Source organism: Argopecten irradians, chromosome 6, assembly GCF_041381155.1.
Source record: "Argopecten irradians isolate NY chromosome 6, Ai_NY, whole genome shotgun sequence".
NCBI classification, from domain to species: Eukaryota; Metazoa; Mollusca; class Bivalvia; order Pectinida; family Pectinidae; genus Argopecten; species Argopecten irradians.
In genome coordinates, this window is record NC_091139.1 from 41,622,958 (window position 1) to 41,744,611 (window position 121,654).

The 121,654-nt window shown below is 35.2% G+C and overlaps 2 protein-coding genes across 16 annotated transcripts; one reads left to right on the forward strand and one right to left on the reverse strand.

The window, feature by feature from the left end:
• Positions 1-2,030: 2,030 nt before the first annotated feature.
• On the reverse strand, positions 2,031-113,439 carry LOC138325922 (polypyrimidine tract-binding protein 3-like). Of its 15 annotated transcripts, none has more exons than XM_069271948.1 (21): positions 113,351-113,405; positions 104,451-104,576; positions 94,035-94,062; positions 32,869-32,967; positions 19,913-20,056; positions 19,198-19,347; positions 18,754-18,891; positions 18,159-18,210; positions 17,695-17,753; positions 17,264-17,477; positions 16,533-16,580; positions 15,219-15,326; positions 13,398-13,424; positions 11,196-11,311; positions 9,090-9,123; positions 8,561-8,653; positions 7,553-7,650; positions 6,060-6,178; positions 5,690-5,764; positions 5,329-5,392; positions 2,031-4,962 (listed from the first exon to the last, which is right to left on the reverse strand). In XM_069271948.1, the coding sequence occupies exons 2-21, from the start codon at positions 104,537-104,539 to the stop codon at positions 4,894-4,896; spliced, it is 1,824 nt and encodes a 607-aa protein (XP_069128049.1). In that variant the 5' UTR covers positions 104,540-104,576; positions 113,351-113,405; the 3' UTR covers positions 2,031-4,893. The 15 variants fall into 15 exon arrangements, with proteins under 15 accessions (XP_069128049.1, XP_069128037.1, XP_069128043.1 ...); XM_069271936.1 differs by lacking the exon at positions 113,351-113,405 and adding an exon at positions 113,325-113,347; XM_069271942.1 differs by lacking the exon at positions 104,451-104,576 and having other exon boundaries at positions 113,325-113,439.
• A 2,286-nt stretch (positions 113,440-115,725) lies between these two features.
• On the forward strand, positions 115,726-119,879 carry LOC138325925 (uncharacterized). Its single transcript, XM_069271949.1, has 3 exons — positions 115,726-116,085; positions 116,475-116,700; positions 118,109-119,879. The coding sequence occupies exons 1-3, from the start codon at positions 115,741-115,743 to the stop codon at positions 118,603-118,605; spliced, it is 1,068 nt and encodes a 355-aa protein (XP_069128050.1). The 5' UTR covers positions 115,726-115,740; the 3' UTR covers positions 118,606-119,879.
• Positions 119,880-121,654: the final 1,775 nt, after the last annotated feature.

Here is a 121,654-nt window from a genome sequence, read left to right on the forward strand (position 1 = left end):
GTTATCTGCAGGTAGGTAATGATTGTGACATATGTGTTTGCGAGTATAGTCAAACTTTTTAGAGATATTGATATGAATTTTGCTCACAAAATAAAAATGTTACACCATACCTAACCCCAAGGGAGGTAACTCGGTGATATAGAGAAGTGTTATTACTTTAATAATCTTGCATGATTTTTCTCAATAAAAGTGCTTAAAGATGATCCACCGCTGACAAATGGTATTTTTTCACTATCAAAAACAGAAGTAGACGATTTGGTATTTTTCTTCAGTTACAAAAGTTACTTTCTTTACACCATTTCCACCATTGAAAAGTTTGGGCTTCTAATTTTACTTAAAGTTTAAAATATAAAAAATAATTAATTGCATCCCGAAAAAAATCCCTGACACAATATCCTATATGGAATAAAGTACTAATTGCGCATGCACCAAAATCAAAACAAATTATTTTATATATTTTTTGTGTTAATTAGACATACATATACACGATTAAACCCCAATTATTGTTCAAATGATGAGTATCATTTATGCTCTGTCGGCGGTGGAGCATCTTTAAATAAGATGAACACTAACACATTCTCAGTATTGATATTCAATTTTTTTGGTATTTGAGGTAGGAAAGGAACATTATATTATTTTGGTTGACAGATTGTATGTATAGTCTGTCCAGAATCACAGCTGCCATTTTCTGTTACCAAGGAAGATGAATAGAGAAAAAGCACCATTATTAGATGAAAATTTGGGCTTAAAAGTTTGATTATAGAGCAGCTTAAAAGTTTGGTTTGATTTAATCATGAATGTTGTAAAATTGAAACCTCTCTAAAATAGACAATGGTTACAATTTTTGTTATCTGATGTTTCGTTGGTTTTCTTCACCAGGGCAAAATGTCGAGGAGGTTCAGTGTACAACATTACATGATGAAATCACAACCTTTCTCTCACAAAATTTGATCATTTACCACCAAAGCGTATTGCATGCTGTCCATGTTCCGTAGTTCGTTGCATGTATACAGGTTTGAGAATGTTACTACAGGGCGAGTAAATACAAGCTATGATGAGTTAGGTATAGAGAAGAGAGAAGACAAAAGAGTCCCACATCTAGAAATTTAATGCACAAAGAGAATATGTACAAACGTTACACAACAGATACAGGTATAGAGGATACTTATACTTATCAGGGCGCCCATATATCTTACATCTCCCGACGTAGAGTTAGGCAGAAACAGATCCTATAGTTATAAATATCTCGTCAATTTTTGAAGAAATCAGATAAAAAGATTTAGGAATAACAAAAGTATTTACAAATCCAATTTGAAATCTTAACAAATGGTGAAGGTTTATGAACCCCTATTCACTTCATAAAACGTCAATAACCACTTAACATAGGACAGTAATGAAGGGAATAGGAGAAAAAAACCGAGATAAATTAACCAATGACTATCTACAGCAGATATATGAACGCCCAGTTCTTAAGAAGAAAAACTGAAATTAATGAAAACAGCTACAATACAGTCCAGTTACATAGTGAAGTACAGTATATTGTAAGTAAATATCATAGTATGAGGCGGTGTCCGAAAGATGTGTGGTTGTCGAGCAGGTGGTACTCTCTCTCACTCGCTCCACCAAATACAGGTTTAGTACCGAGTCAAACATACAAGGATGACCGTAGGACACGCTAGTAAAGAATGAAACAGTGATATAGAAAAGAAAATTATATCAGTTGATTTTAGCACAGGTATTTGTATAGATGATGAATGGGGGTAGGTTCAGCAGTAGAAATAGTGGAGAGATAAGCAGGTGGTCTGGACAAATATTCTACCAGGGCAACCATCACTAGCAGGCTGTAAGGCCACAGTATACAATGATAAAGTCTTATCTTACAATGGTATTAAAATAAAATCCAAAAGGCATATACTACCTTGAGGAATGTCAGCTTGTCTAAATATTTCAATCAAACATTGATGAGAATCTATTTTATAGTGAAAGGCATTGGCCAGACAGTGTACTAAAGGAAATACTCTCCAACCAGGTCAGGATTCACCTTTTATTACAAAAAATTAATAGTAATATCTCAACATTCGCACAATACAAGATCTTTTTATATAAACCTTTCTTATAGTTTAATAATAAATCTTCCGTGAAAAACATTCTGTAGACATCATAATCTTTTCTCTTTCCAAATCATAACTATCTTCTATAAATAACACTGATGAACCCCTTAAAATTGCAGAGGTTTGCAGTAAAAAATTAATAAATAAAACATCAACATGTTTTGTGGCTAAAAACGCTACAAAATGTGGATTTATATGTAACATAATTCAATGTTGTTCCCTTGTATAATATAGGCACATTATAACTGCAGTACGAACACTTGGACGCAGGATTACGAGATCAAACCGTGGGGAGGTCAAATCTCCTACAGATCTGTTAGTGGGCTGGTTGGTGACAAGTTTTACCCTCAACTATTTACTTATTTTTCTTCTAGTTACTAAATTACAGTAATGTGACTATGATTAACTATTGAAAAGTTTTCCACATAATATCACATGATTTTCACTTTGGAAATTTTTCTAGAAAGCCTATGCAAAATTACTACGCTACTTTCACTTTAGGTATACTATGTATTATTTTCAATGAAGAAGAAAAGTACGGGACATATAGGATTGAGAAGGGTAAAACCTGTCACGTGTTGCAGCTATTGCCTTTACAATATACTCCATACTAGGAACACATAACAATAGCGACATAAAACAAATGTTATTGCTCCAATACATCAAGGGACTCCAATATGTGTGGACTACGGCACGAGTAGGAGCTCTCCCACCAATGCTGATGTCATGCTTATGGCTTTAATATCTAACAGCTACAGTATCACACGTAGCAAGGCCAACACAAGGCAAATCTTGTATTGTTCAAAATACTTGCATCTTTATTTTTTATTTGATCGCAATTTAATCTCACTTTTTTTCTCCAAATGATAGAGATTTTGTACAGTTTTTTTGGGGAGGTTTTTTAAAACTATTACTTAATTTGTGTCAAGTTTTTATTTTTGCCATTTTTCTGATATTCCTGTAAGCAATTGGGTTGTGATTTTTGTGTAATCACTTTTATGAATCTTTGGAACAGCAGTTCATATTAAAGCTTAACACACAAAACAATAAGACGGATTATGATTTGTGGAAAAAAAACTATCTGCATAGCCATGACAAACAGCTGGGACGAAAAGAAAAAAAAAAACATCTACAAATGTCAAATTATAACACATAGTAGTTCTCACACTGGAATGGTACTTGTATTGACTGATTATTAACAGTGCCAAGGAAACTCTTAACACAGCGATACGATGAGTGAAACCAAGTTTTATAATAATAATGAAAATAATCACTGATTGAGAAAAAAAACCCACCAACACCTACACCATTTGATGTTGGTACTCTATACACGGTTCCCTGTAAAATCATGTGAAATGAAGATCCCCAGACTGTAAGACAACTCTCAAAAATGCAAAAATATATATTCAAACCTTTGAATGTATTTATTATTATTATGATACCCAATGCAAAAATAGGGTTACAATGTCTCAGAAATCATCTTCTCTATCAAATCTACCAGCTACATCATCTAATTTGGAATCCAGAACCAAGCAATGTAAAAGCTAGCAAAATAATTGAATTTTCAGAGTTTTCTTTTGTAAAGCATTGGGAAGAGATTTTGCACTAGTCAAAACATGAGAAAATACTAATAATATGATTAAAACCTCTAGTTTCTGGGCCAAGGAGCATAAACACAAGGGAACCACACACTTATAAATTGTATCCATGTATATATGTGTGGTTCAGGTTTATAAATGGATTTCTTGGGAGTATATCTATATATAAACGTCTGGGACACATGATTTCCAACAATAATTAGAAAACACAAAAGGCTATCATCCTTGAACAAACATACAAAACGTAACTCCTTGGCCAAGAGTCCAGTGGTCATCAACAAATCGGGCAATGAATATAAGTGCAAAAAAATAACCTCAAACTGCTCACGTGGAACTCAAGTTTAGACTTCAACTTTAAGATGTCTCCGTCTCAACTCAGCAACACATAACAAATGAAACATTGAAACATTTATCTTGATAAAAATATTCTAAAATAAAAAATAAACCAATTTATTTGATTATCAAAGACATTAACAATTAACAACATTCTATCCTAAATATTGAATCCCCCCTCGTGCCCCTCAACAGCAGTTTCCATAGTAACTCGACCTCTGCATCTGTCATTTGTTAACAATGTCGGTCACACCATCCTTATGCTGCCATCTAGTGTCACGAATGTGACAAGGCAGCGAAAAGAACGATTAGTAGGAATTCTTGAAATAAATGGGGAAAAGTTTTGCTCATTTGACTAAAATGGCAGATCCAAAATATACAAATCAAATTCTGAGGGACCGATATCATGTGTAAAGTGGGAAAGTTAAATATAACAAAAAAGACCTTGCACATGATATGTTGCTCTCAGCATGTATATCTAATATGTGATCCCACCGACCAACGTAAAAAGTTTGCCATTTCCCAGAGCTAACTAACTAATTAAGGACAAACATTACTGCCGTTTGCCTCTAGTAAACCATCCTTATTTCTACGTAAAAAAATAAGTTCCTAAACATAAAATAAGTCCAAATAATTGCACATACAGAATGTTGGCCCTGAACACGCTGTGTAAAATAACCAGGATACGACAACTCTGTAAATATACACAAAAAGGCACTTTTTACCGATACAATTTCAATGGGAGATAACTCTAACCAGGGACAGCTTGACATAAATAGTATTTCTTATAATGTCATGTATAAATCAGAAAAAAATGTATTTTAACGCATGGTTCACAAGCTCTTGGCGTTTTAGATTGTAGACTTGGAGAAGGACACTCGAAGATGGTTGTTTTCACTTAACTGGACATTGTGCAGATTCTGGAAAAAAATATATCATATTTTGAATCAAATTATTATCATATTATGATTATTTTTTATAATCTTACTTGATCTAGAATAGAACAACTTGATAAAGAACATTTGATCAAATTTACATGAACTATAACAGATTTATGATATATTATTGTTTGCAAGCGTAACATCATACTTTTCATAAAGAAAGATGTGAATTTCGCTCATAAAATAATGACATTAAAATAGATACCTAACTGCAAGGAAGGTAATATCTAAAGATGGAATTTGTTAAAACCAAAATTACTGAGACCAGCAAAACCGTCAACATTTGAAAAGACGTCATTTGATTACTAAAATTGAGAAGAATCTACTCTCGTGAAGACCACTTACAATAAGTGCCTCAACAGCTTCCTCTACTGAACTCATCTGAATAAGAGCCATTTTCCTGTCTTTTCTGTAACAGCAGTAAATATACACATTTCAATCTCAAAAAACATTAAATCAAATAATTTTTCTACTTCTTTCTACATTTATATATTTTTTCCGAATACTTTTTAAAATTAATATCCATAGTAAAAAAATGATGAATTCTTCATACCATTTCTTCAAAATTAATCTTTTTTAGCCTTCAACATAATGTATATTGTGCCACAAATTTGATATCTAAAGTCTTTTCTATGTAGGCATTTATCTTTAAATAACCAGTCTTATATGTAGCCATTTATCTTTAAATAACCAGTCTTATACGTACGGGAAAAATTTGAATGCTGCTACTGAACCCTGCTCCTTGAACCTGTCTGTAATCTCTTCCTCAGTAACATTAGGCCTAGAAAATTACGAATGGAAACATGTCATGATTTATTGTATAGTACATATATATAAACTATGGGCTGTTGTATCTAAGATACTAAAGTTGGACTGAATCCCAAACAGAATATTTACAAAAATTTGTATAGAACCGATTTAACATATTTCTGTAACAAAAACAGCCTGAATTATAATACATACAAAATGTTCACAAAATGAAATTTTGTATAGTTTTAAAGGAGTCTACAATCTTGAAAGAGGCAGCATATGTATAATACATTGCTGTAATACACATCCTGCATTATCATACATACGGAATGTTAGAGAGATGGAGCACAGCCGAAGGTGGAAAGATATTCAGGCAGTTTTTGGATCCAGGTCGTTTGAATCTGTGCAGCGGAGAGTTGGTGAAATCTTTTGTCAAGCCAGCGTCCTAAAAATAACATAATATTGTTTATACAGTAACGTACATCTCTGCAATCTAAACATTTTATTACCTATTTGAATGCATTTAAAGATACAATCACAGAGAACCAGAAAGTAGGGAGAGGGCTTATTACTGTACATAGACATGGTTACAAATGGCTTACCGGTAATTAAAGGGGGAAGCACTTTAATACCTAATTACCAAAAGACATAGTCATTCAGATCCCCCGCCAATGGAGATATCAAAGCTGAAGTAAGTTTGATTGTAGAGACTTATGTGTATGAAAAAAAACAGGAAAAAGGAAGTTGAGCTAAAGAAAGATGGAGTATAATTCAAGTAGAGTGGGGCTGCAATTGTTGAATCAGGTATACAGCCTTGACATTAATTTATATTAGACTATATACACAAAGATGGGTGGAGTTTTGCAAAGTAACATTTACCATTTACCATGATATTTTCAGCAATGTTTCCATGGTAACGGAAAAAGTGCAAAAAATGAAAATAGCAAAAGGTACTACTAGACCATAAAAAGAAAGTGTCTATGAAGTTTCGTGGAAATATCTCTGCTGGTTTTAGAGTTATGCTCCGGAAATGAACCTACTACAAAAATATGATATTTTCAGCAATGTTTCTATGGTTACAGAAAAAAGCACAAAAAGTGAAAACCTAAAAATAGCAAAAGGCACTACTAGACCATAAGAACAATGTGTCTATGAAGTTTCATGGAAATATCTCTGCTGGTTTTAGAGTTGTGCTCCGGAAACGATTCTTACACAAAAATCTGCCATTTTCAGCAATGTTTCCATGGTTACAGAAAAAAGTACAAAAAGTGAAAACTTTAAAATAGCAAAAGACACAACTAGACCATAAGACAAATGTGTCTATGAAGTTTCGTGGAAATATCTCTTCTGGTTTTAGAGTTATGCTCCGGAAACGAACCTGGTACAAAAATCTGCTATTTTCAGCAATGTTTCTATGGTTACAGAAAAAAGTACAAAACGTGAAAACCTTAAAATAGCAAAAGGCACTACTTGACCATAAGACCAATGTGTGTATGAAGTTTCGTGGAAATATCTCTACTGGTTTTAGAGTTATGCTCCGGAAACCATTCGTACGGACGGACGGACGGAACCCATTTGTATATCCCCCGCCAACTTCGTTGGGCGGGGGATAATTACCAAAAGATTTTAGCCTTTCATGTAATGTCCGTAACTTATGTTCTAATTTGCCGATATATTCCACTGAAAGTCTTATAGTTATTTTCTTGTTTCAGAAGAAGATAATAAACTTCTAAAGAACATTTTTCGAGAAGGAGAATTCACTTCTGGAGAAGTAACTACCTTTCACTGATAAAAAGTCAGAGATAGAATGGATACTTACAGGCTGTCCCTCCCTCGGCATCTGTACCACACTGTGTTTGGACGCAGCCACTCGGATCTGTTTACCCCATACTTTGAATTTGTCTAGATATTGTAGTGCTAGCAAAGAAGAACAATCAACAGGTATTGAGGGCACCAAATCAATCGGCTTTAACAAAATCATCACAGGGTATTTAAGGCACAGAAAACACAATCATCAACTGATTTATACATGGCAATGTGATATGGTTAATATTCAATGATGTTTTTAACATTCTATAGAACCATGTAAATATTGTTAACATTCTATAGAACCATGTAAATATTGTTGACATTCTATAGAACCATGTAAATATTGTTGACATTCTATAGAACCATGTAAATATTGTTGACATTCTATAGAACCATGTAAATATTGTTGACATTCTATAGAACCATGTAAATATTGTTGACATTCTATAGAACCATGTAAATATTGTTGACATTCTATAGAACCATGTAAATATTGTTGACATTCTATAGAACCATGTAAATATTGTTGACATTCTATAGAACCATGTAAATATTGTTGACATTCTATAGAACCATGTAAATATTGTTGACATTCTATAGAACCATGTAAATATTGTTGACATTCTATAGAACCATGTAAATATTGTTGACATTCTATAGAACCATGTAAATATTGTTGACATTCTATAGAACCATGTAAATATTGTTGACATTCTATAGAACCATGTAAATATTGTTGACATTCTATAGAACCATGTAAATATTGTTGACATTCTATAGAACCATGTAAATATTGTTGACATTCTATAGAACCATGTAAATATTGTTGACATTCTATAGAACCATGTAAATATTGTTGACATTCTATAGAACCATGTAAATATTGTTGACATTCTATAGAACCATGTTAATATTGTTTACAGATTTGACAGCATGTGGGTGAAGACACCATGAAAAGTGCCTCACCACTCGGTTGGACAAGGTTAGATATTATAGAGTGATGATGAAGTGTACATACCTTGTTGAGCTTGGAACGGTTCTGCCATTTGAATGAGAGCATTATCCTTCTTATTATACAATATCTTCACCCTATGTACGTCCCCATACACGCCTGGAATGGCCAGCATAGTCCATCTTAGTTATGTATTTTATAATGCCTATATTCATTTTTTTTACTTTGGGATTAAATTATATAGTTAGAGGTCAAATCCAATTTCTTATTCTCTCTTTTTGTTTTTGTTTTTGGCTTTGCCGAAAGTTTCCACTTTTACACATCTATATATTATCTGAACCTATAAAATATTTTTTCACACAATCACAATATTGTTATTTTAAAATCATGGTCTGAATAAGAATCAGTGAAATACCTACATAATAAATTATTGACAAAGACGGAAATAATTGTGACATTGGTTTTGTTTAGAAATGTGCAACGGAAACTTGTCTTGACCAAAAAAAAATACCTAGTATTTTGACTAGATAGTTTCTATTATAAATTACTACCGGAAATAAATGAAATAATATAAAGAGTGCTTTTTCAAACATACCAAAAAGGGTAAAGAGAGCATCTGGCGTGGCCATCTAGAGTTTGTCAGAGCAACAGGAAATAGCAGACAAAGGCGGAAAAAGGATGGATGGATGAGATCAGTGTCCGAACGAGCGAAGAAAATAGTCCACATGGAGGATGAACATCAGCGTAAGTGGGAACGAACGGGAAAAGAAAAAACAAGGGAAAACAATCAGTTGTATTGTTGTCAGTCAGTGTTAACATCCACTGAAGCGCACAGGTTTGGCATCCACCGACACGAGAAAATCAGTACCCTCTTACGCTTGAATAAATATTATATTATATAAGCAACAGTGATTAATAAATATTGATGAAAATTCTAAAACAAGAACAGCACCAGTATAATCTACAGACAGCAATGATCAGTGCTAAGTAGTATATACATTAAGTCTGCCCATTAGTCTCTATAATCATATAACATGTGTATATATATAATACGGAGTTGTCTCCCCTCACATGCGAAAATACGAGTCATGCACTTTATATCACCTTACAACCATACAGAAAGTCCCACCAACATGTTACCAGTTTGAAGGTGCAGCCAGTCTTACTGTTTCCATTTATGAATAAAATTGTTTTTTTTCTTCAAAATGATGGAGAAAATCCGCTAGTTTCGTTTATATCAGTCTTGGTTATTTCATGTTTTTGCCCCTCCCCCTTGTACAAGATTTTTTACCCCACATAATAATTCAACTGTCTGAACCTTCCAACTGGGGCTGATAATAGTTATTGTGACTGGTAAAGCAAACTGCAGCTCTATCAAGTTGCAGCAAAAAAAAGCATATAAAATCATACACATAAACATGCCATCAATGTTCATGTGGCCACATGACCTAATATTTAGGTTTCGTCTCATTTTTACATCCAATTTTGTCTGAGAAAATTGTTCCTTTTGATCACACTTGGCAACACAAGTTTTGTGTGTAATTAGCTGGTAAGGGAAATCCTCAGAATATATTGTTTTCTGGTGAAGTCGATCTTCAGAATCTTTTGTTCCTTTTGCTGTATTATGTCCACATATGGAAATGCTTCCATGTGTAATCTTTACTGGATGGTGAAACATTGATAGCATGTACAAGTGATCATTATCAATAAACAGTGACTGTGCCTTCATGTGGTCATTTTCTTACTTTTGTTTTGTGATTAAGAACACTAAACAGAAATTCAGTGACAAAAGTGTTAATCATTTTAAACGGAAATCTGGTATAAGATAGAAAATAAAATCAGACATTGATGCCTTTTAAAACAAGAAGGAGAAGATACTCCATGATTTACATTGTACGTGAAAAGAACAATTTGCTATCTAAATTTAAAAGCTTCATAAGAACTCCATGAATCTAGCTTTAAGTCCTTCAATTTTTTTTAATTTATTTTTTATAAGTAGTCTCTTTGCAAACACTTTAATGTTAAAGCCCTCCCTCTGGAGGGTGAATATTTTGAATATGATTTATAAAAGCCGAAATGTTAAGATATAAAATTTGCTTTATGAATTTCTAAAGTCTCTGTAAAAATTTCTGGCACATCTGAAAGGAGGCCGACGAGTGACGGAGATATAACAAAAGAGCAGTAGACTTGTTGAGGACAGAAATCAAAGTTTAACTGCAGATTGATAGCGCAGAAACAGTCTATCGAAATATTTAGCTAAACAAATAATGTTTGATATATTAAAGTGTTGATATCCCTGATAACAGTCGGAATAGATATTTGATGTCTTCAGTATAGCTTAATAGACCTCCCCTCCTCAGTTCAGGGCCAACAACAAAGTCTGTCAAAATATGTTCAATCATTCCCAGATTTGTTAAATTTAAAATTACGGACATATATTACATCAGAGGTGCTCCAGTTGATGAAATCAATCTCCATGTTTGATCATGCACTTCCAATATATATATATATATATCTTTTTTTAACTGGTCAAGTCCTCAGTTATAGAAATTTTAAATAAGTTTTAAATCAATCTGCATTTGTTCAGACTACTTTGGTGACAGACTTGTTTATGACCTGCAGAGTCCCTGGAGATGAGGAGGGGTTACCTATCTGTTAGACGGCTATAACATGCTACCCCAACCGTGGAGTAATGACCTACCTGTTCGTTTAGGTTAGACACCAACAGGACACTGTTCCCACACTGAAGACCGCCCATCGCCATCCCCGTCAGGGCCGGGTTCGCAAAACTGTAATTACCAAGCTGGGGCATTTGAGCTGAAATTAAAAACAATTGTCATGCAGAAAATTGTCTTTCTTGAAAAACAGATTATAGCAAAAGTACAAAGTATGGTTAAATGGTATATATAACACAATAAAAAAATTCCAAAACATTAACTGATTGCGATGAGTTATATTTTATATAAAAAAAAGAAGAAAGAAATACAAATGTACTAAAAATACTAAAAACAATATCATTGTTAATGGACTTTGCTAGTCCTTAAAGATGAATTGAGATAAAAGGAAATTGTTGAACTTTACAAATCTTTGACAATTTACATTCTGTTTTAAATCATCTATTTTATTTTCTCCCATACCTATGACACACTAAAGCTCAATTCACTATCAGTAAATCTCATCAGTTTTGCATGTGATAATAATCAATTTTCTCTTTGTTACTGGCTTTCTGATTGGTCTATTCATTTTTTTTCATTCCACGATGAAAAAATCAATCCGAGAATGGCGCGGAATTCCTGACGTTATTATGACGTCACAATAGAAACATTGACGTTGCGTATTGATTTGGAAAAAATAATCCCTTGGAAAAAATCGATGGAATCGTACGTGTAAATGCATTTCATTTTATAAAGTAGCCTGGGAAATTAATTATAAGTATTGAAGTCACTATTTTTTAATTTCATCGGGGTATGAAATAAATTTTGTTTGCAAACTTTTGTGAGAATCCGCTACGCGGATTCACACAGTTTGCAAACAAAATTTCTTTCTTACCCCGATGAAATTAAAAAATAGTGACTTCCATGCTTAAATAAATATGGTGAATCTAAAAGTTCTAGCCACACAAGATATTTTTTGTTAAGACTAAAGAAAATATAAAACTACAAAGTACTGTTCTATAGAAATTCTAAAAGGGTGAAAAGTAGTCACAGAGGCTGCAAATAGGTAGGCATATATTGTTTGGGGGCTTAAAACAGATAAGTATATTGTCTGGAGGTTAAAAGTATACCCTCAATTATAATGTTGGGTTTAAAACAGGAAAACATCATTTCAATGGCAGATAAATAATAGAATGACATTTTGAAAGCTCTAGAAATTTTGACGACAAAATACAAATTTCTGATTTCTGTAATGTCTGAACATGATTTCTTAAATTTTTTTTATTTAATGAAGATTTTTTATCAAAAATTGTAAAAACCGAAAGACTTACTTAATAAACTACAATAGTTTTCTCAATAGCATAAGGAGAAATGAATCTCTTCCATGAAACTTGGTTCACAGAGTTTAAATGGCCTCAGGGGAATTGAATCTCTTCAATCTCTTCAATGTAACTCGGTTTACAGAAATTGAAATGAAACAATCTAATTGTTTGTTAACTTGTTCTAAACTGAGACAATAACCATGAAAGATCAGATCCGTAGTCACCATTGACAACATACTGCACCTTAACTTGTGCTTAACGTTTTGGAAGTCAATTTAAATCTATAGCACATTTAACTGTTGTGTGTAACGGGCCCCGAGTGACAGGGTAGGTGGAAATCTGGCTCCGCATGCCAATCAATACAAGTACTAGTTTTGGTTTACAAATCTCCCTTTTGGTCGCTTCTGGAAAAGGATTAAATATCATCCCTGCTGAAAAAGTGTAATTAAAATGAAGCTTTTCCTATCAATTCAGCCTTTATTAATCTTATATTTTCATGGATAGCGTTAATATCTATTTCTCATTCTTAATTCCTACAATTTCTCATGTCCGGGCAGGTCACACTGAAATTAATACTATTGGTATGAGGTTTAATCTTAGTGGCTTCATAAGAAAAAAAATCAAAACATAATTGAAACGGAAGCAAAGAGAGGTGGGTGACTGGTAATAGATAGGTCAGGTAGATTTAAGACAATACGTAGCATGCTTCAACCAGTGACACCTGTTTCCATAGCAACACATAAATATAATGTTGTAAAATAGGCCATTCCATACCTACAGCAATCTCTCTTCATGTTGGAACCAAATATTAACAGGATAAAATTCATTCATTAGATTTGAATTGTTTTCTGCTTAGAAAATGGCCATTTTACAGAAATGAAGTAAAAAGAGGAGAGGAGATTGTTCAGAAGAGAATAGGAAACTTACCTTGTACACCTGGGCCAAAGTTTGAAGCTAAAACAAGACAGAGAAAACACAAATGAGAGAAACTGAAAAAAGACAGATGCAGTTACACAAACACAAGCTATAGATACAACTATTGATGAGAGAAGATCTGCTCCAGTAGTTTACCTGTATCCGCACAAGATGTCCGTTTTTTGTGTTAATGCGAGCCAATGGTAAGCATGCAGCTATAAGTCAGTCAAAGAATGTCTACATGTACACAAAATTATAAATTGTCTTATAATCTGTAGTTCTCTTGTTTCTTTACTATATATTTTATATTCATTGATCAAGTTTCAGTTTGTTGATTATCATCATTCAATTGTTTTTTATTACACATATTTTTTAAATATTTTATTTCATATTTGCCTGAATTTCATGGTTTGATATTTGAATGACATTTTCAGTGCATAAAGATACAGAGTTGAGTATCACCAATTACATGAAATAAATTGTGTATTTGACCAACATTCTTGTCTAAGCTTGTCTACTATACACACACAAAGTAAGGCTAGTGACTTGATGGCTTTTACTGCTGTCAAAGCGACATGTTGGATACTCCCAGCACCACTGGGGAACAACACAAGCATGCAGGTTTGTCTGCCGCTCAGACCTGGTCTGTCATTACTTTACAGTAACCAAATCTTATCAATAATTCATCTCGCCATACACACATAATGCTGTCCTTTCTAAACTCCCATTATTACATTTTGCATGGTTTTTAAGAGTACATTTTGAAAATGTCGTTTCTTTCTTTTACATGCATTATTATTATTTTTCTTCTGACTGTTTTCTTCAGTTTTTCTTCAGTTTTTCTTTAAAATGACAATAGAAATTATCTTTGTGTGGGATAGGAAATTGAAAAGTGAATGTTAGTTAGAATTCTTTTATTCTTCAACATTAGACATAAAATGTGTCTTTTCTTTCATCTTCATCTGTACAGTTCATGCCATGCAATTAGTTGATTTTCTGATTAAAGATTGAGAACCAGCCGAAGGACGGATGTCTTGAAGTCTGAGAGACAGTGTATAAACCATTGAAGCAGGAGCTGAGAGCATGCCAGAAATCTATATCCCTAGCTGATCACCCCAAGGACGACACTGTTCATCATTATATCCATGTCAATTCTCCTGGTCATTTTCGACAAAACACATCTGACAACGTTTCTGTCACAAAGACTTTATTTCCTTGGAGCTTGTGAACAGTGTCATCTAGGTAGCGGTGAGGAGTTAGGATTTCTCTCATACCTATGAGTGTGGTAATCTTAGGAAATATACTGATGCTGTCCGTAGTTGTGTTACATTCCATACAACACAGTCAAATGATGTGATAAATGTAAAGAATGCAAATAGTGTGATTCATTTTGAAATTTAACAGCCTGTGACTTATTTTTTTCAGGTAAAAGAACTAATTCCAAGTTCAGAATTTCTTAAACAAGAATTTAACATCATAAAATTTTCAAAATAGGGAAGCGTCTGCAAACAGAACAGAAAAACCTGAAAACCATTCATGTATGAGAGAAAAATATTCCTTCATATGTTACTATGAAGAATAGGGACATTCTACCACTAGTATCACAAAATGGAGTGAAACCTTCAGCAAAGCCTCAGATTTTACAACACTTTGTGAACCCTAAGTAAGAATATCTGTATCATCCACACTTACATATGAAAGAGTCTTATTAGAGTTAGACTGAGTAGTTAGGTAAGACTACGGTGAAGGACAGATTACGCTGAGGAGGAGTACAGAGACGACTACTACGAGGGTTACAGGTGACAGAGATAGCAGTGTGTGAGGATTCTGTACCATAGACAGGCGTGCCTCCCATAGCGGCCGCGGCCCCGGCCCCGTAGGCGGTTAGTGGCGTGGTTCCCATCCCTGGCATCAACGCCTGCGTCATAAGATCCTGGGCACCTTCATGTGACATCACATTGGTAAATAAGGTTCATGCGATTAATATCCAGCTAATATATAGGTACGTACACCGGTTCAATGTGATAAGGTGCTGGTGATGATGCTACACGGATCTTACTGAGAACTACACATAAATCACATTCAGATCAATGTTTTATTACTATTTCTTTGTTAGGTTAGGAAACGAAATCACTCCCTACCCACTCCATGTCTTTATCTTATATTTTATTCAGCATTTATTATATTCCTTTCATTGACCAACACTTCAGATACAATTGTTCCGTGTAGCATCTCAATATTATTGCATATCTCTATATAAAATAGCTATGTAAATTAGGACAAAATTTAATAGGCAATTAAAGAAACAAAACTCCAAAATGATTACATGTATATATGTAAAACCCGACTGCAGGTTATACTGGGTGTGGGTTACGGTATAAATAGCATGGTAATGATAATACAAAGTAAGCATGGTAAGTAGCCAAAACAACCACAAGTAATAGCACACACTCAATCTCTCCGCTCTAAACCTTTCACTAAATGCCTTGTTGGTTAAGAAAGCAAATCTTCAAATTGAATTAAGCACAAGAAAATTCAAAAGTCAAATACAAAAACTTCAACATGAACATTTTTTTTTAAACCTTCCTCCTCCCCTTTCCCATGCTGAATAACTAAGTGAACGACACTATTTACCGATGATCTATATTTATACACAAATGTAAACGCACAAATGACATCAATACCACATTTGGGCCAGAGTTAATCGTTCATATTCACTATAAAATTAGTTAATTGTTTCGACAGCTTCTATATATTTCTACTTAAGAGTGATAGGCTTATCGAAACATGTGCTTTAAACATTGCAACACAAAAGACATATGTTAAAAATTGTATTGTAAAACATACATAAAGAAAGATTTTAATAAAAAGATCAAAACAAAATAAAGAATAGAACACATTTCTACATAATCTGAAAAAATTAGAAATAGAAAAAAGTGATAAAATTTCACAATTGAAATTAATCAAATAGATTTTTTTTTTTTTTTACTAAAATAGAGATGTGTTTAGAAATCTAAAGACAGAAAAAAGTGATGAAATTTAATTAAAAGGAAAAATTAAATGTCTGAAAACAATACTAAAACACAGAAATGTGTTTAGTGTTGAGGTTTTCATGCACCAGAAGAGTAGATTTTTGTTGATATTTACCTCCCATCCCTCCTATTCCGCCTAAACCCCCTACCATTCGTAGGGACTCTAAAATACAAACAGTACATGGGTCAGTACATACGTAGGGGAGGAGAGAGGAGTGACAGAACACACACATAGCTGTACAGTCTTAAATACAGTTCACATAGCTAGCTTATATCCACAACATTTTCCCTAAAATGCTATTTTCTGTACAATACTGGTTAATTTATTTTTATATTTGCTTTCTTTAAAGAATGAATTAACAAAGTTTTAAAATTGATTAATTGATATCTATAATTGTTTTCATTGAATTTGCTTATAATATTATGTGTATAATCAGCTGTTTAATCTCAAAGTAGAATTTAGGTGTTTGTGAAAATAAAGATATGAAAGAAAGCTTTGAACAAAGACAGTATGCAAATAAGAAATAACAATGCATTAATATAAAAGGCACCTGAGTTTGTATATAGCCATTACAGTTCAATGTTTTAATATGCCAATCAGGTTGATCTCTAGATCAGTAAAAAATATTACTTTATCATAAATAAATCTTGAATAATTTTATTTTTGGTTTCCATAAAGAAACATATAATGTCCAAATGTTATTTCCCTTTGAAAACTATAATATATTTCTGAACAACTAACATAGAAAAAGCTCCACAGAACTCAGGTGACTTTAAAATACTTGAAAAAACGATATGGAGTAGTTGGAGTCTCCATCTGTTTGACATGACACTATTTTAGCTTACCTTGCATTCCTCCGACGCCGCCAACACCTCCGACTCCTCCTAGCATGCCCCCCGGGGCATGACGCTGGACGGATGCGTCGCCAGCACACAGCTGATTTACTTTAGTGTAGTCGTAGGACTTGTCATTGTTGTATTTCACATTTAGGTTAGAGAGGTTAGAGAAGTCAATCTTCAGTGTACAGCACCCATTGTAAATGTTCTGGCCATCTAGTGACTGCAATAAATTTTTTTAGTTTTGTCTCCAATTAGAAATTTTCATAATAATATTGAGTTGATTTATCAAAATATTGCCTCTGTTCATGAATCTTCAGAATTTCAAGAATAAAGTTTAACTGAATAATAGATTTTACTCAAAAAACATTTTATAATATCTGTCAACACCAAGAGGCTTATTATCAAATCGCATGTATGGACACTTTTTTCAGACTTACATATTTTGCAGTTTTAGCAGAAATTGAATCTTGAAACTGAATTAAGGCCTGGAATGTATCTGAAAAAGCAGAAAGTAGGGGTTTATTTTTCATTTCATACAAAACAACAGACTTAATTCAAATTTATTTATGATCTTCTTAAAAACTAACTTTATTTATGATCTTCTTAAAAACTAAATTTAACATCCAATTTAAGACAGCTTTTCTCAAAAAATATATCTTAATTATCTCCCCTTGCCCATACTCTTGTACACTTATCCTTTGATTTACCTTCCCTTGTCCTACCCCCATGTACAAATGTACTTTGAATTACCACCCCTTGTACCCCTGTCGCGCGGTAGAATGGTGCCCTGGTCAGCTGGTATGATCAGATTACTACTACCATACACACACAACAGATTATCCCCTCTAAACCCATTGGTATTAAATAAAGCTAAAACCCAAGCTCATCAGATTCTACATACTGTTCTTTGTGAAGGTGATGATCTTCGTCACAAATCCGAATCTGCTGAATATCTGAAATCACAATATCATAAGAAGTTTTAAGAACTTATCAAGTGCCAATGGTTCTGAATACATATATACATATATATATATCCTGAGTGCTGCCCGAAGTCATCAAATGGGCGGGGTTATTGTAGGCACCGTAACCAAGGCAACACTAGTGGTATTCTTAGTCATTAATGGTGTTTTATGTCTATAATAAATATCTCCTATACAAGTAAACTACAAATCTTGTGGCATCATATGTGAAATCAATACACCCTTAATTAATATTGGATACCACGAGATGCAACATGATAAGCCGGCATTAATCGCAACATAGTGTGATCATGTATTGGATCTTCTAGCTAATTTTATGACACGATTCAATGACACACCTGGTAATGAGGACAATAGTAGGATCATAGATTGGATCTTTGTAAACACTATATAACAAGACCTAGCAACAATTAATCTTGTCTACTAAGCTTCCACTTAGAATACAATATTTTTATCAAAAACCAAAATGATGTAATATCCTTATATGATATTGTAACATCCCTGTACTAGGTATACCTGATGTAATGTTGTGACATCTACTGGATACAACAGTTTTTCTACAATCACCCGAAGGATGGATCGTGTGTTGTCGGACTGTGGGATATCATTGGACATTTCACTTGCTGCCAAAATCGCTGCTTTAGCACTTGCATTCTGAGAACAATAAAGACCAATATATAATATATATTGCTTTAAATTTCTTTTGTCATTAAATACAGAATGCATTGACAGGCAATAGAACAATCATCAGGACCTTTTGTCCTTGGGATATCATATTGGTTATAGAAACTTTCTCATTATCAGAGCAAGAGGAAAATATTTGAGCTGAACCCTTGTCATATTATATTATCTTTGAAAGAATTCAATTCTCTCCCTTTGGTGTGATATTTATGGTAATCTTATGAACAGGTATGAAGATACATGGGCCATCTGATAGGTATAAACGTTTGGATGATTTACCTGTGGAGAGTTGATCTGGTCCACGACCAACTGTTTGTGTTTTGAGAATTGTATAAAGACATGTTTGCCCCGGATTAATGCCGTGTTTGAGGTGGAGTGATACTTTATCATTCCACAAGCACTATCTTCTGTCTCCATCTCTAGGAAAGCCTGCCAGTAAAACACCAAATACAAGTAGATTTCTAGTACAAACCAGCAATTTATTGCGTTTAATAGAGCAATAGATGAGACGGTATCTTTATAAATACTAATCATAGTGGTTTATCGCAGGTTTGTGCAGGAATAAAATAGTACTGCTCTGCTGGGTTTGTACATCAGTGGAGTTACAGCAGTAAAACCACATTATAAACGCAGCCAACAGTCTCACACAACTCTCAGGGTATGGGTCGTGCAACATTAGCTGTAAATATGCCAATAAATAAAATGATATAAAATGTATTTATGCCACTTTGATAGCAATTAAACTGTTATCAATAACGGTAGTCTGTTTATCTTGAACAATTTCCATTTTATAACCTCGTCAGGGTCCAGATGGTAATCTGAGAAAATCACTTGATGACAGCTATCGATTTCCCCACCCACTCTGAATGCAGACAAAAAGTAACAAAGACCTAATCTAGACCAGTAATTGACAATTTTTCACTGAAATGTGCAGGCCGCAACCCCAATATCGGCAAGGATCTGACAGAATTATAGGACATTGAGATAATCCTACCTGACTCTTTTTGACTCGGAGCACATTTGTAACTTTGCCGAAGGGAATACCGAGCTGGACGATTTCAGCCTCTGTTGCATTTTCTGGAATGCCTCGGACATGAATCACTCGAGAGATCTCCTGTGAGGGTTGCTCCAGTTTGACCTGTAATTATAGAAATTTTACAAAATACAGAACAATTGATCAAATATGTTAACCACCAGATTAAAGCAATACTAGATAGTAATTTAGAATTACCATGGACATGATTATAATACAGATTTATTAATTCTAAATCCATGCAGTTATAATAAATTTATTCATTCTCATTAAAGTATTATTTTCAATATAATTTTATTTTTCCCTTAGAACCCAGGGAATGTGAGCTTTTAACTTGTTTCTATAAATAATGTTATTATGCAGACAATTGTGGGTCCAGTAAGGTAGCTAGTAAGAAGGATGCAGACAGGACTTTAAATCTTGTAGCTCTCCCCGATCTGTAGACAATCTAGATAAACATGCTGTGGAAAAAGGACAACTTAAGACCTGCTGATACAACATCCAATTTGACCTCTGGACCAAAATGTCCAAGTAATCGAAATGACAATGATATCCCTTAGGCTAATAAATTGGAATGTATTTGAGGCAATCAGGTAAGCGTAAAGCCATGAGATTCCCCAGACACACACCTCAGACAAGGTCATCGTTGACTGTACGACACAGAGAAGCTGTGCGGGGACAGGCTAGTCCTATCTCTAGTTAGCCACTTCAGCCGGGCCAGTGCCAATCAACCTTACATTATCAAATTGAATTTCCATGTCTCTTTCCATCTCTACTAAAGTGTATTTAGTGTTCAGAACATCACTTTCAACTCAAACTTTTATCATTTTAAGGTTTTTCTACACTGACTCTGTAATTAAGTCAGTCACTGACCGATATTTAAGATCATTCATAGTGAGCTCAAGTTTTTTACAGAAATATCATCACTAGCGAGCTTTATTCAGAAATGTCACTATCAGTGAAAATTTCGTGGAAAAATATGACCTATTATAAGTGTTATTTTATTATCATTACTAATTTGGATAATTGGCCCGATGAAACATGTGCTTTAGTCTCCCTATCCAGTTTTTTTGTTTTGTTTGGTATGCAATTAACTGGAGACAGGTTTGAAAGAACACACACTAGGATGGCTGTCTCTTCCCAGAAAACATCTTCAAAAACAATTGAGTGCAATAGAAGCCAGATCCTGTCAATCTAATAAAGCCATTTTTAAAATTCAATTAAACCCAATCTAATGCCTTCATCCTTCAGTGTCCGCTCGAGTTCAGCCCCTGCTGCCAAGCCCAGCAAACAAGTGCCTCACTAGTCGAGAAATGCTTTATCAGATTTTCTTTTACCAAAGAGCTGCTTATTTTGCGGGTGAAATTTTGTGATATTCACTTTAAACGATTTTAATGAATTTAAATTTCAGTACATGGATATAAGAGTATGTATGATTTATCTGTTATGGATGAAATTTCCGTGACTATGTGCACAATAAAGTCAAGCAAAATTGTGTTTTTGACTGGAGGTGATACTCTATTAACCAAAAATGACAGACAAGATGTGACACATTGGCAACATTTTGTAATAAAAGACAATATTTCTAGAAACAGCCGAGGGAGGACCCTAGATACAAATCATTTGTTACCAATCTGTTACATACATTTCTATGGAGCATACAAGTCAGGACTGATAATCCATCAGTATCTCTTACGATTGTTTCTGTTCTATTGACTTCTAGGTACAAACATGACTAAGTCATCTAATCCGTACAAGTTGTTACCATCGTATTTTACAGGACAACATGTTGCAGCAGTTAATTGTGCTTTGGGCTGTTGTCATGCATGTGATTGTGAGAATTTCTATAGGGAGACATATGTTGGCATGTCCGTCTCTATGGATGTGAGAATTTCTATAGGGAGACATATGTTGGCATGTCCGTCTCTATGGATGATAGTCCGGTCTTACATACACGACAAGGGATTTATACACCTCACACATCATCATACATACTCAATATTTTCATTTTAAATGCGTAGTGGCTTTTTTTTTTTTTTTTTAAATTTAAATCCTGTGCTTTGAGGCATAGCAATTCACCCTTAGTCAATTAATAGGCAAAAGACTTCAGATATGAATAGAAGAAAATTAACATATCCAGCATTCAGCAATCTAGCTAACATTAACATAAAGATTGCTTTAACATTTTGCTTAGATTTGATGAAATTACTCACAAAAACCTCCTTCTACGTGAGTTAATGTGAATTGCCTGCCAACTCTTGTCCACAGAGTTAGATTTGAGAAACAAATCATGCAAAACAAATCTGCAGCTATAGCTTACAAACACGAGACTAAGCCAGAAATTACATCTAATCACAGAGTCTATGATATTCACCATTTTTTTTATAAATAGTTATTTTGGAGTATAATTAACTGTTACCGCATGTCTGACATTAATTATCTTGTGCCATGACTGTTATATGTTGAATGGTCAGCCTTGTATATCTGTTGGTACTAGTGTCTTAGTTGAGGGACGGACCACGTCACACGAACCAAGTCACGGACAAAGTGTGGACGAATGTGCTACTGGGACTCGTCCGATCAATAAACATCAGATCACTGTGGTTATACAAAGTGTGTATACATATCCCAGTCTCCCGACCGTCATCATTCATACAAAGTGATCCCCAAAGATCTCCTCCGTCTGGGATCTCTAATTCAGTCAGGGATTCCTACACCAGGTGTATCCTGGGAACAGTGCCATATAACTGGACGATGGTCAGCTACTGGACCATGGTCACTTACTCGGAGGAAAGGTCTCCAGATTCAATTACATGGTAACATGTCCACTACAGTAGCAGACCTGTAGAGTATGTGACGTTTCTCTCCAGAAATTCTTTTAGATCTTGTCTAGTTAGTGGCCAGTTACGGGGAGACCAAAGGTCCAGAATTAATTATGTGGTAAAATGACCAACCTAGTATCAAACCTAATGTCACATTTCTAGTCCAGGACCAGAAATTCTTCTGGGCGATGGCCAGATAGTGATAGGACAAATCTCAAGAATTATATAATTACACAGTAACATGTCCAACATAGTTATATTTTCCTAGATCTACCGAAGTCTGGAAGGCAGTCAGGTCCTGGGAGGAAAAGTCTCTAGAATTAATTACATAGTAACCATATAGTGCTAGATCTATACAGAATATGACATTTCTCTCCAAAAATTCTCCTACATCTAATGGGCCATGTTTTTCCGTCACCTCCCTTAAGGATTACCCTCGGTTTCTGGGAAAGTGTATTGCTATCTTAAAGCACGTCATAAGTGAAATTCTTGTAAAAAGACAGAGTAAAAATGAGACAAGTCTATTGCTATTCTTCTAATAGCTTAAAAGGACCATCAGCTTCTGCTCACTGATTCAACTCCACACACAAATTACCCTCTCCCATAGGCATCTTTTCCATTATCTTAGAAAAAACAGGCCAATGATTCTATTGAATTGAACTGCCAATATTTAGTAGGATATCTGTGTACACGTTAAGTGATCAATCCATGAAAATCTTTATCCAGCTTTAGGCTAGCGTCGAAACTAATCTGATATTACGTCTCTAAAAATAACAATTTAAAGTTGTCTAATCACAACACACAATCAGCACTATTACACCATAAAACATATAGGTGCATGGAAATATGCAGAGAGTAAAAATTTCAATTTACATTGGCCAAAGGGTAGGCAGTATAATCAACTAATTTAGCTGATTAATCATTTAAAATAGAAGTTTTATGTTAGTTTGAAATCCTGTTCCTTCATGCGACTTGTTGTTTCTGTTACCTTACCGAGGGATTGAAAGATTAACACATCCGATTGGATTTCATTCATAACAGTAAAGCTATAATCCCAGCAGATTTGGATGAATGTAAGTTCTCCCACAGTGATTTAAACCTGGAGACTTCTAACTAACCTAAGGGGCTCCTCCACAAACAACACTATTGTCAATATCATTTATTTGTTGGGACAGCACTTTTTATCAATCTTGTTTTCAAAAGGAAAGGGACAAATTTACATAATACCTCGTTCTAGATGCTATCTTGAGAACTGTCTTAGTAACAAATAGATCGTGTACCACCCAACTGAATATTAGAGACAACTCCTGCTTCTAAATTACCACTACACATATCAATGTGTAACCAGGTGTAAATCACCTGCGGATCTTTGAAATATGTCTGCACTATTTCAAGAATGATATCATAAGGAGCAGGACAAGTTCACTACATGATAAAACATGACTTGTTGTACCAGAAGTAATATACACTTTTAACTCATTAAAGTAATTAAAATTATCTTGATGTGGCTCCAGACACCTTCATTTAGCCACAATTATTTCTGATTTCAAGAAATATCTCTCACATCTCTAACTTTCAATATAAATTCCCAATAATCTTATAGGCCTATTGTTCAGACACTCAACCTAATGGACATGTGATATCCTTATGCACCTCAAAAATGACAAGTTCAATTGGTTTGCTATCATTTTTCTCACATTTTTCAAAGAAAGAGTAGTTTAATTCATCCAAGGTTTGTTAAAATTTTTGAAACCACAAATTCTACATCAAAAATGTGTAAAAAAAATCTTCGCCGAATCTTAGTTAATGGTGCTTAAGGATGGTTTGATTGGTCGCTTTTATCCAACACAGAAACAGAGCCTGGATCGAGTTACTTCTACATGGATATTGGTTGATAAATATTAATGACAGACCATGAAATCTCCTCACTCAGAACTAAGTTTATTAGCGTTTCACTCCAATTTATGTCTGATCTGAAGATGTTACCATCCGATGATGACTCAATCTGCACACCAAGGTAGCCAATGGACAAAACGAGGAGACTCCAATGTGTTCACTATCACTTTAATGCTTTTATCAGAAATATCAAACCCCTGAGATCCTGACATCAAGAATCAGAGATATAGATATGGAAACAAGACGTGAGATTACTCACCAGGTAACTGACATTCATACTAAATATGGAGATTCCTCACAGTCTACTGTCATTTATAAACTGTCAAATAAGTCACTTTTATCAAATCTTAATTTCCTATGGATTAAGGACAATTTTCATTTGTCAAATTGCAAGGCAGCTAAATCAATACATTATATAAAGTGCATCCAGAATTTATTCGTGTTTCCATTTTCTAGTGATATTGTTTCATCCGTCTGTTACCATGACAACAAAGGACAACTGTGTTTCCATTTGTTTGCCTAATATTCTAAAATTAAACCTTAAAGCAATGGGCAACCATTTTTTAATACAAAGCTGTAACAATTCTGTCTGGTATTTGACGGGTACAATAAAAATACAATCAGAACAGAAAAGCCCAGAGGAGAGATTGAGAAGATTTGATATTTCATTTCCCATTTTCCTTTTAGAAATATTTGCGGATCAGTTCTGGCGTGTCTTGACAAATTGTATACATACAACAAAATCTTGGATTTTTTTTCTCTATCATGCACATGTTCAATATAGCAAACTTGCCACATTTGCTAGACCTTGTGCTTTCATGTGAAATTATGCATTCTCAGTTGTTTCGTACTGTAGCTGAAATGTTTCTAGTTTACATCATTCCCCTTATCACAAAATTATGTGCAATGCAGGCCGACTAAGATGTCCACTAAAACCAATAGCAATCGTGACCAAATTTTTGATAAAGTGTATCGCCAGTGTTGCCATGACAACATATCCCCAGCCGTCCAATGAGATTAAGGTATAGAAGAGCGGTAGACTGACCTATTGGTGTTATTGTGATAAATTACGACTACTCCCCAGGGACATCTAGATCCAGGCCCGATACTCGGCCATATCAGGCTCGTTATGGATGCAAATTAAGATGCAGACAGAGCCCACGCCAGGTAACACAGGGGACAGCCTGCGGCAGTTGTACATGTCAACTTGGTCCTTAAAATCAATAATTGCTATCATATGAAAATAATGGTCCAATCAGTTTGAAATATGGCAGAGCCCACAATTTTTTGTTTAAGGTTGGATGAACACAGCGTGTGATCTTGCACGCTGTGATCTCAACCATATGTACCTATCTATCGCTTCAATCTCCGTACCCACCATCATTACTCATATAGGGAAAAAAATCAATCAAATTTAATAGTCACGCTTCAATCAATTCAACATTATAAAACATGTTTAAACCAAAAGTCACGGTCAGTAAAGGGTCATGGAGATCAGCGTTCATTTCCTTAACCTGGTTACCTTCAATTAATTTATTATACCTGTTTTGGAAAATTATTACCAATACCTGCACGTAATAAAACTAAAACCCGTATTCCTTAATTCCCAAGATCATTGGCTATAATTCATATTGTGAACCTTTACAGAACCAGCAAGTTCCAATGTTACCGTTCCACAAATGCAAAGCCTTATTTGCCTAAGTGACTCACCAAGATTTTACGAAAAAGATATTTTTTTTAAAGCAATGCACACACATGAATACTGGAAAATGCAGTAAAGTTTGGACATGTTTCCCTTATTCTACAGCTGGCTACTCGGGAGTTATATTACGTCAAGTCGGGAGTTATAATATGTCAAACCTAATGATGTTCGTGCGGTTGGATTAATCAATTACGGAATAAGATACCGGTGGTATTGTTTTATTGATCAATTCAAATATAAGTATTTTCATTAAGTATTTCTTTTATCTTTGAAATGTCATAAAGGATCAATGCAATAAAAATACTTGTACTTTAATGTTCTCTGCATAAAAATTTCTATTTTGTCTTACATAGAAAACATCTATAATTCAGGAGAGGCTTTTAAACTTCCCGTGCTGTTATTCTATTGTAGCCCTTCTGTATATATCCTATGTAGACCTATAGGTAATCTGATTCCCTTCATCAGAAAAACCATTTATTGTCAACAGGCGGGCGATAAATAAGTATAGTTTGTGGGTGATGAGTAAGCAGGTTGTGATAATTATTGATGGTATTGTGTACATGTTACCAGTGATGTGACGAGACACACGTCGTTGTTCCCAGCTCTGCCAATCACGTGTGTCGTTCCCAGCTCTGCCAATCACAACTACAAAGCCAGCAATTCAAACCAGAGGACCATTACCCTATATATATATATATATGGCACCAGTAACGACAAACACTTCTAACGTTCTAAATCTATATGGGAATGGGGTAGCAAAGATTCCAAAAGTTACATGGCCAAACCAGTATATTTCACTGAAAAGTATCGCTTGATTAAGGTCATCTTGTTTAGCTCACAAGACTGAATATCCTAGGAACATATTCAAAATACATTAGACTCTAGTGGTTGTGAAATATCAGATAAAATACCAGTAATTTATAACAAATCACTTCTATATATAGACACTACGACATGTATTACATCATAACACTGAGAGTGTTCATCCATCCATATCTGTCTCTCCCACACAATATAACATAAACCAACACCTTCAACTGCTATAGGTCAATATACCTTACAACACGATTTACCTTACAGAACTTGATCTAAATAGAACATGATCTCACTTACAGAAATTGCGTCGGATAAAACAAATAAATTACTTCTGATATATAAGATGATCATTGCACAAACGAATAACCTGAGGTTTTTTCCGAGTAGAAATCAAACTGGGTGCTGGTGAAGTCGGTACGTTTCTCTCCAAACTTTGTAGATGTAATTGTTGGCAGCATGGTACAAGTACAACGGTATAACTTAGACAGCAGTATGCCACAACAAACACTTGGCATCGCAGTTCTGACTGGAGCAGCAGTTACAGAATATTATATAGTATGTTAGGCTGTAGGAAAATCAAAAGAATTTCCTCCAGGTCTCGTCCAAAACACTTTATAACTGATGAGTATGCACCGAAAAAATACAGGCCATTACCCCCTCTATCAATCATGACTCTCCTATTGGAATTTTCTTTAGTGTGACAAATTCAACAGTATGGTGAAATATACTTAATCCATTACCTTTATTTATCATGACTCCTCAAATTTTTAAGAAATTAGTTTAATTTGTATCACAAAATTAACAATGTAAAGAAATAGATAAATTTCATTTAGCATATAGAGTACCCAAAGTCCTAATCATCATGATGATGCCTCGCTTAATTTTGAAGATTTTTTTCTTTAAATTAGTATTCCAAGTTAAGAGCAGGGTGAAGTATTTCTAATTTCGTGGAATTTTACTCTGTATGGAATAGCACAGTTTCATGCATGTGGTGTGGACAAACATCCAGTAGCTCAAGCTTATCATGTTATTATTATTAACACTTCCTGTCCGGAGAAACTATCTCCATACCTTGTGAAGCTAAATGAGATCAAGGTGTGGGTCAGATATATAGCTAGCCCTGAAGTAGCAGAGAAATAAACAAATTAGTTCCCACCTGTACCATATAGATATGCTCACCGAGGGTCAGATCCTGTAACCCACCGAGGGTAAAAATCCACATCCCATCAGGTTTGGTATCTGTGTCAACACCTAGCTGGCCACTACTGAGTACCCCAAAAAATTCTTAAGACCACAGAGATAATTCCAATTTCAAAGAAAATATTCCGTGTAATTTATAGCTATATATATAATTTATATATGTAATTTATTTGGAACATAAATATTAGTGTAAAAGCTTATGGCATGCTATCTTATCGGCTTATCCTTGTAGTTGCCAGCCCATCATACCGTAATGGCTATCGTAAAACTGTTAACACACCAACTCCTCAATTGCCCTGATTACTACAGGCCTTTATGGTTATAAATGCCCCAAGCTTTGATCACAGGATATTTGAGTTGGCAGAGGAACTCGGAAAATAACTTCCACATGCACACATACATGGATCCTACTGCATTAATCACATATAAAACAATAACAGATAACATCACAGGGACTGGCATATGTGACACAGCTATTTACACAATAACGTGTGAGAATTTTCACAATAAATAAATGGAAATAAAATTCAATTCAATATATTATCGCTGACACCTTATAAATATATTTTTCATTCTCTCCTGCTTCGATAATGAAAACTGATTACTGACATTCCCAGCCAACTATTTTTTCCTAATAAAGTTTGCTTTTGAACTTATTTGTAAATGTTCAAGTTTTCTTTTAAATAAATTTTTGCGGAATTCTCAAAAGAAATTGTTCTTTACTCGTGCACAAGAGAAGATAGCGATCTATAAAATCACATGATGGCTTACAAAGATGGAGGCTGTTTTTCTCCTCTGGTAATGTTTATACAAGCTGGGCAGGCCAAAACTCCAACAACCAAATCTTGATTTCTGAAGCTAAATATCTACGCTAGCCTACTTAAAACGATGTATTTAATTGTAACAGGTGCCCTGGGTCTACTCCCTGTAGAGTTCAGGAAATGCTTTAATAAATGATTCTTTTAAGGAAAGATTATTCTATCAAGTTCTTTTCATATCAAACACATTCTGTTTAGTTACTTTGGACAAAAAGTTTTTTTTTTCTTTTCAGGTTTTCTTGTTTGGTTTTCTGAAAAACATCTTTAACATGAATATAATAAAACTTCATACAAATCTCGGATATATTCAGTAATGTACAGCCGTTTGTATGTGTCTTTTGATTAGAGAGTTATGGATATAGAACGATATGAATCAGAATGTTTGTACAATACAGGGCAATATTCAAGTGCAAACATGAACTGCCGTCTGATATTGTGAAATAAGCTTCAGATTTTGATGGATTTTCCTGCTGTTTTTTTTTTAATATGCACAGTGTTACAGAGAGATTTTAGTACAACCACGGCATAAGGTCACAAAATGTCAGAACATTTTAAGATGTTTGAGGCATGCTGATAACTTTATCGGGCTGCCACTAAAAATGACCAACATCACAGATGAGCTATGTAGCTTTGTTCATGTAATGTTCATTTTCTGACATTGATTTCTTTTAAACTGGTCATGACAACTGCTTTAGATTAACGGAATTTCAATAACGCAACCTGATAGGAGATTTACTGCGATATCAACACTATTGTATTTGTGATAACACCAGCAACCCAAAGAACACATCTGTCGAGACATTCTTTTTCATCTTTAAGTTTGTATTTAATGTGATTTAAAAACTAAATGGACTTAAAAATGAAGCATTTATTATCTTAATAGATATGCATGGTATTTCTGTTCTTCCAATAAAGAAGAAAATACCATGTGAATATCTAAAACATTTAAACTTAATAAAATAATTTAACGGATATATGACTTTATGTCTGGCCGTCAGAAGCAGTGTGTGTGACATTAACAAACTGCCCAGACTATCTCAGCATTATGAATGAAAGCCATATAGTCCTACATATGGAGTCCATTATTTATCACGCTCTTGACCTCACAAGGTCACGCTCTCAGCACCTTTTATCTCCTTCACCATGTCTACACAGAAACCACATTTAAGCCTGGTCTTGCCTCTAGAGGTGACAGTTGAAAAAGTTTTACAGTGTTGAAATTAAACCAAATGAAATATGTGTCCCCCCTCCCCCTTACACCCTAAAACACATAATCTTTACATATAAATACTTATAATCATGATTACCTCTGTTAAAAAAAGCTATGAAGTATTGAGGTCTTCAAAATCTGTAATTCAATCAGAATTATCACAAATTATTTCCTTGTAGCCAAAGGATGATGAAGTATGTCCCTTTTTATTACTTGAGCTGGTATCACGAGCCAGTGTTTGTTGATGTCTACCAAAACTATGTATTGGAATATCCGGGTTGAGCCGACGTTGCGTTAATGAGGTTTGACTATCTAAAATTGGTCTCATCATTGGGGGAGGAAAGATAATCTTTTAAATTAAAAAAGAAAAAAAAGAAAAAAAAACAACTTTGTCTGCCTATAAACCGTAGATTCCAAATTCTTTCCTTACACTTATAGTTAACGCTAACAATGCTTGCCTGTCCTGGTGAAGACTGGCACGATTCATTAGGAACGTACAGGTCAATCCAATACAGTTAGCTCTGAACAAGGGCTTCACCCTCCTCTCTCATCATCTACAGGCCGCTGATTAAAGTCATGCTTTTATTAAGATTTTATTCCTAGTATTGAGAAGGAAGGAACATAACTTTAACTGGTTTCGGCTGCTAAAGATGTTGGCAGCCCATCAAGGCCCGGTCTAGGAGTACTAGTCTGACCCGGTAAATAGTACATCTCCTATACAAGTGTACACATACAGATGCATGTGCATGTATGTATGCACACTTTGTATAAACAGATACTACACTTTTAGACACCTCTATTGACAGTTGTAACACATATGGTTCTGACAGACAGCTGTTGAGAAGACATATTACCATGGAGATTCTGGATCCCTGTCATTCAATAATTAATTTAATATATATTTTTAAATTTGAGGACTTGAAACAATGAACAGTTTTTTTAAAAATATTTTTTAATACTTTTACCACATATGACTTACTAGATTAACGAAAAAAGATCTATAACAATTTTTTAGCAAATCAGCTGAAGGGATCTACTAAATAAATCAAATACCAGAATAGAGCTGCATTTCTGTTAGCAGAGGCTCTTTATGCTATCAACAAATAAAGAAACTGAGACTCATGTTCATTAGCAAATTGAGACCACAATATTCGGTTACTAGGTTTACCACAATATTCGGTTACTAGGTTTACCATAATATTCGGTTACTAGGTTTACCACAATATTCGGTTACTAGGTTTACCATAATATTCGGTTACTAGGTTTACCATAATATTCGGTTACTAGGTTTACCATAATATTCGGTTACAAGGTTTACCATAATATTCGGTTACTTGGTTTACCATCATATTCTGTTACTTGGTTTATTCGGTTACTAGGTTTACCATAATATTCGGTTACTTGGTTTACCATAATATTCGGTTACTTGGTTTACCATCATATTCTGTTACTTGGTTTATTCGGTTACTAGGTTTACCATACTATGTTTACCATCAGATTCGCCAATGTTCATTAACATCAATAACAAACAGAAGACCATCAGCTATTACCAGTGGTTAGAGATAGGGACATATACCTTCATTTCTCTATAACCTTGGAAAATAGTCAGTTTATCTATTCTATCTACTTGATCAATATGTATACAGTTCTATACCCCATAGTCAAAAATGACCACAGAAATGTACACAGGTCACTACACTCACATAGGGGTCACCTTGTCCAGTAGAACTGACCAGTCCAGTATACTGCCCATGAACTAGATACCGATCTCCCCCTTCACATAAACATGTCTACATTAACCAAGAAAATCCCTCAGGCAAATAACTAGATTTCTAATCAATAACAAAAACAGGCAAAAAACACAAGGACCTAATATACAATGTGGTGCTTATCTGTGGCGAGCAGTCTCTATCAGTCACTCTACAAATACATGTACTTCCCACTCTCCTCATTTGTGCACAAGCAACTGTTTATTTCTTAAAAACTGTCTCAGTCAGACTCGTAGGCATTATTTGCTGGAACTTTTAGGATAAGGCAACTGATTGAGATTCATAGAAAGTAAAGTACTGTATAAAAAAGCATTCCTGTGTGGTATCACCGACCGAAGATTGTTATCAACACAGACCCCTCCTAGATTTGTCATAGACTAGGATTTTTTATAAGATTGTCTCCCTTGAAATTTTGCAACTGGTTGTATCCTGAATAATCAAGTCATCTTTTTTCTCTTGCTTTTTATCTTCCACAGAAAGGCTACTGATCACCTAGATACGCTACCATACAGCCTCTGATAGAATATTAAAATTGTCCCAAAATTTTGGCTGAAGTTTTTGGCACCATGACATGTGATTCTAGGGGGAGATAACCTATAGTAATATAATTCAGGTTAAGAAATTCTTCTCAGCTACTTTGGCTGGCCAGTCTGACCACTTTGAACTGTATAAATAAAGGCCTACCTTTTTTGCGTCATTGTCTGTGGTTGGGACCTGCTGTGGACTCAGACCAGTCCCATTGGTAATCATGGGCGAACTGGACATCAGGTCTTCGGAGGGTCTCTGTAACGACAAATCAATAAATCAATAATTTGTACAATAACAAAAACACATCTTAAAAAAGCAACAATTTGTAAGAATATAATATTTTATGTTTTGCATTAACAAATTGGTTTTACTGTAGATAAGTTACAGAATTTGTTTCTTTAGCATTTTTCATACTGTACTAACTAGAATATCATGTAATAAAAACTCTAATAAAGATCATGTTTCAGTGTGAAGTGGGGAAAAAACTTGACTTGATTACATTATACCATCTAAAATTGTTTATCTTTCCGCAGAGATGAACTTCTAATAAATCACCAGTCGTTTAAGTTTCCAGGAATAAACATCAATGCATTGTGAACTATTTGATGAGGCACACCTAACAAGGTAACGTGTGTGAACGCTGTGCCAATGATCATGAAGCGTGGTGCGGTGGGCAAACTTAATGTCGTTGTCTGGTGTTTTTATGTGAGGTACTGATGTATACATTAACACATACACGGTGTACCTTTATTGGACATGACCAGACAAGACCGTTCATTATTACACCTTCCCTGATTCGCCAATCAGTCGATACACTAATGGCAATTCCTGCTTTATAGCATGGTAATAAGTAACTGATGCCAATTCAAATGAGGATCAGAGGAAATACAAACTATGGAATGCAAATGTAGGTTTTTATTTCTCACCCTAGCTGTGCCGACTGACAAGTCAGGCTTTATGATGTTTGCATGTTGGGAAATAATTCATTCAGTTTCATCGCAATCAATACAGAACAAAATGTTTATGGTAGTGAGGAAATGCAGAAAACCGACCAAACAAGAGAAAGCACGAGGAATTGTGTAACCCAGCAGAGGCCGGGACACAGCAAATCTTTGTAGAAACCGATTAGATAGAAATTTATCCAATTCAGTCTTCATCACTTTGGCTGCTTAGGAACCAGCCGATGACCTTGTAGTATTGGGAGATGTGTATACCACACCTGTCCTCCCTCAGATTCTGTGTAATAACTTACAGATTTATACCAACAACTGGCCTACAGCTTCAGACACACTTCTTTATTTTTTCTGTTTCTGCCCAATCATATATCCACCAGAAACCTCACATATTCACATTTAAAAAAAAAAAAAAAAAAAGAAAGAAAAAATACTAATTGAACTTGCACTAAAATGACATCAGTATGATAGTTGGTCACAGTTCATGATTTGATGACAGAAACGCTCAGTTTATTTCGTTTTAAACCTTTCATGCTTATCCAGCTGTGCAAATTTTCGGTAATTTCTAGTTCAATCCACAACATTCATTGAGCTCATATAGTTGACTCATAACAACTTACACCAGTTTGGATCAAACACGTATCAAAACTGAAAACCTCATAATGCTCGACAAATTTATACTAGATGTAGTCAATTTTGAAGAGAATTTCACCATGATCGTAAATGCTACAAATGTTCCCCTGTCTACAATACTGTTTGGCTGACTATATTATAGATATTTTCGTGCTCTGGAATAGCTTGGTTTACTGCTGTGAGTTCTTAGTTTGACATAAACAACCAGACAGAGACATATCCATTTACAAAGAATCCCATCACCATTTGTCAAAATGTATTAAATATCATTTATAACTCTAGCTATATCAAATATAATTCTAGATGTTTTCGTGGATCAAAGACTAGTATATTAACAATTTCTTATGTTTCAAGGGTCAGGGACAACAAAATATGGGGTTCCTGATGTTTCAAGGGTCAAAGACTTTGCAAATTCTTTGCCACTGGAAAATAGGGAAAAAATTCCAAGGACTGTTCATGTATGCATTAGATAGACTGTAAGCAATGTTTGCCCCCCCCCCCTCCCTAAACTGATGAGGTAGTTAATGTATTATCAAGATTCCACACCAGAATATAATATCTGACCAATGGTGTCCTGGACTGTGTTATAGAGATTTGCCACTGTTGCTAACCTTATCAGAGCACATCTCTCAGTGCTCCAAGACTTTTGAATCTGTAGCTGGTTTATCATCACTTCTTCACTACACTTAAGAGCTGTACATCTGTTCATGTGATTTCCACAAACTCTGTACATCAAGTCAAGTCAACCAAAAGTTTCCTCCCAAAATTTCCCCTGTTAAATGTTATGACTGGTAAATCATTTTACAAGAAATGAGCAACAACTTCTGAAGGAGAATTACACATGGGTGCATTTATTCCTGGGTATAATTAGAACTGCAAGTCACTGTAAGCCTGGTTTTAAGCAGAACCAGAGGTAGTTGTTCAATCTAGGGCCAGGCAAACCAGTGGCCAATCATACCTCAGAGATTTGACCAACAGCAGTGACTGGAAATAACTTAATATTAGAACTGATGGTCAGGCAGTTTACCATAATTACACTTGATAGATCGAGTGCTGCAGGTCAGGCGCCCATTGTTACACGACAACGTGCTTGTTCTTGGTACAATTAAGCTTTTAAAGCAAGACAGAAAATGGTTACCACAGGCTAGCTGCTACCATTAGTTGTTGAACCAAACAGTCAAGGTAATTGTTTGTTTCCCTGTAACGAGACAGTGATACCTTCCACACCCATATGTACACTGACCTTCTACACCTTGAGTTTTTTTTTTCTTTTTCATTTTTTTTTTAATCTGTTGACAACATTATGCTCTGTGAATTCTGCTTACATGTGTCAGTACCACTACTGATTTACATACTGGCTAGACCAATCTACATAACTACCAAAAAATTCCTACAGAACAAGACACTATCTGAATATTGCCAAAAACAGTCTTACAGACCCAAGACAATCTCTGAATATTGATAAAAAAGTATGGGCTTGACACTGCAGGATGAAACACAAACCAAGCAGAATGATTGGATCAAATGTGTACTCTTAAAGTCTATACAACGTAGTTTATTCAATTAAATATACACTGCTAAGTAGAGCCATATATTTAATTACAAAGTAGGGATTTTCACTTGTGCAGTGGATTGATACGCTATAAAGGGCTGGCAACTGTTACCGGTGCATGTACCACAAAACTTAATGGCTTTTTAAACAAATTAATGGTGCTTGATCTATTTTAAAACTGTTAGCCGTGTCCCTGGAGTAAATATACTATACAGACTTGTCTTCACATACCCACAAGGAGGGATCCCCCCCCCCCCCCCACTCCCTAGGATAACTGGATTAATGGTGAAGCTGTGCGACTGATACAGCAGCCCTGGACCAGGACAGATGATGTTGACAGTGGCCGAGGGCTGCATTATATATGAATAATTGACTATTTCCATCAGTTTTGCCAAGCTCCTATTTAGATGTACTGATGTCACCACTCTACAGTTAAAACATTATCTATCGACTGTTTGATAGCAGCATGGCAATCATGAAAAGGATACATTTAAAAATTCATAAATGACTGCAATATAGAAATGAGAAAATATATGCATATTGATGGGATGGTTTAGACCAGTAACAGGAATAAACATATAAAATTCATGGAACGCAGGGAAAACGTACCGCTATAGAAATTAGCAAAATATGAGAAGATCAATTTCATCCTCTAGCTACCATAACAACAGCAATGGCACAAATGTGTAAATAAAAAAAACATATGGCAGGCCAATGTGCTGCCTTATTTGCATGTAGTTGCAGTGTGCACTGTGCACAAATAAGTGCATTTCTCCCGCTTCCTCTTGTATAAATGGTTGTCTTATTTCTGAATGTCTTATTGATGGCAAACCTGAACAGGCATTTGGATGTCAAGTAAGCCATGCACTGTGTAGTCAAGTACAGGCGAACTGAAAACAGCACACTGATCTTTCATTACTATCACTTAATGGCAATCATGGGTATCATGAATTGTCAGAATTTATAAATAGCACTTATGTGTCAGATTTTTTTAAAATGTATCCCTGTTTGAAAACGGGCATGGTTTTCTTTCACATAAATTTCATTACCAGTTCAAGTCTTCAAAAGAAACTTTCATTTTTCACAGTAGATATACATTTGTATATACATAATATCAAATGAATACCACAAACATGACCTTTGAACTTCAAATCGATAGCCTCTGGTCTGGGATAGATTTTGAAATGCTCTGATGATTGATGGATATCAATTTGTGTTGTGCATTGTCTAGACAATTTATATACAAAACTTGTCATAGATTGAATAGACCACATAACATTACCGTTCTACAGAGTAATTGTACAGATAAATCTCGGTGCTCCGAAGAAAGTACAGGAAACACTAGAGCAGACAATAATCTAATGTTAATGGAACCCTAGTTCTTTTATAAATAAATGATTTAATCCTGTGTGTATTTATCTTGGGAGCTTTCATTTAGCATTATTCTAGCTGTTATATTTCTCACGTAGTTCATATTTCCACAGAAAAAGAATTCAACAGAATTGGATTTGAAAGATTTTACAAGATGAACCATCTAAGAGCTTATTGGATTTGATGTGCTCGATTACACGTTTTAATTAGGTCATGCCATAAGGATCATGCTTCAGTTGTTCACTCATTAATGCATATTGAACATCAAAAACAGTTCAAAAGCTACAATGGAGTCGGGAGATGGCTTTCTCTGTATAGAATAGACGAGCAGAAGCTCGGTAATTCTGGTACATTACAGCATTCAAACACACAATTATGCACCCGGCCCTAGGGTGGTAGTATTTAAACATTGAACATATCAACCTAAACCATTTACTGCCTGGCATCAAACAATAATTACAGCTACAACACATAAACAGGTCTTCAATTGGGACAATCAAGTAATATCCACTACTGGTAATTTACATAATTATTCCCGTCCAAAATGCCTAAAATGATGGCCATACTTCGGTGGCTACAGGATATTGGGAGTGACATTTAAATCACAGCCTATAACATTGGATTCTAGCCCAAGCTTGTATATCCCTATTATAGCTAATTCTCTTGTCAGATATTCTTAAGCTGTGCTATCTCCTCTAAAAAATTTTTATGAAATTAAAAAACATGACAAACATCTACTTAGTATAATTAACATTTAATTTAAATTTCCTCATATCCTGCTTGTGTCATGGAATATATTTAAACATGGATGACGGCTCTGAACCGGCTAAATACTACCCTTTAAATAGGGTATTTTATTGAATTTTTTTTTGTTTAACAGTCTGGTAACGATTGTAGAGAAGAAGCATCTTATCCAATCACTATCTTTCTGATACCTTTACATGTCAAATAATTTTTTTTTCCTTTTCATTCACAACCTCTGAAGCCTTACACATTAAGCTGTTTAGAAGTATAAATTCCAACAAGTGGCTGTCACTAAGCTGACAGGCTCCCTCTTATAACTGTTCTAATCCAAAAGCAGTTTATTCACACCAATTGTTGCTTTGTTTTACAGAATAACAGTAAACATGTTGTTGAAGGAAGAAGAAGATTGAGGTGGTTGTTGGTTTGTAATAATATCATACAAATACCAGCATTGCTGATCGACACTACCCAACTCTGATTACCAGAATTAAACAAGCATTATTCAAATATAATTCTAGACTGTTTTAAAAACTTAAGTCAAACAAAAATGTAAGGTGGGGTAGTAGAGAGTTATTTGTTCAATAGAAATAAAATATAAGATTTTAATCCCTTAATCACAAGCTTTATTAGAAAGCATTTTATCTTAATTCCCAATTCTCCGGCCACATATTACTAAGTCAAAAGATAATCAAATAGAACCAGTTACTGTTAGGGTACATATTTTAGCTAATATCTCATGTTAATGCTTTTTGCACCATGACTTTAAGATATGATTCTGCTAATAGCATTTTATAAACGTTAAATTTTTGAAAATTTTGCCCCAAAAATAAGGAAATTTACTGTATACATCCCAGAATATCCATTATGCATCAGTTCTACCTGAATATTTAACCACTATAATGACTAGTCTACACACAAACTTACACCTAATGGTTATGGGTTAATACACTCTGGCGGTGCTAAAGAGACGTGGAAGTTTTTAGTCATTTTCCTCACATTTATCACAGAATATTTGTTGTTATACAGGAATATAAAGAATGCTAGTCTTGTTGGCAGAGTAAAAAGAATTTGACGACCTAATTAATGGTCTTGGTATTTTAGCTGACTGCCTTACGATGTATTTGCTAGCTGTCATAAAGACCTGACCTAGACATCTATCAAGTAGCTTGTACATCTTTGTACAATTTTGTGTATTTCTGCTATCGGTATGTATACCAACAAAGATTGCGGATTTGGCGGTGTATTACACCGAATCTCACTTCATTCTCAACATGTGATGAAATATTGGGATGTGCACATATAAAACCTATTTACTCGGGAGAATACAGGTTTACTCTCACGACAAGATACTACGATATGCATATCACATACATTAGATGTGTCAGAAACGCACACAAGCATATATAAAGTATGGGCTGTTTTTGTTGATAGTCCACTTATTACGAATATCAGTGAGTCAACACGTTGAAATGCTACACCAAGTTAATATTGCTACACTTCACTGAGCTAACTGTAATATACTGAAAACCTCCACAGATACTGCCATTAACTTCGCTAGGGATCATGTAATACCCCAATATCCTCAAATGTTAAAGAATACACTAAAATATTATAGCTTGTGTGTTCTTAGGCACTTTCTGTAAAACTTCCTCTGATAATTCCATCCAATCAAAATTGCATTAAATGATTTTGTGACCAAAGCCCTCTAAGTCCTTGATAAAACATAATGTATAAAAGATTTTTTTTTCAATTAAGGTGTTAAGATAAATATATCTACAGCAATTGAAAATTATTTCACACTTGTTGAGATGATAATTATAAAATTTGAGGCGATAATTGCAGTAAAATCAAAGTGAGATTGCGAAATAACAGAACCCATGACAGTATAGTTGACCTATAAGGCATTGCTATGCTGCATGCAATGACTGACTCGTATTCCTGCTGATAATTGTCATTGATCTTACCATACAAATATCCCAAAACACTTCATACCCTGCAAGGATGAGTGATGGCAGATTCCAATCAACTCCACACAGATTCTAAAATGTTCCTTGGAAATACTTCTACAACTGCGACATACCAGTCCTGCACTTACAGTTGCAGCTATTTCATAACAAAATTCTCTCCTAGCGGCATAGGATTGATGACTAAATCAGGAAAGATTTATTGAAATCAATCACACAGAAAATTGCCTAAACCATAAAATCTCATTGAAGCAGGCTAGCAGCTCTCAGAATGTTCTATTGAACAGCCGAGATTTCTCCGGAATTCCAGAGGATCTGGCCGGGATGTGGGGATCACCAAGGACACCAGTTAGCATGTGTGACAGTTTGCCTCTAACATAGTTTTAATTTACCCAATAAAGCAGACATCCTTACCCTAACACAACATCTGAAAGCTTTTAATACCAATACATATTTCTTCTCTCGAGAATTTAGGTTACAAGTAATGTGTGACTATATCCCATCTATTAATACCGAGCTTCAGTGATAACAGTAAGTTACAACCATAGAGATAAGACATTCAAACCGAAAATAAAAATGCATTCTCTTTCTACTGTCAGGACAAACTCCCAAGCTTGTAGTACAGAAATGTTCTCAAAGAAACCAGTCGGTGCTAATTAAAAAGCTAGGAAATGAAAATACTCACATTTTCCATATGAAGATGGAGCGGAAAGTAAGAGAAGGTGATGAGGTGACCGGTGGTTCACAGAGAGCTAGCTAAGGGGGAGAGAACAAGACAGTACAGCAGCCCACATTAGCAGTGGCACATCAGCGGCTTGATTGGGTATCCAAACAGAGAGAGAGTACACACACGACTGCACTGTAACAGAGTGCTGTAGGGAGTGACTTCTTCACTGGCCAGTCAGTCAGCAGCAGCAGCAGCAGTAGTACGGACAGCAGTAGTCTCCCAATTGTCTCGGGCCAAACACCAAACTACTGCAGATTACTTTCTTCCAGATGACCGCCACGAAACTACTGCACTTAACAGAGATATACACTGGAAAACTGAGTCCAAGAAATAAAGTGTTAGTAGCAGTAGAGTGTCAAGCAAAGGAAAGAGAGAGTCCGGACTAGGGAGAGACTGTCCTGTAGCTGTTGTCACCCAGTCACTGTGTATAAACAACTATGGCTACGAAAGCTTATTTCCTCGGGGTATTAAGCAGCTATTTATACACGCCAGACATTCTCTCTCAATGTGCACTCTTCTTTACATATATATAGTGGCATGTGTGAAATGTAATGTATGGAGTAAAGTAAAATTGTATTCACTTCATATCTGTATTCAGTGAGAAAGCTCTATACAACCCTTTCTAATCAGTCAACCAGAAACGAGTCGAGAAGCCCATGGATAGCTTTGTCAATTGAGTCCGGGAGTTTTTTTCCCTTATTGAATCTTGATTATGCGTGGTGACAACTAAATCAGTAACCAATGACACTGCGACATGTGTATATAAAACCAGTAAATGGTCCACCCCCTCTGCAATCCGGGAAAGTTTGGGGACAAAGAGGACAGAAATGATAACTTTTTATTTCACAATTTCATATCAAGTATGACTAGCCCAGCAGGTAGCTAATGACTACTTAACGGTCAGGCTAGGACATTTTAGTCTTAGCAGCAGAGAGTTTGACCCTTCCATTCCTACTGACCACAATCAGATGACCCAGTCTATTATTAGTCGAGTCTAAAGTGACTGCTGGAGGTGTGATGGGCTTTAATTGCTCCGATCAGGACCGAACTTGTTTAGGTTTGATTCTTATTGATCTTTTCACCTGAGAGCTTAACTGAAGCAGTACACATACTTTTAATTATAAAATATCATTTATCCATTTAGACAACCTACTGAGTGAAAATTGGCTGCCCCAGGTAGGCTAGGTGTATAAGTAATTATAGGTTTATCACAGGTAAAACACGGCCTACTTCACAGACATGTTCAGGCGCTAAAGGGAAAAAAACCAACATAATTGCTTTTGCCTAATTCATCATAATATCTAAATCTTATAGCTGGAAACCCAACCTTATGGTATGCTTTACATATCAGGACATTTTATATGCAAACTAAACAAGGCAAAATATGAATGTTAAGAAACGTTTTGTCATGATAAAGATTTGATGACATTCTATGAAATTTAAAGATTTGTGAGATGAAATATGAAATAAAAATGTGAAATAAATTTTAGAAAAACTTTCAGTTGACAAATTGTTGATTACATCCAAAATACAACTAAGCAAAATACAACTAAGCCTATGTGTATATAAAGATAGTCTATTAAAATAAATTTTCGATTGTTGTGAGTATTCAATAAATTTTCCATTGTTGTAGGTTTTCAATAGAGATTGTACCTCAGGTGTCAACTGTTCAAAAGGGTTTTTCATGTTTTTAAATGCAGAAAGTTTGAATGCAATTATTGTCATGTGAAAGAAAGCTCCAAAATTACTACCACTTCAGTTTGGTACAATAATCATGTTTTAAGTTGGAAATAAAAGCATAGCACTTGAGGTTTTCCTTACGAGAATGACTATGTTTATAACTTTAACATCCAGGACAACGTTAAATCTACATCTACTGGATGTCTACAGGCCCCATCTGGTGAACAAATACTGGAATGTCAGGGACATAGCCCCAATCATTATAGAAACATGCACAGGCATTAGACAACTATTCCTCCCTTCTCTCCTACACACTTAGATAGCAGACTGACCCTTAAAGCCACAGATTTACATATTGATCAGGGTCTGATTTGGTTGGCGGGCTAGTAGCTGTGTATGTGTGGAACACTTATATAAACAATATTCCCCACCAAAATCCTCTTTACCAAACACCATGACCATACACTTTCTACTTTGAATAAACAAACCTTAATAAAAATCATAGATGGGGAAGCTGTTCTCTGGCAGTACTGGTACTGATCATTCATATCTCACCATCAATGCAAAAGACTAGCATGAAATATGATTCAGAGCCAGCACCCCTGGGACCGATAGCTATCAGAACCAAGTTGACAAGCTCTGGATGCATGTGAAAAACACACAAGAATCCTGAGCAATCTGTGAATAAAACGGTCTCCGCACAGGACCAAGCAGCGATGCACCTATCACATGATCATCAGCAGATAACAACATAAAAACATCATTTTTATATCATCATCATCTTTTTCAAGGTCAAATTATATTTATCTTTTATCATCTGTTTTGCAAATCTTAAAAATTTAATCTTGACTCCAACTCTTAGAGAATATGTGTATAACTAGCCTGATATTGGCAAGTGTACTTGGCTGAGTAGTAGACATTATGATTTTATAACGTTTGTATGAGCCAGACAGGACTATTATAGCCCAATCACTCCACAGTTACTTGTATCCACAAGTAATATCTACAGCTATATAACTATTCCCTTAGATCACATTACAACATTTTTCATTTCCCTCCAAAACAATATGAATAGATTTAATTCTAAATCCTGTTTTAAATCATTACCAGGCAACAGATTTGATTCACAGACATTTCTATTGTTATTTCAGGTTTCCTGCAGAAATACGATAAAAAGGAAATAATCTGGTTGGGTTGGCAACTCATTCTGAAGACTGTCGGAGTTATCCCCCTTAAATCAAATTTGTTGATATTGTACAAACCTCATGTAAATAGCAAACATTCATGTAAAAAAATTACTAGGCACCCAATAAATACTGCAACATTGCTCAATCTAATTCCCTTTGTTGGTGACTTTTTGTAGTTCTTCCTTTTCTTCTTCTTTTTTTGTTGTTGCAGTTTTTAAACGATCAAATTTTAAATGAACATTCCCCCTCGTCAAGCAGAACGATTTTAATCCAAAAATCAAAACAAAGCAACATATTACAATTCGCAAGAACTTTATATTTTAGAAAATTAAATTTTACTTATATTTGATGTTTGGTAATGATTGTGTATTTATGTGTTATCATTGCTTTGGTGTATGAATATAAATTATTGTGGTTATTTGTATCTATATTGTCCGTGGATATATCTCTGCAATCATTTTAATATAAATTTATTCCAATTTTGTATAAAAACAACAGAGAACTCAATGCCGATAAAGCAGGATGAGCCAACAGCTGGGTAAAGGTGTAGTCTTGTCGTGAAACTGAATACCTGTTTACAGTGAAACCGATATTCTACCTGTTCTTATTATCTTGAGTTTATTAGCATCGTATTGATAACATGCTTTATTGATTTTTGTCGCGTTTTAGCTCTATGACAAGCCGATGTAGTATGCCAGTAACCGGTGTAAGGGCTTATCTTGTATGTTATCTTGTTGGATCAGTTGTAAAACACTGCCAGATGGTACTTTCACTTTACTAGTTGTTTGTATCAGTAAATGAAAATATTGGAAAAAACAATCTTTAAGCAAACAAAAAGAGAGTACTTTCACTTTACTAGTAGTTTGTATTAGTAAGTGAAAATTTTGGAAAAACTTCAAGTAATTTGTGAAAAAAATCTCTTCCTCCTCAAGCTACCATGTCAAGATCAATGTATCAATTATCATCGAGCTCGTAAAACTGCATGGAGTCACACCTACATCTCTCTCAATAGCCCGCAGTAGGTGAAGGCGGTGTAACGGTTCCAATGAAATATTGATGCCTGTATTTAAGGGGATTACCATATATACACTAGGGTGCCAAATCCAATCTCAATTCAATATCTAACAAATCATAGGGGTGCTTATAACATTAAGTCTCGATTGATTTTTGTGAGAGGAGAGTGAGTAAGACAAATTTAACAATAGCACCAGCAATTGCAGCTTACTGCGAAATTTTGTAATTCCACAATCAAACTAACCACCAAATAGATATAATGCACAGCAGACCTCCAAGGCACAAAGCAATTTTTGGGAATCGCCATTATATATACTTGATGATATTAATTTTGCTGGCTGTATTTAAATTTGACCAGTAGGCCTGAGGCTGATTAGATTAGGATATGAGACAAAGGCAGGGTAATTAAATTGTATCTAAACAGCTGCTTTTGGTCCTTCCCCTAATGTCTCCTACGTCAGCTGAGTATAAGGTCAAATTAGAGGGAGTCTTAAGTACCATATATCATAATAACTTGGATTCTACCTGAAAATTTAACAGGTGCTTTTAAGGTACATTATTTTTTCAGAACTCTGCTGAAGCAAATTTTTTTGTTTATAGATAAAACTTCTTTGTCAATTATTGTCTTCTTTCTTGTTTGTTTAGGAGCAATATTCAGTGTAAATTTCAATAGAAAATATTATACATGTATTACTTAATATAGTTAATCATGGAATATATGATAATACTGAGGCCACAGAGAAATAATGTGCTTTGTTGATTATGGCCGGCTGTAACTTTGGTGATGAAAACGATAAAATCTTCGATATGTTACAGCCGACACCAGACTGATTATCACAGAACACATCCCACAGGACAACATATAAATCCTCTGGACCAGCTTACACACCTGGCTATATAGCCTGGCTATCTAGTCAATCAGTCATCAGGCAGGTCTTCAAACATATAGATATATCTATTAATTTCTGGAACTTGAACATATTACGATGTGTCATGATGGTGTCTGCATCAAACCTTTATTGGAAGGCCAATTCTGTGGGTATGATTGGAAATGATAAATTAGTTTTCAATTACAATGATGACGTGTACAAGTAAAATCAGAGTAATAAAGATGGCTTTTATATAACTGGTGACTGTTTTCTCTTGCCTAAGGATGCCCAAGACGCCGAAATTTGTAAAATAGGAGACATTTGTATTGTTTCAATTGTACATTTTCTCTGTCCAGAGGACAATTGTTTGAAAATAAATTGGTAGTCTATTGCAATGGCAACATGTGCACGACACAATAAAATGAGTAGGCGTTATTATCAAAATGTACCCTGAATTTCAGTCTGGTTGTTGACACAACTATGGAATCACCTATACCTAGTGTCTTGTCTGAACCCAATTATCGATGAGCGCTGATGTAAAGCAGTGAACTGATTTGCATATGAACATTTGTTTGGTCGCGAAAGACTACCTGACAGTTTGAATTGAAACGCTAGCTTAACCCTGATCACGACAAAAAATCTATAAAAGGCTTCCATAGCAACAGCTAATGTTTAGTAGAATGTTTGATGTCACCAGTTTGATTTTGCCGAATTGACTGGCCACGTTAGTGTGGGTTTGTTTTCTACTAAATCAATATTTGGGAGTGTGTGTTGGGCACTTTATGATGGCCTATATACCTGTCCGATCACTGAACATGTCATATCCTGATGAATGGACGACAATTTTAGATACGCAAACATTGGAACGTTTTCATTTGAAAGCCGATGGGTTTTACTCTCTTGCTAAAACTTGATTTGAATAGTTTACACAGCTCACTATTCTACAGAAAAGTATAAACACTTGTTTGACTAAGTAATGAAATGTGGGACGCTCAATAAATCATTTCTCCAGTTTTAGGTTACAAGGTTTTAAATGAGACCTTAAGGGATAGTCCTATACCTGATCTAGTGAATAGGAACATGTCCATGTGTCATCTATACCCCTCCTTGTCTGTTCTGAAGACATCAGCGACTCGCATTGTACCAGAGGAGCACAGGTAGAACTACTAAGTCACATAACCTCACCGACACTCAATCTGTGGTGAAATACTCAAGGCGATCATGATAGTTGATATATCTATACATCATTTTGTCTGAATAAAGATTTCAATTTTACCTTAACTGCTGCCTAAGAGACATGTTCTTAGAAACTAAGACAACAAACTTGTAGATTTACAGTTATGATGTTGATAGAGAACCTAATGAATGGATAAAAATAAAGTTTAATCTGCCATTGTAATTATGAGGAAATTAAAATAGGACATATAGCAGCCCGCATAAAAATCTGGTAACTGTAAAGGTATTCCACAAATATCTAACAACCAGTAGAAATACTTTAGAGAAACAATTGACTTGAAATGTATGATGAGTCTGACTAGGTTTGATTAGTACCAGAATAATAAAATGTATTTAACCACCATCATTATCTTATAATTGTATCTAGTTCAAGGCTTTATTACTTTAAGCCTAAAGGCTCATATACACAGATATATCATTTAAAGAAATAAACTTTTAATTTGAGATTATTACCAAACATGTTACTGAAAGTTTCATAAATCAGAATGGTCCTTTGGATGGAAACCGGAGTACTTAGGGGGAAAACCCATTTCGCCTAGTAGATAACCTCATATAGTAGTGTCTAAATGGGGATCAAACCATGGCCAGCTTGGTGAAAGGCTGTTAGGCAAGAAGGTTATTCTTTATCAACAAACAAAGCTTTGGCAAAATCAATGGGACCTAGATGCTGAAGTTTTGTTCCATACCCCTGTTGACTGGGGACAGTTTCATCTCTGACCATGTTGACTTAATTTGTACAAGCAACAAAGATGAAATAATGCAAATTCAGTCAACACTAAAATTAAAATATTAGTAAAATAACTAACATATTATGTGCTTTAGTAGAAGCAGTTAGACAGGTGTTAATAAAGAATATTCAACATTTGTTATCAGTACCCAGATAAATCCCTACAAGATCAGAGAACCTCATCATTTTCCAGAGATTTGAAATAGTGTTTAATCCTGTAGACAAATAATTTTAGGGAAAAAAAATCTTCCGGTATAGGACATGAGGGAACTTGTCAATTGGCAACTCTTCAATTTTTCATGCATTGTTTTTGACATTTCTATCTTGACAATATATTGATCTGATTCTCTGCTTTACTGTCTCCCCTACAAGCCCAACTAAGATTAACAGATTACGATAAGTATTTTTACTTTCAGGAACCAGGATATTGGAAAGCTGACTGAATTTTTGAAGACCTGACAACTAACAGAAGTCATTGTCTGACTAGAATATAGCAGAGGTTCACTAACATATTTATACCAGCTGATTTATCATTTAGTTGTTGGATGGTTTTCTCTCCCCCACATCAATCTACTATCATCATTTTGTAGATAATAAATGATCCATAAGGTATGTAGAAGAGTCAGCTGTGTAGTAGGAGGGGGGACCATGGCGACTCCCTGCCATCAGGTTCTCTCACACCTGCCACAGGTACGATCAATACCTGTAATTGTGTATGCTTTTTTTTTTTTCTAATTGCCCATGGTCTATTTACACAGTTATACCTTATACTAATCAATATGGAGAATAATGGACTCGGCAACATGTTTAAGTTTTTAATCCTGGTAAAACAGTCTGTACAATGCAGAGATAATACTTCATGTTTGGTTGTATCATATTTCATTCCTTTCTCATTTGACTGATTCAATAAAATTCAGTCGACTGGACATCAAAAGATGTATAATGAGAAATCCTCACAGTCACTCTACATATGGCAGCTGCTACACTATTTAGGGTACGACTGTTCTTGTATTCAAAATTCAATAATCAATGAACTGTGTAGCATGCTGAATTAATTACAATTGAAATTCATTATTTCAAAACATTAGTTATTGAACAGTCTTATGACATCTTGGGTTCAATGTTTATGAAAAACATGAAATATCTGCCTGCATTACATTTATGTACTGTATTAGAGAGGTTACATCATCAGGTCATTCGAAACTGCCAAGTATTGGATTTGTAACAGGAAACTATTAGATATTACTGGACACCCATTGATTCAGCTTTCATTAACGGCTATCACCTTTAATCAGCAGTATTTATGGCCTACAGGACATAATTGGTCTGGGCCATTATCGTTGGAACATGTCCAGTGTCCAATGACCACAGATGTTTGTTTGTGATCAGATAAATGTCCAGTACAGCTCTGGCCAATATAGTGGACTGGACTGACCACCAGTCTGACAACTGGACTGGATGGTATGAAATATTGATGTGTTCAGCTTACAGGCAAACACAGCAATGATTACAAATGTAAATTTTTAAAACACGTTTTTAATCCCCAAATTATGTTTCCTCCATGAAGCTGTTTAGACTTTTAAAATGAAACTTTTATGTAAAAAGAACAAAAGAAAAAAATTGTAATCATGTTTCATTCCATAAGTTATCTTGACTTTAAAAGACGTGATGACTGGACATTCATGAAAATTCACTACGACCAAAACAGACAACATCTAAAACTGTTCAAGTGTATTTCTTTAGGAATCACAAAGTTTTGTCATGCAAAATTTTTGTGTATTATCAATATTGATAGAGAAACTTTAACAAAATATCAAAATACCTGAAAGAAAAGAGGGAAAAAATGCCTTTGAATATACACATATTTGGTAAATAAATACAGACATTTAAGTACAAAATAGATAAGAAATTCAAAAGCCAACAGTAAAATTTAAAAGAGGATATTTGAGGTGTTTTAAAACTACAAGCAGGTAGGCAGCATGCTTGTTAGAAATAAGGATGCATATAAAATGACAGCCTTCCACTAGACACGAGAACAACAGATAAGACAGCCACTGACTAGATATGTGCACAAAGTCATTATTAAGACAGCCTCTCATTAGACAGTCACTAAGACATATGAGCAAAGTCATAACACATTCTCCTACTAGACATGTTAACAAAGTCATAAGAGAGCCTCTCAGTAGACATGTGAACAATGTTATAACAGCCTTCACTAGACACATGAACAATGTCAAGAAAACGTCTTACTAGACATGTCAAGTCTATTGTTAGACTTGTAAATGAAGGACGGCATGAATCAGGTAGGTACATGCAGGTCTAATACCCGTGACAGGAAGTACATCTTATGGAATCTCCCAGATAGCTATATAAAATATCAATATATATGGCTAAGATGAAGAAACATCCAAGTAGCTGGAGGATCTATAATAATCTATCAAGTACTAAGACACCTGGGTAACTGGTAAGGTCAACCATAACCACAACCTATTACAACGACAGATGGGCAACTACAAATCTCCAATAACCCATTACCACAAAAGATTGGTTACCACAAATCTCCAATAACCCATTACCACAAAAGATTGGTTACCACAAATCTATAATAACCCATGATTGAAACAGAAGACAGATAGGTAGCTTGCTAATCTCCAATAACCCACTATTACCAGATTGGTAACTTGCTAATCATGGGTAACTTGCTAATCTCCAATAACCCACTATTACCACAGATTGGTAACTTGCTAATCATGGGTAACTTGCTAATCTACAATAACCCACTACTACTACAAATAGGTAACTTGTTAATCTCCAATAACCCACTACTGCTACAAATAGGTAACTTGCTAATCTCCAATAACCCATTAAAACCACTGATCTACAAGTATAACAATCTTATGATCATAATTATACTATATTACAGATATATATCTACCAAATTTTATAAGATTTTAATAAACAATTCTCACAGCTGAGGAGAGCCAGACCACAACATAAATTCAAGGTTACATGTACAGGCTATATCCTGTTTAGGTCTCAACATGAAATGTATATAAGAATAAGAACTAACTTTTGCATATTACGAAATACGCGGATCCTAAAATCCATACATTGTATAGTTCACAAGCGTTGTTTACTATTGTCAAAACCGGTATAGGGAGTTACTTCTATTTTTATGTTAGGATCATGTATCACACATTATAGTAAGAATTAAGGGTATCTTGTGCCATCAGAGTAGCTTTTATCTCATGTGAATACTTGTGACATGAGATGAGGAAAAGTTGGTATCAAGATTCAGGTAAATAATCCCATATTTCATTTCCCTGTTTCTCATCTGAGTTTTTAAAATTTTGCCTCTTTAAGCATCCTTGACAAAACCTGGAAGGACTATCTATATATAGAAGGCAGGTGCTTGTTCTTTTCTATATTGCTTTGTCACCTTGAATGCTATCCTAATCATATTTTTTTTTTCAAATTTCACAAGCTAACTGATAATCTGTGAAAGTTAATTTTGTAGTTTTAGCCTGATTTCCTTCCAGTAGCCCTCATTTATTAGTCTTGAATGCTTTCCTAAAATATCAAGTTCACTAACTTATAGCAGTATAAATGTTAATCTGACCGCCCTCCTTTTTGACACTAAAGAGTATCAATAAGTTACACTACTGTAGTTATGCCTGCTATGCGTAATTATCCCATGATGACCTTTCTATCTACGTTCTGTCACTATCAACTCTTCACATTTCCTCTCCGTTTAACAGTTTTGATCAGCTATCCTACATCAGTTAAGTATCAGTATGCGTCTGTATATATTTATTGACCCTCTAACCAAACAATATATATTCCCAGGAAAAACTCTCCCTTAGAAGGACTGTACAAGGCATATCTATGCCCTGTGTGTCCGGCCATGGATGGGTATGATAATAATGCTATGACACATTTCCTGAATTTATCAGTCCTCAACACTTGCTGCGATTTCCTTCCTCTCCCCGTTATTCCTAACACACGACAACAAGCAGATTATATACACACATACAAACCACTTCAAATCACAACTTTTATTTACCCAGAGTTGAATTTGTTTGTTACTGATAGCATCTATTATTCCTTCTTATAATCTTCCCAAAGACTATAATATTGAACAAACTAACGAAATAGTGAACAGAAATGTTTACAGATTTTCTCAGAACTTAGAATGAGAACTCTTTTTAATGTTTTTCCTGTGATCACACTAAACTCTGAAATAGCTTATCTCTTATTTTTCCACAATTCACTCCTCAAGGAGTTCATTACTTTAGCTGTGATAACTCGTTCCTCACCCTTCCCTAAAAACTCCCTCCCAGTAAATCGATGAAGACCTTTTACCTTCATGTTGAAATCATCAATTCTAATATGTTGGATACGACTGGAGACGGGCCTTGCTGGTGTCTTGTCTACCTGTATTTTGAAGTTTAGGAGAATCAATATTTCTGTGGGATTTAGACCCTTATCAGTATTGATTGTATGGGGACTCTCTCCTACTCAATGTGGGTATGTCACTGGCTATAACAGATCAGGTTATTGCTTCGCACCCCGTACCCGTCTATCCTTACCCGGAGATAGACAATGGCCCTTGATCCCTCCGCCTGACACGCCATATATCAGTTCTAAATCTTTCTTTGAACGTGCGATAAACTCTGATATAAAAATCTATGGCAAAAAATCAATCTCCAATTTAAGTCAATTTTGTTTTGCAACTTTACAATGGACATTCATGTATGAACAGCAGTGTAAGGGTGTTAAATACTTGTGAGATTTGTACGTTTGAAGGTGCCTAACTGCCTGGGTATCACTTTCCATGGGAAGGTAGAAATATACTCGTAAATTAAGATCAACTCAGTCAACTGAACAGTCATTGTAAAGCCAACCAACACCAAAAGTACAAATCTCTTGTTCAATAAAACAAGTGAAATATTATGTAACAAGGACAATAAAAATACCAGATAAGATATAAACAATTACTTAGAGACGGGTCATTCTGAGGACTATCTTAGGATATCAATAGTTACATGTCCCCCCTCCCCCCTTCCCATTTTACAGAAAGTAATCATAATGTACATGACATATTGTTTTTTGGCTATACACTGCTCTAATCCTATATAAGTATAATCTAACCCAGATTTAGATTTACTCTCGCTCTCCATCAATGTTTATGAGGTATGCTCATCATTTTGTTGTTTTAACCATGAAGATTGTTAAAGTTTATGTTACGTTATAAGTTCTCAGTTGAATAAGAATTATCAATCAATAGTCAAATTCCCTCAACAGCAATTGGCCAGAATTTTCAATCAAATGCAAATTTTTACTGATTTGCTGATGACAATGAAGGTTATATCGGACCATACATGTTCCACCTGTATGCTTAGAAAATCACACGTGTCTTGGATACAATCAATATGAGATATTTTTGTTATCCACAAATGTAAAATTTCAAATCATTTTCAGCCACTAAATTGTATGCTACTTAATTCAGAACGCACAATTTTTTTTTTTGCCTGCCAGAGAAGAAGAAACAATTGGATTTATGCTATAAAATATGAAACTGAATACACACATGGGACCATTTGCACCATGTTCTTAATGGACTGTAGTAGCTGCATTAGAGTCTGGGGAGAAGGCTTTAAACCAATATCAAAACTCATCTTCTCTTACTAGGCTTTATATGGGGAATAAGTTATATCGCTCATTTTGTAAATCTATGAAACGTCTAAGTAGAGTTTGTGGTTGCCAGAATGTGTGTTACCTAATCATCACAGTGATTAGTGGTAGTAGTCTAATCAAAGCTTCGATTCATCAGTATCACAACGGCTGTCTCTGATTGGCTCACTTCTACAAGGTACCAAATCGTCCTGTCGAGTTGTGTTGTGATAATTACGAAATCACTTTCAAGCCATGAAGGTCAATCAGTGAGATCAATTTCCGTGATAGATCCGGGCTTTTTATGACCAAAATGACATCTCAACACTAACAATCCAAATTCTGACTAGACGCTAGTTCAATTACACTGACAAAAGCACTGGCACTTTTAACTACCATCAAACGAGATATGATCGCTGTTCATCTGACCGTAAACAGAAAGGCTCATGAATTTCTTACAATGATATAAATACCATAATAACGCCACATGTGTAGCACGAACGAGAACCAACTGCCATTCAAACCATAACCAATTACATACTATTTAACACAGTATCAAGTGAGATAAATGTTCTAATTGATGTGTCGTTACAAGATTAAGAATATCTATAAAGTTCAACCAACAAGTGTGGATATAGCTGTACCCACAAGATTAAACCTGTTGAATAAGCTGTATAAGACTGAGAGTTTGGACAAATGAGTAGATTCAAATAAACTCTGACACCACAATGATATAGGGAAAAGTCATAGGGACAACATTACACAAAAGTGTCGGTCAACATTAGCCAGACTAAAGCTCGCAAATCATACCCAACAGCCCACAAAAGTAAATATTTCCTGTTCGACTTTGTACTTACAAAGGAGATCAGGAATTGGTAACCATGACAATAAAATGGAAGAATACATATAGCAGTCCTATAACAATGAATCGGTCCAATGTTTACCTAGCCGAGTGCTTTCAAAGTCTACACACTTATAGAAATGGGTTTTAATTACACTTCCACTAATGGCAATTCTTAACAGGCTAACAAAGGCCTGAGTTAATGCCTTAGGTCATCACTATGTATTGTCCGTTTTTCACCTTTCACTAGTCTTCAATGTCCACTATTGTTCTCCTATAGCCTTTATCATAACAAACTTGAGGTGAGACATCGGCCTGTAGGTATATTGTTCCATCCGTTAGCCAACAAAACATATCCTTATCAGATTCTATAGAACTGTAACAAGTATAGCAAGTTTATAGATACAAATACATGTTCATCAAACAAAGTTTTGCATTAAAAAGTTTTTTCAGAATAAATTGCCGAATGTCTATAATTGGTCCGTACTGGTTCTGGTCTTTACAATACTGTTTCCTTTAAAACTCTAATTACGAAACAGGTCTACCTAACCACACCAATTAGGAATCCTGATTAGTTATTCATGTGGACACACGAATACCTCAGTAATTATAAAATACTTCAAGGCAACAGAAATAGATCACCTGCCGAATTTTAACGTAACATGAACCAGATCAATGTCAGAAACTCAAGTCCACCATAATTATATATTTCAACAGAAACTATCAAAAGGTAAATGTACAAGATAAGAAGCCTTTAAAAATAAGTTTGAATTCATGAATACCGTAAGAAAAAGAAAAGGAAACCACGGTCATATTACTGAAACCTTGACAATTTCCCTGTCTGCATACTGAACACTGAGGATATAGTCGTACAGGACGATAGAGGGCCAAGGTCAAACCCCCACAACACTCACTTGTAATGAATTACCATGCCAATTGTCGTATTATTTAGTGTTGAAGCAGGCAAATCGTCAATAGCCTATTTGATATTATCTCTCCCATTCCAAGCCACAAGAGAGCTCCAAATTCAATATAGAATTCATCATGTCGGGACACCCCTTCAATCTGTCCATGTTTACTATATAAAAAGGTAGAACGGCTGAATAATATTTAACAGAATAGGGAAAAAAGAAACCGCACAACCATGAAACAGATAGAAAACTCTACTTACCAGCTGTTTAGAAAGGATGAATAAATAAACGAGACAGGTTTTTAAATGTACCCCAAGCATTAAAATATTAACCTAACAGGATGTTTAACAGTTAAGATCATCGAGCATTAAAAGTTATAATGAAATCATATAATAGAACCTTCTGACAGACAAATCGGATCCATTAAAGTTTTACACCCATAAAATACATTAAAACATGCTTCAGAACAACATATAAATCAATTTCCTACAATTCAAACAAAACGGTGTGTTGTTGGTACATTAAGTAAAAGGATGGGGAGCCTGGCCGATTGTCCCGCATTATACAAAACTTATATCTGTAGAGTGTAGCATAATCACTACAGTAAACCAGTATGTGTACTTCATAAAATAAATATTCAAACAAACCAGTAGGACTGAAAAATAAATTTATACGATCTACCAGCATATGTCGGTCCTATATAAAACAGTGTATCCAACTTATACACAGATATCCATTAAAAGTATATACAATTCCGCCATAACTTCGCACACAAAAACAATACTATATCATGGTTGTGTAAATATCATGGCTGGTTGAACACACCATGTAAAGCACATGTTGCACACGACGAGTCAGCCACCGTATCCATTAGCTTACCTTTCTGGAGATAGTGATAGGAATGTGTTGCGGAGCGACTGGGGCGGCAGGGCCAGGTGCTTGTAAGAGAAGTTGCTCGCTGATAGGAATCTGGACGGGGCTGGGCGCTGCTGATATGGTGTGGTGGGGAGATGGAGTGAAGCTGGGTGTGGCCGGCGGGGCTACAGCTGCTGTCGGAGTATGTGTCCCTGGATAGGTGTAATAACAAACGTACATAGTGTGTCACATTAATTCATTATTGCCGCCCGGCCAAGGTAGCTAACTATAGTGTAGCGTGGCGCACTGTGGTGGTGTTGTCTGTCCGTGTTGGTCAAACTGTTGTAGTAGAGTACTCCTCTTTCCACCTGATGCAGAACAGATAGGCCCAATTGTACTACTGAGAGTGTTTAAAAGGCCCTGACTCACACTCACTTCCTACTCAACTCCTATGTACTTGGCCAACCTGAATGTCACAGGCCTAATAGCCTACAGGCTGTTCTATTGAGCGACCACACTCCCGCTGAACCAATCATGTACAGCATACCACAACTTCATATTAAAAGCTTTCAATTTGTACAAATATTGACACATATAGTCCTGCCATGACAAATTCTACACAAAACAAACAGCCACGTGACAGCACTGTCTAAATACCCGATACTCAGGTAGGGTATAAAAAGGAAGGTAATTCTAGATAAAGGTACAATAAAAAAAAATTCCACATTTATTAATCTAGACAATGTACCCCAAGGGAATTATGATAGTACAAACAGATGATGGCCATTGTACGAGAGTATATTTGATTGGCCAAATAGATAGATATATATACCCGAGCTCTACTCTGACCATATCAAGTGACAAAGAGCCCCTATCATCCTCTAATTTCTCTACAGCTTTCATTAGTTGTAAAGCAAGTAAATATTGGCAATCAATAAGGTATAGGCTGTTGTCTCATACAACACTGTCATCAACGTATATATCCCTCACTAAAGGTAACATACACATGTCCACCGTCACCAAAGCTCTGCAAGCAGACGGCCAGCAAACGAGGATATTTCAGCACCACAAGTGCTATACAAATGGCCACAATTGTCTGCTAATAGGAAATGATCTTTTCTTCAAGGTGTTAAAATCCCGAAACAGATCACATATCATGAAGCAATTTTAATCAAGTTTATAAAATAACTCTAGACAAAACAAAACTAACAAAATTAAAATGACATAATGTGAACTGCTGGAATACCGTTCTGAGATTTAGAATTGGATCCATGACATTAAAAAATTCTATTATAACACATGATAACTTCATTAAAGGCCAAGCATTTCTCTATGGGAACTGAACAAATTTTCAGGGTCCCCTCAACCCCCTCCTCCATTCTTCTTTGAAATAGCAACAGATTTTAAATTTTTTAATTTTTTTTTTTTCTTTAAATTTCGATTATTACTTTATATCAAGTAAGCCAATTTTAGTTAAATTCACTGGTAGCTAAACACAGTAAAAATTTTGTAATCATGGTCATAGTGATAATTGATCAGCAAAATAATTGCTTATAAACTTGTATTATTAATACATATATCATAATATTGTTATATAAATACAAACTGTATTCCCAATCATCCTAATAATATTATTACTCTTCTTATATAATCTACCACAAATCAATGCTTGAACCATGTGTACCAAAGAAGTTTGCTTGACAGAAAAAAAAATGTTAAAGGGTCCAAAACCCCAGGGATACCAACTAAAATTTTTGAAATTTAACTACAATTTATGTTTGATCTTATAAATCTTCAAGAAGTTAATCAGTTTCAGCAACAGCATATTAACATATTTTTTTTTCTGTTGAATTTCTTCAGAGCTTTACCTCTTCCCCAAAACAAACACACTAAAAAATTGTTTTTTCTTGAAAAATAAAAATGATTTTCTGATGACACGAGTCTATCTGCATTAATTTGGTCATCATTGTAAAATTATATACAGTTCACTAGGATATCAAATCAGCATAGCATTGCAAACAGATCTTAGACATCTCTTTTGTGACATCATATTTTTGTTTCAGTTGATTTTTTTATTCCCTTTTCATTGAGATATGACAAGTTCATCCAATCAGACAGCTGCATGCAAGCAACAGAAAAATAATTCTATTCCAAATAATAACATTTCCATTTCAATGCAGTGTTGAAATAAGATGGTATCCTATGACAAACGTCCACAATCAGTTACAGTGTGTGATCAGCTTAATTACACCAGCTTCATTAATTATATCACACAAACCTCTGTATAGATTTATTCAGAATTTGCATATTACAGTTATCTGCACTTGCGGGTAGGTATTGATTGTGACGTCATGTGTTTGCGAGGTTAACGCCATACGTTTCAGAGAAAACGACGTGAACTGCGCTCACAAAATAATGACGTAACAATCGATACCTATCCACAAGGGAGCTAACTCTGTAATATGCAAAGACTGAATATGTCAATTCATTTTGAAATCATCCATATGAATGGTTTTAGGTAAACCTTGTTTAAAACTTATAAAATATGCTTTTTTTAGTCTCAGGATCAAAACAATGCACACAAAAATTTAGGTACAGTGACACTATTTCTAATTTGTATTGTAACGGTTCTGGATCAAGTCATCACCAGCGACCTGAGATAGCACAATTGGTACAGCTATTGTTAAGAGGGTCCCAGGTTCAAATCTTGGTCTGGCCGCACATTTAAAAGAAAATTTCTTACTATACATTTAGTACCTGTAACTAAGCCAAACGCTTTACAGGGGATACTTGAACCTGGGTCGCTTGTAGAGTCTTCAGGGCGAAGACAAAAAAGAGAGGGTAGAGTGTAACGGTTTTGGATAAGGTCGAGCACTGGCGATCAGGTAGCTCAACTGGTAGAGCACTCTGGCTAGTAATTGGAGGGTCCTAGTTTCAAATCCCAGTGTGGATGTACATTTTTCTGCTCCTACTAAAATATGTGATGACCATACATTATGAGTCAAACACTATTTCAAGTTTGAGGTTGACTGTCTTTTGTTGGTACCAGCAAACAATATGCTATACGCTCCTGTTTTCTGTACGATTACCATATTTTCCCTAATGAGGACGCCGGGCGCGGGTAAATAGCCTAGGGGGGTGCCGTTTTTTGAGACCATTATTAGATGTTTTTTTTCTGAAACAGACTATAGTCATCTTGCTTTAAGTTTAGTATTTTTCTGAAACTTACTATAACCAACTTAAGTTTTAAGTCAAATAAGTATTGAAATTTTATAATTATGAAGAAAAGTAAGCACCAGAAGTATTAAACATAGGTTAAATATGTCGGTTTCACGGAATTTTTGCATTTCATGCTGGCCTGTTTGTTTACCATACCTACTTTCGTTTTGTTGCAGATGGGAATTGCCGACAAGAGCATACAATATAATGCTTAGAAATTATAGCATTCCTGTTATTTAGGAACCTTTATCATAGATATACAGTATTCATAAAACCTGTATAGACATCGCTAAAACGTTTTTGCCAGTTAGTCTTCATCCATACACGTATGTTGGGCATTCAAGTGACAAGTTTTATTTTGAACATGGCGTTCTCGCTGTTTCTATGTGTATAAACACTTGGCAAAGATGTCCTAAGTTGTCCAATGCAATAAATTTAGTACTTATACAAGCTGATCGGATGTCTGTTAAGCATCAGATTGATGTGAAACAGTATTTCTTAGCGTCTGCAAAGACAAATCATCACAATCTGGCGCAAAAATTGTATGAAATTAGTTGATTTTTTTTCAGCAAAAAACGTGGGGGCGCCCTTATTGGAGGAGGCGCTCTTGAAGGGAAAATACGGTATATAGCAAAAAATTTCACTGCGACAAACTCTAATTTTAATCATGGTAAACTTCTAGTTAATGAGGATTTACTATGTTATATACAAGTTATTCTTTTTTTAACTGACAGCTAATATGTAGTACAATTTTACAGCAATCGATAATGGAAGTAGAACAAAGGACATCAAGAGAATAACACGAGACCTTGAACAAACACTACATCTAAAACAGTTTTGATTATCGTCAGTGAAAGGTCCTAATGAAGAAGTTATCAGAAAAAAAAGAACAAACAAAATCAGTGACATCCCTTAATGCTGCAATCACATGATCAAACAATCAGCTTCTAAGACGTGGAAATATTGCCGAGATTCATTTACATGTTTCCATGGTATTTTATTTGAAATTCATTTCAATACCAGAATAAACCAGTGACATTTGTATTTTCTGTGTCACTGCTTCTCTGTGGAGTAGCAGAAAGTGGTTTTTATGCTGTTTTATTTTGCATACACAGGCTCCAATCATTTTCCAGCTGCGGTAGTGTCCGTTCTACCATGGACGTCATTCCATCACAGTACCTGGCTGTCTTTGATGTGTCTGGATCGGTGGACTGTGAAACATCCAAACCCAGTTACAGCTTCAGTTCCACATACTGCTTTCTCCTTGACATAACACATCATGTACAAGTGCCAGACTGGGGGAGCCATCATTAATCTAGGATAAATACTCAACTGAACATGTTATAAGGATCAATAGAATTCAAGCGCCTTGTTCTCAGGACTTTCACCTAATGAAGTAGTCTTGTCGCTATTCAATTAATCTCTAGCGCTGTCTACCTTTCATCATCACAAAAACACTATGAAACATCAGTCACCACTTGTTAATTTTACAATAAAAAGCTTTGTTTAAACATTCATCTCAATGGTGATTACCCTCTATATTAGATCCCAAAGGCGCCTCCACCATTCAATTATCAATCCAATCAAATACTGATCTTTTCACTGTCATTCCCATTTCTTCTTCTTTAGCATCCAAACATTGGATATTTTGTTTCCCTGTCAGTATCAGAATTAATGACGCTCAACAAATGATTGTTGGCTTCAAAGCTTACTTTCTTTTTTAATTCAAAAAGTAACCAACAGAAATGCAATGATTTTAACAATACTGCATTACTGAAGCTGTACCTTCACTTAATTTTGATATTGGCTGACTTGTGACCTAGACTGAATTTTGATATTGGTTGACTTTTGACCTAGACTGAATTTTGATATTGGTTGACTTGTGACCTTGGCTGAATTTTTATATTGCTTGTCTTGTGACCTTGGTTGGCTCTTGAACATGGCTGAATTTTGATCTTAGTTGACGTTTGACCTTTGATTAACTTTTTGATATTGATTAGCTTTTGAATGTTTTTTTTTAGAGAATTGCATCATTTCACAGGTTATATATAGCCTGAGAGATAGCACCAAGTGTATATATATTGATTAGCTTTTGAATGTTTTTTTTAGAGAATTGCATCATTTCACAGGTTATATATAGCCTGAGAGATAGCACCAAGTGTATATGTACCCTTTCCTGACTACACCTGTCCCAGTACAGAGGTACCAGATCACAACATGTTCAAATTGTCAAGGTTTTGATAAATGATGCTGGAACATCTTTAAGCCAGCAGTTGTTAGGATGCTAATATGATTTTTGGTCTGTGTGGCCTGGTGGTATCAATCATCTGTCTACATTGACCGACAGAGTTCTGACCTCAGACACTGGTCCATCCTCTCCTCCTTCTATAATCAGTTAGACACCAAAACCAGATATTCGTTATACAAGTCTTCATTTACAGTTCAAAAGTAAGGGACCAACATTATTACCTTTAGCATACTTCTGAAGGTTTGGAGACACTATGGCCTCTTACCTTAAGTCAAAGCCATAATGGCCATATCTTCATATACAATGTCTATAGTTGAAGAGTGATTGAATTTACTAAAGTACATGGATTAATATCATTGCATGCTAGTTTTTAAGTTTATATTCTTATTAAGTCTTATTTGTTTTATTAAACACATTTTTAAAGATGCTCCACTGCCGACAGAGCATAAATGATATTCATCATTTGAACAATAATTGGTGTTTAATCGTGTATATATATGCCTAATTAGCACAAAAATAATACAAAATAATTTACTTCGCCTTTGGTGCATGCGCAATCAGTACTTCATTCCATATAGGATATAGTGCCACGGAATTTTTTCGGGATGCAATTAATTATTTTTCATATTTTTAACTTGAAGTAAAATTAGAAGCTCAAACTTTTCAATGGTGGTAATGGTGTAAAGTAAGTAACTTTTGCAACTGAAGAAAAATACTAGATCGTCTGCTCCTGTTTTTGATAGTGAAAAAGTACCATTTGTCAGCTGTGGAGCATCTTTAAGGGTTATGTGAATGTTACAATCAGATTCAATTATTTAAGAACAAACAAGATCATATATTCAGTTTACTGATGTATAGACCAAAATCTGAAACAAGGGGAGGTAATAGGTGTACAATATAAAATCTGCAAAGATATGTATTGGCATTAGCTACAAACACTATGTGATGAGCTCATCAATGCCCCGTTTAAACTGTTTTGTTGGCATAGTCGATAGAAATGATTCAGTGTTTAGTGGGCGATTGATATCCAGAACTTCCACAGCTGTCGTATTGATCCCCTTATTTGTTTATACAAATCACAATCAATGAATTTACAAGTTTTGTTTTAGTCTACTTAAATTACACTTTACTCTAACTACGCATTACACAGCAGATCCATACCATGTCGAGGCTCACGATTTTGATTCTGAAGTACACAAGTATTAAACAAGATCTAGTTGTGACGGGTGTCGACACATAAAGTTTCCCCAATCTCCACAGAGCCAAATTTGACAAGAGTGATCTCCCCTGAATGATGACGTGACATTGTTTTACCGGTCAATAAATTTTATTTTCCAGAAGAAAAAATTATGCTTTTTGAAAAGTCATATCATTTAAAGTTAATATATTAGGCACAGCAATGCCTATTATTGTATTAGATTTAGGTACTCAACCATGTTCCTTTTTGTTTAATTTTGACAAATTGCATGCCATGGTTCCTGATCTGCAAAGGTTGCATATCTACAGGTCACCAAAAATGACCTCAAAATAGTTTTGTTACTTGTAACAGTAAGATCTCTGACTTAAAAATACAACAAAAATGAACTTGGACTTATACGGATTAGTGCTGAACTCCAAAAACAAGGAAGAAATTTGAAGCAGATTTTGGTTGTTGTTGATTTTTTGTATAATGATGGTTGAAAATTTAGAATCTGATTTAAACTACATATTGAAACAGATTCCAGGCAAATTGCACCAGTAGTTAAATATCTGTAAGCAGTTCAGTTTTGAACAATGAAAGACTGTGGCAGCTACCTTGGATGCTGGTTGGAAAAATTGAAACCGGTTGACACATCTGCAGGTCACTAGAAATTACCTCGCAAAATTTCATGGTGATCTGACTTACAGTTTTCGAGAAAACGATCGGACAAAGTCACGGCGGAAAAAGAACTAGAAGACCAAGAAGAATAAGAAACACAATAAGTTCCCTACTCCGTTGGGGGAACTTCAGTATTATTAGGTCCATCAATGATCATTTAAAATTTACCTTTTCTCGTAATCCTAAGGGCTGTGGCTATGAGAAGCTAGGAAACGGTGGTTATAGTAGTGTTGTGGTGGGATTATTTGGGTTTATTTTATTAAACGTACTATTAACAGCCAAGATCATGTATTAATATTAACAAGTGTTTGACGTACCATTAACAGCCAAGATCATTAACTAATGTTAACGAGTGTTTGACGTACCATTAACAGCCAAGGTCATTAACTAGTGTTAACAAGTGTTTGACGTACTATTAACAGCCAAGGTCATTAACTAGTGTTAACGAGCGTTTGACGTACTATTAACAGCCAAGGTTATTCATTAATATCAACGAGCATTTGACATTCCATTAACAGCCAAGGTCATTTATTAATATTAATGAGCTGTAGAAAGACAAGTACCCAGAGAAATGCCATTGATCTGTGGTCAGTGCCTGGCAACTGCCCCATGTGGAGTTCAAACCCACAACCCTGACTCTGCTTTCTCAAAACAAAAAGAGTAGACTTAAGACAAAAACCTTCAGTCATTTCATTATGTCACTGAATTTTTTTTACCTTACATATCGCAGGGTTCTTGCTGTTTCTTTAATACCAAGATCTCACTTTATTAATGCTACATAAATCTTAACTATCAACAGAAATATTTGCTATCCCCTTACCCAATTACGTATATATCAGGTAATATTGGTTGTAAAAATGGTAAAAATCCTAATCATTGAATGTTTCTGTGTGAACATGGCAAAATTTCAGTGCTATGAAACAAATTTTAAAGTTCACAATGAGGGAGCTAGAATGTCGTTGAGATTTACCTAGAAAGACCAACTCACTCACCAATCTGACTATATATCTTTGAGATTTACCTAGAAAGACCAACTCACTCACCAATTTGACTATACAGGAGTGTAACTTTAGACAGATTAGATACTGTCCATAACCTCTGACCCCGCAGAGGAGCTTCCCAGACAGTCAACATGTCCTAGGTGTGAACGCAAAACTAAGAAACACAACTGATTATCCACTTATACACTAGATTATATTATGGTTCGGTAATCTTCCATTTTGTTCTCGTCTGTATGTTGGTCTTTTCGGTGCTGCATGCTCCTTTGTAGTATGTAACAACTGATAAATCTGGTAAAGTACTTACATTGGATGACTCCAGGAGTTCATCTCATACAAACCTTGGTACGCCTCCTGAAGCAAATGTGTAATTTCTAATCCCTTAACGCATATTTATCTCAAGAAACATGTATTTTACATCATTCACTAATTTACAGAGCGAGGAGCAGGAAAGTAATTAATTATGGCAATTATTTGGCAATCGTAACTCCATAGTTTACTTCACGACCGCAAGAAAAGTGTTTGCTACATGAAGAGTAAATAAAATACAAAGTTATAATGTAATAATTCCCAGTCTGTGATTTCTAAAGAAAGGGCTATTCTTTACTGTATTATTTTTTAAATCCTTTAAATGTTTTGAGGTATATATTTAAGATAATATTTTTTTTAGATTATCCGCAGCAAGGTCAACCTTGTTTTGTTTCGACAATAATTTATCATCAGTGTCATGCTGAAGCTTCATTATCAATACATACATATCCTATTCAAGCATTTTATAGACACATACAATACACGGTTCATGCAATAATTCAAAACTCATTCAAATGCTCATATATAAGTGTTAACAATAAAGTGTGCAGTGGAAGCAGATCATTCCCAGAACACCCTGTCACAAAGGCAATGATACAAATTGCTACTTAGGACCCCTTTTTGTGAACTATCTAATTTGCCCAAATTATGTCTGTTCTCTCTGTGCTTAACAGATAGCAGAGGTAATGAGCTCATCTATAAAAACAAACAAACATAAGATTAGAGCCCGGCAAATAAGAAGACGATTTTGAAGATCATCGTAGAAATGGCCACTCCCTTATACACCAGTAAAGTTACTCAATATTCACTAACCTCGTTTTCAGAGACAGTCTGATAAGCATAGGACAAGAGTTTAGATGGATTTCATTTTGTTTCTTTGATTAGTTTTAATTATGCCTTCTGGCAGACAGACAGGGCTTTATATAGTAACATTGATAAGTGATTTAGTGAACTGATGGTGACCTCAGATTAAAATTTCAAAGAACTTTAATATATTTTTATTTCTGATTATTTTCAACAATGGATACATAAAAAAATACATATTGAACATATATATTGTTCTCATGTAGGTATTTTTGATATATTGCTATTCAATTTAAAATAATCGGCCAAGAAAAGACAGACTCCATATATCATAGGAAATGAAATTAAGTTTAATCAATGTTTTAAGTTTGTATGAAAACTCGGGCAATGGTTAGATAGCTCTGGACAGTGACAACACATCAAACACTACAAACACTGAGTCAAGATTTATTCAAATATTCATTGCTAGGCAACCCAAATCAAACTGCACCATATGTCTTTTGATATAAAATTCAGTGTAAAAACATAGCTGATGCTGATAGGAGATTGGCAAACAAACATTTATAGTGAATGTGTTGATTTATTCCAGGGCGAGATGAGGAAGGCTGTGATTTAGGAAGCTGGCCTACACTATAGATGTACAATGGTAGGCGGCCATTAGTCCTGTCAAAGCCTGCTGGATTATATTGGCCATCATGTATTGATCCCAGTAGATCATACCATGGTCCCATCATCAGGATCCACGCATGTCTACCTGTCACGGTGCAGGCTGATTTTCCTCAGGGGAATTAAGGTTTTAATGACGTCCTGTCCTAATGTTCATTGCTAATATAATCACACGAGTATAATTACTGTATAGATTCATTATAGAAATGGCCGCTATCTTCTATTTGTACAAAAACTCCTTCCCTGTATTTATTCTCAATTCCCTTGTATTTGACATATATAACACATTATTGTATTGTTTATGAATTTCCGAATTCATAGTCCGATAATAATCTATTCTATACCAATCATTGTTCCAAAATAATCATCATTATTTTTTCAATCTTTCCATCGTTTTCATCATTTCTCTGTCTGGTCTCGCATTGGAGATAAAATAACTTTTGCCTATTGTATGTATCACCTATGATGCTTAGGAAATGATACCAAATTGAAATTTACAAAACATTTATTATTTAAGGAATCCATGCAACTTTTCCAGTCTGACAAAGTTCAAATGCCTATCACCAGTTGGCGATGTAACAGGCTAAGCTATATTTCTCCACTCATACAAAATGCCACTCTGAATCTGCAAATTAGAAGAAGCATGGGGATGATTTGGTCCTGGTAGCCTACTAAATAACGACTACGGAGTCCATCTATGTGACATGACAATTCTGACATTTAAATCATAACTTATACACACGTATTTTTATGTCAACAAAATAATGACAAATCAAACTTAAAACACTTTAACTATGTGACTTAATTATTCACTTCTTCCTAATCTTACCTTCCTCCTTTCCTGCTTCTAAGGAGTTTCTGGAAAAGTGAATTATTGTACGTTGCTTGTATGAATTACCAAAGATATAGTATGATTTTGACAGAGATAAGAAAACAAGCTGCTCATAAACGCTTTTAAATGTGACAACATAGTTTGATTTTATCAGCACCGATTATACTGTCACAGCATTTCTCGTTACATTTCATAACAAACACCGTCTTCCCTGTCTAAAATGTCATGCTGAAAAAGCCACTAAGCATTCTAACAGCACGTTCCTACATAGCTCAATACGGTACCTTCTAATCAGCTCACACTGGTTTTATTCTGATTAAAGTCATCCACGTATTTTGATATCAAATGAAAATTTTCCACATCAAAGATTAGAATAGACATCTGTAGGTTTCATATTGCAGATATTTACAGCATAACATCTGTAGGTTTCATATTGCAGATATCAGCAGCACTGCATATCAAAGCTGAAACGGTGTGTTTGAGGACAAGACTTCAATGCAAGCTAGCATTGGTACCAATTATTGTGAATGTGACAGAATGTGAATGTCACAGAATTATTCTGCCATCTGTATAATAACCAGTGACTTATTAACTCCAGAGCTTTAATATATAGATGTGGGTTTAATGTGTAAAATGATTTTATATGTTTATAAAGGCCTTGTAAAATCATATGAATGATAAATAAGATCAAATGAGGTCACCATCATCAGTTGAAAATCTTTATCATGAAAACAAAAGGACTTGTAATTCTACATTGATGATATACATCAGAGACTTCATCAATCGGCAATAATCAGACATTGACTACAACATCACCTAGCCTTGATATAAATGGTGAGCTAATAATTAGACATTGAACATCACAAGCGCTTCTGCTGTTTATATACAGGTCAATATTGGCTGGAGGTCAATGATTACTGAACACTGTGCATTAGAAGGATGTAGGTAGGAGCTGTGGACAGCTGATAAGCTGGACCTTTTAACAGACCACTTGACCCCACGTTTCCTCAACCAACACTCCAGATGGAGTACCGCCACTCTGTCACACCTTTATCGTACCACCTAATACATCGGACAAAATGACAGTTTTATCTTGTATCTAGAGAAAGTGATTTGTAATTCCTTTATCATCAGTTATTTATGGTAACAAATGTTATACAAATTAACAGCCATAAAGTTGCTTCCTTTCAATTTGTATTGAGATTAAACAACTTTGCCATTAGATTAGAATTTTTCTTGTAAGTTTAACCAAACAATATATCTACCTTAACCTTTTTTTCCAATCACTCATGAGGAGCCTTGGTGACCACGTGGTGAAGATTTTTTGACATATTACCACAAGCCTTTCACCTTTTTGTAGCATGGGTCGCAGTGTCCGAGTGGTTAAGATGTCCTGACATATTACCACAAGCCCCCACCTCTGGGTCACGAGTTCGAATCCCATGTGGGGCAGATGCCAGGTATTGACCGCTGTCGGTGGTTTTTCTCCGGGTACTCCAGCTTTCCTTCACCTACAAACCTGGCACATCCTTAAATGACACTGGCTGTTAATAGGACATTAAACTAATAAAACCAAACCCTTTGGGCAGCAAGTTAAGAACCCATGTGTGAAAGTTGCTAGCTACTGACTGCTGGTTGGAGGTTTTTGTCTGGGTACTATGTTTTTTTCTCTCTATGATTTAAACATGACATGGCCTTAAATTACCCAGGTTGTAATAGGACACTTAACTAATCAATAAAAATCATTAATGAAAAATTACTTTAATATTTTGATTGAACCATGCAAAACCACTAGACATCAAGTCTGCTTCTAAAATAGCTTTTAACACTAAAATTTCTATGTAAAAGGTGACTATTCTTCAGACATTGATGGCAATATGCCTCTTTTATAAGCTGTTTATCTGGTAGAAAACAGATGCCAGCCTCCCTGAATAGATGGATAAGAGCAATGGTAGCTGTTAAAAAAACAAACTGGTGCTATTAGTTCTGGTTAATTCAACAGTGCCATCATTGGTCACAAACAATGGCCGTACAACAAAAGCTTTCTATCACCCATCTTCACTGTCACATATAGAGGCTGTCAATTCAACAGCGTTCAGTTGAAAGATAGAACTGATCTATCGACTAGAATTAGATAACCTTTAAAAGGCTTTTTGTCCTCATTTTTTGCTGGCTTTAATTTGCCTTTTTGTTTGTATATAAACGAAGCTTTTTAGATGTCATCATGAGAGAATAGATGATTGATTAAAATGATTGCCTTGTATCTGTTACTCCATTATCCATCCACTACAGCTATACATCAGCACACAAACACTCGGCCAAATTGTCGTTTTTCAATTTTCAATTCTACATTTCTGCTTTGCTTCATTGGGAGAATTTTTAAAATTCATTAAAAGATAAAACTGTTTGTGTACATATACTTTGTATTTATTAAGCCATACATTTCAGTAAATGTTATCAATCAATGTGTCTGGAAAATTTGGTGTCAATGCTTTGATAATCGTTTAAATGTTCATTTTAAGACTGATTGTCACGTTTTAATAAATCAACCCCAATGGTGCTGAAATACGAAATATTTTGTATGGAGATACCCCCAGTGCTGAATCGTTTTTTTTTTTTGCTTTTTTGTTTTGTTTTGCTTTCAAAAACAAATACTTTGTTTCCATGTTTAAGTGTTCTTGGGAATGTGATCTAAGCCATTAAAGTAGAATGTTAAATGGCAGGATTAGCACCAATATAGTGTGTATTTTATGTACATGTGACAGTCTCCTGTTTCCTGTTTTACTGTATGGGTCTGTGTGTGTGTTAGTGTTAGGGAGGCCGTGGTATGTTCATATGTGTCTTCTTGTGATAAAGTTAATCTGAACTAAACTTTATTTGCATATTACAGAGTTATCTTTTAGGTATCAATTGTGATGTCATTATTTTGTGAGTGAACTCCTGGTCACTTTATTATCATAAGAAAACTGAAATATTGCATAACACACCATGTCACAATCAATACCTAAGGCCAAATAACATCTGTTTAATATGTAAAGACTGAATTGTGCTGACCCAGTGTAACACTGAACTCTGCTTACAATCTCTTTTATCACATTATGCTAGCTTAAACAATGGTTATAACAAAATATTTCTATTGGGTTTTTTTTCAGGAGTAATTTAAATCAAAATCATACATCAGATAACCAAATTCCTTTCTACCAAACATAAATTGACTGATTTTTTCATATCGACTAACTTTTTATAACGGTTTAATTACTGGTGCTATCTTGCCCTCTCTAAGATGTCTTAAGCAGCTGCCTTGTTCTAAGAAGTTGTATCTGGTTCTGTAAGGAGTATTTTATCCTAGCTCTCCTTGTCTTAGAGTTACATTTATTGACGCTAATCCCAATTGAGCACGGAGAAAGCTGTCCAGCTAAGTCTTCAATCCTGTGTTGAGACAGACAAGGTATTGCAATACCTTTCTAGTACCTGTCACAAAGCTATAAATACATAAATAGGATTAAAACACTGCTCAGCACTAAACAGTGGCCACTTGTGTATTTATGAGCTGATAATGTCTGGGATGCTGTTCTTGGCTGAACTGTGGTCAGAGTGATAGAGAGATACAAGCTTAGCATGGCTTCTTCTAACTGCTTTCTGATGCAAGGATAGACATTTCAGGCTTAGAGGTCTTAAAATGTCTTTTGGAACACACGTCACACGACCATGAATAGATAGCTATTATAATCATTGAAAGATATAAAACCTTAATTACTGTCAACTAGGAATGTCAAACTGGGCCAGAGAAAATCTTAGGACGGAGAAACTAAACATTGTATACATGTGGTTTCTAGCTTAGGACGATGTGGTTTCTAGCTTAGGACGGAGAAACTAAACATTGTATACATGTGGTTTCTAGCTGTCATCTTATTTCTGCACATTATTGGGGTTTTTTTGGTTTTTTTTTTTTCTTTCACTTTTTTTTTTTTTTTTTGCAATATGAAAACATAATTTTGATAAATAGCAAACATATGTCATAAATTTAAAAACTGTTAAAGATACTCCACCGCTGCCAAATGGTATTTTTTCACTATCAAAAACAGGAGCAGACGATTTAGTATTTTTCTTAAGTTACAAAAGTTACTTACTTTCCACCATTACCGCCAGTGAAAAGTTTGAGCTTCTATTTTTACTTCAAGTTAAAAATATGAAAAATAATTAATTGCATCCCGAAAAAATTCTGTGTCACTATATCCTATATACTGATTGCACATGCACCAAAGGCGAAATAAATCATTTTATATTATTTTTTGTGTTAATTAGACATATATATATACATGATCAAACACCAGTTATTGTTCAACTGATGAATATATTTATACTTTGTCGGCGGTGGAGCATCTTTAAGAATGTACTTATTCCTGATTATGCTAACAAGTTTTAAATCTTTGCACTAAAATTGAATCTGATTGTGTGCCAATCAAACTTAAAGCTTAAATAACTATAAACTTCTTCAAAAATTCTATTACCAAGGAAATACATAGCTGTTGAACCCCTCCTCATCTACAACCAAAATTTAACTTCCAAATTTTTTTTCTGTGTACTGCACAGTAGTATAGCCTCCTTGTAATTATTACCAAATTACCCACACCCAAACAAACAACAGGATTTAAATATGTCTAAGCACAGCTGTTATTATTGTTACTGACGGTCCACAAAACACCTAATTACATTTTCTCTACCACAACTGTAACATGACGAGGAAATAACAGTATCTTTCTGCACTTATTTCCTCCTAAATCATCCCCGATTTCTACAGCTTGCTTAAACATATATCAAACGTTGATCGACATAGTTACATAAGCATTTGTCATGTGCATTTTTGAGTCTTCAGGTCTGGATCCCTAGGAAATTAAAGGTGGGGGTGGGGGAAGTGTGTGTAGTGTGTTCAGAAGATTTTTATATACTACCACAGTTATTGAAACATTAGAGAAAGTTAATCCTCCAAAATCTGGTGCCAGGTTTGCCCCCACCTTCTTTCTTTATCTATGCTTGATCTTTTTACTTTAACAGGATAATTGTTGGTCAAAAATAGAAGGAAGCCAGCAAATTAAAGATCTTCTATCAACTCAATGACAATAGATTTAGTGGAAGAATTTAGTAAACAAGAGGCCCAGAGGGCCTGTATCGCTCACCTGGTTTGTAATGCCAAGTAATGTTCTAAATACAGGTTCATTGTTTCTTTTCTGAAGGAATTCGAATATTTACCTCTAATTCACCTACTGGGCCCTACCCATCCTGCCCCCGGGGGGTCAGAGCCAACATTTATAGAAGTTCTGTTCCCCTTCCCCCATGGATGTTTGTGGCCAAATTTGGTCACAATCCATGCAGAACTCTAGGACAAGTAGCGATTTATAGGATTTACCTCTATTTCCCCTATTGGGCCCCGCCCCTCCTGCCCTCGGAGGGTCAGAGCCAAACTTTATACAAGTTCTGTTCCTCTTCTCCCAAAGATGTTTGTGGCCAAATTTTGGTCACAATCCATGCAGAACTCTAGGACAAGTAGCGGTTTATAGGATTTACCTCTATTTCCCCTATTGGGCCCCCGCCCCTCCTGCCCCCGGGGGGTCAGAGCCAAACTTTATACAAGTTCTGTTCCCCTTCCCCCAAGGATGTTTGTGGCCAAATTTGGTTACAATCCATGCAGAACTCTAGGACAAGTAGCGATTTATAGGATTTACCTCTATTTCCCCTATTGGGCCCCGCCCCTCCTGCCCCCGGGGGGTCAGAGCCTAACTTTATACAAGTTCTGTTCCCCTACCCCCAAGGATGTTTGTGGCCAAATTTGGTTACAATCCATGCAGAACTCTAGGACAAGTAGCGATTTATAGGATTTACCTCTATTTCCCCTATTGGGCCCCGCCCCTCCTGCCCCCGGGGGGTCAGAACCAAACTTTATACAAGTTCTGTTCCCCTTCCCCCAAGGATGTTTGTGGCCAAATTTGGTTACAATCCATGCAGAACTCTAGGACAAGTAGCGGTTTATAGGATTTACCTCTATTTCCCCTATTGGGCCCCCGCCCCTCCTGCCCCCGGGGGGTCAGAGCCAAACTTTATACAAGTTCTGTTCCCCTTCCCCCAAGGATGTTTGTGGCCAAATTTGGTTACAATCCATGCAGAACTCTAGGACAAGTAGCGATTTATAGGATTTACCTCTATTTCCCCTATTGGGCCCCGCCCCTCCTGCCCCCGGGGGGTCAGAGCCTAACTTTATACAAGTTCTGTTCCCCTACCCCCAAGGATGTTTGTGGCCAAATTTGGTTACAATCCATGCAGAACTCTAGGACAAGTAGCGATTTATAGGATTTACCTCTATTTCCCCTATTGGGCCCAACCCCTCCTGCCCCCGGGGGGTCAGAACCAAACTTTATACAAGTTCTGTTCCCCTTCCCCCAAGGATGTTTGTGGCCAAATTTGGTTACAATCCATGCAGAACTCTAGGACAAGTAGCGATTTATAGGATTTACTTCTATTTCCCCTATTGGGCCCCGCCCCTCCTGCCCCCGGGGGGTCAGAGCCAAACTTTATACAAGTTCTGTTCCCCTTCCCCCAAGGATGTTTGTGGCCAAATTTGGTTACAATCCATGCAGAACTCTATGACTAGTAGCGATTTAAAGGAAATGTTGACGGACGGACGACGGACGACGGGACGGACGACCGACGGACGGACGACCGACGGACGGACGGACGGACGACGGACGCCGCGCCATGACATAAGCTCACCAGCCCTTCGGGCCAGGTGAGCTAAAAATTACCTTGGCCTATTTTTGAGAAGGTCAGTGAGAAGAAATCCAGTGTCTGAATCTAAGAAGCAAATAACCAATACAATTATTGATAAATCTGGGAAACTGTCTCGAATGTCTGACAATGTTACACAGATGAAAACAGGGTATCAATATTCAACATTTGCCATTTCTTTTCCCATGACTTATCTGTAGGTTTCTTTTTTTCTCTCTCTATGCTATCCGAATAGTGATATGAAGGTAGTCCTACTTCTTATTCCAGAGAAAATGAATACCTACAGGCCAGACTGTGGAAAAATAGAAACACCAGCCAAATCTTACAATTCCCTTCTATTTTTCAAACATTTTTTCAAAAAATAAAAATAAAAAAATAATTGGAGATAAAAGTCAAACTAAAGAACAAGTGACCCATGGGCATCACATTCAAGTGTAATCTGATTCTAATAAAGTTCCTTATTGCCTTTGTTACAAACAGCTTCTGACCTCATCCCATCTGGGGACACATTCAGGTGACCTTTACACCCAATGTAATTGACTTTCTAAGGTAAATTGTTTGCAGACATCACCACAGAGTTGGTTTGTCACAAAAGGTGCATTTTGGGAGCCATCACAACCATTCTCTTATCTCTACACTTTCACGATTATTGAACTTCTTTAATCCATTCAAAAGGTCATCAGAACGCGACGTCTAATAGGATTTTGTTAGATTCTCTATGTAATGCTGCTGAAATACGGATTTGTACTATTATCAAGGAAGAACATATTCAGAAAATCACCATCAATTTTTTGATTGTGAAAATTAGCAACCTTGAAAATACAAATGTACATATCAAGATCATTACTCTCAACAGAACTGGTAGTCCTACAGCCTTGTGTCCTCACAGTTCACTATCCCGATTCCTTGACTGTGAAATAAATGAGAAAATTGTGACTTAGAATATGTCTAGGCCACTCATTTGAAAAAACTTTGGCACAAGTCATATATAATGCCACAGACCATGTTTCTGCCCTATATAGCATTTTAGTTAATGAATAAAGAACTGTTTAAAAAGATCCAATCTGGATAAGAAAATATTGCAACAGCCTTTGTGACCCAAGGCCAAGTTACAAGTGTCAAAAGTCTATATATAGAGATTTTTTCTTCTCTCTCTCTTTAAAAATTATATTTCATAAAACTGTTAATTTTCAATAGCTCAAATTAAAGTGGATGTATGTTTATTTTATCAGCCTATACAGATTGGTAAAGTTGTCATAGAGTATTTTATCCAGAACTGGCTATAACCATGTAGACTTCTGTGATAGTCAAAAAGCTGATTGTGCTGCCATTGTATCTCCGGTACAGGAGTGTAAAAAGGCTAAACAGGATGTGAAGTAAGCTACGTGGATGGAGGAGGCTGATGAACCAGGACTTTATAGCCCCGGACACCAATCATCCTACTCAAGGTTTTAATTCATCAACACACCAGTCCAATACTCACAATGGGAATTCATGTTAGAATACAACAAAGCCAGACGGACATTGTCTCAGTGGGACTCATAGGCAATATGTGTCTAAATAACCAAATTAAATTCAATGTAAATGGATGAAAAATCCTCAAGTATAGTACATAAAATGAGAAATTATTGGATTTCATTGAAGAAATCATTTATATGGTATAGATATGATAGATTTGGTGTGAACACAATGCAGCATCATCGCAACAAAACAGAATGAATTGACATACAAGAACAACTATGCTAATTGGCCGATGGCATTTACAGTATCCATCCATATAGCTAATACCCTATACTCTAGCTGCAGTCCAGCCCAGTGGGGCCCCGTTACTTCAAAAGAACTAATTTGTTAAAATGCATGTAATTTGTGTAATAGATGACAATGGTTAATTCTAGGGCCCTAGATAGAAGTAACAGCTGGTATAACCCAGTGATAGTATCAGCCTCTATCTCCACCAAACAGAACATCCGTGTTTTAGGTCCGAGGAGGAAACGGTTTTCCTTTCAGTCATTGTCCTTTGTTGATTAGAGGAAGAGTCGGTTTGTTTTCTACAGTGATAACACACAGACTTCCTGTGTGTTTACAGTTTTCAAGGACTCTTGAGAAAGTCAGAAGCTGAATAAAACTTGTTTATGCTGAAATTGCACCTGATTATTGTGCATGTTGTTGTATGAAGTCCTTGTTACTGCAGAGCACTTCAATGAGTTAAACTCCTTAAAGAAAACAACAACTCTGACACAATTAGCCTTATCAACCATAAAACAATACATTTTTTTCTGTATGTAAGGTAGCATTTTCAAGTCTGGGTCCTCAGAGTCACAAACAGAACAACAACTATAAACAAATTTAGCCATTTTATCCATAAACAAACAATTTATTCTGTTTGTAAATTTAGCCCATCATAGTGGAATGAACATTTGAATCTTTGTATAGAACAAACATATGTAAAATCATATCTTGTACCAGTTTTAACATGAAATTTCTCTGATCTGATGTCCATGAAAATCTTTCTTGATTTCTTTGATGAAAAAAATAAAATAAATGTCCTCAAATTCTAGAGTGACTTTATCCTAAAGTATCTAAATATTTGTAACGGTTCAATATACTAGTTATCCTTAACCTGAACAAGGACATAGTCATTCAGACCTCCCGCCAATGGAGATATCAAAGCTGAAGTAAGTTTGATTGTGGAGACTTATGTGTATGAAAAAAAAAACAGGAAAAAGGAAGTTGAGCTAAAGAAAGATGGAGTATAATTCAAGTAGAGCGGGGCTGCAATTGTTGAATCAGGTATACAGCCTTGACATTTATTATTAGACTATATACACAAAGATGGGTGGAGTTTTGCAAAGTAACATTTACCATTTACCATGATATTTTCAGCAATGTTTCTATGAAGTTTCGTGGAAATATCTCTGCTGGTTTTAGAGTTATACTCCGGAAATTAACCTGCTACTAAAATATGATATTTTCAGCAATGTTTCTATGGTTACAGAAAAAAGCACAAAAAGTGAAAACCTAAAAATAGCAAAAGGCACTACTAGACCATAAGAACAATGTGTCTATGAAGTTTCATGGAAATATCTCTGCTGGTTTTAGAGTTGTGCTCCGGAAACGATTCTTACACAAAAATCTGCCATTTTCAGCAATGTTTCCATGGTTACAGAAAAAAGTACAAAAGGTGAAAACCTTAAAATAGCAAAAGACACTACTAGACCATAAGAATAATGTGCCTATGGAGTTCCGTGCATATATCTCAACCGCTTTTCCAGTTATGCTGCAGAAACGAACCTGGTACAAAAATATGATATTTTCAGCAATGTTTCCATGGTTACGGAAAAAGTGCAAAAAATGAAAACCGAAAAATAGCAAAAGGCACTACTAGACCATAAGAACAATGTGTCTATGAAGTTTCATGGTAATATCTCTGCTGGTTTTAGAGTTGTGTTCCAGAAACGATTCTTACACAAAAATCTGCCATTTTCAGCAATGTTTCCATGGTTACAGAAAAAAGTACAAAAAGTGAAAACCTTATAATAGCAAAAGGCACTACTACACCATAAGACCAATGTGTCTATGAAGTTTCGTGGAAATATCTCTTCTCGTTTTAGAGTTATGCTGCGGACACAAACCTGGTACAAAAATATGATAATTTCAGCAATGTTTCCATGGTTACGGAAAAAGTGCAAAAAATGAAAACCGAAAAATAGCAAAAGGCACTACTAGACCATAAGAACAATGTGTCTATGAAGTTTCATGGTAATATCTCTGCTGGTTTTAGAGTTGTGTTCCAGAAACGATTCTTACACAAAAATCTGCCATTTTCAGCAATGTTTCCATGGTTACAGAAAAAAGTACAAAAAGTGAAAACCTTATAATAGCAAAAGGCACTACTACACCATAAGACCAATGTGTCTATGAAGTTTCGTGGAAATATCTCTTCTCGTTTTAGAGTTATGCTGCGGAAACAAACCTGGTACAAAAATATGATAATTTCAGCAATGTTTTCCATGGTTACGGAAAAAATGCAAAAAATGCAAACCTAAAAATAGCAAAAGGCACTACTAGACCATAAGACCAATGTGTGTATGAAGTTTTGTGGAAATATCTCTACTGGTTTTAGAGTTATGCTCCAGAAACCATTTGTACGGCCGGACAGACGGACGGACAGACAGACGGACAGACAGACGGACAGACGGACGGAACCCATTTGTATATCCCCCGCCAACTTCGTTGGCCGGGGGATAAGAATATGACACAAAATCAACTCAAAATGGTCAATTACTCATGAATTTTTTTTAATGGAATATATCAAACCTTGTATTTTCAGACTAGTGACCGAGAAAGCCTTAAAAGCAGTACCCAGGTTTGATCATTATTTATGGTCATTTAAAAATCTAATTCAGTTTAAAAAAAACGAATTTAGGAATTTAAACTTGTATGACTACACAAAAACTGGGGTAATTTACGGCGTACAGACTTCTCCAATGTGCTTACTGATATTCATATGTATCATCAGATGGCCCTGTAGTGATAAGAATCTCTAACAGTAAAAATGAGATATTGCTGGTTATAATGGTACAAAAGTGTAACCCACTCATATTTAAATCCTGTCAAAAGGATACCACACATTGATTAACTGGCCAACCAACCGTCCAGACTTGAATATATCGCTAACACAATTTAATTGGGATCAATTTTCTAAAAATCACGAGATTCAAGGCTTTTCGTTATTTCAAGTTTTTAAGCACTTCAGATCAGCGTGTGGCAAATTAATCATTTTTTCACAGACTATTTGAAGTGAATTGCAAAATATTATGTTACATTTAAATGAGAGTTTATTCAGGTAGCTCCTCTCCTACTTAAGGTGTTTTATTCAAGGCAATTATTCACTTAAAACTAGCTACATGATTTTTAAAATAAGATAGTCAGTTGAAATAAGACTATCAGTAGAATTTGATTTAAACAGTGAAAATCTCTATGAATAAATGCATGTCTTTTTTCATAATGTAATCACTAAATGACAGATTATGGGAAATCTATGATATGATACAATTCCATACAGATTAAAGGTTGAACGTCCTGAAGAGACTAAGATATTACAACAACCTACAGTACATGTTAGTACAGAAGGTTGTGTTAAGACAGAACCACAGTCACAACCCGAGAAGACACTCCCTGAAAAACAGATGCTGGGCTTTCATGTTTTTCTTTTAATAAACCTGTATTCCCCTGTTGGTCCAGACTGTATAACGATGCTGAGATTATAACTACTAACAGCAATCAATGTTACCCACGGGATAGAATTCATCATCAATGTTTGGCAATTTTCTATCATTTTTTGATTAATTTTTCCGCAAAATATAGCCATGTTCTATACGGTACTGTCAACTGTAACAAAATCCTGGTTGAATATAAAAATTCATGTCAAATCCAAGACAGTAATTTTCATCTCACATGGATATTACCTTAGCCAAACCAAGCCTGCAGCTCCGTCTTATGAATATTTCAGGTGGTACACATAGTTATCTCCCCTTGGGCATATTAAACACAAGCTTTCCCGTACCGGAATTCGAGATTGAGACAGGTAGCACCAAGGTGCACAACCATTGAGATTTGTATGGTGATATGCTGGAGTTGTAAGTATAGCTGTGGAGGAAGACGGTGATCTTATCTCATTAGGCCATACATGCAACACTATGCTTACAGCTAACAACATCAGAGATGAGGCGATCAGAGATTCAAACAGAATTTCTGATGACATTTCCTAGACAATGCTTGAAGAAATTGCCATTCAAACATGAAGGTACAAATTGCGTTTGTCATACTATGTGTGTTGTCTTTATTAAAATTTCAGCACTTTTCAGATCATAAACCATAAAGTACTAGTCTCATATTTGTACCGAGATGTATCGCTGGCCTTAATCTTCAAATTGATCAGGTACGGCAACACAAAACGAAAACATGGATTTTAAATCACTTGCTGTGATGACATTTTTTCACAGAGTTGGACCAAAATGTAAATATCAAGTCCTCAAGTAACTTCCATGCAATGGTCAATTAATCATTAATTAATGTACCAGAGTTATGTCCCCTTGATTCAAAGTTACCAGGCAATAAATTATATACCAATTAATACTCTTTGATTTTTTCGTTTTCATTTAATTAGCTTTCTGGGCTTTTTTCATTTTTAGTATCCACCAGTAGACATGTATTTACCAGGTATCTATTTAGGCTGATGTACCTGTGTGAAGTAATTTGTCGGTGAAAGATTTTGGGTTCGAATATTTTATACGATACCATTCACAGCAGAAATAAATTAATTGAATGCAATTTCACATAATACTAGACTGAGCTCATGTTAAAAATGAGGAATTCAAAATCAAATGTTATGCCAGTGGCAGTGGTTGAAAGTCTTCACTAACTTAAGTAATTTATTGAACCTTTTTGATATAACTATAGATTATGAAGCAGCGATTTAAATGAGGTCATCAAAATGAATTCTTTATTTAAAATAAAGGATTTGGCCTCTGTGTATTTCTGTAGGTAATAAGACTTTAAAAAGAAATTGAAAGACAACTGAGGAATTGAAATCTTTCTTTTCATGACACCTAGTTGACAATTACCTACAAGTTTTGATTTGAATCCGAGTGGACAAAACCTGGGGCTTGGCCACTTGATCACAGTGTTATGACAGCTTAACTCTGTATTAAAAGGTCTGTTGACCTTATACTACAGAAGAACACAGGCAGAGACATGTTTGTATAAAACCAGAATCAAGATCACGATAATTAAGCCAATTCCTAGCCCAAACTCCCATACTCAAAAGACAAAACTTGTTGGTCTATCTACCCGACACAGATCCCTAGTTTGGCCACGTTTACTTTGGTGTTAAAAGTCTGCCAGTTAAACAAGAACCCAAGGACTGAAATCCCTTGGTAACTGTATTTGTACAGCGACCTCTATGAACACTCTGTACACAAGCCGGGGCTATATTAAAAGTTCCTACATCCATCACCGGTCCTATTACCTGCCCAATTTACCATTCAGTAAATATTGGAACAAAAATCAGGCATCTTTTCAAGTATACCTTCGCCACGATCCGCTCAGGTTTCTCTTAAAGGTAAATATTTCGAGTGTTGAGACTTAAGTATTGATCTATGCCAGGAGAGCTAGGTACCTAGAAGGATCTATTCATATACCCCCGCCTATTCTGTTATACTATTTCACACCACTCAGCTTTTCATTTACCCTATACCCAAGGTTACCCTATTAACAAATTTGTATGGACTTTTTGAGATATTTTTTTGTACCTAAAAGAATAATCTATTTTTTTCACACATTGAGTAATACTGAACCTGCCGTCCACATTGTAGTCTTCAATATAAAGTCTCAAGTGTTCACTCAATATATTTCTATTGATGTTTTGATCCGAAGGAAATGAGAATAAATTATATTGTGCAGTTGTTCTCCAACATATGGAACAACATGCGCTTTATTGTTGGTATAAATTCTTTCATAAGAAACATAAAACCAATGTAGTTGTTATGAAATATATCTTTAATGTCAAACAAATAGCAATTCTAAAATATATTACAATCTAAAACACAGGAAATAGATATTGAGAGCAAGATTACGTTGCACCATTGAAATTCCACTCTAGAGCAAGGAAGCATTTATACCACCAAATCAATACCTATTACAATATGTATAACAATCAGTTTTATCGGTAGACCCTACCGATGTCATATATTACCGGTTATATAAATCTACCAGCCAAACTTAGCCAGTGAAACCTTCAGTAGACTACCCAGGATGTAAACGAAAATGGAAGTGACCTACTTCATTTTCAAATTTATGGACTACCTGGAAAGCTTTGCCCACATGACAGGGACCTCGAGAATGATCAAAAAGTTGTCAAATTAATAGGTGTCCCTACAAAGGAACACATGTATTGCCACGGTAAAAAGATTTGCAGAATGCATCACATATTCAATGAAGATTTACATAAATCCATATATGTTTATTTTAAGATATATATAATGTTTTACAACTTTTGAAAGATCATTATTGTGACATTTAAAATTTGGCATCCTTAAGCTGTCCATCTGTTTTACTCCTTTTTCCATGATAATGGCTAAAATAACTTGTCATTAAAGATAATTGGTAGTAATTGAAAGGAAATGTTTATTTCTGCTGCTTCAGGAAGCATCTTAACTCCAATGTAATTATCTTGATATCATGGCCCGGTTTCTGTGCAAACATCACCTAGAGACTAATTTATAATGTCTTAATATGATCAGTGTGATCTTTCATTCCCCGGAACAACAATTACGTAACCTGTGTGTTCCTTCTTCCTCTGTCAACAGCATTATGATATTTTTTCAAAACAGGTCAGGTTACAAAAAGAATCTTTAGCCTGATTAGACGAAATACATCCCTATACATATCAGGTTTCTTTTCCCCCTAAAGCCAGAGTTATTCAGCTGTTACATGTTGGCCATTGCCATGCCGACAACAATATGGTACAGTAGGCTCACATTCTAATATTAGGTATATAGTATTACAGAGATAAAGGCCATTAGAGGAAGCTAACAGCTGCCTGCTATTGTTTCTATATCCCAGCGACACCATACAACCTGTCGCCTACTCAGGGAACAAGTTACATCAATCATATGCAAGGTAATTATAGACATATTGATATCCACCTATGGAGGAGATCAGACAGCTGCTGAAGTCTGCCAAACCTAGGTACTGGACATTTCTATCATCACAGCTCTCTTAGCACAGAGCTGTCCTGCTCTATAATTTTGATCACCAGCCCACAGAGGGATTTGTACAAATATCACCGTCCATCGGCATGGATGACTGTGTGCTCTCTCGGGACTGGCAGGACAATTCGTCTAATGACAGGGATCGATTGATGTTTTAATTATTTACCATCATCCTCCCTATCCGATATGCCATATGTATATATATGGACACCCCAGGGACGGAGACCAACCAACACCAGGTCTAGGCATCTAGTTTGGAATATTTGTTAATTTCCCCAATATCCAATGCTTGTCATTATAGCATTGTAGAATATAACAGGGCCTCCACACAGCCCTGATAGGCCTGGGCGCCAATAGTACAAAGGTAACAATTACCTAAATGTCAGTATGAGCAATCTAACACTAATATCCATATATAACAAACGTCCGTCCTCCTCCCGTCCCGTGATCAATATGACATTTTCTGATATCTAAAACTCTGATGTTGTGTACACATCACTGTACACACAAACAGGCTACACAGCTCATTGTTTATGTCCTCACATCATTGGAAATTAAAAGCTTTTGTGTGCCAATCAATATCTGATCAATATCAAATTTTACCCAAGTAATGTCAACATGTCAATGTTTGTCCAGAGAACTGTTTACACGCACATACATGGGACATAATAAATAGGCAACTCATGCAATATTAATGAGAGAATCATATCTTTTTCATGACAAAACTACATAGAACAGACACCAGACAGGATATGCCGTACCCTAATTATCATAATTCTAATTGTCAACTTCCGTACCCTAATTATCATAATTCTAATTGTCAACTTCATTTCAGGACGAAATCGGGACGAAACAAATCTGATCAAAGATAACCAATTTAATATCGTATTTTAACCTTGAAAGCATTATGTATACAGTGAAATGTGTTTATAACTAATACGTTTACAACAATTTGTGACTATAACATAGTAATATTCATTTATTAACAAGGTTCATATACAATGTTTGTTCTGTTGTATGTTACAAACTATACTTATAACAAAGTGGTTCCATTGGTCCCCAGAGGTTCGTTAGCATTTTGTTGGTAAAATATAGTGTATCAAATGAACAGAAACACATATAAGAAACTTACGGTAAGAGAAAGCTTTTGAAGTTGTATGTTGACGCTGGTAATTTATATTGTAGCTGTTCAAACTTCTTAATATTGTTTAGTCAAATAAATATCAAACTTGGCTGCGTGCCTGTGATGTCACTTCCTGCTCCTGGTTTCGATAAACTTGACAAGATAATAGTTATAGTGATATATAAAAGTTGGTGTTTGCTGATGTAGGTAGTGAAATGGTAACAGGCACACACTAATCGAGCTTCTGGGGACAAAAAGAGTCTATCGACTTCTATTAAAACTAGAAATAGCAAAAGTATATAGTATAACTTATTCATTTGGTGGATAGTAGCCAGGTTCCCAGATTATAGAGGTTTTAGTTGCTATGAATAAAAAGTTAAATGCCATACAGTAACACCAGAATCGTCAGGGGATAAAACAAGGTTTTACTGTGTAGGATACCAACCATCAATTTGTCATCTACACAAAATTATTTTCAAAACGTTTTATGCTTAATAATGAATGTTTTAACTTCTGTCATTCATTATTTCTATTTCAACATAAACAATATCAAATCTTTATATGCAAATAAAGAAATTGGTTTTGGAAAACCGAGAAAAAGGTTTGAACTATTACTGGAATGCAGATATCGATTCATTCCATTAAAAACATACATCTCATAATATAAACCCTGATAAATCATCAAGGGTACTATAAATTATAGATGGAAAAGAAAATTGAATAATTTTACATTTATAATATATATTCTAAATCCAAATAAGATAGTTTTTGTGGTATTACCGTTGAATATGAACACAATACCATGTCTAAGTTCAGCATAAGCCATTATCAAAATGCTAATGCTAAAAGAAAACCAATTACATACACAGAATGCACTTGACTAATGTATGAAATTCTATCTATAAGGATACAATAGCTACTAGTTTAATCCTTGTTCCACCCAGGTTTAACAATATCAGTCAGACGACAAAAGGATTTATTGAATTTCATTTCTCTAATACCACGGTGAATGCACACCGTGACAACACTGTGACAGCTACCATAAGATGGAAGTTTCGTTATGAATACAATTAGTAATTTTCATTGAATTTTAACGTATATTGTTTGTTTCTATTGTTCATAGTCCCAGCCAATCATCACCTGCTGAGTGTGTCTGTGCAAATATCGGCCCTCCTTAATTGACATTAATACCGAGTTCCACGGTTGGAGTAGGTTCTGGACCCCGAAACCGCGCCCAACAAAGGCATCGCATGATCCATTATCTGGAGAGCTATATCCAATCTCCATTATAGCGTTTTAATTATTGATGTAAAATCATTTGAAGTTATTTTCCACCCTACATCAAATCCATGGAGACCTATGAATAATAGATTGTTGAAAATATCGAGTCACATCATGTTTGTATTGTCCATTATGGAGGCATTTCATTAGGTTGATACAGGCAGCCATCACTTTGTCGGGAGGACCTAGATCCCCTAGTCTGTCACTCAGCTACTGTTGCACGTGATGGAAATATATTAGCCTTGGGTTAGCAGACGATTAACAATGGGCAGTGTCAGCTTCATATCTATCATGTAATGGCCTTTCTTCTGGTCAGAGGACAAGTGTAACTTATCATAACCGTCTATGTATCGCCACACAAAACGTTACTATAATAACAACAATGACATCGGGATGGAGAGGAACTATCAATTTAATAGGATTATTGGTTAACCTAACCAGGCTTTCTAAAAAATGACGCTTCCAATACCGCTGGACATCAACAGGACAGTGGATCAGTAGCTCGATCGACACTAAAAATGTTAGAATTCCATGACACTGATAGTTATAATTATTAGCCACGGTCCTTAGTATTATTTATTACAAACATGACATAATTAGCATAATCCATAATCATTCTCCACACATGGTAACTGACCTAGAAATATACTTATCTTAGTTCTCTGTGGATGGTAACGGTCCTAAACTTACATAGTTCTTTATAGATAGTAACTATCTTTAACTTATTCTGAAGTTCTTCATGGATGATAACTATGCTTAACATATTCTAGTTCTCCTAGATGGTAACTGTCCTAGGAATATACTTATTCTAGTTCTCCTAGATGGTAACTGTCCTAGGAATAAACTTATTCTAGTTCTCCTAGATGGTAACTGTCCTAGGAATATACTTATTCTAGTTCTCCTAAATGGTAACTGTCCTAGGAATATACTTGTTCTAGTTCTCCAAAGATGGTAACTGTCCTAGGAATATAATTACCGTATTCTAGTTCTCTTATGTGGTAACTGTCCTAGGAATATATTTATTCTAGTTCTCCTAGATGGTAACTGTCCCGGAATATACTTATTCTAGTTCTCCTAGATGGTAACTGTCCTAGGAATATACTTATTCTAGTTCTCCTAGATGGTAACTGTCCCGGAATATACTTATTCTAGTTCTCCTAGATGGTAACTGTCCTAGGAATATACTTATTCTAGTTCTCCTAGATGGTAACTGTCCTAGGAATATACTTATTCTAGTTCCTTGTAGATGGTAACTTTCCTAGGAATATACTTATTCTAGTTCCTCCTAGATGGTAACTGTCCTAGGAATATATTTATTCTAGTTCTCCTAGATGGTAACTTTCCTAGGAATATACTTATTCTAGTTCCTCCTAGATGGTAACTGTCCTAGGAATATGCTTATTCTAGTTCTCTTAGGTGGTAACTGTCCTAGGAATATATTTATTTCAGTTCTCTTAGGTGGTAACTGTCTTAGGAATATATTTATTCTAGTTCTCCTAGATGGTAACTTTTCTAGGAATATATTTATTCTAGTTCCTCCTAGATGGTAACTGTCCTAGGAATATGCTTATTCTAGTTCTCTTAGGTGGTAACTGTCTTAGGAATATATTTATTCTAGTTCTCCTAGATGGTAACTTTCCTATGAATATATTTATTCTAGTTCTCCTAGATGGTAACTGTCCTAGGAATATATTTATTTCAGTTCTCTAAAGATGGTAACTGTCCTTGGGAACATTTTCAACTGATGCTTCAACCGACCCTTCATACTCCAGCTCCAAGGGAAGCAACTCTTACAATCAAGTTCAGAAAATTAATCATACCCAATGTTTTAATCTCGATTTATGCAACCATGAAGACCTGGTATTCGTGTCTTCTGTTTTTGTCTCTGACTTCATAAACCCAAAACAAATTGAGAATAATGCTTAAATAATCTAAAAGATATCCTAACCTATATATGTAGCTGTAGTATATCTATGAAGAATGAACTTAATCCTGCATGCATTCATTTCATTAAACATTTATTCATTCAAAACTAATTAAAGAAATGAATTCTTCCAAGCCACTTAATATACAACACATGTTATGTCTCGATCGTAGAAACTTTATCAATTATAAACTAGAGGAGGTGTTTCACTACTCATTAATGGTCTTTTGTCAGTACGACCTTGGGATAATGACAGAAGTATCACCATCAATGACCTTGAGTGATAAAGAAAAGGACCAGCAAATGTTTTTGACCTTGAAAGGCAGACAATACCAACATCAATCATAATCATTTTAAAAGACAAAGATTTTTTTCTTTCCATGGAAACAGAAAATAGCCTAAAGAATTAATTTTGTTAAGGTAGTAACTACTTATTTGAAAAGATCAGTTGAATTGTATCAATTCATTGGGAAAGGGCACATTATTATAGCAGTTCAGTAAAACATGCTGTCAAACATGTCTATAACGACAGAAAAGCAGTAAAAGGTTAACTGTTACACTTCAAAGATAGCTGCAGGTTTTTGTAAAAATAACCTTGTTCAAAGTAAGAAGATTTCTATTGATTTTGTAACTTATTTTGTAATTCATTGTGTTATAAATAAACTTTTTTCAGTACTTTGTTTTAGACTATCAAGCACTAGGGGACCAACTTGAATATGGAGAACAATGGTTTGAGTGATATAGCCCTGAGGTTCAATTTAAATTATACACAAATTAGTTTAAAACTTATTATTCAATGAAATTTACGTATCCAGTTTATGCTTGAGAGAGATTTTGATATACAAAATAAAAGTTATAACAAAATACTGAAAATACATTCTTAGCATACTATTGTCCTTTAAACCTATTCTAACATTGAGATTATCGATCTGTTCAATAAAGAGTGGCATAACAACGCCAACAGAAATAATAGCATGGTTTTCTGTTCAACCAATTGTATGATGATAAATAAACAACACACATTAATTAATCTGCCTTCCGTATGTAATTCAAAGTTCAGTGTAATAGTAATTCTGGCTGTGGCAGATCAAACATCAATTTGGTCTTCGAGACTTTTTCTAATTTCTAAAGTAAGTCAGCAACAACATTCTATTCCTCAAATGGATTTTAAGTAGTCTTCTCGAAAAAAAATCATCTTTTAAATTGTCCACAATAGTTGCTGCTATTTTATATGAAAGTAAAGAATATAAATACCCGAGCACGTTCCATTAGTACTTGGGAGGAATGTTAGTTAAAGGGAAGTAACTCCTAAAAGGAGACCTCATCCATAACCTATCAGGGTCATCATGGTGGTCAATAATACAAAATAAATTGGTAGACAAGCACTCATTATGAGGACAGATTGACTGCATACTGATATATAAAATTTAATAGTTGAAACTTTGGTTACCTTTTTAATATTTTCAGATTTTTTATAATTAATATCAATGAACAGCAATCAAAAGAAGTAGAAATCAATAGCGATATTAATCCTAGAAACATAATAAAAATATAAAATAATATTAAATATCACATTTATCCTTTGAATAGAATTAACATATGTCAAACCTTCATTCATCCCTTGAACCTTAAGCCTTTTTGATATAATGAAATTGTTCTTAAATTATTTGAAGAAAAACAGCGATGATTGATTTAATGCATTAATGGCTAAAGATTTTTCACAGAGTAAAGACGAACTCCAGTTCAAACTATAGCAGCACTTAAATACCCATACATTGTTCTCGGTTTCTCAGCCTCCGCATCATCCGGTAAATTAGCAATATTTCTCACCACCATTTCTATGGATTTCTGCTGCAAGCATCCTCACAGCAAGATGTTCAATTAAATTAAACTTGTTTCACCGTGACCCTGGTTTCAGACACAGCCGTGGAAATCAATGGTAGTTTATTGTTGGGAAACAACTCTGGTAATTAAACAAGAAATAAATCGGATTTGGAATTGAATGATGAAAGAATCAATGTGAATTGTATAAACAAGAGAATGTCATGATTTTTTTTCAATCTTTCAGGAACTACAGAAGAGAGGAAATAACATTATTCTTTAATGTAAAAGGGGAAAGCGCCACTAGTAATAAAGCCCGACCATTACATTATAGTGACCTCGTGATATAACTCCCACCAACGCTAGTCTGACTAATATTCCTATTTTATTACATGATCCATCTGATATGCAGTGATTTCGCCCTTGTAATATTTTTGCAAACCGGTCTGTCACTAGTGTAATATGACCTGGAGCAATTTTTATTGGCTTGAAATTCATTGTGACATCAAGACAGAAACAATAAAATGATGCGACGTCAAGATTTTGAGGACAGCAGGACAAAATGGTGACAATTTTGCAGTGTATTTTGATGTGAGATTCTTTGAAATGTAGGTTGTTGTAGTTATGTGATAAACAGCATCTTTTTAAGTGTTCAGTTATGACATTTTGTGAAACTTTTTTCGAATTTTTATTTTTTGCTCGCCAAGACTTGCAAAAATCAAATTTCTGAAAGAATTTTTTTATAAATTTCTCGTGAAATGAACACTCATTTAAAATCCTTCATAGATATTATAGGGTCCAACCCATTCTGCCCCAATTATATACTTATTAGCCAATTTCTATGTAATAATACAAGTGAATGTAGAAACTCACCTGTAAAGATGTTGACTAACTGATCCTCCAGGCCTCGTGGAGCTCTGTAAAATCTGCCTATTTCTATGTAGATGTATCGCACCACACTAAGCTTGTATCCACATATCAGATTGATGTGAGCTAAGTTTTTATAAACATGTAAGAAACATTTTTATCAGTTCCATGTCTCTAAGTGCCATTGATCTCAGTACGGCATTCCCCAATCCTATGAATATTTAATCATTACTTTGTTTTTCTCAACTTTGATTCCACCGAATAGCTATGCCACAACTCCACCCTGAGACCTTATCAGCGTGAGCTTGAAACCTCAGATTCACTCATAAATAAGTTAAACATTTAAAACATTTCAGATTACAAAATCAAACCCCAATGCGAGTCAGGGTTTCTATCCTTTCCAATCATTCTCCATTACACAGATTCAACTGTCGCTACACACACAAATATCTCAAGTCAAATTCTCTTAAGTTTTCATCAACATTTCTGCATACTTTCAATTCAACTATAGCTCCAATTGTTTTTTGGTTTTTTTTTTGTTCAATTCTGACTGCAGCTTTCTACAAATCTACTACAGACAGAAGCCAGAGGAATGGAATTACATAAAATGTGTAAAATTTTATTGAGCTTTTGTTGAATTTGACATCAGCAACTTGTAAAATTTTATTGAATTTCAGTAGAATTTTGACATCAGCAACATGTACTTGTTTGATTCCAGGATTTGCAGTGCATACACATTGTTTTTTTTAATTATCGCATAAAATTATTTAACCAGAATTTATTTCTTCACATAACTATAATAGTTCATTACTTTAATTAGAATACCAATTACATAAAACTGTTTAACCTTCCGCTTTCCCTATCACCCATTTAAGCACATGCGACTTATTAAAAATAAACTTGCAGCTTTGCACCATTAAATCATCCATGTGTCGCCTCAGCTTTAGGAGATTAATTGCTTCACAAAAACCATCTTTATGAGCACTAGATGTGAGTTAAACAACTTTCAATTCCCAACTTTCAACTTTAATTGTTCAGGTATAGATTCTAACAAGATTAAATAATGTTAGTTTGTGTATAATTAATCCTAAATTTGGATGTTACCAAGATTTGCGTTGACCCTGCAGTACTAGTGCAGCTATATTGATTTAACAAGTGCTGTAGAACTCAATTCTGTATTTCTGCATTTGACTTCCCATTGATTTTCAGATGCAGCATTCTGAAGTTATGGACCATTTATTGGTTTATACAAGAAAATATAGAACCCAATAAGTATAAAAGTTATTATCAAATTTGAATTAAAAATTACTGCACTAAAATGGGAATGAATGTTCTTAAGTAGTTCAAATCAAGGCATATCATAGCTTTCTACTATTAGCGAGAAATTGCTTAAGCCTAAGACAAAACTGTTCATTTTTGTTTCATGAAAAATTTATAAACTGACAGCATGCAGCATCCCTATACATGTAACCTTAAATTCTAAACCTTTTGTGTACGACAACAGAAGGTTTGGAGCCAGGATTCCCTAAAGAATGACGCTGACCAATGAACAGAAATGTCAGTGTAGCAGCAGTACTGCACCAGATACATGTGACATCGCTGCTGTCCTGATAATGTGGCGCTCGGCTCCTCTCCTGATGCAATTTGTTGGCGAGTGCAGGTCACATTCCCGACCGTACTAGCTAAACCAGGATCAATACCTCCCAGTAGATAGTCCAGGTCCTCCTAACTATCTCACCTTATTACTCTAAACTTTCAAAGTATAAACAGAAATCTACCACAATAACCCCTTTATCAGCCACGACACTTCGCATCTACCAGCATCTGCAATACTCGGTACCAAAATTACAAACCTCTAGTGCTATACAACACTAGGATACTTCAAAGTATACCATGTTTACAGAAAATGCAATGCGAAATTTGATGTTGCTATAATCAAATTAAACTATGTGACAAACTGACTTAAGAAGCATTTGAAAATGTTAAGTTGTTGTTCATATAAGCTATGGGCAATATGACATTTCAAGTCTTGAATGTATTTAAGTACAGGACTATGTCATTAATCTTTAGTTATCAACTTCTCCTGCTCAGCATTCTTGCTTTATGGATGAAGAAATAAGAACTCTTATGTGTTTGGCATTTTTCTGAATTAAATGTCAAGATCAAAATTGACACCAAGTTCTGCTAGATTATCCAGGATTGCAAAGTATAACTTATCAAAACCGACCCTTGTCTATAATCCTGATCCCTGTGTATTCCCATTTTCAGCATAACGATATGGTATTTGGTCTGTTTTCCTAATTAACTTATAGTAATTAAAACCTGTACAATCTGTAAACTTTTCAATACTGACCAAATGTGCTGGTTCCAGTGACATCCCGTTTAGACAAGTTAAAAGTTATAGGTTTACATTCTGAAATGATATTGTAAAAGTGAAATGACACTTTATTGCCAGTCTCGTGTCATTTCAAATCGTACTTGCCAAGTCAAGACAGATATTTAGATTCTGAATGTAAACATCTGCAAAAGAATTTGCAGCAAGTTACATCGTTTTGTATTTGTTTATACTTAAACAGCTGAGATGTGTTTATATTCCCAGCAAATCTATCTATACTAGGATTTTTACAAACATATTGACCAAATCTGCTATACATAAATTCCAAAATAATTTACAAGACTTCCTAGATAATTAATCTCCCACTACTTACCAACTGCAGAATCAATCTCAGATAATTTATCTCCCACTACTTACCAACTCCAGAATCAATCACTGGTTGATTCTGGATATCCATACAGACATGACATATGAACCTGTATTCTTGTGAACTTTGTTTTCAAGATTTTTGACAAAAAGCAAAATATTCTCTTTCCCTAGCGGTAACTCAAATGTAGTTTTTAAAACAAGAGGCCCCGAGGGCCTGTGTCGCTCACCTGGTTTGTAATGCCAAGTAATGTTCTGAATACAAGTTCATTGTTTCTTTTCTGAAGGAATTTTAATATTAACCTCTAAATCCCCTATTGGGCCCCATCCCTCCTGCCCCCAGGAGGTCAGGGCCAAAATTTATACAAGTTCTGTTCCCCTTCCCAAAAGGATGTTTGTGGCCGAATTTGGTTACAATCCATGTAGAACTCTATGACTAGTAGCGATTTAAAGGATTTACCTCTATTTCCCCTATTGGGCCCCGCCCCTCCTGCCCCTGGGGAACCAGAGCCAAAATTTATACAAGTTCTGTTCCCCTTCCCCCAGGGATGTTTGTGGCCAAATTTGGTTACATTCCATTCAGAACTCTATGACTAGTAGCGATTTAAAGGATTTACCTCTATTTCCCCTATTGGGCCCCGGCCCTCCTGCCCCCGGGGGACCAGAGCCAAAATTTATACAAGTTCTGTTCCCCTTCCCCCAAGGATGTTTGTGGCCAAATTTAGTTTCATTCCATTCAACACTCTATGACTAGTAGCGATTTAAAGGATTTACCTCTATTTCACCTTTTGGGCCCCGCCACTCCTGCCCCTGGGGGATCAGAACCAAAATTTAAACAAGTCTGTTCTCCTTCCAAAAAGGATGTTTGTGGCTAATTTTGGTTACAATCCATGCAGAACTCTAGGACAAGTAGCGATTTATAGGATTTACCTCTATTTCCCCTATTGGGCCCCGCCCCTCCTGCCCCTGGGGGGTCAGAGCCAAAATTTATACAAGTTCTGTTCCCCTCCCCCAAGGATGTTTGTGGCCAAATTTGGTTACAATCCATGCAGAATGACCTTCGGGCCAGGTGAGCTAAAAAGCAGAGGACACAGCCAGAAAACTTGTTTATTTTACCCTCAACACACACACATATATTCCTTTTAACAGTAAATGCAGCTCTTAGTATGCAAAGAAGCTGGCATGTTGTCGGCTGTTTTGAATTCCTCCCAGACTTTTTATGCTGAAATGTAAGACCCTATGAGGACATTGTGTAACTAAACACGTCTTTCTTCCTGCTAACAAGATTGGTTCCCATATTTATTGTAGATAAGCTTCCTACAAAAGACTCCAATCTGCTTCAATATTAGAAGTTTTAACATAACCTACCAGGATCAAGAGTCTGCTTATAAAAAGTCTCTTAATTTCTAGGAGTTTATTTACAGATAACAATAATGATATCTATTAAACAAGAATTCTGATCACCGAGTCAATATTCATGGCTCCCCAATGATCACACCTAAACTTAACAGCTCATGCTTGTGCTGTACTGTTTTATTGAACATCGGCCAGATATGACACAGCCACTTTATATCCTAAACAATGCTGCTCTCAGGAGTGTCCATCAGCAGTGGAAAGGGAAGCAACTCCTGTTAAAATCAGACTACTCCTCATAGCTGACAAGTCATGCTTCATATGGCTGCTCAGTGTTGTGGAAATATTTTTTTAAACACACGGCCTAACTTTATCAAAGCTACAAACTGTACTTACCTGGAGAATCTTCATCGACACCATCACAAACCTGCATGGACAAAGAGACAAGGACAAGAACAAAGGCCATGTTCATTGACATAAACTTCCTGCCCTGGGGGTAAGAGAGACAATTGGTTACAATCCATGCAGAAATTTCCCTATTGGGACTGCCCCCTGCCCCAGGGGTCAGAGCCAAATTTATACAGTTCTGTTCCCTTTCCCAAGGATGTTTGGCCAATTGTTACAATCCATGACCAAGTAGCGATTTATAGATTTACCTCTATTTCCCCTAGAAAAAATGGTCTTTATAGCCATTTAATGGTCTTTATACAAAGGGCAAATTGTGGAGGGGACTATAAGAAAGTGGTCTTATTAAGCTGTTGGTCTTTATACAGAGGTGGTCGGTATGGCAGGTTTGACTAAATGTAAAGATAGCATGCACCACTTACCTTTGTGCCTGGCATTAGACTGGAATCCCTGCAAAGATACAAACAAAAATAATTCGGTTTATTTATATCACTTGAACGACTGAACTTGTTCATGCATCATATTTTGATTGCCTAACATCATGAAATATGGAGCTTTAAATTTCCCTCTTGTTGTATAATTGATAAATACACATCCATGAACATATCATATGCTTGTTGAGAACAATTTAATTGATATGTGACAAAATATTATCGTTACCAGGTATTTATTCTATTTCTTTTATTCTCATTCTGCTTTATAATTCTACTATGGACTATAAAATCTAAAGATATCCATTAATTGGTAAAAAAAATATGAGTATATAATGTTCCCGTCAAATTCAATCAAGATTTTATAGACTAATTTATGTTCTTGCCTTTGAGGTTTGACAACAAAATTTGTGATTTTGTCAAGGAAGGAAAAGATTTTTTCCTCCAAACAAACAATGAATAGAAGGAATGAGATATTAGTACATGTATTAGAAAAAAACATTTTCATCATCATATGATCATGGATTTGTCATCATCAGTCAAATTTGTTCATCTTTTCAGATGTTATCAGCAGTCCCCCCAACTATAAGCCCATGCATGCCAATAATTCTGTAAAATATCAAATAAATTTACGCCTTAACACATTTTATAAAACCACAACTGTTCAAAGGGCTCTTTTAAAATAACTCAATCATGTAATCATTTGTCAATATGTTTACAGGAACTTTTTTTATCAACAATTGACAAAGATACACAAAGGTCACTACAAGCTCTGAGCTTCTAACAATAGATACACAAAGGTCACTACAAGCTCTGAGCTTCTAACAATAGATACTCAAAGGTCACTACGAGCCCTGAGCTTCTAACAATAGATACACAAAGGTCACTACGAGCCCTGAGCTTCTAACAATAGATACACAAAGGTCACTACGAGCCCTGAGCTTCTAACAATAGATACACAAAGGTCACTACGAGCCCTGAGCTTCTAACAATAGTGACCTAAAAGGTAAGTGCAGTCTTCAGTGATCATATGACAAGCAGAATTCATCATACCAAGAATAGCACTAAACATAATCATTCTAACAGTCTTCCAAAAGCAATGAACTGAATTCATGCAAAAACTGAGGAGAAAAAAAGTTCTACAATCAGTCTTTTGAAATGAAAGCCCAACAAATTGTACACAGCACATTACGAGCTGTTTATACTGCATTGATTTGGTAAAGGTATCGATGAAACTCACGCTTGTATCAAGGACAAACTACAACTAGTCTCAGGCTTGTCCATGTAAAATTCCAATTACAAAACAAGTTTTCACTTATACCTCTATCCCGATCCTATAGAACTATTTATCAGGCTATTGAAGAAGTGACAAGCATTTACCAGGTGTCAGTGATGTCAGGTCAAAATGGAAGATATTCCCAGTACAATATCCCAGTTGTATCAACGTGTTTATCCCACTATTACACCAAGCCTTCACCAGATTTCTTTCACAAGAAATTGTGGAGAAATAATTTTGAGGTTACAGTTAATGGCTAAAACCTTTGAAAACAAGTGGAACCCAACTGTTTTGAGCTTAGTATATTCAGAAGCAAACATTTCAAATTATTTTACAGTTAGTAATTGACTTTGGACTTAGAGACACATTTTTTCCCTCTTTTTTTCTTTAGCAAATACAAGATTAACATCAATTTCTTTAGACAACGAGTTATACTGTGGTGCTGCACCGCAATGTAAACAAGATATACAGCAGACAGACTCAGTCAATAATAACTTGTATACATGTTATAGAGCATTGGAGGGAAACCCAAGACATTTGGGTGCCTCCGCCCTACGAGATAGCACATGAGGGACAGATCTAGAACAGTACGGTATTTGTCGGTCTGTAGTAAATTTAGATTAAAACTTTTCCCTGTAAAACACACATTTTGTGTTAAGTGTATAAAATATACTGTAATTGACAAAATAAGTGCCCAAGTGTTTTACAAGAAATAAAAGAAAAGAGTGAGGATGCTTATTTAAATGTATCCATTCACTTGACATGGCTGTATTAGCCATCAACCATTCTAGATGTTTTTGTTTTTCCTTGCTATTTCCAGCAAGCCAACACAAGATCACTTAAGGACATGCCAAGTTTAGGTGGAGGAAAACCGGAGTATCAGAGAAAAAAACCAACAATCAATGGTTGACAGTATCTGGTAAGTGTCCCATGTTCATTTCTCGTTACCCCGAGGTGGTAATGAGTTAAAATGTCTTTTACCACTTGGCAATCGCATCCCATAAAAACATTCTAATGCACTCCATATCAACATCATTATTCCAGTAAAGGCTTAGAATGATTTTCAATTTCACATGTTTTTTATCTTCAAAGTTTTAAATTTCATGTCAAATAACGATGTTCATATGTTGATAATGGATGGAGAGCACACTTCACATAGAAAGGTGTTTATTAGGTAAAATTGGGTAGTTTCCATCGCCTGTCCCAGACAAGGCTAGGACACTCAAGCAGCCACTTAAACCTATACACAATAATGTTACGCTATTTTGATGATTGTAAATTGTCTTAACAGAAACTGTTGGTAGAGAATTATAAACCTATACAATCCAGCTGTGGACAATCCTATATATGCCCGATGGTAAAAACATTAAGATTTATATCAGAAATTTTTAAACATTTTCTACAAAGCATGGGTTGGTCTCTTTCATTTGTAAACAACAACTTGAGCGTCTACATAATGATGTACTCAGAATGATTATATATCCACTTACATGTGTACACATGCAATAGTTTCATCAATTACTTCACTGCGCACACTTTACAATAGTTGAGAAAATTCTATATAATATACACTATTAAATGCATACTCAGATTTAAAATCTCGTTTCCAGCCATAGGATGTATTTATCAATACAGAATATTGATTTTAGATCAATAACAAATCATTTCAATATGTTCTATTGTCACCCATTGAAATCGAGATAAAAGGTTTTTATTTTCTGTAATATCAATACAAGACCTAACCATCATGTCTGGTCCCTATCCACCTCATTTAATGGCAGAGACATATCGCTGGTATCTGATCTATACTGTCCTTGGTGGGCCCAAGAGACACTATGGAATGTGGACACCTCAAGGGCCAGGAAAACCGAGCACCATTATCAACTATGTGTACAAAACCCTACAGTCTGAAGTGTGAAAATTTCACCTAGACAATCTTCTCATCTTCCTGAAACAATGTGAATGTAGCTACTGATACACCTTTTAATTGATGTAAGTTTAAACTATTACTTTTGCCACCATTGGAGAGAATTTATATAGGCTTTGCCTGTTATTTAATCCATTTGACCTGTAACATCTTTGTCAATAAAATTTGTTGAAATGAAATACACCTTGAGCATCACCAGAAATAATTTGGTGCGAGTCCTACAGCAGCATGATTACATATATCCAGTCCTAGAACTGCAACAAGGAATAATTTGGTTTGTTTGAAGACAGGACGATAATAAACTGTAAATACTGATTGTAACAAAAAGTTATACAACTTACACTTAATTACAATGGCCCAGATGTGAGTGTGCAAGGGGTCTAAAAGTGGGAGCTAACCAGATCAGAGTTCCCTGCAAAAACCTACGGTATGTGATCAGGCATGTAAACCCCTCAGCTTTTCACATCCATGCTGGGGATTGAACCCCAGCCCACTAGGTGAAGGGCAAGTGGCTTAACCACTACATTACCCGATCACCCAACAGGATGGTAACATTTTCATTCTTACAATGAACCTTCACTTTCACCAGAAAGGAGGTGTATGTCACACTAGATATAAAGATTATATGTAAATGTGTCTGCAAACAGGATATAATATTCTGTCCTCAAGGCTATTGTGTCTGAATAGATCAGAAATTCATTTTAACGACAGAGAAATACAGAGAATTTATAAAACCCTATCTGGCTGACCCTAGGAGGTGACTGAAAGCCTCATGGCCACACCACAGCACTGATCTCTGGTGCCTTATGAAAGATCAGAACCATCAGTTAAGAATTGTGTTGTTATTCATGAAATAACTGGTTAATCTCATCAACAAACTATAAAGGACACGTAGTCATCAATAGAGAATTACCCAGGGTAATATTTCAATTTCTGATATAAATGATAATGACGTCATAATAAGCGCTTGATGTTCATTGTCTATATGGCTGCCAACTGCATTTGGTAAGGTTACATAGTGGGACTGTAGTGGGACTGCAGTGAAAATGTAAATATTATAAATATGCCCAGTCCCACTATTATATTTGACAAACTTGATATCATCAAGTCCTGATGTTCCCATGTACCTCATCTCTATTTCTTTTCCTTTACTTCTTTACAAACTGCCAGACTATAGGAGATTTCAGAAAAGATGGCGATGACGTCACACAAAGGTACATCCGGGCGCTCAAAGGTACAACTCCTATATCTGTACACATAAACATTGAGGGAACACAGCCGCTTGCGATGTTTGTTTACATTTTATTGTAATAAATAGTACGGCAATCCGAGAACTATTGCATTATTTACATTTCGAAAAGTGTAAATAAAAATATTTTACAATAATTTACAATTTTAAGCATATGGTATTCATATATTTTACTCTGTTTATACTCCATTTTCGACCGCCACGAGAAAACACGGTCGCCATTACGTATAAACATTGTCAGATATATTGCAAATATCAACTTGAAATTACAAATTAAATTCAAAGTCCCCCAAAATATAATTAAAAGCAATTACTGTTTTCGAAGGTTTTCTTGATAAAACACCTTACGATGTGTGATTAGTACAAAATTAAACATTTGCTTTTGTAGATTACCCCCAAGCCCACGGCAGCCATTACAGTACAACCGAGAACCGTCCGTTTTCAGTGTCATAAAATTACGTATTCTGGTTAATATTTTTGTCATCAATTTTGGGATTTAGTTTATAACATACAAATGAGTCAGTTTGTAGGTTCATTATATCATATTTTTAAACAAAACTTTGAGTATTTAGGATTCTCGAAGCCGTGCGCAATGTATCCTGGTCGGTATTTACGTACAGTACTACGATCTGTAATTTATATCAATTTAAATGAAGTCTACCTAATATGTATTCAAATTATATAAAATTAATACCATTTCAATTGGAAACTTAACACAGCAGTCCATGGCATAAAAGCGGCTGAAAATGAAATATCAAAAATGAAATATGCAGCATGAAAACTGAACGATTTCACCATATATTATTTTTCGAGACCGGCAGCCATACGTGTACGTGTAACTAGTTGATACAAGGGCATTCCATTAAAACAACATGTACATATTAAATAACGAAATATATATATCTTAAACAAGTACCTTTTGAGATAAAAGTGTTGGTAATCATTCATATGATTTATTTCCCCAACAATGCTTTGGCCTGCGGTGATCTACCAGCGATGAAGCCATACACGAGCGGCTGTGGTCTGGTCAGGTGGTTCACGTTTTGTTTATATCATATCGTGTTGTGAACAGCATTTTCATTTTTAACAGAAACATGATACATTGAAATAAATCATTTATTCATAAACACTTTTTTCACAACCTCAATTTATACGTATGAACAAAATCGGGTACGTGTGATGGCCCGGCAGCGCTTCGATAGGTGGCTTCGACACTAAATCTACACTTGTTATATTTAGCAATAAACAAATGAAAATATAAAAATGTTAACATCCGTAACCTGTGAAACAATAAGACCCATTTCAAAATCAGAATTTGCAAGTATGAAAGTGTAAACTTTTGTCAAAGTATCGATTATGAAGCAGGGATGTACGTATCTGTTATTGTTTTCATCAGTCGCCATACTGTGTTTGTACCTTTGAGGACCCGGATGTAAACTTTCTGTGACGTCACGCCATCTTTTCTGAAATCTCCTATAGACTGACCATGATCATCAGTCTCTAGAAAAGCTAGGTAGTGAAATTGTCACTTTGTTCAAGATCATTTTGTCTCTAAATATGTCTGATTCTTACTTTCAAACTAAGGGCAGATAATTTATATATATATAGCTAGTAATACCAGAGATCCCAGAAAGTTCTTGGATTCCACCATTGAAAGAATGTGATAGTCCCCTATCTGATGATGATCATGATGGTAGGCTAAAAATTGGCTGACAAAATTCTGATCAACCACGTTAATTAGATACCCTTGGAAATTGGATTGGGAATTTTTAGGAGGGTCTATTTTCTTGACCATGTTTTCTCATTCAATTGAAAAGTAATACTTTACATAAATATTTTTATGTTTTATGTTCACTTTACTTTTATTCTGTGCCTTATATAGTACTCAGCGAAGTTTTGGACACTTTCAAGAAAGGACTGTTAAATTAATTTTTTTTCTTCTCTAAACAACTTACGTAAAAACTTGCCACAATTTGATTACAATCTTTTTTTCACAGAAAAAGTTACAGATTGCAGACAATCTGTTGGGAGTTTTAAAATCAATCTGACAATTTAAGGTTGGGCCCATAAAGAGAGGGTATGGTGCCTCCCATTTATATAATAAGTGGCCATAAAATGATAGTAGAATCAGTCTTGGCTGCTTTGGTTCTCATTTAAAAATTTGAAGTCATTCAATTAGCATTTCATGGTCTCAGGACCAAGATTGACCAGATCAATGAATTATACTAAATGGACCATACATCCACACCATTGTCCAGTTAGTCCTCACACACTACTCTTCTAAATGCCCCTGTCCCACTGAGGACTTAATGACTTCATGTGTGGGCCTGGTCATCTCAACCACAAACTCCTTTTATTTGCTCTCTCCTGCCCTTCTAACTTCACTCAGTACCACTTGAAATACAACCCTACAAGAATGTTGCAAAAATGCAGTAAAAGTTACCACATTTTCCCTAAAACAGTTGATTTTTATTTCTAAAGTAGATTTGAATTTTGGTTGTGTGCATTAATATCAAATTTTGTATAGACAGATGAAGGAGTAATATTAATATGATTTTGATTATCTCAGCTTGTTTTATTCTAGGTCAATATATTTACATTTAACTTAAATCCATTGACTTTTCAGAACAAGTCATAATTTTCTTCCCATTATAAAACACTACTGAAATTGATTGCTCTACATTGAATCATGCTTTGTGGTATCAAATTCATGGTTTCTCCTGACAACACAACAAAACAGAGGTTACACCAGTACAGGTGATGAAATAATAATCTGTCTAACACTATGACATCACCATGCAATCCCCCTGGTACTGCACACTTAAAACGATAAATTACAACAAAATGACTTCTCAATAATTCAGCAAGACAGACATGTATAGGCTAAGACTAAAAATTGGCAATAAATGTTTCAGAAAAAGCACTTTCCACAGTGTCAGGCAACACAGGGATGTGTGTAATATAACTGTATAGAGACTGCAGTGACAGTAATATCATGGTTCACCGCAACAGTGACAGTAATATTGTGGTTCACCCCAACAACACAAAGAATTGACAACTACCTGGTGATCCCGTTCTCTAAAGGCCTAAAAATAACTGTTCAAAAGATTTTAACAATATTTAACTCAGGTGGCAATGAATGAAGTTCTGTCTCATGTAAATGGGCCTCTGGATTCCTTGGTTGGTGACGAGAAGTCATTTGATAATTTAAGAAATATTTTACTCTTGCAACCTTGAGTGAAGGTCGTTCTTCTTCATTCTAATAAATTTGGTAACACTTCACACATGCATGCTTGAGGCCTGCAAACATCAGGTCTTTAGGCCTCTTCATATTTTATACCTATATGTCATTTAAATGATTTTAGCCTGTTTGACCACTGACTAATCTTGAATGAAGATCAAGGTCAATCATTAGAACAAACTAGATAGTCCTTCATGTTTAGTTATAGACCCTGTATCACCTCTCATCTCTCTTGAATCCTTATTTCAATCTATTTAACAACTTTAACCTTGAAAGAGATCAAGGTCATTCACATGAACAAACCTGATAGCTTGATGTTCACCCTAGCAAGCAACAGATGCATTGTTAGGTCTTTCAGTAGTTATTTTTATTTTATATTCAAGAAAGCAAGTGTCCAATTTCATACCAATCACAAAATACAAAAGGGACTAAATGAAAAGCATTTGAGAATGATTTATGGACTTCAGGACAGAAGAATGAGAAGTAATTTGATAGACAATTACATCTGAAGATGATAAACCAGAAAGTTTAAATGCAGCCATTGGTATGCATTGATATGTATATGTAATATGAGATATGCAAATGCAAATAAAGTTTAAATTACCAACTAGATTAAACCAAAACTATTCAAATGTAACCGAATTTACATATAAAGACCTATGTATGTAAACTTCTAGGATTACATTTTTAAAGTTAGAAATACTGCAGTAACAAGAAAATGACAGCATTTAGTAATTGTATACAGGTTGCTATCAAATAACATTGCTTATTATTCGAAATAGCTAAAAAAAACACACAATTTACAAGTGGTATAATTTCTACAGTTCAGATGGAAATCAATCAACTGTGGGAGACAGACATTATTATTTCAATACTTGTGGAGACGTCCTTATTGATTACCTATTAACTGTGTCGAGAATTGATGCACATCATTATGTACTGTGGATGGGTGGCTATGATACTATCACTTTTATAGCAGACATCTGCCGTCATCACCTGAAAAGTACAAACAGCTGTACCACAGTGTAGGACAGGGTAATTTGTTATCCTATACTCTAAACCTCTATGATGTCACGGCTGATACGTCAGACGTTATTCCTCTACCTTGTCACGGTTGATACTTCAGACATTATTGGTATACAACATACCAGCATACCAGCCTAATCACTTCAATTTGTGTATCATTGTCCATATAACACCAAAGCTGTGTGCTACCAAAGACATAACAAGTCGATGACTTCAGCGTCTTCACATTTCCTCCTTTATCGCAGAATTTCATCCTAATAATAATTTCAAGGATTTCCTCTTATCTCCTAATTACATATCCTCCGTAACATAACACTATAGTTATAATCAGACTGTCCCTAAACCTCTGATTACAGGCTTCAGAATGATAACACACTGATTTCCTCTATAATATTCAGATGCAGCACCGTCACACCTTAGGATTTCAACTTTATTTCTACAAAATATATCATTCAACATGACACAAAAGATTTCCACTTTCATCATAAGGATTTCCTGGTTATTTTCTAGTTCAGTCCATACCCATAACTTTCACCAAGTTTGTTCATTTCTGATGGCAAATACACAAAAAATGCTCAACAATCTTTTCTCATATAAACTATACAACTTGACCCGTCCTGCAAGAAGAAAGTCATTCATTCACAATCATCGTAAAGGATATCAATATCCATCAATATGTAAAAAGTTTTTCAATTAACCACATGTAGGATTTGAAAGGAAATGGTTTTTTTAATCTTCAGTAAATTAGACCCCTCTTGGCCCTGCCTGAATAAAGCCCCTGGAGTTTGATATGACTAACATTCCTTTACTTTTTAAGAATGTCTGAAAGTACCTGATAAAATAAATTTTTCATGACCCTGGGAAACTCAGGGTTTCAACTGAGGAGTTTAACTATACATTTTCTATAGGAAATAATACAATTTGAGCATTACATCAATCAAACCTGGTAAAAATCATAGGATAACACATTCTATCCTCATGCCTATATACATACAGATTTTTCATTTTATCATATCTGGGAGTTGAGAAGAAGACTTTTCATTTCAAGTGACTATATATATAAGAAAGACACAGCATATGCAACAACTAAAGAAAACAAAAAGTTCAAATGAAAAATATAAACAAGTACAGAAACAGAATAAATAAACATTACTTCCAGAACATTTAGAAGATAACAAACATCAATTCACCATGCATGCACACTTTCAACAGTAATGTTTTCAAACATATCAGCTAATTATTTTTTATCACAAAATTTGACCTCACACCAGTATTGTCTAATGAAGTTTTTAATATTATCAAACTTTGATATATATGTTACTTTTGAAATAAGTTTCCATTACATTTGCAGAGCATAAATTTTCTGTGAATTTATCGTTGAATAATTACACCACTTAAGGTATATAGAAGATGGATCTTTTTCTTTTGTATTTTCCGGTAAACATTAATTGTTTTTATGCTATGTGATATATATAACTAACAATGATACATGTACATTGATTTCGTATTTGGTTTTATGAAGCTTGTCTCTTGTAAAATTTTGAATGTCTGCAAGGCAAAATTAAAGACTTGCAAAAATAGCACCTTCATAAAACTGGTATAAATCAGCAAACAAAATGTAACATTATCCAACAGTCCCTGTCTGGCACAACAACCAACACTGCCAGGTATAACGGAGTGTAGCCTACCTGTACCTCAGCTTCTCTTCAGCCAGGGCCTGATTAGCCAGGGCTTCGAGCTGGCTTACTACACGCTTAAGGTGGGGAATTCGGCTCATTGAAACACTCTTAGCAGCATCTGCAAGGCGACCTCTCCTAAAAAGGCAATACTATGAAAACCTAGGGCAAAACATGGCTTATTTAACTTCTGGTTCTTCTAACAAGTAACAAAGCAAAACTATGAAAATCGAACACAAAACAGAGCTGATATTGTGTACAATATTCTGCTCTTTTAAATGTTGTTTTGAAATGACATCCATTTCTCTATTGACCTTCGGCCGGAGTTACTGTACGACCTTGTTTCTGCAACTTCAATTTTACGAGGGCATGATACAGTCTTGTTAAATCTGTTTTGATTTAAACAATATAACATACAAATTTCAACTGATTGATCATTTGCAGATTGATGTCCAACATAATCTTATTGAAACCAGACGTAAGAGAATAATTAGACTTAATATTGGAAACAAAATGTAATGTTCTATACAAGTAAAAGGAACAAGGTACAACAGGAAAACACCTATTCAGATTTTAGAAATCAGGTCTATTGATGCATAATTAAACTCAACAACAAAATAGAAAGACATTACTACAACGGCTTAAATCACCTTCAGACAGAAATATACACAAAGCCCAAGTTTATTTATTGATTGAGCCTGAACCTTGCAAACCGAGAGAAGTCAGCCTACTCAACTTTGTGCATCAATTCTAATGCAGATACAATAAACAATATACAGTCTATGGACACGGTTGTTATTATCAACCCTCATCTACACAGAGCAGAGGCCACAGTTTTCCAGGCAATTGATCAATACAAAGTCCCACTAAATCTCTACAAACATGTTTTCACTTGTAAAGTTGCATTGTGCATTATCAAAGTTTTTTTTGGTGTTTTTTCTCAAGAAAGCGTTCACCATATCATTTTAATTAGCAAACTGTCATCAAATATTCATTATCAACAATCTTGTTTATTTCTTTTTTTAATTTTTGCATTTGTCAAGGATGTAGCATATCACCTAAGACATAGTTACAACATAGATTTAACATATCGGCATATCCCAATGAATAACAAAGCAAAAGTAGGTGGAAATGGATATATTTAATTATGCAGGATAAATTTGGTTATTGACTTTTACCAAGACATATCCATATGTATATCTCCTTTTGACCAACTTCATCTGCAACACCATCATCAACTCTACAGCTTACTGCAGTCCACAATATTTTTTCTGGCTCAAATTATCAAACCCAGAAATTGAATGATAAGATATTAGCTGAGAATTTTAGATATTGATAGCCTATGAACAACACCTTAACCTACAAAATCTTTCACCAAGATCCATTGGGGCCAATTACTAGAGAAGATAAAGACTGCAGATTATAAACTAAAATAGATAGTGTGTCAGAGATCTGAAAAGAAATACATCAACTGTAGAAGTTCAAAAACAAGACATTTTTATCTTTCCTAGATACAGAAAAAGATTAATATCAAAATTCCTTATCAATGTATAGCTTCAGCATGGAAATTGTTATACTGTATTTTAAACTTCTTACTGAGACATCCTGTGTCTAAAGTACAAAATGGTGAAATTGGTTCAAAATAATTTCCAATAGGATGCAATATAAATTGTGATTACGGCTTATGGAGTGCCAACAAATCACAACAAATTTAGATTAGATTAACTTGCAAATAAATTGGTTTCAATGAGAATATCTGGACAGCAGAACTGTTTTGTTTTGACACTTGAAGTAAATTATCAAATCTGGAGACTGCCTGTCATTACACAGAATATACAACTCCCTAAAACTATACAACACAACACTCACAGTCTCACAATCTGTAGTTTGTAAGCTGGCACAGAAAGCTAATACAATAGTACTACCATGTTGTAAAATAAACCAGGATTTGACATGTACTCTAAGTCAACACTACAAATTTAATCCAAGTTTATACACTTGAGAGGCGACAAATGGCCAGACCAAGTTTCAAACCCAGGACGTATGTAGACTACCGCTAGAGCTACCTGGTCAACGATAAATGACCCAGTCCAATTCCAGTTACATTCCTACAATTCCAGTTACATTCCTCTCTCTTTACTGTTCACTCCCAAAAACACAACTCATACATTTACACATCTCCATGCTAAGTGTATGCTCCCAAATTCCCAATCCTTGAAACAGAGGTTGGCAACCTCGCCTTTGAAACAAGATACAGGACAAGAAATCCAAGAGGGATCTTGGCGCCACCAAAGAATGATCTACGTCTGACAATGGAAAGAGGGATATTTTCCCTGCTTTTCAAACTTTTTCAAACATACTAAATAAAATTTGAGACAGTTCACTTCAGTACTTTCTGAGAAACCGCTGTAACAAACTTCAACGATGAAATCCCAGATCCAAGATGGCGACTTGTTGGCCATCTAGTTGGCCAACCAGTCCCAAAAAACACTATGCACAACAAGGGCCCAAGGAGAACCTACTGATGGAATTTGACAGAGATCCCTTCAGTAATTTCAGAGAATAGTGGTTAGTATCAAAATCCAAGATGGCGGCCGGTAGGCCATCTTGTTGACCGATCAGTCTCAAATTGCAATATGCACAACTAGGACCCTAGGGCAATTAATTAACCTACAAATGAAATTTGAGACAGATCTGAGAAATAGCAGTAACAAACTCTAACTATCAAAATCCAAGATGGCTGCATGGCGGCCATCTTGTTGACCTATCGGTTTCTTAGAAATAAAAATTCAGCAATGATAAGCTTTCGTTTTCTGCATCATTCTTGGAAATCTCATGCATACAGTATTGTAACATGAGTAGATCCAAGGTCTCTTGATATCTAGGGCTGTAATGATTCATTGATACTATTAAATCGATACAATCGATCTGACATTTCATAATAAGATCATATTGTCAGTTAGACTGTATCGTGATATGCCTAGCAATAGTAGTGTGCGCCCTTTAATTGCTGAATTACCTCCCCTTACAAACAACAAGAGATCCCAGAGGGATCTTGGCGCCCACCAAAGAATGATCTATGTCTGACAAACGAAAGAGGGATCTTTTCTCTGCTTTTCAAACTTTCACTACATATTACTACATATGGAGAAAGATCCTTTGAGTACTTTCTGAGATATATAACAGTAACAAACTTCAATTATCAAAATCCATGATGGCTACCTGTTGGCCATCTTTTTGACGATCAGTCCGAAAAATCCAACTAAGGTCCTAGTGGAACTTACATGTAACGTGATCGGGTCTATCTTTCGATAGACTTCACCAAGTGAAATATCTGGTCTTGGTAACAGACCACTGGTCAGTGTCACTGGTCTACTCCTGGTACCCGGAGTATAGATTTATTATTCAGCCTTTGGTCACAAGGCCCTCAAGGTTTTGTAATTGTTTTAGTACCACTCAGTAATATAACAAATGTCAGATAAACAATTAATTGTAATTTATTAATAATACAAATAGATAAACAGAGTACGAGTTCGTGATACACTTTTGTCTACGACAGGCCACAATGTTCTCTCTCATGTAATACTCACTACAATGTATTTTCTACTAGATACACCTCCAATAATATACTTAATTAGTTAGATAATAATAATAACTCTCTTACATGACGTTAGAACAAATTTACGTACCCGGCCTTCTACACCTTTCGGCCGGGTACGAATTGGTCCCTATGTGTCGTAGTGGAGCACTGCCTCCGAAAATCACTCGGGCATAGTTTTCTATACTTATAATTGTTGTAGGTGTCCAATTATTTTAAGCGTATACATGCATTTGTATAATATTTTTGTCCAAAAGAAACATAATGACCATTCTTAATATCTACTTTACCACTCATAAGACTTCAAATTCATAATTTGTAGACTTGCCGTATGATTTTCCTTCGCAAAAGACCATCATAGGTATATGTGAAAAAATAACGTCTCGCTGTGAATTTGATATTTTATACGGTTCAGTTTTATTGCCTAGTAGATATGTGATATAAAACCAGACTACCAGTAGGATAAAATGCATACAAACGTTTTAATAATGGTTTGCATTATCATTACTTCGCTCCATTAGCAGTAATAGGCACCTATTGTAGCTCTAAAGACGACACCATTGTCTGTCTAAAAGTCTTTTGAGCTACAATATTGCAGCTAACATGACGTGCGCTATCTTTCTAGCCTCAATCAATGTTCCTGGTAGCGAATGTAAACAATACGTAATTCAGGGGAAACCCCTACTATAAATAACCTACCGTACTGGCATAAATATATTACATAACAAGTATCGTTCCCTATGAGAAATAGAGAGTGAGTCACGCCCGAACCTGGTCAACGGTTCCGAGCCCTATAAAATTCCTGCTACTCTCATCGGCTGCTGGGTCGTGACTGGCGTTTCAATACATATGTCCCGAAAGCTACGGGACAAGTCCCGAAATAACCGCGTGCCGGGACCGTCATCTGATTGGCTACTAGTTACGCAATGACGACATCCGATAGCGACATGCGCAGAGGCCACTACCGGTGAAAAGCATGTTGTCAACAATCAGTATTGATACCAGTTGATTAAAATGACTAACAACGACAATATATTATGACTCACAAAAGCAACACATGCAGCAATGATTTACAAACGATCTACTAGATTGAGGTATTACATGATTTCTTACTGACAACAAATATATACAATATATCGGCTCATATTTCGTACTCGTAACACTCGTCTGTCACACGTCAAGCTTATTGAAACAACACACTCTCGATTCTCACACAGTTTTATATACAGAAGATATCGTGTAATGTGAATAACACATATGTGGTATAGCGTGAACCACCTAACGTTACATACATATAAAATTTGAGACATATCACTTCAGTACTTTCTGAAAAATAGCGGTAACAAGCTTCAACTACCCAAATTCAAGATGGCAGCCTGTCGGCCATCTTGGTCATCGATCTGTACCAAAATGCAATATGCATAACCAGGGACCTAGGGGAACCTGCACATAAAATTTGAGACAACTCCTTTCAGTACTTTTTGAGAAATAGCGGTAACAAACATCAATTGTCAAAATCCAAGATGGCAGCCTGTCGGCCATATTGTTGAGCGATCAGCCCAAAATGCAATATGCACAACTAGGGCCCTAGGGAAACCTACACGTGAAATTTGAAAAGAATCCCTTCAAGACTTTCTGAGAAATAGCGGTAACAAACTTTAACTATTAAAATCCAAGATGGCGGCCTGTCGACCATCTTGTTGACCAATCGGTCTGAAAATATGATATGCACAACTAGAGCCCTAGGGGAACCTGCACATGCAATTTGACACAGATTTCTGCAGTACTTTCATCTGATGATGGTGGGCTAAAAATGGGGGCCTAGCTGAGAGATTTAGAGCCAAAAGAGGGCACAGAAACAACCATCTTTGACACTCCAGCTTCTTTCAAAAGTCAAGTATGGAAATATTTTGGATTCACAAAGGCCAAGAAACACATCATTTGTAAAATATGTAAACAGACGATGACCTACAGCAGTAATACCACAAACATGACCACTCATTTACGTCGGCATCATGAAATACACGGGGCATCGACGAGCAACGTAAAACCATTGACGGAGTCCGACAGTCAACCTACTATTGCCCACACCTTCCACATGTCCAGGAAAGGAAATATAACTCTTGAACGTAAACAGGACAATACGATGAAGTATGTTGACATGTTGGTGTTTCTCAAAAAAAATTATGACTAAAGTTAGAAGATGTGGTTGACTGGTTGAACTGTTAAAGGTGTTTGTGTTTTGATTTAGATTGTTCAAGTTGTCAGAAAATGAACTAAAGTTATCAAAGACAATGTTAAAAGTGTCAGTAATATTAAAATCACTTGCTTGAATTTTTGTATTATGTATCGCGATACCTCATATATCGCAACACAATATCGCTATATACGTATCGTATCATGAAATTCCCTACGATACTCAGCACTATAATGATATCGTACTAAAGAGGCCAGAGGTATATCGAATAACAATAAGTCGCAGTGAAATTTGCTTCAGTTTTTTGCAATGTCCGCCTCAAAAAAAACTTACAAGAAGATAATGGACTTGAAAATAAAATACCTACTACACTGGAATGTTTTGCAATGTCCGCCTCAAAAAAAACTTACAAGAAGATAATGGACTTGAAAATAAAATACCTACTACACTGGAATGTAAGTTAAAATATTGCCCTTTTAAAAGTTGTCCTTTTTTATAACTCTTCAATGCAAAATCATTTGGAATTAAATTGTTTACGTCGGTCTTCTTGTAAAATTGTCTGCTAGTCATGTTATCCCGAATTGGTAAATTAATAATTTCAATGCACACGCAAATCAATTATCATACATTATGTTCTTTATACAGGCTCAGCTCCTGTCTCTAAAAAAATAAACTGATGCTATAACAAATTAAAATTGAGAAAAAGACACATATACTTATTTATCTGACAAATATTGTGGAGAAATGAAAATGTCATTCAGACGAGTAGATTTTAATGAAGCACTTGTCTGACAGCCCGGTATAGGTCTCTCTGTTTAAAAAGATCCATATCATAATAATACAGTTACAAATGACAAGAACTAGTAAGCACTGCTCATAGTATAGGAGATGGAGCCTGATAATGTGCACATGCAGAAGGACAGATGGACTCAACACAAACCTATTTAAATCCCCACTGAAATTTTAACATGTTATATATATCTAGTTAATTTGATTTGCATAAATTACTTATCATTTTTACTAGCCTACCTTTCACATTGAGACTGAGGAGTCCCTAAATCACCATCATTTAACTTAATTTTGAGTCCTGACTCCGCAATTTTTTTGCACCATAGATGCAGAAAATTAGCATCAAGGAAAACCGTGATTAAGCTGTGGGGTCAATAACAGAAAAACATGGGTGAATTATAGCCATTATAGCTCAGAGTGATATCCGATACTTAACATACTTATATTTTAATTATAATAACCGCTTGAGCAAAGAAAGACACAAGGCAAATCATAATGATAATGCATTATCCATTATCTGAAGTTGTTTCTGAAAAAAAAAGTTTGCTAAAGGCTCGTGGCATATCAAAATTGAAATTATTGAAATTGTTTGATAAATTTCAAATCACAGAGCCACTAATAAGATCCTCTATTTAAGTGTACCACCAATGCTTAAAACAGGGTTTGGTCCCTGGAGGCACCAAATGTAGTTGAAGCGGAAAATATACCGCCAGACTGAGGTTCAAACCTGGTACCCTCAGAACACTAGCAGGAGTGCTCAAGATTACCAATTGAGCAATTGGTCATCAGCGATCAACCCCATCCAGAACTGTTACAAATATTCATATATTTAGACTGCATATCACAGAGTTATCTACCCTTGTAGTCACATGTTGACATAAAACATGTCATATGTTGTTTTCCCCGATAAAATGACGTTACACTCACAAAAACATAACATCACTTTATTTCATAAATACCTATAGCTACAAGGGCAGACAATTCAAATATACCGGGTAATGTAAATAAAGGCCTCAAAACAGCATATGTTGTCTCTCAGCCACAACATTTTATCGCAGCCAGGTAATAAGTGCATAATGTTTAACCATTCAGCAACAAAATTATACTATATTAATAATCATCAATATAGTATTCATAATATCCAACTATACAACTTATATATCAATAGATTTTTGGTTTCATCATATTCGCTGTAATTAGTGCCGCACCCCTCACTCTTCTGGAGAAAGAGTTGAGCTCTATAAACGCCTCTATCCAATAGTCTAAACCATGTTTTACAACTGTGTGATGCTTTTAACATTGGCATTGTATTCCTATTACATCAAATTAATGTTATGGCAATGTGTATAAACTTGCGAGTCTTCGACTTATTTGAACACAACATAAATAATTTGTCTCAAAGCATATGCATGTGTACTGTGACAGAATAATGTAGTGCCATTAGCACGAAATGCGTTAAAAGGTGGCTGACTATGAACAAGTTTTTTCGTCAACAACTAAGATTTTTGATTCCTTATAAGCGACCACCATTGTCACAATTTTTTAACTGTCCTGGGCACTAATTATAGCGAATCTGGTATTTCATTTCTGTGCCAAAACAACTACACTTGATATAGAAGCACTAAATACTGCAAATATAAAATGTAAAAGGTTAACATAAAATTAGCATACTTCACTAGTTGAACATTAATTATCATTAACACTATCATCACACAATCCAAATTTATTACACACCGATCAATATGAAAAAAATAAATAGCAGGAAGAATCTCGTTTCTGACCATGTGGACATGAAGCCCCATGCTGTTCCAGCATCCGGTTGAAAATTATAAGTTGAATACGGTAAAATAGGGTTGCATTAACCTAAAATGTAAACATAATTCAAAATAAGTTTGTTCTCTTCAAGCAGTTAAAGCAAATTAAATCATTTCCCCATCTAAGCACACGAATGACGCAGATAATGTTATGCTTGTTTACGTTTTTTGCTTCCTTGTTTCGCTTTTAAACTATAGTCTTATCATTTCAAAGTTTCAACTGAACTGACAGTCGTATTTTGGTTTCTAAGTAGGAACGTAAAATTGTTTATGACATGAAATCCTTACATTGAAGTGACAGCAACCAATACGCAAACCGTAAGCATCCAAAGTGACTGAAGCATGCGACTTTCAGTTTCAGACGAGATGCCTTCATTCGGCCGGACATGCATAGTACGATTTTGCGAAAAAAACTTCAAATGACAACATGTGATTATAATGTATATGTATGATATATGATAAACAGTTTAGCCGATCAAACAGCTTACCCGTCCATAGTACAACAACGACTCACTTGAGTACAAAACAATGACGTCTTGTGCTGCGTTTCCTTTCAGGTTCAAAATGGCGGTAAAATTCAGAGCAAATCACATTACATGAACATCAAAGCCATTCAAAATGTGTGAATTTTTATTATTAATTGCTGTAATATATTTTAAAAGTGATATGACAGACTTACTGGGATTTTTGGTAAAATTAAACGAAATAAATTAAAAAATATCACCGGAAACAGAAAATGATGACGTTTTCCCGCGTTGTATGGAAGAGCATTAGCTTCAAACACTTCGTCAGCAGACGACTGAGAATCACGAAGCTAAAACGTGCCTGGTTATATTTACTGTATTTATATAATAATATTACTTCCAATACATCGATGTTACGATGAAAGTATATCATATGTGTGATATAAACAATAGATTCTTATATATTATTCATTATTTTGATAGTTATATGTTTACATTAATTTTAATCTATTAAAAAAATGCGCGATGGGGAGTCACGCTAACTGGCATGGTAGGCCTATTTACTTGAATAGATTTTTAAAGCGTTTTATTTAGAATACACTCAGATTTTTGTGCTTTATCTCCATACATAAATAACATTCAAAGTAACCCTTATAATTCAATTTATTAAAGTGAACAGTCGGGCAAGGATGGCTAAAGTCGGTAAAAATGGTGTGAATGTATCCAGTATAATTTCTTATGAAATGGAAAAATAAAATCTCTCGTCAAAATCTGTCTGCATACGAAGAAATTAATTTAAAGTATGGAAATTCTAAAACGTCCTCCCGCCTCACTATGTCCGTGGTTACATTTCCACACAGCCTCGCTTTCAATGCTTTCAACTTTTCTTTACTTTAATATGGTCAGAACTGGGAAACTAAGCAGAACTTGACCGTCGTATTAATATGTGAGAACTTTTGGAAGGCCAATGAACGCATTTAGACTGGTTTTCTTTGCCCGACTATTCACTTTAAAGATAATTTTTTCTAAAAAATTAATGTTGGGACTCTTTTTTTTTTTTTCAAAAACTCATTGCGGCGTTAGAAACAGCGACGCCATTCTTTTTCCTTTTATGAGTTACTATGTGATATGAAATTTATTAAACGAGTTCAATAATTTGATCAATTTGATTAAAATACAGATCCTTAAAACCACTCCGTTCAATAGAGGATCTGGCAACATCCCATATGGGGTCATGTTCGGATGACCAAGGACGTATAAATCCTTGGGATGACCTTTTACCACGTGTACTTCAGATCACATCCTCTTATCAAACGTAGTGATAATAAGGATTTGTATTTTAATCAGATTGATAATTTTATATAAATGCCACGAGCTTTTACATCATTTATGAGTTTGATAAATTTCAGTTCACATTGTCACGAGTGTAACATTCTATTTATCACAACCTTTAATTCATTATAGAAATAGAAGTAAAACTTCAGATTTAGTAGAAATCCGGCTAGGATGTGACGTTTCCAAGACAATCATGCGACGTCATACATAGATTGTGACGTCAAAACTACCTGTGACGTCATAATAGGTGTTATTACACATACATGTGCTGTCGTAAATTAATCCATGCATGTGTTTTTATGTCTTTTAAGTGGGGACGGTGAAGAACCTCAGGGTTCCGTCATTTAGATTTACAATGTACATATATTATATATGCATTACATTAATGTACTTCTCACCTTAGCTAACAATCGCTTATAATTGATTTTCTCATCACACTTCTTCACAGGCTTTTTTTCAGGCCGAAATAAGTTAAATACACACTCATTATCGTGTGTTATTATCACCAGAGACATTTAAATAAAGTCACACCATTGACTGATATTCATAAAATATTCACAAGTATACTTTTTTTTAGAAAACTATAACAACTAGAAACAGTCATGCATAAGGTGTTTAAAAATCTGAATTCCTACCTTACAGGGCAGAAACGATAAACTATACATGTAAATAAAACTTTAATCGTTGATGGAAGTTGGTGAGGCGGAGTTGTACCACGTTCTTAACACGTGTAAAATGAAAAGATAAATTTAGTTAATTGTTACAGCCTATGAAATCAGATAAAAATCTAACATTTTAAGTCTCAGAAAATTTATCAAACCCGACTTTTTAGATGCGCAAAAAAACGATATATCGTTTCGTAAAATAAACATGAACTATATTACCACTTTTCTGTGTAATAATTATTCTATTAATGTTGTTGCTATCGCATTGTTAAATTGGTTTGAAAGTAACTTGATTTTCGCCCGCAAACATTTTGCTAATCTATAGCATGAATATTGTACCGATTGAACTGCGGGGCTTCCATAGTAAACGGTTACTGGGTTAGGAATCCCCTTTACTTCCGGGGGAATTCCCTAAATTGTAACCAACCACGCTAATACACATGTACTTCCTGCGAACTACTAACGTACATGTCTCGGCTGGTAATACAGTGAAAATGTTTTCTCTAGCCGTTTTCCTTTTTATCTGTATAAATTGCATACATGCACAACAAGGAAAAGAAGGCGAAATGCCGGAATTTGCGCCAGAAGAGAAATTTTTGGACATTTTACCCCTAACACAGGAAAACTTCACCAATCTTGTTTTGAACACTAAAGATCCATGGATAATTATTTTCCATGACGGTACCATGTCCATGGCGTGGAAGAAGATGGCTGTCGGTGCAAGGGGTATCGTTTGGTTGGGAATGATAGATAAAACAAAGAACGATGAACTAATTTCTGATATGGTAGGTAACATGCTTTACTTTCACTTTAGGTTAATTTTCTACAAGACAACGAACAGTGTGTATATCGTCAACAGCACAAGATTCAAATCAGCAATCCTTTCTGCTTATTAGTTTTTTTTTCAACACTCACTCCAATTGACATAAACTTCAGCTTGATGAAGGTGGTCAGTACAATATAGATGTAGATGACTATTGTCCCGAGTATCAGGAAAAGCTACTTGGCTGCTGACTGATTTATAGGTTACTGAATTTAAATATCCTAGCACTCTAGATCAGCAACAGAACTGCATAAAAAGTACTACTATACTTCTCATTGACCACAAAGACCTGTCAAAGTATTCCATTTAAAATTGATTCTGCAAATCTTACACAGCTTTTATGTATTTCAGGGTTATAACCTTGCCAAAGATGGAGAAGCACGAGTATATCCTTATGGGAGTCTTCAACACAAGAAAAAGAAGTGGGTGTCTGTTAAAAATCCTAATGATGCTAAGATCGCCGCCATTAAGTCATTACCAGATGAAACATTAAAGATGAAGGGCAAGGATATACAGGATTTCCTTCTGGAATGTTTCTCTGCTTCACCATCCCGCTTCCCTCTAATCTTACTTACAGGTTTGTATGGGGAAATCCTAGAACAAAATAATCATACCAAGCCCTTGTTCCATTCCAGAGCTACATCATCACAGTTTAGAAATCCATGTTCTTAATGATAATAATCTGCATTTCCCTTAAAGGCCCGCTATCTTTCAGGAACAATTTTTAAAGGTTTCTTAAAAACATTCATAACATCAGAAAATACATATTGATGGCCTAAGATAAAGTAACAACACCAAACATATGCAAGATTATGCAAGAATTGTGTAATATATGATTTGCCATCTGGTGCAGTGATAGTCAACTACCTTGCAGTATTTAGGACGACTGCAGGAAACATAAGATGACCAGTGTTATGAAAATTGACATCTTATTAGCTCACCTGGCCCGAAGGGCTGGTGAACGTCTGAAGCTTCCTTGGGGGATGGGGACCAATTTTGTATAAACAGTGGGTCTGGTCCCCCAGGGGCCTGAGGGGTAGGGCCCAATTGGTGAAATATAGCAACTTCTTTAAAATCCTTCTTCTTCTATAGGAATGAAGGGATTTAGTTCTAATTTAATCTGACACTTCCTTGGGTGAAGTGGAACCAATTTTGTATAAACGGTTGATCTGGTCCCCCAGAGGCCAGAGGGGCGGGGCCTTATAGGGGAAATATAAAATCTGTCGTAGAAATAAATAGATTAAGTTCAACTCTAAAGCCTTCAAGTTGGTAGCTTTTGTTTTCAGCCTGAAACAGGTGAGCGATACAGGCCGAATGGGCTTTTTGTTCATTTTAATTATTTTTTCCAAATGATGATTATGAGTGTAGTATTCATAGTAAGTTAATAACTTTTGCGTCTCTACAAAATTACTGATCTCATTTTACATTACCATTTTAAAAGTTAAAAGCCGTTTCGGAAAGGTGGCGGACATTTAATTCATTAAATAGTGTACTTCATATTAAATGCAGCCTGATAATATGAAAACTGTTTATTTCTTTCTTTGATTTCATTTGCATTTTAAGTTATGGCTTACTTTGTGCAGTAATTTTATTAAAAGATATTATAGTCCAAGTTTGTTCTATTAGTAAATGCCTCATTTTTTAAGCAGTCAGGGGGCTTATTGGGTCAAATACGGTAGTTAAAAAGACTTCACCTGCTAAAAGATAAAATTCATTTTACTCATTATTAGAATTGTCTTTAGAAGTTTTGAGTATCTCATGTTAGAGAGGTTTTCCAACATGTTACCACTTACCTCTGGGTTATGAGTTTTGAAGGTACCCTTTTGGGGTAATTTATACTGACTGCTGGTTGGTGGTTTTCTTCTGCTACTCTGGGTTTCCTTTGCCTCCTAAGCCTGGTACAACTTCAAATAACCATGACTTTTAAATAAAATAATGTAATGAAAGATGATAAGTGATAATTATTTCTTCTCTGTATATTCCAGATACTTCCGACACACCATCCTTGTTCAAAGCTCTTGCATTGAGATTCAAGAAATATTTCAACTTTGGGAAATTTGTGGACGCAACTGTGGAGGACTTTAGATCCCTTGGATTAAGTATGGAAGACGATATATTTGATCTGCCTGCTGTTTTGGTTCTAGTCCCAAAGAAGCCCAGGATGATTGAGGAGATTTCGTTTAATGCGATAGAGTACCGTGTTGATAGAATGGGCGCCATGAACTATCCAAATGTTCTCCAGTTCCTATTCGCTATAAACAACAAGTATCGGTACTGGTTACCTGGCAATGATATGTCTCAAGTCAGGGAAGTCGCAGAAATGGAAGACGTAATTGATATAGAAAATAAAAGATTTGATATCTTGTTTGAGGGTAAGAAAGCAAAAATCACTCAAAGAGAGGAGGAAAAAAAGAAAGACAACGAAAAATTGTCTGCAGAACTACTTCAGAAGGGGCTAAAAATGATGAAAGAAGAATTATAGCTTTCTAAAAGTTAAGTTATTTTATAAACATATGCAGTTAAGACATTTAACTTTTTGTAGACTCCAATATTACAAAGTCAATGTAGTCTTAATGGCAATATTCGCATGTATGTTAAGGCAAACTAAGTTATAAGGATATTTTTACAGTAAAACCTGTCTAAAGAGCACTTCTGTATAAAGACACAATTTAACACGATGTGAAATAAAAAATTCATGGCTATAAAGACCATGCATTCTTTGTTTGCCCCTTGGATGGTCTATTGGCAGGTTTAATTGAATATTATAAAATATCATGACCTCATATAACATATTGTTATTTATTGTTACTCATAGTTAAGCATCTGAATTTAAGAGTAAACCGCTATGTTTATACAAAAAACTTTGATGTTTGTTTATTAATTTTTTATACAGATAACCATAAAGTGTGAAAAGGATATTTTTATATACATGTACATGATTATGTTTACATACACAAATCAGTGAGATTACAGACAGATGGTCACTGGGATTCTGATAGTAATGTTTAAGATCAATGTTTTCTCTCTAGTGTTTCACATCTGTAAATACACATAACCAGTTTATAGTAGTTGTGTGTGTGTGTTGAATCAAACCATTTTTATTATTAATCAGAAATTATTCATTGTTAAAGTTTTGTAATGATTTTTTATCTGTTTTTATAAATGTATGTTTATTCAATAATGTTATGTCTCCTCTAGAGTATTTTTAACATATTGCTTAATATTAAGCCTCATCTTTATGTACGGTACATATCAAATATAATGTGGATAAAATCAAATCTATGGATTAAGATTGTTATTTGAAACACAGTTTTTCTCACTTTTTGATCATTTGAAATACCCTTCCTTTGATAGTAATATATTTTGATACTAAGGATCCTCAATTTTTTGCCATAACATTGCCGTCCAAATTAGCAATTATCGGTACCAGGTATTTTATATTTTTACACTTTATTTTGTAAGTAAATTTAAATCTATGGATTACAATGACATTGATAACCCAGGTGTTCTTCAGTTCTTTTCTTTTTATTTCTACATGTGTTTGATGATAGCTGAATCCCTCAAATTGTGAGGTACAATAGTAAATTCTGTTATCTTTCATTGTATTGATCGATCAAAGAATCATTATTAACTATTCATCCTTTACAAGCTACTTTTTTTTTGATGTATTTTATATTAACAAATTATATTTATACACATAAACTGATTTGTAATAAAATTATGAAAATAAAGAAAATATGTAACTATAATACTGTTGCTCTCATTGTTATTCTTTTTTTTTTTAAATCTTGAGGTTGTTTTATCAGCTACATGATGTGAGAGTATGTACCAGAAGCCTGAGTGTTACTCTTTATAGCCACATGATGTCAGCCAGAGCAAACTAGTTTGTCCATAATGGTTCCTCATGCTGACTATTCTAACCAAGTTTGTCTATAGGATCCATGATAGTCCAATCAATGTTGAGTTGAAGATCAAATAATTAACCATTTTGATTTACCTTTGATCTTCGGAAGTTGCTGCAAAATCCCATTGTATTATTCAAATCAGTTGTTTCATAAAATCAAAAAGGTGAATTGTTTACAAATGGCTAACAACAGATAAAACAAGAGGCCCATGGGCCTTAACGGTCATCTGAGTTCGAATATATAATGAAACAAATAATGAAACAAATTAAAGACATATAAACACTAAATGCTGGGCCTTGAAGTTGGTTAGTGATTTATAATTTTGACTTTTTAGACTATGAAGAGTATTTGCTTCCATCAAACCTGTGCACTTAGAGGTATTTTTTGAAATTTTAATCATTTTGACCCTGCTTGGTCCTGCCCCTCTGGTCTCCCAGGGGGTCATTGAGGACGGATATGGATGTTAAAATGCTATATCTTAGGCTAATAATTCTAATCAAGTTTGACTAATTTCCTACGAAAATTGGGCAAATAATGTTCACAAATATGTTTTTCCTATATAAACTAAAGTAAACTTGACCCCTCCCCAGGGGGTAACGTGAGACCCCAAGGTCATATAATTCACAATTTTTATAAAACACCTTAAGACCTTTCCATCTATAATTATTTGATTCTACTATATCCAGAATTTTAGAAGATTTTTGAAGTTTTAGCCTATTTGACCCTTTTTTTGCCCCACCCCTCTGCCCCCAGATATGGATATTAAAATGCTATCTCAGGCTAATAATTATAACCAAGTTTGACTCGTTTACAAATGAAAATTGAGCAAAAAATGCTCGTTAAAGACCCCCTCCCCCAGGGGAAACAGGAGACCCCAGGGTCATATGATTTACAATTTTTATAAACAAATTTAAAACCTTTTCATCTATAAAGTGTATTTGTTTATACCATTTCCAGAATTTTAAAAGAATATTTTTGAAGTTTTAGCCTATTTGACCTTTTTTGGCCCCGCCCCTCTGCCCCCAGGGGGTCGGCCTGGACCAATATGGATATGATATTAAAATGCTATCTCAGGCTAATAATTCTAACCATGTTTGACTCGTTTCCAATGAAAATTGAGCAAAAAATGCTCATAAATGTGTTTTCCCTATATAAACTTTAGTAAACTTGACCCACTCCCCAGGGGGAAACATGAGACCCCAGGGTCATATAATTCACAAAGACCTTAAGACCTTTCTATTTATGAAAAGTATTTGATTCTACCATTTCCAGAATTTCAGAAGAAGATTTTTGAAGTTTTAGCCTATTTGACCCTTTTTTAGCCCCGACCCTCTGCCCCCAGGGGGTCGGCCAGGACCAATGTGGATATATTAAAATGCTATCTCAGGCTAATGATTCTAACCAAGTTTGACTCGTTTCCAATGAAAATTGAGCAAAACATGCTCATAAATGTGTTTTCCCTATACAAACTAAGTAAACTTGACCCCCCCCCAGGGGGAAACAGACCCCAGGGTCATATAATTCACAATTTTTGTAAAGGACCTTAAGACCTTTCTATCTATGAAGAGTATTTGATTCTACCACATCTGTGAGTAGAGAAGAAGGTTTTTGAAATTTTACTCAATT

Bases quoted from the DNA above. Each gene is read 5' to 3' on its own strand.
- LOC138325925 (XM_069271949.1), top strand. From the start codon at position 115,741: ATGTACTTCCTGCGAACTACTAACGTACATGTCTCGGCTGGTAATACA. The intron at 116,086-116,474 runs GTAGGTAACATG...TATGTATTTCAG, and splicing joins ATGAACTAATTTCTGATATG to GGTTATAACCTTGCCAAAGA. The intron at 116,701-118,108 runs GTTTGTATGGGG...TGTATATTCCAG, and splicing joins CCCTCTAATCTTACTTACAG to ATACTTCCGACACACCATCC.
- LOC138325922 (XM_069271933.1), bottom strand. From the start codon at position 55,889: ATGTACGTTTGTTATTACACCTATCCAGGGACACATACTCCGACAGCA. The intron at 19,348-19,912 runs GTAGGATTATCT...TTTTACTGGCAG, and splicing joins TCCGAGTCAAAAAGAGTCAG to GCTTTCCTAGAGATGGAGAC. The intron at 15,327-16,532 runs GTAAATATCAAC...TGTCACATGAAG, and splicing joins CGGAATAGGAGGGATGGGAG to GTGCCCAGGATCTTATGACG.